Here is a 144,179-nt window from a genome sequence, read left to right as displayed (position 1 = left end):
TATTTCAGTTTCAATACCAATTCTGCTTGGTTATGACAGAGATTTTCACAGAGCTAATGCAGGAAATTTTACAAAGATGGATCTCTCTAACGTGGTGCATTATTATAATATTGATGTTAACATTAAGAATTGACCCCAAAGCAGTTACATTAAAGCACTGTTTATCTAACGTGACCCGCACACAGTCAACAATGCAATTCTACGGTACAGTCGTATGGGGTGTTAATGCAAGTACTGTAAAGTTTACATTTACGCAGTGATCTGAACAGTTGTGCCGGGTCACCACGTCAATATGAAGGACAAAAAATGAATAAAGTATAAATAAATGCAGAAACAAATAATTATATACACAAATAAATGAATACATAAACATAATTTGCAATGAATAAGACCATTTCTCCATTTATTTATTTATGTATTTCTACATGTCTACATTTATTCATTTCTGTGTCTGTGTTAGTGTATGAATAGTAACTCAGTCTAAAGCCCGATTGGTTACAACGGTGTGATCATCGAATCATACGAAGGAGCTGCCTTGAGCTTAGTATTAGACTCTTAGCCTGTGTGCTGGTAGCTGCAGTTTAGAGGGCCCATATTGTCAAAATTGAGATTTCCTAGCTTTTTCCATAATAAATAAGGTCTAGGGGCTTTCTAAGTACCGTAAAATATCAAAACGTCAAAACAGACAAATACACAGCCTGCATTCAGCAGCTGCTTTTTTACGATGCCCCAGGACCTCCTACGTCGTTAGTTTAGTTTCAAAACTTGCGCATGTACAAACCACACACGCATATAATACAAGAGAGCAGATCAACACTGCGAGCATAAAACACACTCGCAAGGGAGCATTTCTACTCTGCACGCGCACAGAACGGCATCAACGAGCATAAAACCATTCTCGCGAGTGAGCATTTTATCTGAATTATTTTAACTTTGCAAAATTCATTGGTAACCGGTGTTGGCTGCTGCTGCTGCTGTGGCAGGGCGGATCGCCCGCTGCTTCGAGTCCCTCACCAGATCGCTCTGGCCTCTTCCGCCTCGCAGGCCGCCACGGCGACACCGGTTACCGATGAATTTTGCGTAGTCGGAGAGCAGGGAGATTGTTTCTCCAGGGCAGAAGCTACCTTGCTCTGTGACAGCACGCCCAGAGCCGGCTCTGAGCACGGTGAACAGACACACAGCAAACAGAGGAGGTCGTTGGCCGGCCGTGCGTCACTCAGAAAACAGTCGACCAATCAGCAGAGAGGATCATGACATTAAGTCGACAGGCCCAAACAGACTCGTTTCTTTGCAAAGCTCCTTAAAGAGAGCTATAAAACCATATTGACATGTATTTTGGTGCTTAAAAAAACAAACATATCTTCAAAACTTCAAATTAAACACCAGAAAGGTGACAATATGGGAACTTTAATTTGTTTCTCTTCCAGCTTATGGCTTAACATAGTAGGATAGTACATTATCACTCGGCCAAGCAAGCGTGCGACAGCTGGATGTTTGAGAGCTGCTTGCGAGGCTAAATTTAGCGTGTGTACAAAACAGCCAATGTACACAGCCCCATCAATTCTACAGCACAGACCATATTCGCTGCATTGTCGGGTCGGGTCAAAGTTTTAAAAACCAAAATGCTGCCAGACATCTGCCTTCAGGCCTGACGGGTCTTTCAGTCGGGCAGAATCCGACCGTCTCAAAGACAAATGTCATTGCACAGTCACGCAATACTAAAGCAAATGCTACAGGTAATGGCATATATTAAAAGGTCGATCCAATGATTTGATATCGGATGTTTGAAATTAAGATCGACATGAATCGGTAAATCGATTTTTTTAAAACCCAGCCCTAAATGTAATTTTTGTTTAAGAATTCTGAAACTTTGACTGACCATTTTCTTCCAGATTTGTCCTTCTCTTTTTTCTGGGGCAGAAAACACAGCAGGTACTAAAAGGATTGTCCAAGACAAGCCAATGAAGGCAGCAGAGCCTGTGCCTTTACTGTGAATGAAACAAGAAAAGCATAAGAAAGGGAAAAAAGGATAACATGGAAACAAAGACACGCTCCTATTTTTATTTAATCAGCAGTTTGTTTTTCATCCACTCCCTCATTTGGTTCCAACTATGAACATTTTTTTTAAATTTTCTGCTGTTACAATTAGTTAATAATGTTTCTTATTCTATTAAAGACTGAAAATGTTGTTAATGTATTAATGTAGTTTATGTTGCTGCTACCAGTCCAGCACTCACATCATTAGAATTATATCCATTACTTACACCGCCTGCTAAACACAGAGGGAAAAATGAGAGATTGATGCTGACAATGCACCTACAAACTTCGCAGTTATGCAGCTACAGTTGTTAATAGTAGTACCTTGGCTCTCCACTTTTGCTGATGACTCCACTGTTGAGCAGGTAGTGGAGGAGGCTGGTCACCAGTATGTCAGGCTGACTCTCAGCCAGCTGGGCAATGACAGAGAGCAGCTCTCTGCGTGATGCAGCATCCCTGAGAAGCACAAACGTCCTTTATGCTGACAGATGTTTAGAATATTTTGTCCCGGCCATTTATATGAATGATATCAAATAAAACACCTCCCTGTGTACTACAATTCAATAGCACTAAGAACTGCAAATAAATCTTTAGCACAAACTCATGCAGTCCAATGAGAATGAGTCCAGTTGTTGCTAGACTGTTGCACTGCATTCATTTGGACTGAATAGTTCAAAGGAGGTGAATCTAAGAGGTAAAGGGGCCGCCAAGTAACCAAAGATTCCTAGGTAAAAACCCTGGCTCCTCAAGAGTGTGTCCTTGGTGCAGCATCAGGAGCAGTTCTGTCTTTCACATCAGTGTGTTAATGCGTGTGGAAGCATCCATTTAACTTTTTTAACAAATTTTTCCAAGGTGGTCCCAATAAAGTGAAAAATCTTGGTAAACATTTAAACTAAACCTTTAACGGGAGCATTTAACTGTGTCATGTGTAGTTTTATTGCAGGTGAAAAGTTACTACATAAACTTACCGATATCTGTGTGGTGTGAGACAGAAGAGCTTGCATAGTCCTTTGATGGCAGACTCTGGTAACTCTAAAAAAAAAAAAAAAAAAAAGGTGTTTTGAAGAACCATTAGTGATGATTATAGCATGCATTTTTAACAACAGTGTTGAAAAGTAAATAAGACAAAATCCCTCACCTTTGCCCTTTAGACACAGTTTCAGCTCTCCGAATATCTCCTTGCGCTCTTTCACACTGGATGTGGTCACTTTTACAGCAAATTTCTTCAGCGTGTCTGAAACCTGAAGAAGTAGTCACAGTTACTATGATAACTGGTCTAATAACTTCAATGACGTAAATGGCCGCAGTGACATCTTCACTAAGGCCCATCACCTCATGCTTATGTCTGGAAACTAGGGGAAATTATTTTTCATTTTTACTTGAGGAATGTCTTAAATGATTGGCTGATGTAAATTAATAAATATAGTGATCATCTCTGTTCTAGTTACATGTTTATCAATTCAAACTTGGGACCTTTAAGGTGAAGATCGGGCAGTGTATTTGTCAAACCTGTAAGCAAAACATTACAAAGAGTATCAATCATTTAATAAGGAGACTTCTGTATCACACTGGAAACTGCAGAAAATGAAGATACTTTGATGTGATTTTAAATTAAATCAATTCACAATTCACTCTTGTTGTTTATACCACTGTTTATACCACTGATAAATGCCAAACAATGGGGAAAATGTGGTTTAATAGTCTATCAAAAGATCAGATGCAAAAAAAACCCAGATGAAATCAACTCTCCTGTTATTTTTGAGTTAGCTAATGTATTACTAGTATCATCAGACAGAACGCCAGCTTGTTCAACTATGTTTCTGCACTGCACTCATGTAGGACCTACCCGTAACCAACTTAACAGAAAGGGGCTTTAAAGGGGCAGCAACTAACGATTCTTCTCATTATCGAGTAAACTGTTGATCATTTTTTCCGTTAATAAACTATTTGATTCCAAGAAATGTCATAAAATAGTGAAAATGTCGATCATGTTTCCCAAACTGATGTTTTGTTTTGACCACACACCAAAAATATTTAGTTTACCGTCATAGAGGAGCAAAGAAACTAGAAAATTTTCACATTTAAGAGGAAGAAATCATAGAAATGTTTTACTTTTTTTCATAAAAAACTACTTGAACCAATTAATCGATTATCAAATTAGTTGGCGATTAACCTGGTATTCGACTACAAATCCATTAATTGTTGCGGCTTTACTTTTTTTCCTCTCACACAAAATCCAACATTTTACATTTAGCAGTTGGATCCGTGCTGGACCCAGGACTGTAATCCAATAAGAATGGGTTTAAATGTTTTACCTTTAAGTTTTGCCTAAGATTGTTCTGGGAGGGGAAGGGAGAGAATTGGGGGGGGGGGGGGGGGTGCTTCTTTGTGGAAGTGTTATTTCTTGGCCAATTTTTTTAAGCCTTTCATGATAGGACACAACCACAGCCGCAGCAGGAGGACTCAAGCCTTCACACACGGGGCGCCGGTGCTACTAGGTGAGCTAACCGACGGCCCGTGGAAGTTTATTTTTATAATGTATTTAAATTTATTTGTATCGAAAAAAACATACTGCACTGTATGCCGGTCAACAATTAATTAAGTGGTGGTCAACAAAGGGATATTCAACAAAGTTAACACTGTCCATTTGCATTTTCAACGCTGAGTTGTGTATAATCTATTTAATGTCCGTTCACTTTTTAGTATTCATGACTTATGGAGGACGTAGCTTATGTAACTCATCATCATCATCATCATCACAAAAGACGCATGTCCGTTTAACTGCTTAAGGAAATTCGTACAAACTCAAGTCAATGACGGTGAGTTAAAGCCCCTGACGCGTTAGTTTACTAAACGGTACCACCCACAGCTTCAGCTCGCCTCCTGACGCTCGGAGACCAGTCCTCTTTGAGGTGGGTCAGCCTGTCTCTGGCTGCTGCAGCAGCTCAGTCTGCCAGTCACAATGAGGCTACGTAGCACTGAGCTAACAGGCTGCTAGCTAGCTGTTGGTGAAATTTGCCCGTCTGAATTTCTCGGTGGACGCCGAAAAACACCAGCGTGTTGAAAAAGCGGTATTAAAGACACCACCGTGTACGTGTACACGCTTCTCATAACGTGTAAGCGGAAGGTTACATTATTAAAGAACCAGCCACACAAACCTGCGTGTCCGCCGCCATCTTGCCAGTCTTGATGCAGGAAGCGCTTGTTGAGGTCACTTCCGGGTCCCACGAGCTACGTAACCTATTTTCCCCCCCACCACCGAATATAATTTTAATGTTTATTTGAAATGTTTACAGATAAACGCTTGTTTGAATTGTATGTTTACTCAAATTTGATGTGCAAATAATCAACAAAAGTGCTAATTTTAGTCATGAAACGTAATTACAATAGACACAGAAACAGGTCATCTCTTAGGGTTTTTGGAAGAAAATATTGCTTAGAATCAAAACGAGTCATTGAGGGATACGTACACACGCATTTCCCAGCTCAGGTGAGTTCTCATTCAGTTGCAAATTAAACTATTGTTTTATGACACTTGGTAGCAGGAAGCTTCCAGTCTGCAGGGGCCACTGTTGACCACTTTCTTGATCGCTGATAATAGCAGGGTGAATTTTTTGGCTTTCTATACATGCACCAATAAGAAACTGACAATAACTGAGTCAGGGGAAGTAAGAAACAATACACAGACCCTTACTAACTTGAAAAAATCATTTTGCCAACTGTTCAGATAATGTTTTATGTTTTTGAATTTCCTTTCTCGACCATGTGTAGTGCTGCATGGTCTTCCCAAATCTTTCAATCTTAGTTTCATCAGGCCAAGAAAAATATTTTCCCAGTGGAATTGTGGCTTGTCAAGCTGCTCTTTGGTTTGATTTGAGAGCAGCAGCTTTCTGTTACTTATCTTATTAATATTCCTTAAGTTCTCACTTTAAAGTGCTCGAAACTACGCCTCAAAATATTATACCATCATAGGCTGCCTTCTTTTTTCATAGAACAATACCTGTAACAGCATTGTCATTATTTACTTTTCATTTTCTATTTTTTACTATTTATTCTCACAATTCTTTTAATTTCTCAGATGTTATTTCTTTTCTATGCAGTTCAGATCTTAAAGTACGGCTCTCCAAGACTTGGTTCTGTGAGTGGGAGTCTCTGCTGGTGAGTCGTGGGCTAACACAACAGGTGTCATGAAATGCCAGGAGTTGGGTCTGGCATTTCTTGCTGCAGTGGATAGTCTCTGTCTTGTACAGTTGTGTCTAGATGTATCAGGTGCTGGCATTTGCGTCTCACCACCCAGGAAGACCTCTGTGTGGGGGGTTTCTGGAGCACAGTTACCAATACTTGCTCACCAGGTGACCAGGTGCTCAGAGATGTTGGCACTGTGATGCCCATTGTAGGTTGTAACATTTAAAATACCCTCCTCATTTTTCTTCTAAGCAACTGCAATGCTGTCAGACAGTGCAGAGTCCAGCTGGGACGGAGGCATTGGCACTGTGGTGCAAAAATGGCAACTGAGGTGGTCTGTACCCCATCTGAAGAAGTGTGCAATTATAACGTTAATAAACCACTTTCTATCTAATTTCGACTGCCACAGGTGAAACTTGAACTTATGAAATGTGTTTTGCTTTCCTCCTTAGGCTCTGTTGGCCTCAGGTCTACTTCCTCAGCCTCCTCGCTCATGCAATTCACTATATTCACACAGCAGCCATTTTTTTTCTCTGGCGTCACATTCAGGGTGGAAAGGTCAAATGTTTTTTATCAACAGAATAATGTCGTACTAGGCGGCAATAGATGGCTTTGTTTATTAGTCACTTCAACAGAAAAAGTTACAGTGGAGCTGAACCACAGGCATCGGTATGGATGTGGGTATGAATGTTTTTGTAACTGTGAAGCTGACGCACACATGAGAAAGTGGTGGGCTGAAATCTGAGTGACTCAATAGGCCTGTGTTTCCAGTCACACTGGATTTACAATTGTCAAATTCCTTCATTAAATGTCCATGAACAGTATACATATATCTTCATGTTGAGAGCACTCTCTTCATGAGGTTTACATTTACAAACAGCAAAGACTGACAGTTGTGGTTCTGGCAATGTGGCTATTATCTAAGACTGTCTGCACCTCTTTTTCAAAGTGTTTTATCAATATATGATTCAGATCAGTTTTCAGGAATTTCAAACTGTCAACCGTAGTAAACAGTAGACGTGTGTTAATGTGAAATGTCTGTACATAAACTTATTACACAATATTCTTTATAAGTGGAACAGTCTTTTCCCTGCTCTGCATATTTATTTGAAGTAAAAACATTGCCCACAAGGGTTCATTCTATATTCTTTGCTAAATTTTGAATGCAATTAATTAGAAATATTAGAATTTATTAGTGAAAGTTCCAGGCCTAAACTTTCTTGTCACACTTTCTTCTATGTTGCTAAACCATTATTTGGGAAAATGTAGGATCTTTGATATTTGCTCCATCTGAATTATGGCTAGAAGTTACTGGTTTGAATATAGGTTTGTATCAACCCAACGTTTGTGCACAGTGTGTAAGGTTTGATTTTTGACAGGAAATCTAAAATATGAACGGTTTTAGACAAGAATCTGTTATCTATGTACATCTTACACATGTAATTGATGTACAGAGCAGTTACAGATCAGGAGAATCAGTGTGTTTTTTTCTAAATAACATGAACAACCACTCGATCATTCAGGTTTAAAAAAAAACATATTTTAATGATGCAGGCAACTTTGTGAACATTTGATTTTTAACAGCTGAAGATTTTACATTCGAAAACAATTGTCATCTGTTCTGTTTTGTCCTCTAGCTTGTCTCTCCACAAATCATTGATTAACTCGTCAGGTGACATGGGTTCTATCTATGGTTTAGTGATGATAGCTTTTCCTGTGAGGGTGTTCTGGAACATGAAGAATCCTGAACAAGAACATTTTACAAAGTAGCAGCCTAATGACGTCATAATTCATAATTCTGATGCCAGCTAACTTTTTATTCAGCTCAAATTTTTTAAGAACCTCAAAATATAAAATTAGTTTTTACAGGGAGAGTAATGGACTGGTTTTACAATGGACTTTAAAAGACTTCCATGGTGTGATGGTGTTCCAAGACATCCTTCCCATGTAGGCCACACAGAGACATGACTTTGGAAAAGTTATAATAAAGAAAGGAAGCAAACAAGCAATCAGTGGTACCATATAGATTGAAAACATAAATATCTCTAATCAGAGAAATATCTTAGAATGAGCATTTCAGGCAAGATGATAAAGTCCCAGAGTTTGGACTCTTTTCCTGGCCATTTTAGCTTTGTCCCTAAGTCCCAATATCTTACTTTCCTTTTGAGCAGGGGCTGCTGTCCTCATACGCTATCCAACAATAGCAAAGATTATAAGTCCGATAATGATGACTGCTGTTACCACACCGATGCCAATAAACACCACTTTCATCTTCTTGTTCTCCCATCTTTTCTGTTGCTTCACCTGGTTGGAGGTCTTTTCAAAAGCTTTACTCTGTGGAAGAAAAAATGACGAAGAGGTTACATTATATTGTGCAAAAAACCTGCTTTACATGTCTGATAAATTTGCCAAGATACAACAGCATACGGCCAAAGCTGGCAAACTAATTTCCAAAGCCTACTTAGAACACATCCAATGCAGAAAATACATTTTATACGTCAATATACCAGTTTAGTCTGATACTTACTACTTCTTTATCTGTCATGAACACTGGACTGAATTTCAGAGGAAATTTTGTACTTTTGTATTAACAGTATATCACTATCAAGAGTACATTTAGAGTAAAAACATCTTTCAGACATTCCCTGCTTTGCCTTTCTTTAAACAATTATATTCAGTATCTTTATATTAACAATAGATCACATGACTGGTCTGGCCAGTGGCCACGGGTCAATAAGCAGATCACATCATTTTCACACAGTCCCCGTAGCCTGTGTTAGACTGTTCTTTTAGTTTTAAGTAAGTAAGTAAGTAAGTGAATAGTGGAGCATTTATCAGTTGACGAGTAAGATATTAGCCACTGGAGAGAAAAGCAGGAAGTTTTTACTAAAGGAAGTGTGAATATTATACTAGTAATTATAAATAATGTTCAATGTTTTTTCCCCATAACTACTGGATGTGTAAATAATCACCTGCTCGCAAACAAGATTTCCATAACAAATTAAAGGTGATATAGTATTCAGACAATGTGTAGTGAGTACAGATTTTCTTGCTACCTCCAACAGTTTTTGCATGGTTTAAAACCAAGTATCAACCTACCGCTACATAACGCAATGGTTTGTGAACTGCCATTTTTTGAAGGCTCGAGTTTTGGTCATTTTTTGTACCGGACGTAGAATTAAGGGTGCCCACTGACTACTGCAACCATGCATTGGACAGACCAGCTATCAATCAGGCTGTATCCACGCTACAGTGCTTTAGCATCTATTTTACTCTAAATGGGACCACAATTTACAATGAACATCATGCTGTATTGAATAAAACTTAAAACTAGAGATTGATCCATAAACTTCTCAGGAAAATGTTTACTGACGTTAGAAATCAAGTGAGGAGTAATTTTCCTCATATCTCAGATCTATTAGCACTTTGAGATTGCTTTTAGCAATGAAAAGTGCTCAATAAATGAAATTTATTATCATTATTATTATATTAAAAAAAAAACTTGATGGGAGAATGTGCAAACTCTGACCCATGCGAACGGCGTATGCACATTATGGAGACAAGGGGAACAGGCGACACAGATGGTGAGGTAGTGAATTGAAGTCAGATTGTAGAAAGTAAATGTGAGAAGAACGATTATGAATATTTATGCATCACGCACAGTGCTCCCAATTTTTTTTCTCTCGCTCCGGTGACCAACTCCTTTTACTTCCTCAACAGCAGCACATAACACAGAGAAACTTTCCCTTTGCCCTGAGACACTGAGAAGGTATTAACAGACATACTGAATCCTGCCCTACAGGTAGAGCTTGTTCTTTTCTCACCTGTCGAAATGAAGGAACAATTGGATGCCAGGCTCATTAATATACAGATCAGCATCCATGAGGTGATTTGCACTGATGTTAATGGTTAAAAAATGGGCGTGTACGGGGCGGCATATGAGGCTGATTTACGTACGCACACTTGTAGGTGATCTGTGATTTATAAATGGAGAACTGGCACAGGTGTGCCTACGCACGGTTTTATAAGTCTGAACATATGTGGCTATGTGGGATGGGCAATGTGGGAATGATGTGACCCGCTTTTTGACCTCCGGACGTTTGTCTCGTGGTATGTCCTGGACTCACTCTGTCATACCCAGGGAGACCAGCTCACTTCATTCATGTTAGGAAACAATAGGAAATACCTTTCTAAAAATAGCACCATAAAACACAACCAGGAAGTAAATTGTACATTTGTTTTCCTCTCCAGCTCCAACTAAGGTGTATTTAAAGACATCAATATGACAGTTCCTAGCATCAATCCCTAGATGCCTGTGGAAACGGTGTGTTTGTGCCATTTGATGCAGTCGTTCACCAAATCCATATAGCCCAGAGACTTAAAATAAGATAGTGTTGATTTTTTTCCACTTAGAGAGCTTCTCTGAACTCCTGCTGCCTACCTTTGCCAACAGCATATCAGCCCTGTCCTCCAGTTCGCCCAGTTTGCCAGATCTCTCTTCAGCCTTGTTTAAGTTGTCTAGCATGATGTCCTTCACCTCCTCCACCTCCTCCTTGGTCTGCTGAAGGCGGCTCTTCCCATTCTCCTGTCCAGTCAACACACATGGCACGTTTACACGATTCATCTGGACACTGTTTCCACATTCATTTAGGTGCTTACATTATTTGGACTTTAGTGAAACAGAGATACATATTGGTAACCCAGTGTCAGTGTCTCTTGAGAGAAATTCCCAAGCACACAGGATGTGATGCATTTTGTCTTACAGGGAGAACAGAGGAAATAAATTAATGAGGGCAGTTAGCATGACCAGTCATTGCCAGCAGTCAAATAGGAAGAGGCCAGCCTAGTTTTGCAGTACCTAGTGAATTCAACTCTTAAAACTAAGCCTAGATTAAACCAGACATATGCCTTTAATCTCCCCAAAAACAAGGATTTGGTCAATAACTAGCACCTCGTGCAAGCCCTTACTGAAGTCTCAGTTTTGAACTTTTGATGACATACAGCTCCTTTCCCTGTAGCTTTAACATAGATCGCTGTTTCCTACTTTGCCTGTGGGAATTCAATAAGGAGATCTTCAGCAAACAAAAATGATGAAAACACATGGTGGGGGTTAATTAAAGAAGGCTATGCGTCAACCTGTTTTTGAATGCAAATACATGTTTTGATGCTTAAAGAGAAATTCATGCATAAATGTCTGGAGAGTTTTTCTAATTTTGACAATTTTTTTTTTTCCTTTCTTTAAAATGAATGAAATTAGCACTAAAGTGCCTTCACCTTACTTTAGTGCTACTTATGGCATAGATTTTGACTGTATAATATTGTTATTAGCTCCTTTTTAAAATCTGATGATCATATCTGTATTTTCTTCATGTTAAATGTTTAAAATGTTTTCAAAAGGTAGTCAAATAAACATTTTACAGCTTTTCCACACAGACTGCCAACTTGAAAAAATGCAACCTACACTCACATGTCTTTACTGATATAGAAATGGGCGGCGCCAGGATTTTTTCACTGCTGTTGTTTTGTAGTTGCTGACAGCATGGTGTTGCTAGTTCATTTTCAATTAATCAGCAATAAATTGTGTCAAATGCCAGGATATAGATCAGACTGTGTAGCTGTTTTATAAACAGCAATAATCTTGCAGTGAATTTTAGTTATACCCCTGTGGTATGTTTTTCAAGTGGATTAAAGCAAGAGTACATTAATTTATATCTCTGTAACTAAAATAAATGTTTTTTAACCATGTCATAGAACAACAAAGTACATTAGAGAGGAACATGAATCTACGAGACATGAAACGAATACATTGAAGGAGGACAGGTTTTCCTAAAGTCATGGAGATTAAATTCTTAAAAATGACCTCTGTGTCTACAGTGAAGACAAGGCAGCTAACGGGGGCCAGGACTCAGCAGCAACGGCCTGAGTAAGAGTAGTTTGACCTTGGAGTAATTAGTATCCGGACAAGTCCCTCCTTCACCTTTTGCCCATGAGCCATGAGAGGAAGCCAGAATCTCAGAGGTTAACAGGAACAGGATACCGATACTCTCAACATCTTGATTCTGTTCATAATTCAGTCATTTCCTGTGAAGACTATCATGACCGACATCCTGTACTGTATGTATGTACAGGTTCACGGTAGGCTTGTGAGCCGGGCAGAGAATTGTTAAACCTGCATCTTATGGACAAATGTTAAAAGCTGATACCAAATACCAAATAGCAGCTGAACAATGGTCTGTATTCAGACGGCTTTGTCTTAACACAAGGGACTATTACCCCTTCCAGTACCCCACCTTCCTAATTTCCTTCCTTCCTTCCCTCACTCCCTACATCCTGCCTGCATTAACCTAACTGGCATCATATTATAGCTTGTTCATTTAAGTGTAGCATGTGAGGTACTTCATCTTATTTGAACGTGCTGTTTGTTACAGTGTAATAATCTTGTGTTTTTCATCCATTGTGTCACGGTCCTTTAATCATAACTTCATACAAAATACAAGAGAGGAATCCAGGAGAGACGATAACTTTTTATTTTGAATTCATTTGATTAATTTGATAAATAATATAGAAATAACATCCATCGGTCTCATCCATCACTTCACTTCTAGTCCTACCACTTAAAGTTATATCCTACTCCATTAGTGCTCTATATGAACAATGTAAAGTGCTCTATATGAACAATGTGCAGCCAAGCATCATGATTTTGTCTTATTTTTTTAATGTGTGCTTTTGTTTGTGTTGTTATCTATTGAAGTTGTGTTTATATATATTTATCTCCTTCCATGGGGGAAGACCTGACCTGACCTGACCTGACCTGGCACAGATAGTCGTAATCATTAACAGTCATAAATGGTCTTCATTTAATGGAAGACGTTACAGTTGACAGCAGATGCCATGTCCCGTGCCCCATTTGTTCACCTTACGGAACTTAGCCCGCAGATCGGGCTCCCTGCCCAAGTTGACTCTCCTTGTCTCTCTTTTGCCTGTGGAAGTTGTCTCTTACACAGAAGCAACTGAGCGCACAAGAGACTGATATACACTCACCATGTCCGCCGTGTCTCTCGCTGAGCCCGTGTCCAAGCTGTCACCGGATCCAATGCATTTAAAGTGCGACTCGAGTCAACAAACGCAGTGAACCAGCTCCCTCCGCGCTTGCAGACCCGGAAACAAAACCCTCTCGCAAAGTTCTGCGACTTTATAACGTTGTTGTTTTTTTTATATGAGACGCTTTTCCTCTTTTGTGTTCTTTTCGAGTGGACTCGTCTCTGTCACGTCCTCCGGTCCGGGCTGCGGTTCCGTCTTTCTGCCCAATGGACTGCGCTCTATGAGGCGTTCAAGGTATTCCACGGGGGGGGGGGGGTAGGAAAACTGGTCACGTGACTCACGCTTCATTCGTCCTGACCACCAACTAATGCGGAATTTACAATCCTCCGACTTCTCGGACTTCTCGGAAGCCTTGAGTGCACTGAACGAAATGTACATGTATTCAATTACTTTACTCTACAATTCTGAGATATTTGTATTTGGAACCTTATATTCCACCACATACTCTGCCACATTCCAGAGGGAGTAGCCATTGGACTTTTTGCTCCACTATATTGATTTGACAGACAGTCACTATAGTTACGTTTTCACAGCAGGACTTTGTAAAATACAATGCATTGTGAAATTTTAAACCAGTGGTTCCTAAGCTTGAAAATCAACATGGTCTAATTGGGACTCCTTGATTCACATGTCTATATCTGAGTTACAAAAATATTCAATAAAACATCACAAGGTGTGTATTTTTCCCCCATTTCTTACCCTACACCTTCAATCATCTCACAATCCCTTGGATTATTCCTCTGATCTCTTATGTTGGCAACCACATGACTAGACTATTTCACTGTGTATGAACTATTTAAAACTAGCTCCATTTCCACCTGATTAACTAATAACAATGTAATTATGTCAGTCTAATTATCAAGTGTATATGTGTGTGTTAGTGTGTATCCCTGTAAATGAATCCATCCTCCATCCTTCTCCATATTTGATGTTCTAAAATCACACTGGAAAGTTTTTATTACAAATCCCCGAAAACTTTGGCTTAACAAAATCCTTACATATTTAAAAAATGCTGGCTTTGTCTGATTTCTCCAGTATTATATAGTAAATGTAAATAAACTGAAGGTCTGAAGAGCTGGTTGTGGAATTTACTACTTTATGGTTTTGTATATGCAACATTCTGGATCTGATTAGTTTGTAAACTCTCATTCTTGACATTTTCATCTTAACAACAGAAATGTAAAGCCAGCAATAAATATCTGAGTTCATGCAGCATTTCATTAAAGCCAATATGATGCTTGCTATAGCCAATACTACTGCTATCAAGCTATTTTATAGTGTTTACTTTTGATACACTTAATGGTGTAAAAGCCAAATGAAACTGTGTTTCATATTGATTGGAGTGCCTTGGAGGACATGAACACTGCCTCATGTGTGCTGTGCTGTGACATACTATGATGTCAATAAGACTTTCCCTCGCATGCAATTTCCTTTTTTTCACAGGCAATTTCGTTTCCCTTTCCATTTGCTACTCTTGAAATCACCAGGAGTACCTGAATGCAGCACTCAAACTCATGTTTCCTTACTCCTTCATGCAGCAGAGAAACTGGACAGAGGACACAACGGATACATTAAAAACATATACTTATATGCCTTGTCTTTTTTATGGTCTATTCAGTGACAGTCGGACAGCAGCCTATTCTTCCTTTCTTTACAGTTAATGTCATGAACATTAGTGCACTTCTAGCAGTTCTTTGCAGGCTTTACATGGATCATCGTGTGCTGTGTGGCCACTAAAGGGTGTTGCCTATTTATGGGCTGTGCACAATGTTAAGAAAGTGACAGCTGGTCCACCCTTGTGAGAAATATGTATTATATTCATGCAATATCCCCAAAGGGATTAGCATGTCTGTGGTACTCGACTGTTAAACGGATAATATCCTGACTGTCTTACTTTTTTTATTTTCTTTAAAGAAATTCTGTCATATAATGTTTGACCCACTGTTTTAATAACTTCCAAATATATTATATATTACGGCAAGGTCCCCCTTAAAGAGACCTCATCCATTTATTTAAAAAGTTCAGACATAATTTAGATATGAAGACATACTTATGTCATAAGAAGTTGCAGCATCAGAGGTTGCAAAAAGAGGTTCTAAAGCTAATGGAAGTCATCAAAGGTTTAAAAGTGAACAAATATGAGAAGCAGGAAGTAGAGTGTTCTTTTCCCCCAGAAACCTAAAGGACCCCCTGTTCTTGAGAACTTAGTGAAAAATTAAAATTCACCAAGCTTTGTTTGGTTTGCTGAACAAAAAGTTCATTCATTCATCGTCTACCGCTTTATCCATTTAAGGGTCGCGGGGGGTCGCTGGAGCCAATCCCAGCTAACATTGGGCGAGAGGCGGGGTACACCCTGGACAGGTTGCCAGCCTATCACAGGGCCACACACAGAGACGGACAACCATTCACTCTCACATTCACACCTACGGTCAATTTAGAGTTTCCAATGAACCTAACCCCATTCTGCATGTCTTTGGACTGTGGGAGGAAGCCGGAGAACCCGGAGAGAACCCACACATACACGGGGAGAACATGCAAACTCCACACAGAAAGGCCCTGGTTGAACCGGGAGTCGAACCCAGAACCTTCTTGCTGTGAGGCGAAGGTGCTAACCACTACACCACCGTGCAGCTGAACAAAAAGTTGGCTAAGATAAATCTATTGCTGAGGCCCATTTACCTTAAATAGGTTACAACTCTCAAACGCCTCACTTTACACTCATAAACAAAATTAACTCACATTGCTAAGCTTTGAAAGATTCTGTCATTTTTTTCAAAAGTTAAATTTCATCCACTTTGAAGCAACAGCAAGAATAATAGGAGTAGAGCGCAGTGGCCATATGAAACTACTTACAGAACTAGATGAGATTACATGTGATAGGCAAAATGTGTTTTATTAATACTTTATGTGTATTTTAGGGATTTCTCCAATTGCCTTTAAATATGTGATTGGAATTGTTTTCTTCATTATTTTATTCAATACAAAACCCTGGGAAATCTCAACCCAAAAGAAAAAAATATAGTGTTTTATTATTGTCTTTTTGGTCATATTTTTCTCCAAGGCATTGCACTGCTCTTTCAAACCATTCAGAAGTATCAAGAAGTACTGGTGGAAATCCCCTTAACTGTAGAGAAAACAAGAGTCCAGTCTTCAGTCAACATGGACTGAAAGATACCCATGAGCAAACAATGCTTATCTTCGGATTTCAGCCTGGTCCTGTGACTGCTTCTATTTACCATATCACACCTTGACTGTGATTAAATAAACTGTATCATGTTAAAATCAGTGGTTTTGAGCTGTGCCACTTTTCTTCTGTGACAGGTCAACAGTAAAAAAAAGTCTGTTGTTGTATACTAAGTATCGATGATGTGAAGATGTATTGAAGAGAAGTCGGCCGACACCGTCTTGATTGTATATAAAGGTTTATCACAAAAAGACCAGCATCGATTACAAGCACTGCAGAGCTTGGAGAGTGTCCGGCCAAAATGACAACCCTCCCGACTCTTCTTGGGGGTTACCTTTATAGGCCCATCGTTGGCTTGAGTAGGAACATCTGGTTGATCCAAGATATGCTATGTGAGTCGTAAAACTTAGAGAGGTCAAAAGGTGAGGTGAGGGGTTATCAGGAGACCCTTATCTTGGCATTCCAAAGAAAGAGATGTAATCACATATTCCCCTTTCATTCCATATATCAACAAAAAGACACTACACTGTCATCACTGAAGTGTAATAATTAATGGAGTGGATTGTGATTCAGGAAGATGGAAACCATGGATGTCTGTTCACAGTGTTTGGTTAGGGAGGATAGACAAAATTCCATGACAGTTCCTCCCTGTTGTTGACTTGTTCAACACACAAACATTAATAAAGATGAGGACCCGGACAGGTGTCAGTCTTGAAACACCAAGCACTTCAAAGAAAAGACAATAAAATTGCAAACAGAAATCAAAGCCATTGAGCACAGTTAATTTGGACCCCACCTCAACGCACAAGCGTCCAGTCTCCAGGACAGTACCCCCGAAGGTGTGAATGTCCATCTGACCATAGCCAGGCATCAAGATCACATCAAACCTCTCTGCTAATCAGAGTAAAAGACTGTGACCGACAATAATACTTCGTTTTCTATAAAAATGATACATCATATACAGGGATACAATGAAACATCAACAGAAAACAGATGGCATACATGGTTCAAAAATAGGATTATCTTTTCCTTAATTAACCAAATGCGATCAAATATGTGTGGTGAAACTATGTGTGGTGAAACTATTTGTATTTAAAATGATCTCCAGTGAAACTGGATTAAGGCAGTAATTAGAAGGTGGCAGTGAACCTAAATACAAATCAAAGTGATTTTATTCAGATAAATTAATGCATAATATTCGAAATCTTAGCAAATTCAATCAATAGGCATTGGACACTTTCTTGATGGTCCTGTTGGAGCTGACTGGTGAATTTTTAAACCCCAGTAGCCACTCTCGTCTTGAAGATGTCTTCATTCGTGATGTGTCAAAATGTATTCATTATTTTATTCATTTGGATCTTTATTCATATGGATCATCACATCCTCAATACTCATAGCTCTCGTTGCTCTTTATTATCACATGCTGATTATTTACCAATCAAGACATCAATTAAGGGTACTATTCAAATAATCAATTAAGGGATCCATTAATCATTAAGTCTAGTAAAACAGAATCAAACAGTGATATATATATATATATATTTAAATATATATATACTCCTTTCCATCTGTTGTGATTAATATGAGACAAAAATATTCCTGTTGGGGGAATCTGGATGTTAGAAAAGCAAAATGGATAGCAGAAATTGCATTTTAATTGTTCACATGAATTACTACTGTATATTGGTTATTGGGGTTTCTTCAGAGTGTGTATGTGATTTATACTCATTCTCCTTCTCTTCAGTTGGAATCTGACCTTTGCATTTCTCTGACTGCTCCTCTGTGGATCATTTTCACGAGAAAATCACTCCAACACAGCTATGACAGTTATAATCAGTCTTGTCAAGCCTCTTCATGCCCCTTACCACTTCATTGTGTGCTCGACCTTTAAGTCGGTTCTCGTTATCATTTAACACCTGAGACGGTTCTTTCTCCCTGTGAGACAGGGACACATTCTCCAGAGAATGGAAAGATTTGATTAACAGACATTCGTCTGGTTTAAAATTTATAGAAACATGAAAACCCCACGAAGTTTCCAGGAATCTGTGGAGGAGCTGTAAATGAAATGTTTTTAGTATCATTGTTAGTTTGCTAGTTTTGTTAACATGCAACACAAATGCAATATATATACAATATCATACACTCATATATACTCATCTCCTCATCAGTCCAGAGAAGTGTGACCTTTTGGGGTAATACTCTCTGTTAAGACTCTTGAGGACTTAGTTCAGTTGCTGCATTCTCTGTACTGCGGATGAAATATAGAAGAATGGTCAAGTTCATTCTCTCATTGTCACTCATTCATAGCCTTGACAGCTTGGCATATGTAAACAATCTATTTTCATAATTAAAAAAGTTTATTAATACAAACATTATTAACAGCAACAATAACAATTGACTATATTAATTGCAATATTAATTTTACTCTTACTGCTTTAATCTAATGGAGGCTGTCAGTGGTCGTGTTTCCACTGAACTTTCTTTCTTTACTTGTACCAAATCGTGTGGGACTGGAGCAAATCATTCTAGCAACAGTGGCTACATCTCTGAGACAGCTTGCCATGCCAAGACTACAGGTGGAAACCAGTAATACGCAACAGGGCAATAAGTGTCAGTGTCTCTTTTTCTTTCTCAGCACGAAGGGCAGCTTCAAACAGTCTTTTAGACATAGCATATTCCAGTGCCTCTTGTTCTTTAAAACAGTCCAGTGTCTCTCAACTCTCTGTTGTTGACCTTTGGCCTCTGTAAGGGCACTGCACGTCACTTCTCACCGCTGCCACACAAAGCTCGAAAAGGCCTCCAACTGTCTTTGGACTAATCTGGCCCTAGGCATGTTTCTGCCTTTACTGTATGTAAAAACAAACAAATGCTGACTGTCTCTCAATGGGAAGATTAAAATAAACTCAGGTCAACGACTGTGCAGTCCTGGTACTATTAGCAAAATATTTGTACTTTTCAAGAAGATTAACTGTTTTCCAAAAAAACAAAAACAAATGGCCTCACTGAAGACACCTCAGGGACTCATGTGGGAAATTTTGCCGATATGCTGAATGGATGATCGCAAAGATGAAAGTCATGTCTATGACAACGTCTAGCAAAACAATCATCAACAGATTTAAAAATGTAATCTCTTTTATTCTTTAATCTCTGTCATCAGGAATGGTTATATATATTTTAATTAACTTCAACAGTAATGTTGGGTCTTCATAATGATCATTTGAAAGTTGAATTTTAACTGCTTATATTTTACAATGTTCATCTAAATCCTTGCATTCCATGTCTTTCCCACTGCTGACTGTGTGTGTGTCTATGTGTGTGTGTGTATGTGCGGTGTGTTTGTGTGTCTATTTTGCTAATTCAATTTTTTTTTAAAGGTATTGTCTATCATTATTTTCAGGCTTGAATAATTAACAGTAATGAAACGTATTTGAAATCCCAGACTCTTCTTCATTGGGTTAAAAAAACTGAGTTCTCTCTCTCTCAGAGAGCATGTTATGGCTTCATCAATCAGCTGTTTACATCCTTCAGGACACTCGCTCACAAAAATACACATTCAATTTCCTAACCCTGGGTTAAGTTCTCCCCCTCTCCTTTGAGCAGGTCTCTCTCTGCCACACTGATGCAGCAGCCTGAGGATTGTGCTCCCATTGGCCGAGCCTCACGGTCCTCCTCCTCTGTCCTCCTCCTCTGTTCTGTGACGTCATTAATACTTTAGCACTTAGGCATTTTATCTTTCACATCACATTTGAAACTTCATCTCACGTTTCTCAGTCTCACGCATACATCCAACACATCAATGGACCACAAGGCATGAACAATGTTATCCTCTCTTTCTATACATGAATCATGCTTCGGTCGCACTTCTTATCTATGTGTGTGTTTCTTTGCAGTGCACCATTAATCTCTTCTGTGGATTGATGAGTCCCCATACTTTCACATTCATTGCATGCACAATTATGACAAACAACAAAGGCCTTCATCACAAACAACATAAATTTCTCCATAGTAAATAGTGCTGCTGCATCCACTTTTAACATTAACAAGCTTCCCTAATACGTTCTCTGTGGTGCCTCTCAACAAAACTTGGAAACCTAGGTTTTACTCCTGTGGGTGGAGTGCAGGTGCCACATCTAACCCTGGGCCTCCGTTTAGGATCTTAACGAAAAGAAAAAAATAAATTAAAATATGGAACCGAACGTTTTTTTTTCGGCCGGGCGTAGCGCCTCACCAGTGTTACTGGCTGTACTGAGGTGCCATCTTTTAGATACCCGGGATGTCTCCCTCGGTCTACGCTGAGCATAGCATATGCTTAACCCGCAAACTAAGCCCTCACATAGGGGAATGCATACATTGCTGGCGTCCTCAAAATCTCCACCAGAGCATACCACCATCACAATTTATAAACTCGTTCAACCCAGTGTGGTTAAACAACAACCAAATGTCGTACTTCAGCTCAAACTTATTATGTATTTCCAACTCCTTTAACTAACTTTTAACTAACTAAGTTTATGCATCTTAATTTCATTTTCACAGTCCAATTCAGACTTCCTTTAGCTTTAGCTATTTTTTCTCAAAGGTAATTTATGATTCGGTCAAACAGACTAGGCAAGGCAATTAAAGATTAAAACTCTAAATTTGCACTTACCCGTCTTGTTATATTGGAATCCTGTTCGTGAAGGATGGAGTGGATGCTGATTCATGAAGATCGAAACCGTGGATGTCTTAAGCAGAAGTAGTTATTATAAGAGCTCAATATTGAGGAGACTTACGGTTCGCTACACAGATCAACAGGTTCAGTGTTTGGTGTCCCATGACAGTCTCCATATCTCGTTCCATATTTAGCTTAGAGTAATGTTGTCATCTGCCCCCAACTATGACACCTCTAGAGAGACTTCACCTGCTCTCTGATTGTTTTGGCTTGCCATATGTGGCCTTGCTTTCTCAGGCACCAAGAATTTCTCGGGGAGGATAGACAAAATTCCACGACAATCATATTTTGTACTCATTTATACTTAATGCAAACAATTGCACTTTAGTACATAGTACAGGATATGACTACATCATTTGCTATAATGTCAGTGTGTTTGTTAACATATATATAATATAACATAATATAATATAACAGTGTTTTATAGTATTTCATTATAATATAATACATTTGACCACAGTGTACTATAATGTACAACAGTATATAATCATTTTCTATAGCATGGTTAGAGGCACGCAGGTGATCCAACATGAATGTGAGGCAGGGGTGCCTGGCTGAGTGTGGCAGACAATGGCAATATAAGAGTTGGTGGTTAAACTGCTCCTTATGTCTTTGAGGTCTTGACAGGATGTGCAGCTTAGGTGTGTGGGAGAACTAGAGAGGGGTGAGTGAACCACAAGCCATGCCCAGTCAGCAGCACACAGTCAGTAAAACAAGTCCATATTCCTAACAAAGATACAAACAATGATATACATAGGACTGCAGAGTAGTGTAGTAGAATACAATATGCATTCAAGTCTATGCACTCACAAATGAGACCACGTTATCAGAATGACCATGTAATCATCATGGTCTGAATGATCAGAATACTGAACATTGTTCTGAGGCAGCATATGAGATTCTGTCAGGTCAGAGCTGCAGGGGTCAAAGAACTGGTCAACAATGGCCTTTTTCTGGGAAAAGCTTCACGAATACAAAGGCCATATTCAGCACGCTGACCACCCTCCCCTCGCGTCAATTTCCAGCACTCATCCATGGATGGCAGACCCACATGACTACAGCAGGCTGATTTCCCATCTGAAACAAATGGGCTTTCAGTGGATTTGTTTGTGTGTGTTTGTCTAAGATGCTGCTGTTCCAAAAACTCCCCAGATCTTTTGTCATGGGGATAAAACCTTAATAGTTTAGTCAGTACATGTTGACAAAACAGCACATTCACACAGATTAGATGCGGAGATTCACTTTAGTTGAGTCAACAGGAGAGGTGAACCTGTTACCACCAGTCCACCTTAATTTTTGTTTTGCGTTTCTCTACAGGTTGTTTGGTCTGAAATTAGTTTAAGATGTTTGCTGTTCGGTGGGCATATTATTTTATTTTTGAACTTGAAATGAATTGTAAAAATCTGGATATTTTTAAAATCAAAAAAATAATCAAGAAATATTTGATAAAAGTCTAACAGCTTGTGTGTCAGGCAATAGACCTCAAATTTCCACCTATCCTTATTTGAAAATAGTGAGCAGTGAAGGCATGTTGACAGCGTGTCTCACCAGTTGGACCTAATTTGTAGTTTATATGTGTTTTATCTAAATATATTCTTCAAAGTAACCAAAGTAACACGACACCGTTTTGATCCGTGCAAAATTTAAAAGTACAATTCTGTGAGGTGGTGGCAGAATTTCAAAATATTCAACAAACATTTGGATTGCGCTATTGCTTAGTTGTTTGCCTGAGAATACTAGAGCTGATCTGAACCACAACGGAGGCCTTCTGTGTTTAAATGTTCTTTCTCAGCTGGTTGGCTGGAAGAGGTATGAATGATCCTCCAACACTAGAAGTATGGGAACAGGCCCTTACCAGCTGACCCTGGTAGTGTGTTTATTGAATCACCAAATTCCTCATGCCTCCAAAAGCTACTTGTTTTCTGTTAGTGCTCACGATCGCTTGACTCTTCAGACCTCTGCAAGGAGTTCCTTTCTTATCTTTATTCTAGAGCATGGTCTTTCATTTTGAGGGGCTTTTTCCTTCATTTCAGGCCCAGATTTTGGAATGCTTCCCCTCAAAGGCCTGCCCTCTCTCTCCAGTCCAAATTTGCCCAGTACTGTTTGTCTGCACTCAGATATTCAGTTACTCAATTTGAGTCCTTCTCCCCATGCTGCTACTGTGTGCTCGCCACATTTCTGATCTCAGATTCCTGCTCTCGCTCTTGGATTTTTGTGAAAATGCATAGGTGGCGAGGAATATTTAATAACAAAAGAAAACAGACTTAACTACCAAACAAGGGTGTCCACGACATGTAGCAAAAACAGGTAACCGAAATACTGGAGCCAGGGGAAAATCACAAGAACAGCATCTCATGAGCAGACTGGGGGAAAAATCAACAGACGGCCCGACCAAGACCAAGGGAAGCACAGAGACTAAATACACACAAGGAGGGCAGGGCAACTAGAACACAGGTGAGACACATTAGGAACAGGTGCAGACAATTACAATTATATATATTTTGTATACTTAAATATATGCATAAAATGATCACTGTATAATTTTTAAGTGCCCATATTCTATCTATCATAATAACACTTTTAATACACTTAAATATAATTGTACTTATGTATACTATTTTAAAAGATACTAACATTTCAGTACATTACTTGTACATTTCTTTTGAAAAGTATAAAAATGTCTTACTGTGATATAAGCTTAGTTATATATATAAATAAAATAAAATGTATAGGACCAATAGCCAATCTTGTGATTGTTATTTGATGGTTAAGCTTACACTGGCATATTACAATACATAAAGTTTTAGACCTCAGACCTCTCTCTCCACAGCATGCAGAACTCAATATATTTTGAATAGATCGGCGCCAAGGTCACTCATCAATCAAGCAGATCATATCTGCAGACAGATGTTGCATGGTCGTTGCACACAACCAATTCAAACAAGTGACATCCTAACCTGACATTGAGAATGACGACAACTGAATTGAAATAAAATGGCCCACATGAAAAGAACTAGAGAGGTTAGTGGCTGCTAAAGTTCGGCTATATTCGAGATTAGTTCAAAACCAGGTTTTTCTTTGACACAGGACTGTCAATCGGTACTGACTCAAACAGCAGAGGTTAGTTCAGGTTTTGGAACTACTAGAATTTATTTTCAGCTAGCTGAAACAAGTTAGCTTTTACTAGCAAGCTATTACTAGCTAATTGAGGTAGGTGTAGTCTAAACAGTTTTTAGTCCTCTTGTTTTATCAGATTTGTACAGAGAACTCATCTCAAAGAGGAATGTATTAATTCTGAGAAATTATATATGGGCCGAGGAGGAGCAGATACTCAAACGGCCTCTCAGCAACTGGAATCGGTTACAAGGGAGCTGGCTTAATCTATTGGTTGGGCTTTGCAGTTAACTGACCAGTTCTTTCAAGATCATAACAAAGAAGGGATGTCCACACAGAAACAATTTAAATAAACAACAAATTTATTGAAAGTAACTTTAAATTCAACCAAACCAACATGAACAAAGGCCTGAACAATATCAAACATAACAAAACCAAGACCATTGCCTGAAAGGCAACAGCCTTCCAGGAAGTAGCCAGAGGTCAATAGGGCAAAAGCAGCAAGAGGCGCCATCATGCAGCCATCGGCTGTGTCCCAATTCAGGGGCTGCATCCTTCAAGGACGTAGCCCACGCGGCCTACAGCGGTGATACGGGCGAACCGAAATGAGACGGTCTGGTCTACTGCAGATTTCCTTCTTCTTCTTCCTGTTTCACTGGTGAGTCGCATTATCGCCACCTACTGACTTGATTAGGTATTACATATATCCTTGAGAGGAGAGAATGGCTAAAATACACTGGTTAATCTTTATAACATAAATTAACAACGGTTTATTAATGTATCGTTTATTTCATTTCACTTGGTGATATAATTCCATCTAATATTTAACTACAAATTCAAGGTGCTTGTACTTTAACATTAGTATTTTCCATTTAATGCAAAGTTATACTTCTATCCCACTACAGCTCTGAAGCACATGTCCACAGAAAGACACATATCTCAAAATGTGTTGATCTTAATATGATGATTTTATATAATATGTTGCATTGCTGTAGGATTAAGTACCAACAGAATGGACAGTAAAATCAGCTAAACTTCTAAACACCAACACCAGTAAATTGCAACATGCTCATGAATGTATACAAAGTATTATAAAAAAACAACAACTATATATTATTAAAACAATGACTGTGACCATTAGAACAAGATGAGACTTTATTTATCACACCAGAGAAATCCACTTGTTGGAGCAGCAGCAAGAGTCAAAGGCATCAGGGAAGAGTTGGATGATAAAATATAGCAAAAAAACAAACAAACAATAAAAATAGAAAACAGCTATACAGACTGAGAAGCTCAATGCATTAATATTGGAAAAGAGGCTAAATGTACAGTTGTCTGAATAAAAATATGACTTATAATTACAGTGTTGTATGGATGTGCAGTAAAACAATAATAAGAATAGATCTATATAAACACACATATATCTACATGTATTCATATACACTACCATACATAGATATATTGCACAGGATGAGAAAAACTGCAGGACAGAAATAAATATCTGGCTATCATTTATTGAAGTTTTTCTTCTCCCAGTTGTATGAAGTGAGACGTCTGCACCCTGAAACGAAACACAAGTTTTACTTCACATCACAAACACAGGGTCTGGTTTACCAGTAATAAACGTATTATTACATTATGTTTCTAATGTGCTGGTAATATTCATCTGTCTGATACAGCAAAGTAAAAAAAATTGTTTGAAAAATTTGCAAATTCATTAAAAATTAAAGCTGCAAGCAGCGATGATCGGGCCCTCGCACTCTCGCCGTCGGGGACGAGCGGGTCGCCGCTCTCCACGCGTCCGCCGAGTCTCGCGACGGCCGGTCGGGATGCGCGGATTTCTCTTCCCCGTGTCCTCACTTTGAAAATGCTGTCTTCCTGGTGGGTTCAGTTCGTGGCACCGACAGACTTCGGCCTGTAGATACGTTCACTGGTGACATTTCATACGCTCGGGTGGCTTGGTTTTTTTGTATTGTAATGGACGCTATGGAGCTGCTTTGCAACTGCCGAACTCAAAACTCATGTCCGATCGAACCTGTCCTCGTTTGTAATATGTGTGCTGTGTTTCGTGCCTGTAGAAGCATCCCCGACACAGTGAAAAAACACCTCACGTTTCGTGGCGAATCGCGCTCCGCTGCGCCCGCACCTTTCGTCGTAGACTATAAAACCCCGTATGCCGTTTGATCGGGAAGATCTCATCTACGCGTCGCCCAAGTTTGAGGTGGATTCGATTAACCGCCAAGGAGGAAGTGGTAAAAGTGCGTCGCCTTCCATTCACTGCTTACGCCAAGGTAAAATCCAAAATGGCTGACTTCCGGTTGGGCGGAGCTAATGGCTCCAAGAGGCTTTTTTGTAGGTCGGTGGATGATACACTAGCCGACCGAATTTCGTTCATCTACGTCAAATTTAAAGGCGGGGGCCGTGACTTTGAAATGTTGTAGGGGGCGCTATGGAGCCATTTTGACACAATTGGACAAAAGACACATATCGGACATATTGACTTGCCACTCTGAACATGCCTGCCAAGTTTCGTGAGACACAAATCAACTCAAGTGCCTCAAACATGTATCCGTATTTGATGGCGAACAGGGCGTCACCATGGCAACAGCGTTTGACACATGGTCAAAAATTTCACAGTACAATATCAACCACGTCTCGCAACTAAGCTGACCAAATTTGAGGTTGCTCCAGTGAACCTGCGAGGCAGAGGACGTAAAAGAAGAATTTCAAACTTCCTATCACCATTAGGTGGCGCTATGACTTATGTCCAATATTGACATGTAGATGTGTTTAGGGCGGGACTGTTATCATGCCTGAGAAGTTTGGATCAGATTAGACGATGTACCTTTGATTTGGAGCAACTTCCTGTTCATGGCGAATCGCGCTTCGCAGCGGCCGCGCCTTTCGATGTGGACAATAAAACCCCATTCGCCGTTTGATCGGGAAGGTCTCATCTATGCGTCGCCCAAGTTTGAGGTGGATTCGATTATCCACCAAGGAGGAGCTGGTGGTAAAATACGACACCTTTGTTTTTCCATCGTTTTCCATCGTTTGCCTATTAAAATCAAAAAGGCGGACTTCCGGTTGGGCGGAGCTAATTGCTCCAAGAGGCTTTTTGGTAGTTCGTTGGGAGGTACATAAGCCGACCGAATTTGGTTCTTCTAAGTCAAATTTAAAGGCGTTAGAATTGACTTTGAAATATTGTAGGGGGCGCTATGGAGCCATTTTGACACAATTGGACAAAAGACACATATTGGACATATTGTCTTGCCACTCTGAACATGTCTGCCATGTTTCGTGAGAAACCAAGCATCATAAGTGCCTCAAACATGTATCGGTATTTGATGGCGAACAGGGCGTCACCATGGCAACAGCGTTTGACACATGGTCAAAAATTTCACAGTACAATATCAGCCACGTCTCACAACTACGCTGACCAAATTTGAGGTTTCTCCATTGAACCTGCGAGGCACAGGATGTAAAAGAAGAATTTCAAACTTCCTATTACCATTAGGTGGCGCTATGACTTATGTCCAAAATTGACATGTAGATGTGTTTATGGCGGGACTGTTATCATGCCTGAGATGTTTGGATTAGATTAGACCATGTACCTTTGATTTGGAGCAACTTCCTGTTCGTGGCGAATCACGCTTCACCGCGGCCACGCCTTTCGATGTGGACTAAATCTTTTGATATCGTTTGATCCGGAAGGCCTCCTCTACGCGTTACCCAAGTTTGAGACGGATACGATGAATCGCCTAGGAGGAGTTCGCGAAAGTACGACGCCTTCCGTTAGCCGCCCACGCCAAGGTAAAATCAAAATGGCTGACTTCCGGTTGGGCGGAGCTAATTGCTCCAAGAGGCTTTTTGGTAGTTCGTCGGGAGGTACATGAGCCCACCGAATTTGGTTCTTCTACGTCAAATTTAAAGGTGGGATAATTGACTTTGAAGTGTTGTAGGGGGCGCTATGGAGCCATTTTGACACAATTGGACAAAAGACACATATCGGACATATCCACTTACCACTCTGAACATGTCTGCCAAGTTTCGTGAGACACAAAGCATCATAAGTGCCTCAAATATGTATTCGTATTTTATGGCGAACAAGGCGTCACCATGGCGACAGCGTTTGACACATGGTCACAAATTTCATAGTACCACGTCAGCAACTTCTTACAACTTAGCTGACCAAATTTGACGTTGATGTGGTCAACCTATAAGACAGAGGACGTAAAAGTGTAAAAACATTATACTTCCTGTTGCCAGTAGGTGGCGCTATGACCTATGTCCAATATTGACATGGTAAACTGTTCAGGGCAAGATTGTTATCATGCCTGAGAAGTTTGGGTCCGATCGGAGCATGTACCTTCGATTACGAGCGACTTCCGTTTTCATGGCGAGGGATCGAAATTCGCCACATTTTCGCCACGCCGTCACAGCGGGGGGCTCTGACGTACACTCAAACTTTTGATATCGTTTCATCCCATGGGTCTTTAGATGACACACGACAAATTTGAAGTTGCTCATGTGAAATTTGTAGGAGTAGTTCATGAAATTATGGCACGTGAAATATGGATTTTGACACAAAATGGCCGACTTCCTGTTGGTCATAGGAAATTTTGCCAAGAGGTTTTTTGTCAGTCCCGACAAGATGTATCTGCCCCCCAAATTTCATTTATGTAGGATACACCGAAATTTTTTTCCCTATACCTGATGATTTTTCCAGGGGGCGCTGTGGAGCCCCTGGGCCACACCCAGTGCCGGGCCTCTGGGCCTGAGTAGCGGGAGCAGTTCTTAACGTGTGTGCCAATTTTCGTCCGTTTTCGCATATGGGAACAGGGTGCAAAATGAGCGGCCGCGTCTGAACAAGAATAATAATAATAATAATAATAATAATTAAAGCTGCAAGCAGCGATGATCGGGCCCTCGCACTCTCGCCGTCGGGGACGCGCCGGCAGCCGCTCTCCACGCGTCCGCCGAGTCTCGCGACGGCCGGTCGGCACGCCCGGATTTCTCTTCCCCGTGTCCTCACTTTGAAAATGCCGTCTTCCCGGCGGGTTCAGTTCGTGGCAACGACAGACTTCGGCCTGCAGATACGTTCGCTGGTGATATTTCGTACGCGCGGGTGGCTTGGTTTTTTGTATTGTAAGGAGCGCTATGGAGCTGCTTTGCAACAGCCGAACTCAAAACTCGTATCCGATCGAACCTGTCCATGTTTGTAATGCGTGTGCTGTGTTTCGTGCCGGTAGAAGCATCCCCAACACAGTGAAAAAACACCTCACGTTTCGTGGCGAATCGCGCTCCGCTGCGCCCGCATCTTTCGTCGTAGACTATAAAACCCGATAGGTCGTTTGATCGGGAAGATCTCATCTACGCGTCGCCCAAGTTTGAGGTGGATTCGATTAACGGCCAAGGAGGAGGTGGTAAAAGTACGACACCTTTGATTTTCCATGTTTAGACATATAAAATCCAAAATGGCTGACTTCCGGTTGGGCGGAGCTAATGGCTCCCAGAGGCTTTTTTGTAGGTCAGAGGATGATACACTAGCCGACCGAATTTCGTTCATCTACGTCAAATTTAAAGGCGGGGGCCATGACTTTGAAATGTTGTAGGGGGCGCTATGGAGCCATTTTGACACAATTGGACAAAAGACACATATTGGACATATTGACTTGCCACTCTGAACATGCCTGCCAAGTTTCGTGAGACACAAATCAACTCAAGTGCCTCAAACATGTATCCGTATTTGATGGCGAACAGGGCGTCACCATGGCAACAGCGTTTGACACATGGTCAAAAATTTCACAGTACAATATCAACCACGTCTCACAACTAAGCTGACCAAATTTGAGGTTGCTCCAGTGAACCTGCGAGGCAGAGGACGTAAAAGAAGAATTTCACACTTCCTGTTACCATTAGGTGGCGCTATGACTTATGTCCAATATTGACATTTAGATGTGTTTAGGGCGGGACTATTTTCATGCCTGAGAAGTTTGGATCAGATTAGACCATGTACCTTTGATTGGGAGCAACTTCCTGTTCATGGCGAATCACGCTTCACCGCGGCCACGCCTTTCGATGTGGAGTAAATCTTTTGATATCGTTTGATCCGGAAGGCCTCCTCTACGCGTTGCTAAAGTTTGAGGCGGATCCGAATAACCGCCTAGGAGGAGTTCGTCAAAGTACGTCGCCTTCCGTTCGCCACCTACGCCAAGGTAAAATCCAAAATGGCTGACTTCCGGTTGGGCGGAGCTAATTGCTCCAAGAGGCTTTTTGGTAGGTCGTCGGAAGGTACATGAGCCGACCGAATTTGGTTCTTCTACGTCAAATTTAAAGGTGTTAAAATTGACTTTTAAGTGTTCTAGGGGGCGCTATGGAGCCATTTTGACACAATTGGACAAAAGACACATATCGGACATATCGCCTTGCCACTCTGAACATGTCTGCCAAGTTTCGTGACAAACAAAGCATCATAAGTGCCTCAAATATGTAACGGATTTTATGGCGAACAAGGCGTCACCATGGCAACAGCGTTTGAGTCGTTTCAAAAATTTTCACAGTATAACATCAGCCATGTGTCACAACTAAGCTGACCAAATATGAAGTGGATCCAATGATCCTGAAAGGCACAGGATGTAAAAGAAGAATTTCATACTTCATGTTACCAGTAGGTGGCGCTATGACTTAAGTCCAATATTGACATGGGAATCTGTTCAGGGTGCGACAGTTATCATTCATGAGGAATCTGGTAAAGATTTGTCCAAATATGGTTGAGTTATGATGATTCCAATTTTGTTAGCCGTTAGCTCGTAGTTTTTCAATAGCCGCGCGGACGGCTTCCGACGAAACGTCACCGATTTTTTTATATGACATTGTCCAATATGTATAAGTGTACTGAGCAAGTTTGAGGTTGATCGGGCGAATCTGCGAGGCAGGGGAAATAAAAGTAGGATTTGTCACGTGAAATTGCCAGTAGGTGGCGCTATGACTTATGGCCAATATTCAGATGGAGATGTGTTAAGGGCGGTCGTCTTATCATACCTAAAAAGTTTCGTTCAGATCAGACCAAGCACCTTCGATTCAGAGCTGTCACTATATGCCCCCGAAAAGACTCCCTTACATAAGGGGGCGCTATGGAGCCCCATGGCCACACCCAGTGCCAGGCCTCTGGGTCTGAGTAGCGGGAAGAATTTCTGACGTGTGTGCCAATTTTCCTTCGTTTTCGTGTATGGGAACAGTCTGAAAACTGAGCGAACGATGCTGAAAAATAAGAATAATAATAATAATAATTAAAGCTGCAAGCAGCGATGATCGGGCCCTCGCACTCTCGCCGTCGGGGACGAGCAGGTCGCCGCTCTCGACGCGTCCGCCGAGTCTCGCGACGGCCGGTCGGGACGCGCGGATTTCTCTTCCCCGTGTCCTCACTTTGAAAATGCTGTCTTCCTGGTGGGTTCAGTTCGTGGCACCGACAGACTTCGGCCTGTAGATACGTTCGCTGGTGATATTTCATACGCTCGGGTGGCTTGGTTTTTTTGTGTTGTAAGGAGCGCTAAGGAGCTGCTTTGCAACGGCCGAACTCAAAACTCATGTCCGATCGAACCTGTCTTCGTTTGTAATGTGTGTGCTGTGTTTCGTGCCTTTAGAAGCATCCCCGACACAGTGAAAAAACAGCTCACGTTTCGTGGCGAATCGCGCTCCGCTGCGCCCGCACCTTTCATCGTAGACTATAAAACCCTATAGGTCGTTTGATCGGGAAGATCTCATCTACGCTTTGCCCAAGTTTGAGGTGGTTTCGATTAACGGCAAAGGAGGAGGTGGTAAAAGTACGACACCTTTGATTTTCCATGTTTAGTCATATAAAATCTAAAATGGCTGACTTCCGGTTGGGCGGAGCTAATGGCTCCAAGAGGCTTTTTTGTAGGTCGGAGGAAGATACACTAGCCGACCGAATTTCGTTCATCTACGTCAAATTTAAAGGCAGGGGCCATGACTTTGAAATGTTGTAGGGGGCGCTATGGAGCCATTTTGACACAATTGGACAAAAGACACATATCGGACATATCGACGTGCCACTCTGAACATGTCTGCCAAGTTTGGTGACATACAAATCATCCCAAGTGCCTCAAACATGTATCCGTATCTGATGGCGAACAGTGCGTCACCATGGGAACAGCGTTTGACACATGGTCAAAAATTTCACAGTACAATATCAGCCAAGTCTCACAACTACGCTGACCAAATTTGAGGTCTCTCCATTGAACCTGCGAGGCAGAGGACGTAAAAGTACAATTTCAAACTTCCTATCACCATTAGGTGGCGCTATGACTTATGTCTAATATTGACATATAGATGTGTTAAGGGCGGAACTGTTATCATGCCTGAGAAGTTTGGATCAGATTAGACCATGTACCTTTGATTTGGACCAACTTCCTGTTCATGGCGAATCACACTTCACCGCGGCCACTCCCTTCGATGTGGACTAAATCTTTTGATATCGTTTGATCCAGAAGGCCTCCTCTACGCGTTGCACAAGTTTGAGACGGATACGATGAACCGCCTAGGAGGAGTTCGCGAAAGTACGACGCCTTCCGTTCGCTGCTTACGCCAAGGTAAAATCAAAATGGCGGACTTCCGGTTGGGCGGAGCTAATTGCTCCAAGAGGCTTTTTGGTAGGTCGTCGAAAGGTACATGAGCCCACCGAATTTGGTTCTTCTACGTCAAATTTAAAGGTGGGATAATTGACTTTTAAGTGTTGTAGGGGGCGCTATGGAGCCATTTTGACACAATTGGACAAAAGACACATATTGGACATATCGACTTGCCACTCTGAACATGTCTGCCAAGTTTCGTGAGAAACAAAGCATCATAAGTGCCTCAAATATGTATTCGTATTTGATGGCGAACAAGGCGTCACCATGGCGACAGCGTTTGACATATGGTCACAAATTTCATAGTACCACGTTAGCAACTTCTTACAACTTAGCTGACCAAATTTGACGATGATGTGGTCAACCTAAAAGACAGAGGGCGTAAAAGTGTAGACACATGTTACTTCCTGTTGCCAGTAGGTGGCGCTATGACCTATGTCCAATATTGACATGGAAATCTTTTCAGGGCGAGATTGTTATCGTGCCTGAGAAGTTTGGGTCCGATCGGAGCATGTACCTTCGATTACGAGCGACTTCCATTTTCATGGCGAGGGATCGAAATTCGCCACATTTTCGCCACGCCGTCACAGCATGGGCCTCTGACGTACACTCAAGCTTTTGATATCGTTTCATCCCATGGGCCTTTAGATGACACACGACAAATTTGAAGTTGCTCATGTGAAATTTGTAGGAGTAGTTCATTCAAATATGGCACGTGAAATGTGGATTTTGACACAAAATGGCCGACTTCCTGTTGGTCACAGGAAATTTTGCCAAGAGGTTTTTTGTCAGTCCCGACAAGATGTATCTGCCCCCCAAATTTCATTTATGTAGGATACACCGAAATTTTTTTCCCTATACCTGATGATTTTTCCAGGGGGCGCTGTGGAGCCCCTGGGCCACACCCAGTGCCGGGCCTCTGGGCCTGAGTAGCGGGAGCAGTTTCTGACGTTCATGGCAATTTTCGTTCGTTTTCGCATATGGGAACAGGGTGTAAAATGAGTGAACGATGCTGAACAAGAATAATAATAATAATAATCCTTACGGAAACAATAGGGCCTTGCACCTCGGTGCATGCGGCCCTGGTGCATGCAATGCCCCAGGTCCGCGCACCTCGTGCTCGGGCCCTAATAATCCTTACGGAAACAATAGGGCCTTGCACCTCGGTGCATGCGGCCCTGGTGCATGCAATGCCCCAGGTCCGCGCACCTCGTGCTCGGGCCCTAATAATCCTTACGGAAACAATAGGGCCTTGCACCTCGGTGCATGCGGCCCTGGTGCATGCAATGCCCCAGGTCCGCGCACCTCGTGCTCGGGCCCTAATAATAATCCTTGCGGAAACAATAGGGCCTTGCACTTCAGTGCATGCGGCCCTGGTGCATGCAATGCCCCAGGTCCGCGCACCTCCGTGCTCGGGCCCTAATAATCCTTACGGAAACAATAGGGCCTTGCACCTCGGTGCATGCGGCCCTGGTGCATGCAATGCCCCAGGTCCGCGCACCTCGTGCTCGGGCCCTAATAATCCTTACGGAAACAATAGGGCCTTGCACCTCGGTGCATGCGGCCCTGGTGCATGCAATGCCCCAGGTCCGCGCACCTCGTGCTCGGGCCCTAATAATAATAATAATCCTTACGGAAACAATAGGGCCTTGCACCTCGGTGCATGCGGCCCTGGTGCATGCAATGCCCCAGGTCCGCGCACCTCGTGCTCGGGCCCTAATAATAATCCTTACGGAAACAATAGGGCCTTGCACCTCGGTGCATGCGGCCCTGGTGCATGCAATGCCCCAGGTCCGCGCACCTCGTGCTCGGGCCCTAATAATAATAATAATAATCCTTACGGAAACAATAGGGCCTTGCACCTCGGTGCATGCGGCCCTGGTGCATGCAATGCCCCAGGTCCGCGCACCTCGTGCTCGGGCCCTAATAATAATAATAATTAAAGCTGCGAGCAGCGATGATCGGGCCCTCGCACTCTTGCCGTCGGGGACGCGCCGGCAGCCGCTCTCCACGCGTCCGCCGGGTCTCGCGACGGCCGGTCGGGACGCGACGATTTCTCTTCCCCACCATAGGGAAGCGGGCTCCGGAAACCGTCCAGTGGCAAGAAGCGGCCCATGTCGCGGAGTGGACGTCCCCAACCCCCCCTTGCCCGGCTCCCCGGGGGTCCTAAAAATAGGCGGCGAAGTGTACGTACACTTCAAAATACCTTAGAGCTGAGGTCAGGGTATTCCAACTGGACAAAGGCAAGGTGGTCTCTTCCACCCGGCCAGCACAGTCCTCCTCAGTGGGGGGAACATGTCCACTCGGTGGAAGTGCAACCTACCCCGGGGGCCCCCGGGGGCCCCTTGTGCCAAAGCCCCCGGTGTCGGCAAGTGAGTTCTGGGATAATTGGACTTTTGGCCCCCGGGGGCCCCTGGTACTCCCGGGCCCCCCTCAGGCCTCTCCCCCCGATGTCGGCAAGTGAGTCCTGGGCTAATTGGACTTTTGGCCCCCGGGGGCCCCTGGTACTCCCGGGCCCCCCTCAGGCCTCTCCCCCCGATGTCGGCAAGTGAGTTCTGGGCTAATTGGACTTTTGGCCCCCGGGGGCCCCTGGTACTCCCGGGCCCCCCTCAGGCCTCTCCCCCCCGATGTCGGCAAGTGAGTTCTGGGCTAATTGGACTTTTGGCCCCCGGGGGCCCCGGGGGCCCCTGGTACCCCGCCCCAGAGTCGGCAAGCGAGTTTTGGGCAAAAGGGGGCCATTTACCCAGAGTGGACAAATATTCCTCCGATTGGACATATTTACTGTACCGTACTGTACTACCATGACAAGTTCTGCAATGTCGACAAATGTACCACGAAGCGGACACCCAAAAATTTACAAAGTGAATGAAGTGGACAAAAAGGTCCATCAGTTGGACAGGTGTACGAGTTAGGGAAGTGGTAGGGGCCCCTGTGTCCAACGGCAATACCCGGGGCCCCCCCCCCCCAGCCCAGAAAGGAGTGATAGCGCCACCGACAGGCGCAGTGGCTTCGGCACACTTTGCGTCCAATTCGTGATCTTAGTCACAGCCATATGACACCCTAACAGGGACGCAAGTCCATTGTGACGACCTTTGACCAATGGCAGGAAAATGCCCATTCATTCTCAGCCACGAAGTGGAAAATTCCCTTACCCGTGTCCCGTAGGAGGAGTTCGTCAAAGTGCGTCGCCTTTCGTTCACTGCCTACCCCAAGGTAAAATCCAAAATGGCTGACTTCCGGTTGGGCGGAGCTAATTGCTCCAAGAGGCTTTTTGGTAGGTCGTCGGGAGGTACATGAGCCGACCGAATTTGGTTCTTCTAAGTCAAATTTAAAGGCGTTAGAATTGACTTTGAAATGTTGTAGGGGGCGCTATGGAGCCATTTTGACACAGTTGGACAAAAGACACATATCAGACATATTGTCTTGCCACTCTGAACATGTCTGCCAAGTTTCATGAGAAACAAAGCATCATAAGTGCCTCAAATATGTAACGTATTTGATGGCGAACAGGGCGTCACCATGGCAACAGCGTTTGACATATGGTCAAAAATTTCACAGTACAATATCAGCCATGTCTCACAACTAAGCTGACCAAATTTGAGGTTTCTCCAGTGAACCTGCGAGGCAGAGGACGTAAAAGAAGAATTTCAAACTTCCTATCACCATTAGGTGGCGCTATGACTTATGTCCAATATTGACATGTAGATGTGTTTAGGGTGGGACTGTTATCACGCCTGAGAAGTTTGGATCAGATTAGACCATGTAGCTTTGATTTGGAGCAACTTCCTGTTCATGGTGAATCACGCCTCACCGCGGCCACGCCTTTCGATGTGGAGTAAATCTTTTGATATCGTTTGATCCGGAAGGCCTCCTCTACGCGTTGCCCAAGTTTGAGGCGGATCCGAATAACCGCCTAGGAGGAGTTCGTCAAAGTACGTCACCTTCCGTTCACTGCTTACACCAAGGTAAAATCCGAAATGGCTGACTTCCGGTTGGGCGGAGCTAATTGCTCCAAGAGGCTTTTTGGTAGGTCGTCGAGAGGTACATGAGCCGACCGAATTTAGTTCTTCTACGTCAAATTTAAAGGTGCGATAATTGACTTTTAAGTTTTGTAGGGGGCGCTATGGAGCCATTTTGACACAATTGGACAAAAGACACATATCGGACATATCGCCTTGCCACTCTGAACATGTCTGCCAAGTTTCGTGAGAAACAAAGCATCATAAGTGCCTCAAATATGTAACGGATTTTATGGCGAACAACGCGTCACCATGGCAACAGCGTTTGAGTCGTTTCAAAAATTTTCACAGTATAACATCAGCCATGTGTCACACCTAAGCTGACCAAATATGAAGTGGATCCAATGATCCTGAAAGGCACAGGATGTAAAAGAAGAATTTCATACTTCCTGTTACCAGTAGGTGGCGCTATGACTTATGTCCAATATTGACATGGGAATCTGTTCAGGGTGGGACAGTTATCATTCATGAGGAATCTGGTAAAGATTTGTCCAAATATGGTTGAGTTATGACGATTCCAATTTTGTTAGCCGTTAGCTCGTAGTTTTTCAATAGCCGCGCGGACGGCTTCCGACGAAACGTCACCGATTTTTTTATATGACATTGTCCAATATGTATAAGTGTACTGAGCAAGTTTGAGGTTGATCGGGTGAATCTGCGAGGCAGAGGAAATAAAAGTAGGATTTGTCACGTTAAATTGCCAGTAGGTGGCGCTATGACTTATGGCCAATATTAAGATGGAGATGTGTTGAGGGCGGTCGTCTTATCATACCCAAAAAGTTTCGTACAGATCAGACCAAGCACCTTCGATTCAGAGCTGTCACTATTTGCACCCGAAAAGACTCCCTTACATAAGGGGGCGCTATGGAGCCCCATGGCCACACCCAGTGCCAGGCCTCTGGGTCTGAGTAGCGGGAGCAATTTCTGACGTGTGTGCCAAATTTCCTTCGTTTTCGCATATGGGAAGTGCCTGAAAAGTGAGCGAACGATGCTGAAAAATAAGAATAATAATAATAATAATAATAATTAAAGCTGCGAGCAGCGATGATCGGGCCCTCGCACTCTTGCCGTCGGGGACGCGCCGGCAGCCGCTCTCCACGCGTCCGCCGGGTCTCGCGACGGCCGGTCGGGACGCGACGATTTCTCTTCACCACCCTAGGGAAGCGGGCTCCGGAAACCGTCCAGTGGCAAGAAGCGGCCCATGTCGCGGAGTGGACGTCCCCAACCCCCCCTTGCCCGGCTCCCCGGGGGTCCTAAAAATAGGCGGCGAAGTGTACGTACACTTCAAAATACCTTAGAGCTGAGGTCAGGGTATTCCAACTGGACAAAGGCAAGGTGGTCTCTTCCACCCGGCCAGCACAGTCCTCCTCAGTGGGGGGAACATGTCCACTCGGTGGAAGTGCAACCTACCCCAGGGGCCCCCGGGGCCCTTGGTACCCCTGGGTTACCCCCCGGCACCCCTCGGGACCTCCTCCCAAAGTCGGCAAGTGAGTTTTGGGCCGATTGGACTCTTGGCCCCCGGGGGCCCCCGGGGGCCCCTTGTGCCAAAGCCCCCGGTGTCGGCAAGTGAGTTCTGGGATAATTGGACTTTTGGCCCCCGGGGGCCCCTGGTACTCCCGGGCCCCCTCAGGGCCTCTCCCCCCGATGTCGGCAAGTGAGTCCTGGGCTAATTAGACTTTTGGCCCCCGGGGGCCCCTGGTACTCCCGGGCCCCCCTCAGGCCTCTCCCCCCCGATGTCGGCAAGTGAGTTCTGGGCTAATTGGACTTTTGGCCCCCGGGGGCCCCAGGGGCCCCTGGTACCCCGCCCCAGAGTCGGCAAGCGAGTTTTGGGCAAAAGGGGGCCATTTACCCAGAGTGGACAAATATTCCTCCGATTGGACATATTTACTGTACCGTACTGTACTACCATGACAAGTTCTGCGATGTCGACAAATGTACCACGAAGCGGACACCCAAAAATTTACAAAGTGAATGAAGTGGACAAAAAGGTCCATCAGTTGGACAGGTGTACGAGTTAGGGAAGTGGTAGGGGCCCCTGTGTCCAACGGCAATACCCGGGGCCCCCCCCCCCAGCCCAGAAAGGAGTGATAGCGCCACCGACAGGCGCAGTGGCTTCAGCACACTTTGCGTCCAATTCGTGATCTTAGTCACAGCCATATGACACCCTAACAGGGACGCAAGTCCATTGTGACGACCTTTGACCAATGGCAGGAAAATGCCCATTCATTCTCAGCCACGAATCGGAAAATTCCCTTACCCGTGTCCCGTAGGAGGAGTTCGTCAAAGTGCGTCGCCTTTCGTTCACTGCTTACCCCAAGGTAAAATCCAAAATGGCTGACTTCCGGTTGGGCGGAGCTAATTGCTCCAAGAGGCTTTTTGGTAGGTCGTCGGGAGGTACATGAGCCGACCGAATTTGGTTCTTCTAAGTCAAATTTAAAGGCGTTAGAATTGACTTTGAAATGTTGTAGGGGGCGCTATGGAGCCATTTTGACACAATTGGACAAAAGACACATATCAGACATATTGTCTTGCCACTCTGAACATGTCTGCCAAGTTTCATGAGAAACAAAGCATCATAAGTGCCTCAAATATGTAACGTATTTGATGGCGAACAGGGCGTCACCATGGCAACAGCGTTTGACATATGGTCAAAAATTTCACAGTACAATATCAGCCATGTCTCACAACTAAGCTGACCAAATTTGAGGTTTCTCCAGTGAACCTGCGAGGCAGAGGACGTAAAAGAAGAATTTCAAACTTCCTATCACCATTAGGTGGCGCTATGACTTATGTCCAATATTGACATGTAGATGTGTTTAGGGTGGGACTGTTATCACGCCTGAGAAGTTTGGATCAGATTAGACCATGTAGCTTTGATTTGGAGCAACTTCCTGTTCATGGTGAATCACGCCTCACCGCGGCCACGCCTTTCGATGTGGAGTAAATCTTTTGATATCGTTTGATCCGGAAGGCCTCCTCTACGCGTTGCTAAAGTTTGAGGCGGATCCGAATAACCGCCTAGGAGGAGTTCGTCAAAGTACGTCACCTTCCGTTCACTGCTTACACCAAGGTAAAATCCGAAATGGCTGACTTCCGGTTGGGCGGAGCTAATTGCTCCAAGAGGCTTTTTGGTAGGTCGTCGAGAGGTACATGAGCCGACCGAATTTAGTTCTTCTACGTCAAATTTAAAGGTGCGATAATTGACTTTTAAGTTTTGTAGGGGGCGCTATGGAGCCATTTTGACACAATTGGACAAAAGACACATATCGGACATATTGTCTTGCCACTCTGAACATGTCTGCCAAGTTTCGTGACAAACAAATTATCATAAGTGCCTCAAATATGTAACGTATTTGATGGCGAACAGGGCGTCACCATGGCAACAGCGTTTGACACATGGTCAAAATTTTCAAAGTATCATATCAGCCATGTCTCACAACTAAGCTGACCAAATTTGAGGTTGCCTCAGTGAACCTGCGAGGCAGAGGACATAAAAGAAGAATTTCAAACTTCCTATCACCATTAGGTGGCGCTATGACTTATGTCCAATATTGACATGTAGATGTGTTTAGGGTGGGACTGTTATCACGCCTGAGAAGTTTGGATCAGATTAGACCATGTAGCTTTGATTTGGAGCAACTTCCTGTTCATGGTGAATCACGCCTCACCGCGGCCACGCCTTTCGATGTGGAGTAAATCTTTTGATATCGTTTGATCCGGAAGGCCTCCTCTACGCGTTGCTAAAGTTTGAGGCGGATCCGAATAACCGCCTAGGAGGAGTTCGTCAAAGTACGTCACCTTCCGTTCACTGCTTACACCAAGGTAAAATCCGAAATGGCTGACTTCCGGTTGGGCGGAGCTAATTGCTCCAAGAGGCTTTTTGGTAGGTCGTCGAGAGGTACATGAGCCGACCGAATTTAGTTCTTCTACGTCAAATTTAAAGGTGCGATAATTGACTTTTAAGTTTTGTAGGGGGCGCTATGGAGCCATTTTGACACAATTGGACAAAAGACACATATCGGACATATTGTCTTGCCACTCTGAACATGTCTGCCAAGTTTCGTGACAAACAAATTATCATAAGTGCCTCAAATATGTAACGTATTTGATGGCGAACAGGGCGTCACCATGGCAACAGCGTTTGACACATGGTCAAAATTTTCAAAGTATCATATCAGCCATGTCTCACAACTAAGCTGACCAAATTTGAGGTTGCCTCAGTGAACCTGCGAGGCAGAGGACATAAAAGAAGAATTTCAAACTTCCTATCACCATTAGGTGGCGCTATGACTTATGTCCAATATTGACATGAAGATGTTTTCAGGGCGGGACTGTTATCATGCCTGAGAAGTTTGGATCAGATTAGACCATGTACCTTTGATTTGGAGCAACTTCCTGTTCATGGCGAATCACGCTTCACCGCGGCCACGCCTTTCGATTTAGACAAAATCTTTTGATATCGTTTGATCCGGAAGGCCTCCTCTACGCGTTGCCCAAGTTTGAGGCGGATCCCATGAACCGCCTAGGAGGAGTTCGCGAAAGTACGAGGCCTTCCGTTCGCCCCTTACGCCAAGGTAAAATCAAAATGGCGGACTTCCGGTTGGGCGGAGCTAATTGCTCCAAGAGGCTTTTTCGTAGGTCGTCGGGAGGTACATGAGCCCACCGAATTTGGTTCTTCTACGTCAAATTTAAAGGTGGGATAATTGACTTTTAAGTTTTGTAGGGGGCGCTATGGAGCCATTTTGACACAATTGGACAAAAGACACATATCGGACATATTGTCTTGCCACTCTGAACATGTCTGCCAAGTTTCGTGAGACACAAAGCATCATAAGTGCCTCAAATATGTATTCGTATTTTATGGCGAACAAGGCGTCACCATGGCGACAGCGTTTGACATATGGTCACAAATTTCATAGTACCACGTTAGCAACTTCTTACAACTTAGCTGACCAAATTTGACGATGATGTGGTCAACCTATAAGACAGAGGGCGTAAAAGTATAGACACATGTTACTTCCTGTTGCCAGTAGGTGGCGCTATGACCTATGTCCAATATTGACATGGTAATCTGTTCAGGGCGAGACTGTTATCATGCCTGAGAAGTTTGGGTCCGATCGGAGCATGTACCTTCGATTACGAGCGACTTCCATTTTCATGGCGAGGGATCGAAATTCGCCACATTTTCGCCACGCCGTCACAGCATGGGCCTCTGACGTACACTCAAGCTTTTGATATCGTTTCATCCCATGGGTCTTTAGATGACACACGACAAATTTGAAGTAGCTCATGTGAAATTTGTAGTAGTAGTTCATTAAAATATGGCACGTGAAATATGGATTTTGACACAAAATGGCCGACTTCCTGTTGGTCATAGGAAATTTTGCCAAGAGGTTTTTTGTCAGGTCCGACAAGATGTATCTGCCTCCCAAATTTCATTTATGTAGGATACTCCAAATTTTTTTTTCCTATACCTGCTGATTTTTCCAGGGGGCGCTGTGAAGCCCCTGGGCCACACCCAGTGCCGGGCCTCTAGGCCTGAGTAGCGGGAGCAGTTTCTGACGTGTGTGCCAATTTTCATCCGTTTTCGCATATGGGAACAGGGTGTAAAATGAGTGAACGATGCTGAATAAGAATAATAATAATAATCCTTACGGAAACAATAGGGCCTTGCACCTCGGTGCATGCGGCCCTGGTGCATGCAATGCCCCAGGTCCGCGCACCTCGTGCTCGGGCCCTAATAATCCTTACGGAAACAATAGGGCCTTGCACTTCAGTGCATGCGGCCCTGGTGCATGCAATGCCCCAGGTCCGCGCACCTCCGTGCTCGGGCCCTAATAATCCTTACGGAAACAATAGGGCCTTGCACCTCGGTGCATGCGGCCCTGGTGCATGCAATGCCCCAGGTCCGCGCACCTCGTGCTCGGGCCCTAATAATAATAATCCTTACGGAAACAATAGGGCCTTGCACCTCTGGTGCATGCGGCCCTGGTGCATGCAATGCCCCAGGTCCGCGCACCTCGGTGCTCGGGCCCTAAATATAAAATGAATTACAAATGAAACAGGGATAATTACCGGTCAAGGAGAAATGTGGCTGCTTCTCTGACAATTTTTACACAGGTTTTTTATCTCTGCTTGATCTGCCTCCTTTTTACCTTGTGGTCTTTGTCGTATATGCAGTTTCTGGCAAAGGAGATGGACAGTTTTTTTTATGCTTTTGTTCAGAGCCAGCCCTAGGCATAGGCTGTATAGGCAAATGCTTAAGGCAGCGTCATCCATCGGGGCTGCCGCGAACATAAAGTGGGCGTGGTCTTCCTGAGTTCCTCGCTGGGCTGCACATCGGTTCAAATTCTAGCTCAGCCCTGAACACTTTTAAGTACAAAAACAGACAAACTGTCCCTGAACTGTCAGTCAGGAGCTGATGTTATTATGCATCATCCCAGACTGTCTAGGTCTGCCTTGAGTTGCAGCTGCAAAATTAGTCAAAAATGAATTGATGAAATTATTCTTAACAGTTCTCAAAAGTTTCTTGAATTATTTATAATGTGTAATTAATGCAACATTCATATTTTTATTATTATATATTTCATATCTTAGATGTCGTAAAATGTTTAATTTTTTGCATTGCAAGTGGTGATTAGTGTTGGACAAATAATGGGTTGGGTTTGTCATATACTGTAAACACCCTGGGGGCGGGGGGCACCAATCAATATCGCCTAGGGCGCCAACATTGCCAGGGCTGGCACTGCTTGGGTTATGCTTTCTCTGCCACAGTGTTTTCAAACTAACTTCACTTCTGCCGCTAGCTCCTCGTTGCTACCTGAGCCTGACCGAGCGAGTTAGTGCGTGCACAGATACTGAGCAGTGCAGCAGTGCATACCTGAATGATTGACAGAGTAGAGGGACACCACCTGGCTGTGATTGGTGCTTTTCATTCAGGCATGGTTGATTCTTGCAAATGCCATTTAAGGCAGTAGGGGTCGCTAAATGAACTAGATTCTGTCACATATGATCTGTCTCACATATTACTACCAGGATATAATGACAGTTTCAGCAAATATGACAAAAAGTTACCAACTGAACTTTTAATCAATGATACAACTCCTGAAGACTAAATCAAGTCATGACGAGCAGAATTGCTCTCAAATGTTCTGTACACCATCGACATCTGTCAAGTATAGCTATGGCAATGGGATGATAAATTACAGTGTAATTACCTCCACCAAGGAGGTAGTGTTTTCACCCCAGTCTGTTTGTTTGGTTGGTTGGTTTGTTAGCAGGATTCAGAAAACTACAGAATGGATTTCCACAAAACTTTTGGATGGAACATGGGTCAAAAAGAAGTCGTTGATATGTGCAAAGGGCCGGATCTCGTATTTCTTTTTATCCTTTTCTTTAACATTGTGAGATAGCACTTTTTTGACATTTTTTTTAGATTTCCCAGGGAATAATGAATGGATCTTGATTGCATATTTATGGGACTGATAGTCGTAGTGTGTGCATTTTGGTGCAGTTTAATTAATTTAAGGCGACTGTTAGGTCTTGTCGGAGGAGTTAAGAGTTCATCCAACATTCAATGTCTCTCACTAATCAGTGTCTGATTTACAAACACAAAGACAGAAAAAGAAGTTTAAGAGGACCAGCGGGCTTTGGATGAGCACCACTAAGAACAGACACACACTCTTTGTTGAACGGATCTCCATTACTAACGCCAGTGAGTCAGTGTTACAAACCCTGGGGCTGTCTCAGACCTGAGCCTCTGTTTGCCTGCATTGGCCTGTTTATCAGATGGGATTGCACAGGGTAGTCAAGGAAACTCTTAGAGTAGCTGGTGTGAGTCACACTTTCCCCTACACACATACACACCTCCTCCCTTTCCCACTAGGTTCGACGACGACTTGTCCACGTCGTGTGAGTCTGCTCTGTCAGGACCAGGAGGGGAGCTCTGCATCCAAACTCTTTATTTTTACATTGTGCTGTGTTTTGTCACAACCAGCATTTGTGCTCTCAGTTCAATGTTTTTCCACTTTTCAGTATGTTTATCTTTTTTAATGCATAAACACACATATATGCACCAACACTATTTGTCTGTTGTACAGAGATTGGTCCTGTCCATGCCCTTGCCATATAGTTCATGTATAAGGAGACAGTGTCTTGCATAAAAGAAACAAACAGCTCGAACAGCCAATCACATTTAAAGGTGGGATAGGTGTTTTTTGTGAGAAGCACTTTCTGTCATATTACTTGAAAATCTCATAACAAACCGATAGCGATGAATACATTGAATGATCTGACCCTGAAACGAAAACAATCCCTCCTCTGTGGCCGCGGCAGGACTGTAAAAAACACGGAAATCGGAAAGTTCAGTCCAAGGAAAGTGATTGGATGAACCGGCTTTCTCCTGCCTGCGCGCACTCCACTCGTTCACCACACAGTCGGGCACGTGACCAGTCTTCTGCACGGCGTCGGCAAACAACTAGAGCTACGGAGCTACGGGGGTACGGTTAGCAGACGAGTTGCTGCACTGAACTAAAGAAGAAAAGAGTTGCAGAACGGCAGAGAAAGTGCCTACAACAGCTTCCGGTCGCAACAGACAGAGCAGTAGAGACGGACACGGACACAAAGAAGTTGGATACTAGAGGAGGAGTGAACAGAGTAAACATCGGTGTGGCTCTTCACCGCTGACGTCAACTCCGGGAGGAGAAGAGGGTGAAAGGTAATTTTCTGCTTCATTTGGGTGAAAGCGGTTTATGTTCTCGAACTGTGTAACCAACAGAGCTGTTGGAAAGCTTGTGTGTGTATCAGCCAGCGCCAAGTTAGCTTCGCTGGAGGACACTAGATAAGTTAGCTTGTGTGTATCTACAGCTAAAACTGCCTGTGTGTTCGCCAGGTGTTTCACTGTAGCTGTGAGCAAATTTTGCTTGATTGTTCTATATCTGTATCTGCTCTCAACGGGACGTAGCGTTGTGTGTGTGTGTGTGTGTGTGTATAGCAGGTAATGTGCATGTTGCAGTCTGTGTGCAATAATCAATGCCGCAACGCCGGGCATGAGGCGCAGGTCCCTAGGGCTTCGGCCCTAGAGAAACTGTCTCCCTGCTCCGAGACTACGGTCCGGACGACGGGCAGGAAATTAAATGAAAAGTACTGTTCAATTAAAGGTAATATGAACATTTCACTAAGTTGACCTCCTTTCTCTTATACCAGGTACAGCAAGTTGTACATGAAGAAGTCCAGGACCTGGATGTTGTCTGCCATGGACCAGAGCAACGAGACGAGACGATCCCCGTCAACAGCTAAGCAGAAGCAGGTAAGCAGAGGACCAGGTTAGTCGGCTCATGATACTGTAGGTTGAGCATGAAGTGGTAACATACTTGTGTACAAAGGCTACTTTAAAATCCATATGGCAGTGTTGTAAAAAATTCCAAAGTGTAAACATTTATGCCAGGTGGGTTGTTTAATTTTTATTTTATTTTTTACAAATTCTGAACCTCAGAACTACCTGTTATGATCTTCAATATTTATGTTATTTATTTAAGTCATAACACAAATATATATGAAAGAGTGGCTGGTCAACCAACAAATCACTAAATCAATTATACTTGGCTCCCACAAAAGGTGACACAGAAAACTGTTTGTCACTGCAGATAATGCTGTTGTAGTGTTGTCAGTCTTTTACAGTAATGTTGATCTATTATTGTGATATTCTTTCTACAGGACCACTGCCTAAAGAGTGGACGACAGCACAGCCTGACCCCTCAGCCGACAGACCTGCTTTGACACTAGAGCTAGGAAACCCTGTGCAGACAGTTTCTTCATTTTTGTACATATGTTGTTTATGCTAATATTATATTTGGTATATTGTATGATGTTCCAAAAAAATTAACAGGTGTCATAACACATTGTGTTCTCATTATTTGTGCAGGTTGTAAAGAGGTAAATGTAATGGTTGTTTGATTGTTTATGCTGTGAGTATAAGGAAAAGGCCTTGAACATTTAAAAGATTTTTGGTGTAGTAAGTGAAACAGCAGGCTCGTGTCACGTCACTGCTCCAAGCTCAGTCCTTGAGTTCTGGCCTGTACAGTAACACATTATTAGATTAGATACATGATAAAGAATTAGATGTATGATTAGATACATTGAACAGAGTCTGGAGTAAGCTCTGGAGTTAGCTCTGACCTAACATCACTCATCGTGGAAGCTCTGACGTGCTATACAACATGTTATGAGTCCTGTACAAAATTCAATACAATTGTGTTACAGATAGTAACAGGAAAAAAAGGGCAGAAAGCTACAAAGGTGCTGCAGCTGTTTCATAGTCACAATATGGCTGAAATGTGCTGAAGTTTAAAAATATAAACTCAAAACAAACGTTGTCTGTGTAGAACTGCTAACAGTGTTTATGTTTTAGCTTAGCCTGCAGCAGGCTGTTGCTAATTAGCCAGCAACAAGTTACTGCATCAGAACTCTATTTTCAATGAGATTTCCCAACACAAACATGTTAACTTGACAAATGTGCCCACCAACAATAGCCATGTTCATTGCTTACGTTTATATTATGATAATGTCCGGTGTTTTCTTACTTGTGAATGAGCCACGAGCAGTCAGTCAGCATGATGTGCTCATGTCTGTCCCCATTCATCTTCCCTGCTCCCCCTGTTTGATTTTCGCTGCCTTGACTCACACAGTCTTTACTCATGACGATTCACGACAATTGCTACCTAACCTTATTACAGACTTAATGTCAATTGATTTTAATGAAACAGGGTTTGGAGGTTATGAGCCCCGTTAACTCCAGATCTAAGCAGGAAGAAAACGCATGCAAGCTGGACAAAACATCAAGCACTCGAACTGGCCATACATCTATGTGTGCGTGTCCCTATGAATACTAATACAGGAGGCCTTCTCTTAATTTCTTTATAAAAGTGTGGATGTGTATGTCTTGGAACAGAGTGACATCTTTATTGTCACAGTTGAGGATTTTTGCTTTTAAAAAGGGTTGAACTTTGAGGAAGACGTCAGTTTCCCAGTGAATCAGCGTATTTCACTGGCCGTTTTCTGAATGACTGGTCAGTTCTGCCTTCATTGTCTGTCTGAGATATTTAATCTGGATTATTTTTTCATGTAGTTTGATTAGATTCAACACAAGTTTGTCCAACAACATCATAGTCATACAGTCATACTGTAGCAATGTTTCTCTACATAAGAGAAATAGTCCATTAATGTTGGCTCAAAGTGTTTATTGCCAAATAGGTTCTCACATACAAGGAATTTGCTTTGGTGATTGGTGCATAACAAACATAGTAAAAAGAGCTTGACAGATATTGGATATTTGGGGCCAAAGTCGATATTACAGAACAAAATTCTTTCGATATTAGTATATATCGGCCGATATTCTTTACTTTTTTGCAATGATCCGTTTAATGTGGTTATCAAACACTTGTGACAAGACATGTAATCGAGGCAGGATATTTTACAGTTTAACAATACACTTCATTATCACAAGTGAGTCATCATGCACTGAACAGTAAAACGAAACTTATTATAAATAATTATATTCAAAAAATAACAAATGGAACAAAATATATATAACTCCAATTTAGAAAATAAACATAAAATTTGTGGGGCAAGCATATATATATATAGGCATAAGATTCTTTTTCAAAAGCCCGCCAGTCTTAGTGCCGATCTAAAGCTGGATTAATGCTTGACACATCGGTCTGTCCGCATGCTAAATTCACTAACATAGCAAACACGTGATAAGCATGAGTGACATGGCAGTTGTCAGGAGCAGAGTTGACGTTATATTATAGTTATATTGTAAAGGGAAAAGTTGTAGTCATTTTTATTAACTTTCTAGCATCTTACCGTGAAGCCACTGCTTCACTCCTGTCCGCAACACCATCTGATTAGTGCGCAGCTGTCCTGCAGACAGTGCTGAGAGTATTGTAAGCAATGGAAGTGCACTCTGATGGACATACTACGTAATGACACCCTTTATAAATCACCTATTACAACATATAACATATTTTTCTGCTTTATACTTTCTGAAAAAAAAATTCAAGTCAGCGCATATAACGGTAAACATGTACGCCGATACAGATAATTCTCTGATAGGCCCATATTGGCTGATCATATCTAAATCTAATCTAATAGTGAATAGAAAAATGCGAAAAAATTAGAAGTAAAAATATGAAGGGAGGGTAAGGCAAATTTACTTGAAGCAAATTAACTTAAAAAGCAAGCACTGTCAGTACAAGGGAAGAACAACTGTACAATAAAAATATGAAATATTTATGATGTAAAACTATACAGAATGTGCAATATGACCAATTGTTCAATGTGTTGCTGAATTTACAGCTGATACAGGTTGTTCAGAAGAAGATGTGCATGGTGTGTGTTTGTGCATTAATGTAACGCATAATTTCCATGGGGGGTCAGAGTCAGTACCTTGTTGATAAGGCCGACTGCAGAGGGGAAGAAACTGTTCTTGTGAGGTTTTGTTCCTGATGGACCGCAGCCTTCTGGGGAGGGTCACAAACAGATTGTGTCCTGGGTGAATGGGGTCAGCGGCAATCTACCTGCATGCCTCAGGGTCCTGGAGGAGTACAGGTCAAGAAGGGATGGCAGTTTGCAGCCGATCACCTTCTTGGCAGAGCAAATGATATGCTGGAGTCTGCCCTTGTCCTTGGCAGTGGCAGCAGTGCCATGAAGGAGGTAAGGATGGACTCAATGATGAAGTGCACCATCATTGTCTTTGGCAGGTTGAATTTCTTCAGGTGCCGTAGTGCCATCTGTCTCGACCGGTTGGGGTGAGGAGAAAATGGGGGAGAGAGGAGAGGTGGGCAGAAAGGGGGAGAGCAGAAAAAGGAGGAGAGAAGAGAGAGAGAGAGAGAGAGAGAGCAGTTGTACATCCACTGTTTTTAATCTCTACTAGAGTGATACTTATAATTACAGATATAATACTGACACTTTTAAATGTATGTTATTATTAATAATAATATAAATAATAATAAAAATGGCAGGTTTGGATCCTGCAGCTCTGGAGTCAGAGATACACTTGGAGAGAGAGAAAACAGAGTTAGTGACATGTAATGTAAATACTGTAGCTTTAACTATAAGCTTTAACAAATAGGAAGGTTTTAAGTTTAACTTTAAATGAGGAGAGGGTGTCTGCTTCCCTGACACAAACTGGGAGCTGGTTCCAGAGGAGAGGAGCCTGGAGGCTGAAGGCTCTGCCTCCCATTCTACTCTTACAGACTCTGGGAACCACAAGTAGTCCTGAGTTTACAGAGCTAAGTGATCTGTTGGGATAATATGGAACTATGAGCTCTGTAAGTTATGATGGCGCTTGATTATTAAGGGCTTTGTAGGTTAGGAGCAGTATTTTGAATTATATTCTGAATTTTACAGGAAGCCAATGCAGAGATGCTTAACACTGGAGAAATATTATCTATTTTTGTAGTTCCTGTCAGAACTCGTTCTGCGGCATTTTGGATTAACTGGAGGCTTTTCACAGACTTATTGGGGCATCCTAGCAGTAATGAATTACAGTAGTCCAGTCTAGAAGTAACAAATGCATGGACTAGTTTTTCAGCATCCTTTTGAGAGAGGATGTTTCTAATGTTCTTGATATTGCGCAGGTGAAAGAAGGCTGTCCTAGAGACTTGTTCTATGTGTGAGTCAAAGGACTTGTCCTGGTCAAAGGTAACTCCAAGGTTTCTCACAGTAGAGCTGGAGGCAAAGGTAATGCCATCCAAGGTAACTATATGATCAGATAATGTTTCTCTGAGGTGTTTAGGGCCGAGTATAATGACCTCAGTTTTTTCTGAATTTAGAAGTAAAAAATTATAAGTCATCCAGGCCTTCATGTCTTTAAGACAATCCTGAAGTTTGTCTAACTGATTAGTTTCATCTGGCTTTATAGATAAATACAGCTGGGTATCATCAGCGTAACAATGGAAATTGATGTGGCGTTTTCTTATAATAGTGCTTAAAGGAAGCATATATAAAGTGAAAAGTATCGGTACCAGTACAGAACCTTGTGGTACTCCATGTCTCACTTTTGTATGAATGGAAGATTTGTTATTAACGTTAACAAACTGAAATCTATCAGATAAGTAGGACTTAAACCATTCTAGTGCTGTTCCTTTAATCCCAATGTGTTCTAGTCTCTGTAACAGAATTTTGTGATCGATGGTATCAAATGCAGCACTAAGATCTAAAAGGACGAGAATAGAAACATATCCACTGTCTGAGGCCATGAGAAGGTCGTTGGTAACCTTCAGTAGTGCTGTTTCTGTACTATCATGTTTTCTAAAACCTGACTGAAAGTCTTCAAGCAGACTATTCCTGTGTAAATAGTCACATAACTGGTTAGCAACAGTTTTTTCAGGGATTTTAGAGATGAAGGGGAGGTTTGATATGGGTCTATAGTTAGCTAAGATATCTTGGTCCAGAGTCGGTTTTTTTAGCAGGGGTTTAACTACTGCCAACTTAAAGGCCTTTGGTACATAGCCTGTCAATATAGATAAATTGATCTGATCTAATATGGAATTATTAAGTAAAGGTAATACATCCTTAAATAGCCTTGATGGAATAGGATCTAAAAGACAGGTTGATGACTTGGATGAAGTGACAAGTGAAGTCAGCTCAGCCAGATCTAAAAGCGTTTATACAGTCCATTTGCCATACAGCTGGGTACTCCGGCTGTCCAAAAACATGCAGATTGGGGTTAGGTTAATTGGAGACTCTAAATTGACCGTAGGTGTGAATGTGAGAGTGAATGGTTGTTCGTCTCTGTATGGGGCCCACCCCCCCACCTAGCTTTTAGCCACTAGGTGTCCTAGTTTGTGGTACAGAAAATATAAGCCAACAAGAAAAAGAGAAGATGCCGCAGAATGTGGAGACGACAGGAATACCTGTTGCAACATCGCATGGTGAAGCCTTGAACGCTGCAGTTTCGAAACTACCTGGTTGCTCTGTCTCCCCACAGTTCCCATCAGACTTCTGGTTCTTCAGATCAATGACATCAATGAAATGATAGAGAGCAGAGGAATTCTTACATGAAGCCAAAATATGGATTATGTTAGGAGACAGGGTTTAAATAAATAATCTATTATTAAGAGATGCAGCAGAAGGATAACAAAACTGCCATTAATCTACCTACAGTACGTACAATATGAACTCATTCACTGACTGTATAGTGAGAGAGACGACAGGAGTGAGTTGATGGTTGGCTGAGAGACAACACAGCTGTTACAGCAGGTACCCTCGATCTACACACATACACACACTTGGCCCTGAAGAGCAAACTATGAAGTATGTGATGTATTATTGATGAGTGACCCTCCTCGTTTCCTAATGTGTGCTTTTTCCTTCCATCTCATCTCTCGATCTCAGCATTCCTCTCTATCTCCTATTTAATGCTGGCAGGACTTTATTTGTGTTCCATATTTAATGTATTTATTTTGGATTAACATACCCCATGAATACCACAGCTTAATTTGGCCTGTCCAGCAGCGTAATATCAGGATGAGCCTTCTGCGCACGCGCAAAGAAGTTGATAGAAGCTCTCCCATAAGGTCACACACCTAAAACAGACACAGATAGTTGCTAAAGAGAAGCATGTACACACCATAGAATAAAAATGGACGTTGTCACTGGGTTCAGAAAGTGAAGTCAGTGCGGAAGTGCCTAAACCTTGTATTCTCTGAAATGGCCAGCAGAGGGCGACTATAAGAAATTGACTTCTCATTTGATTTATAACGTTAGTAAACATTTTCCTAAGGAGTTTAAGGTTCAATCTCTAGTTTCAAGTCTTTTTCAACACAACATTATCTTCATTTTTGTAAATGATGGTCTCATTTAGTGTGAAATAGCCGATAAAGCATGGTATGCAATGCATTGGGGCGTGGATAATGTGTGATCGACAGCTATTACCGTTTAATGGGTGAAGGTGGCAGGTGTAAGTGGATGTGCAGTGGACGAGCTTTCAGTCAGGCCACACACCCTGCTCCTCCAAATATGGTTACTTCTGGTTTCAAAAACCAAGATGTCGCTGACCAAAATGCCAAACCTCGAGGCTTCATAATAGCAGTTCAGAAACCAATGGGTTTGTGAACTGTCACACAATCACATGAACACATACCAGGTTCACTCACTGACTCTGCACATTCTGTCTGGGCCCATTCTCACATGTGATGTCTACTGTATTTGCATAATGTAATTTGATTGGCTGGTGCCTGTGAAGCCACTCGAAGAGTCTACCGCACACAATGCAATCAAAGCAAAGCAAAGCAACGGAACCACAGCGTGTTCAAAGTGAATGAACAGCATTTCCGTTGAAGCCTCCAACGCTAGTAATCCATATCTGTGTCTATTTGCTGATGCTGTTCAACTAAGTTCAGCACAAATAAAGAAATAATTGCCAATCAATTAACAGGCTCATTCTTATCATGTTCTTGGTACCGTGTTCTCGGTCGCAGACATACCTCTCTCAGCCAGTCGCTACTCTTGTTCTCTTTTCTTGCTGGGTGGGTGTGGTCACTCACCATGTCTCATCGGTTCCTTCCTCCAGGCTCCAGGCTGTGACCGGTCGACTGAGGAACAGAGATAAAGAGAGACTGAGAGGACAGAAGGAGAAACGTAAGGTAGTGCTAGAGGCTGTCTGGCCCCATGTCTGCCCCTGCTCCAGCCAATCGGAGGTCTACGTCGGGTTCTCGCCGGTAGGTGCCCAGTGAGAAGTTACATTTTTTTATTTTCCAGCCAAACCCCTCATATTTGCTAGCGTATAGTAGCAGAGATATTTAATGGAAATCCTGTTTTGCTTGTTTTATATATGTATGTCAATGTCCGTTTGCGATTTAAATATGTAAAGGGTTCATGAAAATAATTAGATGGGTTAAGTATGGTATAACTGTCATTACAGTACTATGTACATGATATTTTCCACTTGATTTGGTTTGAATTCAAACAGGTTGTGTATTGACAATACTGTACGTGCACTTCATACATAGGCATACACGGGCATGCCAAGGGTTAAATGATACGATGGATATGAAAAATAAGCAAAGAGATGGATTCTAATAAAGAAAATGTGTTCAGTCAAAGTCACTAGTCAATTTCACTGATTGTTACTTTTTTGTACGCATACCCTTGACTAACTGTCGATTAGTGAACAGTATGTGCACCAACTTTCATGAAGAGAGAACCCTATAGGGTTAGGGGATTTAAAGTTGCAGGAGACATTTCTGATGGTTAAATAGAAAGCGAGAAACCTGTGAGTCTGACTTGATGGCTTGTCAGAAAAGGAGACACCACTTATGCAACCTCGAAGCTCTATAAACAGGTGCCTTGTTAAAACACAATACTCTTTACTCATACTTAAATCTAGCTCTCTCCAACTATATCTTCCTTTTCTGTTATGATCATGTCAGCAGTTTGCCCTGGTTTGTTTCCTTACCTTTTTTTTTTGCTCGAATGATGCTGCTGCTGGAACCGCAATGGTTTATTAAAGGTGTGCTTAAAATAAGCTGGATGCACTCAGCCACTTCCTACTGTACACACCTGAACGCAGTTTATAGTTTATATATAATGATGTGTTTTCTCCTACAGCTACTGGACTTGAACCCTCCGGATAACACCATGATATTCAGTAGATATCTGGAGATTTTCATTCCTCCAGGTCATAGTTATCCATAGAGTGTTGAATCAGAGCAACTGGACTTGGTTTAGAGGTAAAGGCTTTCAAGAATCTTGAAAGTCTAGTTGCTCCTGATTATTTATGGTCTGTAAGAATCAGTGATGACTTCTCCTTTTTCACCCATTAAATCATTTACAGTGGGCTCAGACATCAGACATTATCATTTGCAAATGCTCCAATAACATTGTATACAGAATCTTTGTATTATACTTGATATTTGCAATGACTATTGGATAGGGGTGTGCGATCTGACAATTTTATACCGTGGACGATCATAATTTGGCATATGATCTGCTTTTCAGAGGAATTGTATTTCGATTTTTATTTTTTGCACACTTTCTTTTGGGGGGGGGGGGGGGGTAGTCAAGATGGTGAGATAAATCGTATTTCAGATCGTGGATTGTGATTCTTTCCCAAAAGATCGTGCTATGACATTTTGCCCAGATCGCCCACCCCTACTATTGGATGTTGATTTAATTCTGTGGTTCAGTTTACACAGCCAACACTTTGATACCATGGAAAGCCAGTGTGGTGACTTACATAATCACAACCTAAGTAATAGCAAAGTGTGTCAAATGAGTGTTTAAATAGTATTCTCTTCCAGGTATTTCCATAGGTTTAGGTGTGGATCATAGGCTCATAAATGCCTTCATAGTCTACAACCAAGAGGCGAGATGATGGTTATTTTCTTGCCATGGTTTGCCATGTTTAGAAACGGAAGGCTCAATCTGTAGCTGTGGTGTCCTCCTCTCTTCCTCAGATTCAACCCTCTGAAGGGACTGCAGCCCAAACGCCGCTTGAAGCAAATACTGGCGTCCTCGCCTGTGCCCAAGCCGGTGTCGGGGTCTCAGACAACTGCACCAGTGACCACGGCAACGTTGGCAATTCCTGTGCCCGCGCCCCCTGCGTGAGACACACTTATAATCACAGTCTCAGAGAGCATGCGCCATAGCTATAACTCCGGCATGCAATGTAGCCACTAAAACAAGGCAAACAAACAGCACACAGGCTATATGCTCCGTCTGACTTCGACACCACTATCGCTTCATTCTCTGATTGACTGTTTGCTAAGCCCTGCAGCGCTTACTGTTGCTACACTTCTACCGCATGTCTGCAGTTTATAATGATAATAGCAATAGTTTTCAGAATTCATAGAGCCTGTTGAAATAGTGGGTCCTTGATTTGAGACAGAGGTAGACAATAATAGCTTCTTACTTCCAGTCGACGTCTACACTATCCGTTTGGCAAAAATGACAAATGTAACTGGCAGATTCATCAGCTGTAGCTAGCTCAGTAAGCTAATGTTAGCTCCATGACTTGGTGGAATACACAGTTACCAGCAAATTTGTTCGGATTCTTTCTTAAACAAAAGCATTTAAAAATGGTCTTAAATATGTAAATATAAAGATTGATCTTGAATTTCAGTGTATACCAGTCAAAGTAAACTCATTTCGTTCGCTCAATAGTGTTTGGCAGTTTATTTTGTATCCTTCTTTGCACTTTCAACTGTGTCTTTAAGGATGACATAACATTGCATTAATTTACTGAGGGACCCCAGTAGTGAGGTTGTTGGGTTCGGACATCGATCCTGTAGTAACCCTGTATGTGCGGCCCTTGAGGTAGGATACAAACAGGGAGAGTGTCGAGTCTGAGACTCCCAGATGTTGGAGGGTGGAGAGGAGGATCTGGTGATTTGCTGTGTCAAAAGCTGCTGACAGGTCAAGCAGGATGACAACAGAGGAGAGGGAGGCTGCTCGAGCTGTGTGAAGTTCCTCTGTGACAGCTAGGAGGGCAGTCTCTGTTGGTTTCCCTGCCTTGAATCCTGACTGAAGGTCAATAAGGTTGTTCTGGTGGAGATATGGAGAAAGTTGAGTTAAAACAGCACGTTCAAGAGCTATGGAAAGAAATGGAAGAAGAGAGACCGGTCTGTAGTTTCTCACTTCAGATGGGTCGAGTGTAGGTTTCTTTAAAAAAGAGGATTCACGTTTGCTGCTTTAAGAGTGTTGGTAAAGTAACATGTCAGAAATGTATTGATGGATGGGTGGGGCGTACCCGCCGAGAGGTTAGAGGACAGAGGGAGTCCAGGGAAGAGGACAAGGTGGAGAGAAGAGTGTCTGTGGCATAGTCAGCAGGCAGGAGTGAGAAGGAGTCACCTGAAGGGAGAGCTGATAGGACAGATGAGCCAAGAGAGGAGGGAGACAGGGAGCAAAGGTTGCGGCAGACAGGTACAGTATGAGTGGAAGAGGAAGGGTGAGGAGTTAGAGAGAGGGGAAGAGTGTAGGATATGAATAAGTGGTCAGAGACATGGAGAGTAGTGACAGAGAGCTCGGTGGTAGAGCAGTTTCTGGTGAATATAAGATCGAGTTGGTTACCAGCTTTGTGAGTTGGGGGGGGGGTAGAGTGAGAGAGCGAAGGAGGATAGAAAGACTTACAGCTGAGATGTTAACTTCTCTGTCTTGATGTTCAAGTCGCTCCCACTCGTCTTCCCACGAGTGATGATTCTTTGACTGCTGCTTCGAACAAATGCTGGCTTTCTACACAAGTGCTGATTGCTGATTGGCTACAGGGGTGAGAGCTGAACTGCAACAGTTTCCACCATAGTCAGTGGAGATAGATTTTAAGATGGATTTAAAGCCACAATAAACTTTACTTAGATTTATGTCAACAAGGCCAAATTGTTAAATCTAACAACAGGCAGAGCACTGTTAAGCAGGGAAATGCCAGTTTTAGAAACTATATAAACTCAATCACAGCAGAACACAGCTTAGATCAGTAAGCAAAGTCAATTGAATAAAACAAGGGTATCTAGATAACTAGAAAATAAATGAGTCTAACTCAGGGATACTGATATTGATCACAGTAGAACAGTTTAGAATCAGTCAGTAGAGACAGTGTAGCAAAACAAGGCTTTTTAAAACTAGAAGATAAGATTACAAGTGGTCACTAGAGACACGTGGAACAATTAATGCCAGGTGTAAACTGACTAATTAGAGCTGTGATTGACCCGAAACAGAATTTCATGCAGGTTATGAACATGACCTAATATAGCCAAGTTAACCAAGGATATGCTAGATGGCCTTAAAAGTAACGCTTGCTGAGTTAGCTGCACATGCAAACTATTGCAGCTTATGTTAGGGCTCACATCCTCTAAATCCAGAATAGCTCTACAGCCCCATGGGTGCTGCTTTAGCATGGTAAAAAATCCAAAGCTTGACAGGCATGCTGTGCCTAGGTACAGTTGTTAAGCTATTACTGTTCACTGTTTGAGGGTGTGGTTTAGTGAACAGCTGAACTGCCAACCTCTTCTACAGAGTTTGAAATAAGTCACAGTTCCATTTTATGGAGCATGAAAACAGCCAAATGGAGTTCTCCATTGAGATCATAATCAGGTTAGGTTGTGGTAACGGCAAACAGCTCAAACTTGTGATGTTGTTGTGTTACATTGCCTGTGAGTCTGTTAAAGGGGCAGTAAGCGATCGTGGAGAAAGCTTGTCTCGATGTTGTTGTTGATGATTTTAATGCACTGGCCGGGCCACGAACACGCAGCCTCGGGTATATGACACCTATAGTCCAAAACCCCCGATTTGTAGAATACTCTGCTAGCACATCTCTTAAGGTGTCGGGGAGTGATGTATGCACACGCACACATCACTCCCCGCAGTGTTGTGTGGTGCGGACCGTTTGTTTGCAATTTACAGAACCTGGGCGGCACACACACAGAACCCACAGGTAGCGGACGTGAGGAAATGTTTACAGATTTTTACTGAATGTGTACTAGTTTAAAACCGCTTACTGCCCCACATGCTACTGACATACAGTATTTACAGTAGTATCACTAGTTATATGTGTAGGACTACAGCTGGAGGATTGGTACCACCATTTGGTCATGGTTCTGTTAATATTCTTATAGCATGAAGTTGTGTTTGTCAGCTACATGCACGTTAGAAATGGCACTACTATTTCACTGTGGAAGCATACTGTGATCACCAGTGATCACTGGTTCACTGCAGCCGCTCAATCAAACACTTACCAATTTTTGTTTTTTAAAGCAAAGTCTCTGTCTCCACTGGAAATGCAAAACGTAAAGGAATATTCCTGCACTCCACCCATTCACATTAACAGTAACTAACACCTGACCCCAGGGAAACACTACAGCATGCAGCCACTACATCAACCAGATGGATGGGATGTCACATCTTAAACAATGTTGTGCTGGTTATTCTGTCCCTTTGCAGGCTCACTGCTTCAGCCGAATCTCCCTGCCTCTCTGTTAATGTCTTGGCTTTTTGACATATATTGACTGTCAAAAACGTACAGAGTAGTCAATATCTGTCTTCTCCTTCACACAGGACACATTCACTCAGCGCTGGATGTACCTATATAAAATTAGAGGATCTGTTTTCACAAAGATGTGAAGTTGTGTTTGTGTGTCAAATACGGCAACAGTTGTGCACGCTGGGTGCAACTCTATTTCCATGTTTTGGGTTTTCACTGAGTTACGGTATCCTGTGTGCAAATCACCCATGGCTGCTTTGACTGGCCCTGCTTGTGATTGGGCAACAGTCATGTCCTTTTAAAGTAACAGTTAATTAACTTTCACTGTATGTCATGCAGCATCACTGATTATAAAACAATGTTTGTCATCAGTATGATGATTGGTTGAACGTGTAAATTCATGTTTATTTTCCTTTTTTTCAGCCTTAGTATTTAGATGATACTGTACAGCATGTGGTTTTACGTGGTCTCAACTGTAATAAGGAAAGCGTGCCATTGACTGGCATCAATTTGTTTAAAGGAATAGTTTGGCATTTATCCACTTTCTTGCCAAAAGTAAGAGGAGTACGTCAGTATCAGCCTTAATGAACATCAGGATAAATACAGAGACAGCAGGCTTTTAGCTTAGCCTAGCACAAAGACTGCAAGCAGGGGGGGAAGTAGACTGCCTCCACCTGCCTCATTGAGCATCTCTTACATTGGCCTATTTGAAAAAAGCCAATTGTTTTTCCATCGTCTAAGACTGGTTCCTCTACAGATGAAGAGGGGACACATCTCTTCGGTAGGTGTGCCGATAGAACGACTTATATGACATAATTTTTAAAAATCTAAGATAGTCAGATTTCGGAAAGACATTTCTATCCAAAAAGAGGTTTTATACTGTCACGTTCAGACAAATTTGGAGGTTGAATCAGATGTGTCAAAGGCTGAAATTATGTTTGATTATCAACATTTTTAATGTCATCTAATTTTAAAATCTGTTATATGTAGAGACATTTGTGTGGAAGCTAGTTTGAAGTGAAATGTTCCCAACTTCACTGATCACTCAGTCTCATTTGATCATTTGATTGCTTGTGAATTATATTTTCAGGATGCAGTGTTAGTTTATGTTCTGTGCCAGTAACTGCAAATTACCCCATGAAGATGTTTTGTATGGGAAGCCAGAGAGCAGTCTCAGCTTTGAAAGCACAGTGTGTTTCCAGTGTGTTGTTAAGCTCTAAGAGGACCAGCTCTCTTGGGCCACTTCAGTGTTTGAGTGCTTGTTGATATTTGGCATCTGCGCAGCTGGCTGCTCAGACTCTGAATGAATAAGGTTAATCTTATGACATGCTATACGCAGGACAGCTTCGTCTCACCTCGATCTTTTGTAGCATGCACATTGTCTCATTCAGGAGTGTGGTCCTCTGCTGTCCTCTCTGATTTAACACCCTGTTGTTTCTGCCTGGTTAGGTTTGACTACTGCAGGTTCATAGAGCTAGACTACATTCCCATGGAGACAGGCTATATGGTCTCAATGCGTCCGACTAAAGGCTATGCATCGACCCAGTCGCCAAGTAAAGGATACGCCTCCACCAAGTCTCCAGACCGGCACAGCCGTTCCACAAATTCTCCCTCCACTCCTCGTTCTCGGTCTGTCCCGTGTTCCTCTGGTTTCCTCCAGATCAGTTTTGATGCTCTGAAGCATGTGGATGATTGACTGTTTGACTGTTGTGAATGTTCCATGTTGTTACATTTTGGAAAATAGTTGTTTCCACAGCATCATGTGTAGTCTGACTCTGACCTGTTACCCCCTTTCCTAAGTGTTTGTGCTCATTATTCATGCTCTCTAGTGAGAGTGATTTATTTCCTTTGATTAATGATTGTTTTAGTTGTGAGTGTGTTATTTGTTTTTGGTGTTTGGTTTCATCTTTGCAGAGCACATTCCCCTTCTAATTAAAAATGAAACATAACCATCAGCACAAAGGAGTGCGTGTCCTTGTTTCTCAGGCAGAACTGTCTGCTGGTAGTGACTTTGGCATCTGTGTTTGTAATGTATCTGTGCATATTTGTGCATTTCTTTGTTGTACTCGCATGTTTGTAGACCTGGACTGAAGTTTGCTCCATTCATTCTAGTCTTATTCGGTTTGAGCTTTTGAACAGTGTCATGGTGGTCTTAAGTTCTCTGTCACCCCAGTGTCTGCAGTGTGGTTTTGTGGTGTTATCGGAAACAGATTAATACGTATTCTCTTACTTTGGACCAGACGAACCCAGGCCACGCCCAGCAATAGAGATCCCTATGGCAACACCTCCCTCAGCAGCAGCAGCAACTCAGGCTCTTGTAAAGGAAGTGACTGCAGCCCCACCAAAGGGTGAGGCCTGAAACACTGCATGGACTTCTCAGCAATACAGATGATATGCTCCCCTAAAGTCAGTGCTCTTGTCTAATCCGCTCCCTTGCATGATTGATTGTATGCATTTCAGACCGAAAGTGAACATATTTGAATTCCCTTGCTGTTTAATTAGCCTGATAATCAGACAGAACTGCTGTTCCATTTTCACTTAATGATACAAATCACTGAACAAGTTGTGTGCAACCATTCAGAGGCCTGGAATCAAGCTACAATTATACAATTCAATTCAATGGCACTTTACAAAGTCAGGTCAATATTACAATCTTACAGGGAAAACCTAACAAATCCCACAATGAGCAAAGCACTTGGCGACGGTGGAGAGAAAAAAACTCCCTTTTAACAGGAAGAAATCTCTGACAGAACCCGACTCAGTTGCGGGCGTCATCTGTCTCCACCGTTTGGGGTGAGGAGAGAAATGGGTAAGAGAGGAGAGGTGGGAGGAGAGACAGTAGGAGAGAAGAGAGAGAGAGAGGACAGTTGTACTCAGGTATGGGAGACATATGCGCTAACCACTAGGCCAAAAACCCCTGAGTCGTAGAATCATTTGCTAGCACGTCCCATAACGTGTCGGGGAGTGATGTTTACAAACGTTTGGTGTGGTCCAAGCCATTTTATTTTCCTGATTTACAGTGCCAGGTCTGAGCCGAAAACCCAGATGTTTTTTCGGTGCGCACACAGAACTGACAGCTAGCGGCTGTGAGGAAATATTTGCAGATTTTTACAAAACATGTATTGCTTTAGAATCGCTTACTGCCCCTTTAACTCTACAGAAAGTTGTAGTGTCTTTTAACTGTGCGTTTGTGTTTTACAGTCCGTTTTTATCTCCTCAGTAGTTTTCAGAAGCAAGAAAGTTCTCTTTTTTCAAAGCACAGCACAAAAGGTAGCTATTGAGCAGCATTTAGCCTCCAAATAGCCTATAATTTCCCCCAGGAGCTGGTGAAGACCAAAAAATTGACAATTAGAATGGCACTAGAGCGCATACTTCCTCCGAGGTCCAAGAGTCACCTTAAATCCAATCAAGCCGCACCAAATTGCTCACACATAGATATCAGTCTCCTTAATATGCCTGATTTTTTTCAAGAATTCTGTGAAAATGTCAGAAACAAACAAACTAAACAAAAAGTGCCTTATCTCACAAGTTAAGGAAAGTTAAAAAGATTTCCTGGATCTAGGCCAAAATTTTATGCGTTCTTTCTTAGTTCTTTCTTTTTGTGGAAAGTTGTTGTGTTTTGCATAATCCTGCTCACAAAAAAACTAACAAAACAACAGACGGGTGGACACATAATCTCTTCGGTGGTGGTAACAAACGAGCGATTATTGGCTTTGTGTATTTCTGCGGGGCATAAACTCTTGTTTGATGGATGTATAATCACGCCACTTTCAGCTAACGTGTTGGTCAATATTGTGCTTATTGCTCATTATTCTGCCCTCAAGTGCCGTTTGACACCAAGACGTATAGTAAAAAGACATGCTTAAAAAATGAAAATAAAAACTTCACTACTGAAGTGAAGTGTGGTTAGACTCAGAAACACCACTATTCCCTTAATTTGCCTGCCCTGCGTGTCCTAGTCGTCACCAGAAGTACACATCATGTACAGACAACCATGGTATTCGGCCCCCTCCACCAGAGCAGTACCTCACACCCCTGCAGCAGAAGGAGGTGTGTATCCGACACCTGCGGGCCAGGCTAAAGGAAACCATCAACACACTGCAAGACAGGTGAGATACTGAGACAGGAGTAGAGATCACCAAAATTTATATCTGATCAGTTTCTTGGATTTCCCCTTACTAAATCTACATCTCAATTCCTCTGTCTCTCTATCTATCTCTTCTGTTGATTATTTCTCCCTTTTCTCTTGTCTATTTCACCCTCTTAGAGACACAGAGATAGACGAGCTAAGAGGCCAGCTTTACAGGATGCAGGAGGACTGGGTTGAGGAGGAGTGTCACCGTGTGGAGGCTCAGCTGGCCCTGAAGGAGGCCCGTCAGGAGATACAGCAGCTCAAACAGGCTGTGGACACCGTCCGTTCCAGGCTCAGTGATGCAGGTGGACCCAGTGGGGACATAGGGGTCCAGAAGTACTTCCAGGACATCAACACACAGAACCACAAGCTCGAGAACCTTTTGCTCAGTATGGAATTAGCCCAGGCTGGATTAGCCAAAGAGGGGGAAGCCAGACCAGGCTGTCGGACCCGTATTGGGGGTTCGGCTCCAGCGTCGGTATCAGGGGAAAGTCCAGGGGTAATACCTAAATTGGCAGTTGGAGGGAGGGGGTCTTGCTCCTGCGATTGTTCCCCAGCCCGTTCTCTGACCCGGAGCTCCACCTACACTAAGCTAACTGATCAGGCATTAGCAGACCAGAATGGCAATGCCCAGGACTTTCCTTGTCTGTCTGGTGATGGCACCCAGGACAGTGGGTTTGTATGCTGTGGGGAGAGCAGCGTTCCCAGCCGGGCCAACTTGCTGCTGGAGGCCGCCTTCCTCTCTGAGGAAACGGCATCTTTACTCAACTCCTACACGCAAACCTTCTCCCAGTCTCTGCCCCACTCCCTGCCCAACTCTCTGCCTCACACCTTCTCCCATACCTTACCTCGTTCTTTCCCTCGCAATTCGTCCCACTCCGTTCCCCAGACTATGCCTCATTCATCCACCTATGAGAAGCTGTGCACAGGCGAACGGCTGGTGCCCTTTCGTTGTGGCCTGGGTGGAGTAAACTGTATGAGCCACCCCTGTCTGTCCCACCACCACCTGTACCTGCACCCCCTGCGGGAAACAGGCATTCAGACTGAGAACTGTCCCATCGCTGCATCAGCAGGTTACCCTTCTGACCTAGATACCATTGCAGAGCAACGCACTTTCCGCTCCCAGGCCTGCAGCCCCACCTCCACCTGGATGTCTGATGAGGGGGAGGAAGACCTGGACTCTATCACCACCACAACTTCGGTAACCACAGCGACGATCATGAGTACGGCAACAGAGCCAATCCCAGTCTCCAAAACACCATTGGTCCCTTACTTACCACGGTCTGCTACTGTGGCGTGTTCCATGGAAAGACCTCTGTGTGGGACGAAGGAGGGAGTGGAGGAAGAAGAAAAACAGGAGATGGAAAAGGCAGAGAAGGAAGTTGATGCAACAGAGATGCATAATGAAACAACAGAGATCAAGCTGGAGGATGAAGGGCAGCAGGGGCAAAGTCAAGTTGCAGTGAAGGAGGAGGCAGCACCAGGAAAACTGTGCGACTTAGCAGAGACATCAGCAGGAATGGAGGGTAACCTTAGATTTGCAGGCTGTTGTGGAGAAAGCAGTCAGGATGGGACAACTCTGAAAAACCTCAGCATGGAAGAAGTTGGTCTGTCAGCAGGATCAACTCAGGTTGGGACAGGAAAATTGAGTCCAAGTTCCCCAGAATTATCACCAGATGTAGAACAGCCTCATACCTCCCAGCCGAGGAGATCTACTTCCCACAAGGAGATAGCTGGTGTCACTGTTGTGGAGGTGCATGATGACGACGATGACGAAGGTGAAGTTAAAGAACAAGGTGGAGCAGGGGGTGCAACAGTAGAGGAGGGAGAAACGTCTAACTCTGGGACTATTCAAAAAAGCTACTGGAGTCGTCACTTCCTAGTTGATCTGCTTGCAGTGGCCATCCCTGTGGTGCCAACAGTGGCTTGGCTGTGCCGCGGTCCAGTCCGTGATGGGCAGCCCATGTATATAGGGTCACTGCTGCGAGGCTGTTGCACTGTAGCACTGCACTCTCTGCGCAGGGGAGGTGGATTGAGGCATTACCCCGCAGGCGGGGGAGACTTGGGAGGATCCCAGATATGAGAGGAGAATATGTTCAACACCACTATGGTCCACAACTATAACCTCTCGAGTATGGGTCTGGGTCCTTAGCTTGAAGGGAAATACCTATGAGGAGAGGAAGATAAAGTCCTGCATTTCCCATCAAGGCTTAAAGCTGAGGGAGGCACCAGGAACAGGAAATGTGCATTCATGACTCAGTCCTCTGACCTTTAAACTGTTGCGTGTGTTCCTAGACCTTATTGTCCCTCATCCTCTGGTTCCTGCTGTTGCTAACAATATGTCTGCTAACACTACTGACTTTGTGCAAAACTAAATGAGCTGACTGAAATTAATGATCTGTGCTTGGATGTTTGAAGCTGATTGTTTTGTTTTCAAGTACAGGGAAAATGTTAAATATTCACTGTCGTTCTACTAGTCCGACTCATATCTGGCATGTTTAAATAACCATGGTGTAGATGAGTGTGTACATGAAATATGATAAGTGTATGTACACATGTATATGTACACATGTATAACCAAATGGACTTGCTGTCTGTAGTAGACGAGCAACCCTCTGGGTGGAAAAATTTAGGGAAAATCCACCCTAATTCAGAATCCATGTTTCCTCTAACTGCAGAAAGTTTGGGCTTTTCTTTTGAGTCTGACATCTTCAAGACTGAAAGCATGGAGCATATTGACAAACAAGGAACGATAAAGTAGACACAGAACTCAGGTTGATTCTAAAGATAGAAACACAGTGAAGTAAGGCTGCCAAGAACTATTGACATTTTCCATTCACACCAGAAAACCTGTTAAGCCAAATGCAGATGACTGCTGACTCCACCATTGTTTTCCATTAACGCATGTGTGATCAGCTTTTCATGGAATTAGAACCAAGTCCAGTTGCTCCCTATTCAACACCCTCGTGGACTGCCTTGCAGTTTTGAACAGTTCCACAAATGCCCACAAGGTGAACTATCCTTCATTAACTGAACATAGTTCATATGAAGGACGTAAAGTGCTGAAAGTTTCTAAACATTATGTCAAGACTTAGTCTGTAATGTGATAAAAAAATAAAAGTGACCTTCGATGCAGATCACAGGATTACATTTTAATAACTAAGAGAAAACCGTTGATGGTTCTTTTATTGGCCAAATAATGATTTGATAGTAAAACAAAAGAAGACAATTGTGATATGGCTCGCAAGGGATTCTTTAATATCGAATGCTCTTTTCTTCGAAATTTATGCAATATAATCTCAACTAAATGTGAATGGGAACTGGGGGTTCCACTAAGCTCACCATGTCTCTGCTCTGAGAGAATATGATCCCATCTTCAGAAGTCAAACAGAATCAAGCTCAATTTCAATGACTCCAATGTCCCAAGTATATTATATGTATTCACTGGACAACTAGTTGCACTTATTTTATGACTGTATATATATTCCTTCTATACTGAAGGATCCCTATAGGTTTTGACTGTCCAACCACAGCCAGCTTACTTCATACAGCCATTAAAGGAGTAGTTCACCATTTTTCAGGGAAATATGCATATTCTTAATTAGATGATGGACATCACTCCCATGTCTCTGTTAAATATGAAGCTAGCAGCAAGTGATTAGCTAATCTTAGTTTATTTTAGCATAAAGACTGGAAGCAGGGCGAATAAATATGTTTTTTTAGATTGTTTTCTAAAAAGAAAGAAGAATAGAATATCAATTTACACATCCGTTTTTCATTGAATGAACCAACAAACAAAGATTATAACCTAAATAGTTAATCGAATTTGTCAATCTATTTCCAAAGTAAACTACTGAAACATCAACTCAGTTATCCAGAACCTAAATCAAATCTGTTCACTGGTATACCATCAAACAAACATTTTTAATATAGTAATGTTCAAGTTTCAGTCCAAACTTAGAAGGATTAGGCCTCCCAACATGTGGCCAGCCAGCTCTGTTTGTTCAGAAAGAGTGACCCAGGTGAGCTAGTTTCCTGTATATAATCTGTGGGTGGAGCCACATGAAGCAGGGGGAGGGGATGTTCCACAGCCGTTGTTCTCGGGCTTTAGTCTGTAGGAGATAGTGATGAAAACAACATGGACATTACGTTTTAGGGTGGAATTTTGCCATTACTCACCCACATGGTTAGTCCTTGAACCCTGAATGTTGCATTTGTAGATGACTTCACTGAAATATTGAAAAAAATGGAAATAACAAGTTGATTTTGGGTTACTTTCATTTCACGACACAGAAAATCTTGTTAACTGATCAGGTCAAGATAACTCATACTACAATCAGACCTGCTTGTAGATACTCAGTGCTACGCTTTGGTGTAGATCTGAATCTGAAGTGAGTCGTGCTCAGTCTGTGCGCTGCGCTGTATATTTCTGCTAACTCTAATGCTCCTGTGGTTGTAGTTTAACTGTCACTCCACTCGTGCGTGTTTCAAGTCCACTGTGCAATAGTCAGTCACTGCAGATAAATCTGCAAAGCATTTCTAGACACGAGTACTACGTGTTAAATGAACAAGGTTTCTGGGTTCGAGATCGGCGTGTTTACTTTGTGTGTTTGTATTATGAGAGGACTTTGATGAAAGTGACACATCATTTTGCTGATCTTGTGCTGAAGTTGAATCTTACATGTGAATTAAGGGCAAGTGAGGAACTGTAAAATTTAAATTTGTCTGCCAGTCAGAGACTTTTGAGCCAATCGTGGATCAATAATAAAAAAAACATCTGGACACAAACCTGCAAAAATATTCTGACATCAGCTGATCTGTGCAGTTCTTTATTGAAAAATTAAGTAGCACAAATCTTTTGTTTTGTTTTGTTTTTTTTACTATTTGGTTGGCATATTTTGCACATTGTTCACTTTAAGAATTTTAAGCAATTACTTGAAAGTTGAGATTGTATGGATATCCAAAGTATTGTGTCCACTGAGTTCCGACTAAATGTCCTGTTGGTCTGTAGTGTGAATCAAGTTTGACAGTGCTGATAATGTTTGAGGCAAAGAAGAAGCAGGCACAGTGTAAAAATAACGCAGACATTTCAGGTAGATCTTTAAAATTACTATTATAATACATGTCATTGTTTCTGTGAATACTGCAAACCAGCTGCCTTCCCTCCACGAGAAGAGCTTCTGATCCGAGCTCTTTATATTTGTCCACATTATGTATTTACAGGCCATAGGAACAGTCCAAAAAAGAATCAGTGTAAATGCTGTTGTAAAATCATACACAGGTAGAGAATGAGCAGTGTTCAAGCTACACTACCTTGTCAAAACTGTCGGTTTGTTGGACATCAGTGACAATCACGACGAGCCTCCCCTCTCCCACGGTCGGTCCGGGTTCGGTTTCTACTTCAATGATCTGAAGGAGCCATGAATGCAGCAGCCATTGAGATCCATGAACGAGGTTTGAATGGATGCCTTAGAGACGCACAGGACTGCCTCCTTTCCACCGGCCCACACGCCATCCACCACCTCTCCTCAGCATCACTCTTCTATTGTCAGTGCAACGAGCAATTTCATGTTTAACAAAAAAAAAGCCATATGATCCTGTGAGGGAGGAGCTGTGAGAATGTTATTTTTTATCTCAATATTAATGTGCTGTGTAACGAAATGATGAATGACTGGGACTATGTCTCTGTTTAGTGACAGCAGGAGACTCACACCAAAGTACAGTGCAGTGTGTCAGAGGAAAACCAAGGCCAGATGCAGTGAACTTCTGATGTGTTACCAGGTTTGGGTTTGGGAGTTAAGGTCTTTTGTGGGTAGCAGCAATCATCTCAGTCCGTTCGAGGAAACCAACGAATCTCAGCTCACACACCCGTGATTTACCTCTCTGCACATCTGCATTATGTGGTCATGTACATGAGTGTCTGATACGTTTAATTTATCAAAGCTCTTATCGTCAAGTCGTTGAATTTTTTGTTGAATTTTTTTTATTGTATTGCAAAAACCCAAAGTCCACATTTTTCTGTGCAAGTTATCATCTTGTTCGCACAAGTTTAGCCAAGTATCTTGTGCAAACAACTCTAACCCCTTTTTTTTCTGCACAAGATGCAACTTGTGTGCATGAGATCCATGTCTTGTGCACAGAAGATAATAAATGATATATGAATGTTAGATAACACTGGTATGGATCTTGTACACATTATCTTGTTTGTACATATTATTTAATATACTTTCCATGTGTTTTAAAGTTATGTTTGTTTAGACCATTCATCTTGTGCCCAAGAAAATGTTTATTTATCTTGTTTGCACCCAATAATATCTTGTAAAATATGGGGGGAATATAGGGGACTTAATTTCAGTAGCTTGTTCTTTTGCTTTTTAATGTGTGATTAATGCTGCTCTTCTTAACACAGTTAAGAGAAGTCTGTATTAAACCTGCATGTCTTCACTCACTAGTCCTGATTGGGTTTGATGAACACTCACATCTTAAATCTATTATTTTGTCTCTCACATTTGGCTGATTAACAGCTAACATTCAAACACTCTGACCGTCACACCCTGATGAGGCGTCCCACTCATCAGGGTGTGACTGATAGATTGATTTAATTATTGAAAGTGATTCGACCCTGTAGCACTTTATCCAAATATTGCAACGCCAAGGAGGCCGTTACTCTGAGACCGTCCCTGCGATTGTCACTGTACCTCAACAGTGCAGTCACACCCCCCTCCCTCTCTTTTCCGTTTCTGTCCCATAATACACCTGAACTTCCTGCTGTTGTGTAAGGTCGTGTCAGTGTACAGTGTGAGGGAGTGACTGGTTGATTATATATGTATATCTTCAGACAGAACCTGCTGAAAATTTCTCGGGGAAGACAGGAGTAGGAGGTGGGAGAGGTGTTTGTCTTTTGATTTTATTTGTTATTGTCAATATTTAAATGTGTAATGTCATTTAATGCTTTATTCCTTGCCTGGTTGTCTTTGAGTATGTGTTCCACTGAATATGTAATGCTAATTAATGTATACAGAGGTTATATCAAGTCTTTTAACATCAGCTGACATCATTAGTATCTACAGATAACGTCTTGTAAATTAACTATTTTAATGGCAATAGTAGTGTGAACATTAAAATACATCAGTAGACGACTTCTCCATTCACTCCCCCAACACACTACGTAAAAAACACAGAAGCCCCTATATTAAAAAGCATGGAGCAAACGTTTCTGTTGTCTTCATCTTCGTCTTCTTCTCTGGTGTTCTTTTTTTCTGCTCGATATTGTGACAGTTTTTGTGGATTCACTTGTTGCATTGTTTCCCCCAAAACACACATCAGTCCGAAGATAAACGATCATGTTGAAGGTGAAGATCAAACACTATCAAGACAATTTGAACAGAGAGATTGTTTAATTGTTTTACATTATTAGCTTGGTATCATTCTTATATAAACCTTTTTTTTTACAGAATGACAGTAATGTTTATAAGATTACATACCTAGAAAATTAAAGGAGTACAAGTAGAAATTCACACCTGTGAGCTCTGCTCAGTCTCACTGTGCTCATCAATTGAGGAAGTTAAGGAATTTAATCTGAGCAGAGAATTTTTCAGCATCAAATTGGATCGTTTTCCTACAGTTCACACGCCTTTGTTTCATGAGTTCTCTCATTAACATGAGGCACCACGAACACAACCAATTTATCTGTTGAAGTGGACACAGGAAAGTCAACCACCGAAAAGGTAGTGGAAAGTGCACTTAGTGGGTCTGCCCAGCATAGACCCTGTCCAAACAAATACCAGCAGCTCCCTTGAAATTGACAGATTGAAGCACGAGATGGCATCAAACAAACAAACCAACTGCCACACACTTATCTAGGATCTGGCCTAACCTCTCATGGTTCTCAGGGTGTTTATGGACAGGGCCGAGTCCCAGCCGCATAGGATGACAACATCTACTGCTGCCTTTCTCCCTACACGTTCCCCTGGATTGCGCAGACGCTGCGCCCAGTACCTACAGTACACACCGAACACATCAGAGTTTAATCGTGACAGGAAATGTGATGCGATGATACACCACCATCTCATGGTGCATCTCATGAAGGCGGAAACTCCCACATTGTAGCTCTCACATACTGTACATGTTAGAATCTAGGGTCTATAAATGGTGGGTGTCAACAAGAAGAGAAACAAAATATCATGATCTTGGTGCCAAAATAATCAACATTAATATTCACATATAACATAAAGGTGACATATTATGCTCATATTCAGGTTCATACTTTTAATTTAGGTTGCCACTTGAATAGGTTTACATGTCAAAAAAAGGCATCAGCGTTCTCATACTGCCCATTCCTGTATCTCCTCTTTTCACCCTCTGTCTGAAATGCCTGGATTTAATTTAGCCCCGCCTCCCGATAAACCCCAGTCAGCTCTGATTGGCCAGCTGGCCAAGGCTGTTGTGATTTCAAAATTTGTAGGCAATGTCACACCCCTTCTCGGAGTGGGGGATCAATCTGAACCAGTCGTTCAGAGCCAGGCTGTAGGGTTTAGCCAGCTCACAAAAAAACACAGGGTAGTCTTTTTTCATAGTTTGTGTGCTGGCAGACTCCACATACACACATTTATGTGCACAAACATTGAAAAAGTGATTTTTCATAATATGTCACCTTTAAACTAAAAAAGACTTTTTTGCTAAAACCTATTAGTTTTACTGGCCAAGTAAAAATGACACTGGGATATAGAACAGAGTTAGCAAACGTTTTCACGAGGCCCCGGGTGCTTGTTCAGCTCTTATTATTTATGTTCACACATGTAGGGGCCGAGTGCAGGGACAGAGAGCGCAGTTGTGATCTACATGGTGCTGAAGGATTCTGAAGGATTCTGATGACCGACTGGTAGCTTTGACAGCATTTTGACACGATTAAAACACGCCACGTGCCGATGATTCATCTCGACGCCGAGGAGGAAGTTCTGGACTGATGATCGTGTTCATGGCTTGAAAAACATTTTTGTACTGTCCTCGATCTCAAATACAAAACCAGAAAAAATAAACATGTAATACTCGAGACTACAAGGTTAATATATAAAAAGTAAAAATATCAAAAGAGAGGAGGGGGAATGTAGAAAAGGTCAAAAGAATAGAGTGAACAACAAGAAAAAGGCATTTTAAGATTATGTTGAGGGTGAGAAAAGGGCGACGATGTTGATTGTGACGCAGGAGGTGATTTGGTATGAAGACAGTAAAGAGAGACAGACAGATAGATATGAATAAAGAGCAGAGAGAGAGAAAGAACTGTATTGTAGACATCCTGACAGGTCACAGTCGTCCTGCTGGTCTTCACACCTCTGGGACAGAGTGATCCATGGACGACCGCAGGAGACCAGTGGACATCCTTGAAGAGATATCAAACACCAATAAGCTTGACAGTGAAGAGCATCATACTTTACCTCTGGGTTCAATTTGAAGACACTTTTACTCCTGTAGTTTGTGTCAGTTGGTCAAAGACCAGTAAGTCAGACTGAGTATCAGAATAAAGACTTCAACTGGACCTCGTGTATCATGAGTGAAGATGAGGCAGCTTTAGGATGGGAAACCTGTGTGGGTAAATAACTGCTAGGGAGTTGAGACTCGACTTCAGAATGTGGAATATATTCTTAGATAGAAAGACTTAATTTCCATTTGGACGTTATTAACACCTTAGAAAGGTCCATAATGAGCATTAAGACTGACATTAATGTACAACAACTTCCTTACTTACCATCAGTAAACAGTAATCAGGAGGCTATTGAGGGATATATCTAAGATAATGGCCCAGTGTTTGTAGAACATATGCAGAATACAACACTAACAAGTACTTTATAGTGACTGTTGAAAATCCATTATGTTACTAATATACATGCTGATAAGCAAATAGTTAATGGTTAATGAGTGAACCTTAATGTTTTGAATTAACTTTCAAGGCTTTGTTTATTTCCATTGCAGCAGGAAATATGTAAGTTAATACATTTCTTCATCCCCTGAAGAATTCATGCTTTGTTTATTAATTTGACATTGGACAGTTTACCACTTTCCTTTGTATTTATTGGACTTTAACTGCTGAAATTCCAATTTAAACTGAAGAATGAAGGTGACACATTGGGAACCGGAATCAAAGGCTTATCGTAGGACACCTTACAGCTGAGCCAAGGCTGAACTGAACTGCGACTAGATCCCTGACTCACTGATACAAATGGGGGAAAAAATGAATGTTGAGCTTATTACACTAGATTCAGGAAACTGTGGAAGTCTCACCTCTTAATCATGTGTTCATAGATGAACTTGGGCATGATGGTGATGGTCATGGCGGTCGGGGAGGTGCTCAGAATATCCTTGATCTGAGAATCCTGGAATTTTGACACAGTGAGATGTCAGGACCTCGTGTCACTAATGACTCGCCACTAAATTCAAGCTTTTGTAAAACACATTCACTTTACAGTTTTTCTCCCATGCGCTGATAGAAAAAATTAAAGCCCAGTATCGAGACCAGACAAGACATAAGCTTCAAAGGTGTGTGTTCTCAAAACTTTCCTAAATTTAGAGATTAAATATGTTAAGCAGGCTGAACGTCACCCACAAGACATCTGCATGCTCCTTAGGTAGAAACAAAGCCAGAGGCAGGTGTCATCACAGGCCATGACATAATGTGTCAGTATGTATGACCTAATGACTGTTTTGAAGGTGAATGACATGACAGCTCCCAGAGGCAAAGCAAAATCATCTTGACTGCCCCTGGTGGCTGGTACAGCTCATAAACCACACCTCATCCGTGTTCGTAGATGGGACAAGTCAAAGTACACATTTCATTTTCAAATGTTCATTTTTGTGATAAGTTCGGTTCTAATTAGTTATTAGTTGATGCTATGAAAATGGGTTGATATCATGATTGACAGCGATGAAACTGACAAGTGTATCAACGGCACCTTGATACCGCGACTCTTTTCTCAGATCACTACTACACATAGCCCATATCCAGGATATTTTGGCTTCATTTTAGTAAAGTGGGAGGAAGTGGACGTGTCATCCATCTTTATATACAGTTACTGATGTGACCTAAGATGAGATTCTTGTTGCGTTTTTTTAGCAAACACCCGGTTACTGATGTGCTGGGTTAGGGTTAAATGTTTGCTGAATGCTAAATGTTTTGTACACCATGTTTTCTGTGATAGTTGTATGAAAGGTAAAGACAACTGTGTGACATTCACTGTATCGATCAAAGGAGAAAAACTGTAGAAATCTGCAAAACACAACGTTATGTTCAGACTAAAAACTCATCACAGGGCAAACAGAAACTACATGCCTACTGGGGCAAATGTTGGACTAAAAGTAAACTACTAAGCAAACATTGCCAACAGGTAATACACACTTCACACTTGGGAGTTGGTGAGTGCTGCACTTACTTTCAATCGGTGCATGTTCTAATGTTCTAATTTTAAAACATTTTCAGTTCATCAAGCTCAACAAAGTTCAATTATCAGCTCATACTCGACAAAATACTCAATGCAAAGGCTTGTTTGTACAGAAACACGTGTCTGACCTTAAGTCCAATGACGTTTTGTCCATTGATTTCACAGATGAAGTGCTCTGTCAGCAGACCGTTACGGGCAGCAGAGCCCTCCTTGACCAGCGAGGTTATTTTACCAGACTTGTAGATGAAGCCCACGTGACCTGAGCTGTCTTTGTGCATGGTGATGGTGCGCTGAAATGGCCTAGACACACACACACACACACACACACACACACACACACACACACACACACACACACACACACACACACACACACACACACACACACACACACACACACACACACACACACACACACACACACACAGGTGTAAAGCTTTGTTAAAAAGAGTCATTTTAAAATTACAGTGTACAAGAATGATCATACATTTATAATATGCATATCTATGATTAAGAAAAGAGAAAACTGTAAAATATTTAAGAAAATACAAGACTATTTGATAGTTATCATATATATAGACTATTTTGATAGTATTTTTATAAAAACAATACAATTTCAGCTGAGCCGAAAAGTACAAATGATGGAGCAGCAAGCACAGGGAGCCAAATATTGGAGCCATTGGAGAATTTTAAACCTCAACTGCTTCACATAGTTAAAGACAAGTCAGCGATACAGGTGATGTCTTCACATCATATGTTTCTGTGCCATGTCTTCATGTATATCATAAAGCACATGACCAGTAATTTACTACGTCTAAAACAAAATCAAAAGTACAATGAAGTGTTATAAAAACTATTGTACCAGACCATGTGCATTACCCATATTATCATGCACTATCCATAGATATTTGTAATTATATATGATAGGTCATTTTACTTAGTTTCCAGTTGCTTTTTAAGGAAAACAGATGAAAATTAACAAACATTTATGAAAAATAGACAAATTAACTAATAACCGTTTTAGTTAGTCTTCGACATCCTGAGTGCATCAACAGAATCATATTTTGTGCTTCAGGCATATATCATATCTCCTGCTTTTAAAAATAAATACAGTATTTTCTGCACAAGCTGATTTAGCTTCTGGGCCTGTCCTAATAAGACGCAGCCTGCATTTCAGTGACTTGTGTCTCTGCCAGTATAGTAGCTAACGTTAGCGGTTATTGAAGGAAAAATGTAACAGATTTAGAGACTTACTGATTGTACAGTCCCCACATTAAACAAGAAATGGCAACAAACAACAGAAAACAGGCAGGCCACCAGGCAGGTGAACAGTAGAAAGAACAGGGAGATGACTTTATGACCACATTTCAGCTGAGATGAGAGGGAGTCTGTTGATTTCAGGCTGTATGTGTGAACTTTTACAGTCCGTTCTTAACCCCTGTAACCATGGTAACTGTGCACATCAAAGATAGCAATGGCCGTAAAATCAAATTACTTAGAAAGCTACATTTGAGTGTTTTACTTTTCATTGGTTTAATGTAACAATGACTCAAATTAAATCAGAAAGGTAACTTTGGTGCATTGGTCAAACAAGTAGAAAACAGTAGGGCTTGATACAAGGTTCAGGACACACTGTTATTGCCCTTACAGATCCTCATCACACACTCCTCACCTGTCCCGGACCACCAGCTCGATGCGGGTCTCGGCTGCAGCCTTCAGGGCCTTGTGGGCCTTGTCCACGCTCCAGCCGGCGCAGTTCTGACCATTGATCTGAAGGACCTGGTCCCCAAAACGCAGCCCGGCCAGGGCCGCGGGGGAGTTAGCCTGCACCAGCTGGACAAACACTCCCTGTTACAGGAGAGGAAACAGATAAAACATTGAACATGACTCTGGGGGGATGGAGGGAGGAAGGGGGGGGGGGGGGGGGGGGGGGGGGGGACGACTTAGGGAGGGGTTGACAGTGGCGAGAAAACAAAGGATTTTCCTCTTTGAGGAAAGAGGACACATACAGGAAAGAAGAGATTAAATGTTCATTCAAAAGGAGGGAATAGACATGATAGATCATTTTAAAAATTGGTTACACTCTTTTCCTTTATGTCCATGCAGGATAATAATCCATATGGACTGGAGGGATATATTGCAGTTTTTATGGCCAACTTTGAGGATTCAGTTTCAAATCAGGGAATGTTCTCTTTTCTATGGATGCTATGTTGATTACAGTTGTTCTGCATGGGGGCAAAAATCACGAGTGTGCTGTATCTGTGTCATTTCAGCAGTACATCCATTACTCTGGATCGTCTGTTTCTGCTGACTCATTTCAGACAGTTCAGCCCTGCCCATGTATTAGTGCAACTCGGTAGAAACTGAATTATTAACTACAGCTGAGTCCAAAAGTCTGAGACCAAAATGGAGGGGTGGTTTTAGACTTTTGAACCCCACTGTACATTCAGTAGCATAGTACCACTTTCAAGCTGGCCATGTATCAAAAGAGATCAGTTATCGTCTTACAGCACGCTATTAGCACCGATTAAAAACCCAGCACTCATTCACTATTTTAGCTGCTAACTATAGCAAGTTAGTCTAAATCCATGAGATATTAAATGATAATGAAAACAGGTCTATTATATGTATCATTTTAAAAAACCCTAGTGATGAACAGGTCACATCACATTAACGGGATAGTTCAGTGATTTTGAAGTGGAGTTGTATGAATTGATTATGCATAGTAAATACGTTACCTTATGGAGATGGTGATCAGCGATGTCATTTAACAGAGTTTGGCGGAGAAGTGGAAGTAGCGAAAATCTGAGTCCCACTGTTGCAGAGTGGACCACCAAAAAGTCTTTTTCGACACATTTTTAAACGTTACCTCTGCATCGCTGATCACCATCTCCATAAGGTAACATATTAATTATACATAAGTAACTCATACAACCCCACTTCAAAACCACTGAACTATCCCTTTAAGCTCCAGTCACAGAATAAAAGAGATTGAATGTTTACACCAAATGACGCAGTTTGACTCAGATCTCAATCTTGATCTTTTGTGGGAGATTGGAAGAAGGGCGTGTGGTCTGTGTGATGTCAAATGGGTGTGAACAACAGTTGGCCTGTGCTGAATAATACATGCAGGTCCCTGTCAAAAGTTGCTGACTCACGTTGTCGATGGCCCTGAGCCTGAGTCCCACCTTCCCGTCCTGGTCCTTACAGAGTATAATCTCCCGCAGCCCCGGGCGGATCTCCGCCCGCCTGACGCCGACGTCTGCCCCCGTCACCGGCCGCACCATGCCCCCGACACCTGAGAGGGAGGGCACCGCCACTTGCTGAGGGATGAGGAATGGAAAACCAGGGAGCAAGGAAGGTGAGAAAGTGTGAAGAGTCGGGTTGAGAAAGAACAAGTGGGAGCGGTTGAGAGGAAGAAAGGATTAAAGATGAACATAAAAATTCAGAGATTTAAAGGAATGCTGCATCAAACAGAGATATGTGGGAGGAATCCATTTCCTCCCCTCCTCCACCAGTGAATGTGGCCAGGGATGCTTTTTGAAAACTCCACCATTGATATGCTTTGCATAAACAATAAGTAATAAATTACATAAATTTTAAAAAAAGTTACCACACGCACGCGCACTCACACGCACGCGCGCACACACACGCACACACACACACACAAACTTGGGTGAGAGTGAAGAGCTCACAACCTCCCACACACTGCTCCAGGCCTGTGGTGAGTCATTCAAGTAATCTGGTTCTCCAGGATCCCAGTCCAGTGTTGTGCTTGGATACATCTACAGCTCATGGTTCCTTCCACTTACAAAAAAACCCTGAAAATGTTTGGCCACTTGGAGGCAGCAGAAACAGTTGCGTACAGAGCAATATGATCAGATAATATATTTGGGGTGGCCGCCTAATGAGTAAGTCCAATCAAATATCACCAACATAACTCCTTACACCTGGGCATTTGACAGCATCACTGCGAGTTACACAAGCAGTGAGTAAAATTTTATCGTTGCAAAAAAAATTCTATACAACATACACTTACATTGTCAGCCACAGGCAACAGGGCCAGGTTCCTCTGGACTTCATCACTGTTGAGGGCCAGGCCCATGTAGTCGCCCAGCTCCTCCAGATTTGGGTACAAGCCTGGGAGGACGGAGATTTGGGAATAAGGAGGAGGAGGAGGTGGATGGAGAAGCGAGCCAAAGAAAGAACAGAGTTGTGCGGAGCAGATGGAGGGAGGACAAAGAGAAGAGAAGGAGAGTGAGAGACAGTTGGTTGGAAGGAGAAGAGAAAACCAGTTTACCTTTTGGTTACATAATGAATAAATGAATACATTAGTGGATGTTAATACATATTAATGTTTTTCTTAAGCCCCTAAATATAACTAGTAAATTGTAACACTGAAGACATTTAGTCTCCATCTAGTTGTTAATTTTATGTTTTAAGACTTAATGTTTTAATTCTTTCTCTTTTAAATCAGGTTTCTTCCTAGAGATTGTATTTTATTCTTGCTCGAGCTACAGAGGCCTCTTTTTAAGGTCTGCACGTCAGTATTCAGTTCTGTGCTATGATGGAAAGTAGTGGCGTGACAATTCTCCAAATCTGGAGAGGTCTGTTTAGACCTGTTTTTTGTTGTTGTTGTTGTTATTCATCTGTTCCCACCCTGGGTCTGAAATCTCAGGGTTGTTACTGAGTTACTAAAACCATTCACCACAGGTGTGATAACTCATGATTGGGCGAAAAATAGTCACGTGACACATACAGTTGGAAGACAATGGTTGTGTCTGAAATCACACACTGGTTCACTCCCCCTACTCACTACCTAGGGAATTCTATGTAGTGAAAAAAATACTTTCAGATACTACTTGGCAGGGGCTATTTCTCTAACCTGCATGTAGTGCTCCTTGTGAAATTATAAACAAAGTCACGTGACTGGGGGCAAAGGGCATAGCTGACGTTATGGTGGCAAAATAAATTAACACAAGATTAGATGAAATGGGAATTTAATTTGATTTAACTTTTCTACTGATGGGCTTATCATTTTGATGCAGCCAGAACAGCAAAAATCTGATCTTTCTCCAGAGGGGAAGCTCAGCCAATCAGGGTAAACGGGCTGTTGCCCGAGCAACAAAAGCCCGTACCTGTGCATGTTCCTGCTACTTGGGTCGCGCCAGTCGGACTACCCCTCCTCCTGGGGAGACAAGGCACAATTTGGTTTTAAGCGCATCCAGAGCAATGCATGATCGTATACAACTGCTTGGTTGGTGAACATCGGTTGTACACTACTTTTCACGATGCATTGTGGGATACAGGGTATAAGACATGTCACTAAGAATTTGGACAGAACTCCAAAATGGCAAACTCACCATATAGTGAGTGGGGGGTGATTTTGGCCAATGTAATTTGTGCAATGTGTAATATTCACAAAATATACAGCTTCCCCTAACTTCATCTAAAAAAAATTGGTGATTTACATGTGTTATCGTGTTAATTAAGTAGAGACAATGTAACTGTATCACATTAGTGAAGTACTGAGAGCTCAACAGGCAGCAGCTTGGGGCGTGAGTCTCATGTTCCCATGATCCTGTTTCACAATATGAGATTGTGATACAGGATTATGGGTCTGCCCCCCAACCACTTCAACTATCTAAACCAAAGGTAAATAAAAGAGGTGTAATTCACACAAATCTCATAAAGATCAACACAAAGCCTATAAATGAACCTAAAAATAGAACAATAAAATGTGGATTATAAAATATTAGGTCACTCGCATCTAAATCTTTATTAGTGAATGATCTGATAACTGATCATTACATTGATTTATTCTATATGACTGAAACCTGGCTACAGCCAGAAAAATATGTAAGTTTAAATGAATCAACACCTCCCTCTTATAATAATACTCACAGGCCAAGGAAGAGGAGTAGCAGCAATCTTCCAATCAGACTTATTGCTTAACACTCGACCTTAACATAGTTTTAACTCATTTGAAAGCCTGACTCTTAGCCTCTTTAACCTAAGCTGGAAATGTCAAAAAACAGTTATTCAAGTCGTTGTATATCGTCCACCCGGCACTTACTCACAGATAAAGTCATTATAGTGGGTGATTTCAACATTCATGTGGATGTTGCCAATGACAGTCTTAGTTCTGCCTTTAATTCGCTCATAGAATCAATTGGTTTTTCTCAACATGTAAAGAAACCCACTCAGTTTTAATCACACCCTCGACCTCGTTCTGAAATGGCATAGACATTGACAAACTAATAGTATTTCCTCAAAACCCTCTATCTGATCACAACTTAGTTACATTTGAATTCTCGATTATTAACTTTACGGAATTTGGAGAAAAGTTCTATTACAGCAGATGTCTATCAGAAAACTCTCTAAGTAAATTCAAAGAAAAAGTTCCATTGTTATTTAGTCCACTGCCATGTGTCGATACAGTGCAGGATAGTTATCAAAACTTTACTCCCACACAAATTGATGATGTTGTTGATAGTGCAGCAGCCTCACTACGTTCCACACTAGACACTGTCGCCCCTCTGTAAAAGAAGACAGTCAAACAGCGTTTGATGCACAGACACGTGCTTTAAAACAGACATCACGTAGGTTAGAAAGGAGGTGGCGTTCCAATAGTCTAGATGACTCTCACCTAGACTGGAAAAATAGTATTATTACCATCAGAGAAAAAAATTATCAGCTTCTTCCCACTAATAGCACAGAATCTGAACCAACAGCATCACCTAATTTATATTTAGAATGCTTCTCCCCTATAGATCTGGCTAAGCAGACTTCACTTGTCACTTCATCCAAGCCATCAACCTGTCTTTTAGATCTTATTCATTAAGGCTATTTAAGGATGTATTACCTTTAATCAATACTTCCATATTAGATCAGATCAATTTATGTATATTAACAGGCTATGTACCAAAGGCCTTCAAGGTGGCAGTAGTTAAACCTCTGCTCAAAAAAAATACTCTAGACCCATATCAAACCTCCCCTTTATCTCTAAAATCCTTGAAAAAACTGTTGCTTACCAGTTATGTGACTATTTACACAGGAATATTCTGCTTGAAGACTTTCAGTCAGGGTTTAGAAAACATCATAGTACAGAAACAGCACTGCTGAAGGTTACCAACGACCTTCTCATGGCCTCAGACATTGGACATGTTTCTATTCTCGTCCTATTAAATCTTAGTTCTGCATTTGATACCATCGATCACAAAATTCTGTTACAGAGACTAGAACATATTGGGATTAAAGGAAAAGCACTAGAATGGTTTAAGTCCTTCTTATCTGATAGATTTCAGTTTGTTAACGTTAACAACAAATCTTCAATTCTGTTCTGTGCTCGGACCGATACTTTTTAACTTTATATATGTTTCCTTTTGGCAATATTATAGGAAAACACCACATAAATTTCTATTGCTACGCTGATGATACCCAGCTGTATTTCTCTATAAAGCCAGATGAAACTAATCAGGTAGACAAACTTCAGGACTGTCTTGAAGACAGAAAGGCCCTAAATTAATTTAGGGCAGAGTCATTTTACTCGGCCCTAAACACCTCAGAGAAACATTATCTGATCATATAGTTACCTTGGATTGTATAACCTTGGCCTCCAGCTCTACTGTGAGGAACGTTGGAGTTACCTTTGACCAGGACATGTCCTTTGACTCACACATAAAACAAGTGACTAGTGATAAAGCTTATAGTTAGAGCTGCTCAGGTGTTTAATAAACCATTCATTTATTATGCTGCTATAGGCCTAGACTGCTGGGGGAACTTATATCATGAGCATCTCTCTCCCTCTCTCGCTCTCTCCTTCTCCTTCCTCCCCCCCCCCCCCCCCCCCCTCTCTCTGCCCCCCTGTATTTACATTACATGTCACTAACTCTGTTTTCTCTCTCTCCTAGTGTATCTCTGACCCCAGAGCTGCAGGATCCAAACCCGTCATAATTATTATTATTATACACAACTGAGTCCGGTTCTGTCAGAGATTTCTTCCTGTTAAAAGGGATTTTTTTCTCTCCACAGTCGCCAAGTGCTTTGCTCATTGTGGGATTTGTTGGGTTTTCCCTGTAATATTGTAATATTGACCTGACTGTGTAAAGTGCCTTGAGACAATGTATGTTGTGGTATGGCGCTATACAAATAAAAATTGAATTGAATTGAATTGAGATTGTGGATGTTTGTACCACGGTTTTGGTCTCATTTTCAGGATCGGTAAAGTCCTCGTAGAATGGCTACGATAATCTTATTCTCTGCAGTGTTAGTTAAAGTTTGTATGTGTGGATTACAAAGCTAAATACATGTACACAACACTGTGACCATTGGTGATGTCATGTAGGTCATGAGTCATGAGTCATGAGGCCATCACCCAGCCAAACCTGAGGAAGTAATACTGTACATAAGTCCCAGAATATTAAGTGAGCCTCTCCTTCTAGAGCATGTCATTGCTCTTGCATCCGAGCAACGATTCCTGCATTTATCCTGGCAAAGGTAAAAGAAAGGACATGTAAGGAGAGTCATCGGAGGGAGGAAAAAAGTTAAATCAATCAGTGACTACATAGTTACACATTTTCTTGTGGGTGTCTCCAAGAAATCTGCTATTTTGGCTAATGTAAAGCATGTGCAGCAGTGCAAACACGTGCTGGCTGAGGTGGAATTTAGATCAGGGGTTGTGGTGATTAATAAATACGCTCTCAGCCAATCACATCCCTGGTGTCAGCTCTGAAACAGCTGTGTCACAGTGATGTATGAGGACAAAAAAATCTGTATTCTCTTGGATTCAGATCTGGTGACTGGGGAGGACACGGATGTTCAGGAAAGCGATTTGAGACGACTTTCACTTTGTGACATGGAGCATTATTCTGCATGAAGTAGCCATTAGAAGATGGTAAACTGTCGTCATGGAGAGATGCGCATGGTCACTCAGATAGACTGTGACATTCAAACAATGATTGATTGGATTGAGTGTGTCAAGAAACCATCAGAACATCAGCAGCAGCAGTCTGGACTGTTGACACAAGGCAGGCTGGCTCCATGGATTCATGCTGCTGATGCTAAATTGCAGCAGCCGCCTTAACAGAAATCCAGACTCGTGAGACCAGACTACATGTTCCCTGTTGTGTGTTACCGTAGCCTTTCTGTCATCTCCAAACAGCCTGACCATTCTCCTCTGACTTCTCTTCATCAACAAGGTGGTTCCAGCCACAGAACTGCTGCTAAGTGGATGTTTTTTACTTTTCCTTACCATACTGACTAAACCCTGGAGTGTGGGAAAAGATCAGCAGTTTCAGAAAAACAAACCAGCCTGTCCGGCAGTCAAAATTACTTTTTTTTCTCTCCATTCAGATTTTTGTTGAATGCTGCCTTACGTATGTAGACTCACAAATGGCCAGGAAACTTTTATGATCCAATCAAACCTCTTCCACATTTAGCTAAATCATTCATACCATCAGATGGCTGTGTGCTCTTCAATAAATGTGACATAATCAGTCATTGATTTTTTCTTGTTTCAACAACAATGCCTGTGCAAGGATTTTATAAGGTAACATCAAGTCTAAAGCGAACATGGTCTGAACTCCCCCCATGTGATCAGAGGAAGGCGACTCTGGTCCAGGTACAAAGCAGGAAGAAAGAGAACATGGGCACATGTTGGCCAAACACAAAAAGTACAAATGACAGAAAAAAGTAGATCATGAGTCACAATGTACAGTAGGCCCTATTAAAATAAAATGAAAACTCAATGTGTTTCTTTATTTCCCTCCCTTTTTTTGTCCTCATTAGTGCTCTCTTGTTTTATCACCTCCTCTTCCATCCAACTCTCCCACACATGCCTACTCCACATCCACCCACATTGAATTAAAAAAAATAAATCGGCTTTTATTCAAATCTATACAATTGTCCTGTTCTTGAAGTCCCTCCCTTGCCTGCCTCCCTTTTCTGCTAGGAGGTCTATCTTTAACTGCAGTGTGTGGGAAACAGACCTTGAACTCAAACCCATATTTCATCATTAGTCAGTAAATGATGCCCTGGATTAATGTCTCCACTGGCTGACGCTGGCCCATGCTTGACCATTGCAAATGGGTCTTACTGATGCTTTCAGGAAGGAAGAGTCAAATCATGACTTACATGATCTTGCAACAGCTTTCATGCAGGATATGCATGAGTTGTGTTTTGATGATAAAAGACAACCTTGGCAGACAGAATTTGGTCCATGTTACTAAGGTCACTGTTAACAGAATTAGCAAATATGCTTACTCTTAGTCATTTGTCAGACGCTTTCATCCAAAGTGCACTAACAACTGAGGAACAAAACTAAAGTGTCAGTACTGTAGGAGACCTTGAAGTAATACTGAGATCTAAATTTTTTAAATGGGACAGAGTGAAGATCAGGGAAAGAAGATGCACTTACTTCAGTGCATGTTAGGCTGTCACGTGTTAGAAGAGGAGGTGAGTCTACAAGAGGTTCTTGAAGATAGAGGCAACCTCCACACAACTACGTTTGGTTTTAAAAGGCATCACTGTTGCAAAGTTTACGCCTGCCGTCCACACTACTCCCAATTTTCTGTGCACCTAAAACTGAGAAACGCTGCTCGCCCCATTTGGGTTTGAAAACTCGGCTGCTGCGTAGTCTTAGTAGTAGTAGATGGGCAGAAACAGATATGTTTGGAAATGACGACGTAGTCACCCACATTCACTTCCTGATTGGCTCTTATCAGTCACGATTCAACTACCAGCACTAGTGAAAGCAAAATGCTCCACCTCGTTGTTCCAAGAAAAGAAACCCCTGCTCTTACATTTCACCACTTAAGTTTTTTCTGTAACTAAGCAACCAGCTGCTGAGTAAACAATCTGCATCCAGTTTACACTGGCACACGCATGACCAGTGTACGTAAAAGGTCATGGGATAGGTGTGTTAGCGTGGACGTGGATTACTTCTGATACTGAGCTAAAACACTTGTGTGGACAGAGATCATTTTAAAACACCTTTTTAAAATAAAAACTTAGCAGTGTTGAGCCACTGCTCTGATAGCTTTTAGTAGCTCGTTCCTCCAACAGAGAACCACAATCAGAAACAGTCTGACTGTAGAGTAGGCTGTGGTCCAGCACCGATGTCAACCAAGTCGTCTCCTTTCACCTCCCCTCTCGCTTTCGCTCCTCCTTTTACCCCATGAGCTCCCTCCCACCTCGTTCCTTTTCAAATCAACTCCTCCTCTTTCTATCTCCCATCATGCCCTGGCCCAGCACAACTGCCAGAGCCAGTCTCCATGGTAACTCATGGCCAGCACTGCTGAGATAAAAAAATTGACAAAAAGCCCACAGGACATCCAGTCAGAGAGAAAGGAAGCAGAGTGAGTCGGAGAGTGAGAAAAGTGGGAGAAGAGAGAGAAAATATGCATAAAGGATTCTTTTCTCTAATCTCAAATCAGCCCCCTGTCCATTTTTCTTACCTACTTTTAATCTTTTAATCTTTTGTGGGTGCCTAATTTCTCCCTCTCTTTTCTTCCATCTGAGTAAAGCTTACTGTAGCGCCCAGGCCCACTTTCACACAAACTCAAAAACATAACCCTATGAGCCAAAACACAATGAGACAGAAATGGAAAGTCACAAAGAACGAGGGAAAGAGCGTGTATGAAGGGCGCCATAACTGCACCTCCCATCCCAAACCTCTCACTCTATACATCTTTATCCACTACCAACACAACAGATCAACCAAAGACCCCCACACAGTGACACCCAGAAGAAACAAGGGAAAGAGATTCAACATGATAGGTGGGAAAAAAGACAGAAGGTAAAGGTGGAGGCATTTCCGCTACAAGTTCGGGTAAGACGTGTTTTTGCTAATTCCCTGAGTGATCAAGTTTGAAAGGGATAGTTCAGTGATTTTGAAGTGGGGTTGTATGAGTTACTTATGCATAGTTAATGTTACCTTATGGAGATGGTGATCAGCGATGTCATTGAACGGAGTTTGGAGGGGAAATGGAAGTAGCGTAAGTCTGAGTCCCACTGTTGCAGAGGGGACCACCGAAAAACGTTACATATTAACTATGCATAAGTAACTCATAAAACCCCACTTCAAAATCACTGCACTATCCATTTAAACACAATCAAGGTATGACATACTCTCTATAAGCTTTAAACAGTATTCATGACACTTACTTGATCCTGGCATCCCAGCAGTAGCCGGCTGAGGCTGGTAGGTTCCCTCAGTGATGGCAGGCATAGGGTTGGTAGTCTGGGCAAACTGGGCCTGGGCCTAGACAGTGCACGCAACAGTCAGTGGATGGCAGGAAGTTGTCATCATTACAATACAAATGAGTAGAAAGGAGGAATAACTGAAGTAAAGTAGTTAAGGTGACATGAATCTTTATTAGAAATTGGAAAGCCTTTCAAAAAAACATTTAGGTCTCAAACTTTTTAAGTCAGTGAACCTCCATGTGCTTCTAAACGGAAAAAGGGCCTAAGCAATAGCAGAAATAAATGATATCTCCAATGAAATAAAAATGTGATATTAAATTTAAAGGATACTGTGTGATTTTGTACTCAGTGGCTTTCTATTGCCTCTTATCAAATTAAAGGGGCAGTTAGCGATTATGGAGAGAACTTTCCTTTCTCTTTGCTCTAGCCGGGCCGCGAACCCGGGTCTGCGGGTATTCGAGACCAACGTTGCAAACCACTAGGCCAAAATCATAGCCTTGCAGCAACACCCGCTATCAGGTCCCTTAATATATCCACGAGTGATGTTTACAAACTGCACTTGCAGTGTTGTCGGTATAGCCTGCACCATTTGTTTTGTTTTCGTTTTACAGAGCCTGGGCTGAGCCGAAAACCCAGATTATTTTTCAGTGCGCACACAGAACCGACACCAAGCAGACCGTGAGGATATATTCGCAGATATTTACAAAGCGTGTTTGGCTTAAGAATTGCTTACTGCCCCTTTGAAGGACTCACAACAGACAGAGTAGAGCTGCAACAGTAAATCCATTAATCAATTAGTAATTGATTACTAAATTAATCGCCAACTAATTTGATAATCGATTCATCGGTTCAAGTAGTTTTTATGGGATATTTTCTGGTTTCTTTGCTCCTCTATGACAGTTGACTGAATATCTTTGGTGTGTGGACAAAACAAAACATCATCTTGGGGTTTGGGAAACACGATCGACATTTTCTCACCATTTTATTGACCAAACAACTCATCGATTAATCGAGAAAATAATCGACAGATTAATCGATTATGAAAAAAAATAGCGTTAGATGCTGCCCAAAGACAGAGAAATCAAAGAATAGTGAAAACGAAGGCAGCCTGATGTGCAGATATCTGCACAAAAATACTGGATCCTACAGTTCCCACATAACGACGTGATTTTTTATTTTATTTTTCATTCTAAAAGCTCCAGAGTCAGAGAAAGCATTACACGGCTTTGTAAGAACAACTAGTAAAAAATAGCATCAACACTTACCCTGATGACCTTGTCGACCTTCAGGTCCTCGAGAGATGGATACAGAGACATCCTGAGGAGAAAACACAAAGAGCAGTGAGAGGACAACCTCGAGAGGCTGGATGAATAACCCAGACACACATACAAAATACTGACCTGCATCAGGATGCTGTGCTCAGGAGTTAGCAGCACTAACCACAGGAGTTACAACACATATCGATTAGTAATCGATTACTAAATTAATTGCCAACTATTTTGACAATCTATTAATCAAGTAGTTTTTATGGGAAAAAGGTCCAAATTATTTTAGAATATTTTGTGGTTTCTTTATCCTCTATGACAGTAAAATGAATATCTTTGGTGTGTAGAAAAAACAAAACATCCAACTGCAGAGTTAACAATCTGCATCCGGTAGTGTTTCCCTTGGAATTTGGGAAACACAATCTTAATTTTTCACCATTTTATTACATTTTATGGACCAAACCAAAAATAAATGACAGATTAATCTATTATGAAAATAATTGTTAGTTGCAGCCCTACTAAGCACAGATACAACACAAGAAAGAAACAGCTGGAAATGCTTTCACCACATTGGTTCAGGTGAATAAACCTGCAAAGTGTGTGTATCAGTGTAACAGTGTATCACATAAGATGACACCAGTAATCATCAGTAGTAAAATAGATAGATAAGTGCTCTTGAACTGTTGATTTTGGAGCTGACGCCATTGGTCAAATGACAACATTAATCACCAGCTATTCCGATAGCTGATCAGTCGTTTCGTCTAAGATTCTCTGGCAGCTTCTCCAATTTTATAATTGTTGCTTTTTATTATCTTATGTGAAACTAAATTAATTAAATATGTTTATCTTTCAGTCTGTTGGGCTGAACCAAAAAAAGAAAACGTCATATTAGAAACTATGACATTTCATGAAAAGGATTAATGGTGTAAATAATTTTACTCATAAATAATTGTGAGATTTAGGTGTAGCTATCATTGATTTTGTGAAAAAATACATTTTCTTACACCTCTGTAAGTTGTTTCTTCATACTTGATAGTGGGCAGGTTTTTCACTATATACTGCATGTTATAATACTGCCCAACCCTGAGCACAGTGCTGCAATTATTAACAACATTGGTAGAATGATAAAATATATCTGAGATAAGGCCACTCGATGCCCGGATAATCTAAGTATGACGTACACTTTTCCATAAAAAACACAGTTGGCAGCAAAGCAACAAAAAATTAAACAGGAGCACATAATGCCAGCACACATCAGCTGATGGACGGGTGCAGGCATAGACAGCGTCAGCACGTGAATACTAAAGCACGGTGACAATAAGAGAAGCATCTCTTCTGATGTGACTTTGTAACTTCACAATGGATCGCTTCACCCTAGCACCGCATCTTCTTATCTAATCTTGTTCTCACACAGGGTGATGGTGAATGTGTGTGATAACTTTGCAATGGCATCGTTGCTGCCACTGATAGGCATGTGGAGCAGAGTGAGAGAGGAGGACAGAGGGTACGCGGGCAGGAGGCACTCAGCTACGTTGTGCAACCGCACTTCTGCGCTGTTGTTGCGCTGTGTGTTGTTGTTCAAACACAAACAATGCAGAATTCAAACCGCGACATTACGCTTAAAAGACTGTACCTATACACGTGTCGAGCACAAGCAGCTGCAAAATCATACTGAGTAAACATGGGTGGAGTTTTCCGAACACATGAGCACCACAGCACAGGCCGTGGTTAATGGCCCCTCAATGGATCCCATTATGTAACAAACCATGATGGTTTATGCATGACACAGTGTGAACTCCTCTGTGGTCCAGCTCCCAAAACTGGACTCACTACCACAGCAGCCTGAAGAGGAAATGAAAGCTAACAGTCAGTCAGCTGACTGGCATCACGCCCACGGCACAAGACACAAGCAGAGACATGAAGCAATGATATGACAGCTAGTAAACACAAGTGTGTTTGAGTCCAACAAGATTTGTGTGAATCTGTGACAAACTGGGACCAAGTGTTTGACTGAAGCTGGAGACCTGCTGTCCATCACACTGATAACAGACAAATACAAAAACATTAAACAATTTATATATAAGAGACAACATTCATCAACAGTCAAGCATTTACAGCAAGAAGAATTTACTTCTTTGGGATGAGTCCGGGAGTGATTAGTCAACTTAAAAATCATAATTTCACCCTCATAGCAGGCATTGAGGGTCAAGGTGTGTTCACACTATCCACCTTTTTACATGAAAACCTATGGGAAGCGACCACATGGTGCATGGAAAAAAAGTGGCCTCTAAAAAGGTAGATGGTGAAAATGAGTTGGCCAGAAAAAGAAATAAAAAATCAATCAATTTTTTTTGCATTAATCCATGCTAACGTCTCACTCAACTATGGCAAAATAACCATTGACCCTTTTTCCTCATTTAATTCAATTAAATTGTGAAACTGTGAACTTAAAATATAACAGCTCATTGTAATTTCTGTAAATTGTCTATTCATTACCAAAGCATTTATCAGTAATATAGTGAAAATGGGGATAATTGCATGCAGGCCGATTTAAGGTGTGCCCCTGAATTTTCTGCTTGTGCCCCTAAAATTTTCCTTAAGGGGCTACAGCGCTCCTAGAAAAAAAGTTATTCAGTAGCCCTGCAAGCAATAGTTTCCTCTACCTTTTCAAAGAATGTACATCTGTGTACATGGCTATCTATGGCTTTATAAATTACAATGTGCCAATGGTTGAGTCTACAGGGGGACAAGGCAGACCATCCAACCCAACATTCAATTTGACATTTTCAAATGTCTTAGTTTTATCTGACCAACAGTCCAAAACCACCCTTTCGCGTAAAACTAGGCCAAGCTGAGCTGGCAAACCACCATGACTAAATGAAGGAGGGGGTATAAAGGAAGCACTGAATTTGATCATCACAGTGACAAAGAAACTGTATTTAATGTGGTCACGTGACGGCTGTTGGGCCGGGGTTTGTATCAGCACATAATCCAGTGTACTGGACTGATACTTTTGTATGGATAAATTTGATAAGTACTGAAGCAAGACTGATTTCTCACCACCACACTGAGACAACTGTGTGTCACCATCACAAGACGTGTGATCCCATCTCTTGCTCAAGAAGGTAAAGAAAAACAAATCCAGGAGGACGCAATTATTATTAAAAACAACAACTAATATGATGACAATCCTCCAAACACGGTATTCAGAAATGAAAACCTACTTACATGACACAACAACAAAGGCAGTTATATAAGAAGAAAAAAAAACTAAAAGAAAAGCTGACTCGCTCCTCCCCGTCACACATCATTCCCACAAAAAGATAATGCACCATACTGAGCCAAACTAAACCTTTTCAAAAATCAAATGTTCACGAACATTCATTTTGACATCAGAAAATCCATGTGTTCCCTTAAAATATACCACAATCACATCCGACTCTACTAGCTACTCCAGCCACTACTCCATTCTGATATGGTCAGCCCTCAAAGACAAGTGCATCATTGTGTTAGTGGACACAGAGGGACAATTCAATGCCCTCTTGTGTTTACTTTTCAGCTGTGTTTGTTCGCTCCCTTGATTACCACAACACACACACACACACACACACACACACACACACACACACACACACACACACACACACACTAGCAAGCAGAGGTTTAAGTGAATAAGCCTGGAAAAAAATAGTGTTAGGACTCAGCTTCTCGCAGTGACACAATCTTAATCCCTGAGTCGCCACTGTGAAGTGACATTCTTTTGAAATGTAAAAAGGGAAAATGTCCCGCATCTGTATATGGACAGGTACCAGAATAGCCTGGGGACCCAGGTGAATTCATTTGCTCGGCCATTAGTCTGACTATGCCAGTAAGTGGGGGGGGGGGGGGTGAATGAAATGCTTGGCAGGATGTTATTACAGGTCAGCTTTTGTGCTTCTGGGCCTCAAAAGGGTGTCACTCGCGAATCAAAAGGAGAGGAAACACGGGGCTAACTTCAGCAAGCCTGAACGAATTGGTTAGATACAAGAATGTGGTCTTCTTGGCAACTTGTTCCAGTCTATTGGCATGGCTGGGAAAGAGAAAAGAAGAAGTGAGTTGGAAGGAGGAGGGGGAGGCGGAGGAGAAGGGCTGACAACGCTAAAAGGGAAAACACTAACCGACCCACACCCTTCCCTTCCAACTGTACGTACATGTTAGATGGATTGTATTATATTATACAAGTTCAGGAGCTACAGGCAGACAACATACAGTTATCTCCTATGACCAGGCAGAATGAGCGGTTGTAGTAACGCTATAACAACACAGCAACTCCATTTTGCTGTGAGATAATACGCAGTGCTCAACAGACGTTAGATTAAATTACAATATATAAGGCGTTTCCTTGATGCTGTTATGTAAAGAGACATGTCTGTGTATGATTCTAAGGTAATAGAAGAGTCGCGTCTCTGTCATATGACTCATTTGCTGATCAACATTAGCTAACGCCGCGCCGCCTCACCTCGCCGTCATTAAAAAGGAACCACATCCTGTTAGCTTGTTACAGTAGACATATAGATATTGTAGTCATCGGCAAACAGACAGGTGGAGTTAGCACACACTGTAGAGCACATGAGTGAGGGCAGACACGGCTGCGTCGCTAAAGGCTGAGCGTCTTTGTTCCGACAAACAGCAGGAAAGCGATGAGCTAACTTAGCCGTCACGTTAGCTTGTTAGGTGAAAGGAACCTGGATGCAACCGTTAGCCGCCGCGATGAAGGTACGCTTGGGTACGCGGCTCTGTAGATATTCTCACCTTCAACGTCCTGGTTGATGTATCAGCTTTAAACACTTGCGTATCGCAGACAGCAGCTCTCTCCTGTGTTTATTTGTTTCCGCTTCTCCTCTGTTGACTCGCTCTGGCTATTCGTCGTTGAGACGGTACTGAGGGGGAATTCTGGTAAGTGATGTCACCGCTCGCTTCCTGCTCGAGGTACTCACGTCAATCAATGTTGACGTTGTAAGCCACGCCCCGTATCGGTCACATGAGCTCTGACAGCCGGGACCCTGGTTGCTCACATCATGTTGTTTTGTAAATTGTTGTTTCTGTGAATTGTATCCAGAAAATGGTTCCCATTTATTTTGGTCTTGTGAATTTACATACAAACTGTGGAAAGATGTGAACACTTTATAGTATTTTTACAATGTTAATCATATATGTTCTTGTTAATTATCCTGTTAGGAATTATATATTTAGTTCTGAAGGCAGTTCAATTATTTTGGTTTTGAAAAAATAGCCCTTTTACGAATGTAAGTTATAGTGAACACCAGGACCATCTTAATTTACTTAATGTACATGTGCCAGAACTGAAGCAGAGATGATTTTTATCAGATAGTTGAGGGAGATTCAGATTTGGATGAGAGGGATGAAGATGATGATGATTAATCAGATTTGTATGTGCTTTAATTATTCCTGTTATTAACTTTCATTGATTGGAGTTTGGTCATCATAATAGATTCACACATGTGCTACCTGGGTTTACTGACTGACAACCAGACTCCAAACTCACAGAAATGTTTTGGAGGACAGACCCAAGTGGCAGCTGGTAAAGAGAGATATAGGCCTAATCATTTGCAGTGTTATTATTAGGGTTGCATTTTAAAAAACCCAACAACCTCAAGCGTGATCTGTGTATACAGTAAAATGACCTCTTCATGATTGTTCTTGGCCAGTCCCCTCCTGAAACTGAGGAAGAGGAGCCAGAGGCCATGACTGCAGAAGAGACAGGTAGAGAGGATAGAGCGCAAACAATATCAATGAAAGTTATTTCATGTAAGATTAGATAACACACACATAGAGCAGGAGAGGTGATAGATTCTATATGATATCAAGATATTCAGAATGGTGTTAACATTAGGCTATAGATTTAGATTTACGCTAGAGAGAATTCATTGTGCCTATCTGCGGTCGTGACATCACAGTGTCTATGCCCTTCTGTGTTTTTAATGCCATGCAATACAGGGGAGTCAGATGTTGAGAGAGGAGATAAAGAGACAGTATCCAGTGAGACAACAGCAGCCCAGCATAACATCCCAGAGGTACAGACAGATGCTAGTGTAGACGAGAAGACCGATAATTTCGATTATTTTACTCATCTTCAACCACAGGATTCAGACGTTTTTCCATTACCAGCCTCAGCAACCCACAAAAAATCCTCTGCTAGCTAAAGTCTTTTAACAGCAAGCATTGCACCAACCGCAAGTGGCTGACATACAGTGAAAAAACACAATCACTGTATTGTTCTGTGTGTTTGGCATTTGCACCTGCAGCAAGTGATAGTCCTTTCATAAAGGGAGGTATGAAAACATGGAAACATGTTCATCAGCGGATAGAGGAGAGGAGCATAAGAAAAGTAAGATCCACAGAGATAGTGCTGATGCTTACTTTCTGTTGGCTCAAAGGGCAGATGTGAAAAGCTTGCTGGCTGGCAAACAAATGACTACATCATGAGCAGGTGAAAAAGAGGCGACAGGTGATGGAACGCATCATAGATGTGATAAAAGTCATAGGCAAATGTGGACTTAGTTACAGAGTGGGTCAAGCAGAGGCTGCTTATACTCTAGTAAAATACTGCAGTCAATCATGGCAACTTTCTAGAGTTGGTCATACTTTTGAGCCGGTATGATCTGTGCCTTCAACAGCACATTAGCAGTTGTATTGAGCAAAGCAAGAAGCTTCATGACACTGGTGCAAATGGTAGAGGTTCTCTTTTGACTCTACTTTCAAAGGACATTGTTGGTAAAGTTGTGGATGTTCTCAGGTGATAAAGGACACGATTGCAGATGAGGTTAGAGAGGCAGGAATGTTTTCAATTCAAATTGATACAACCCAAGAGGTCACATCAAAGGACCAGTGTGTTATCATTGTCAGATATGTCACAAATGCCATTCATGAGCGGTTGGTCGCTGTGGTGGACTGTGAAAAATCCACAGGCAAGTATTTCACAGAGCTGCTGAAACACACATTAGATAAATTCAGCATTGACATTGGCACGTGTGGGCAACTCCACTGATGGTGCAGCAAATATGCAGGGACAGTACAAAGGGTTCTCTGCATTTCTCTCTGCCTTGAGACAATGTATGTTGTGATTTGGCACTATACAAAATTGAATTAAATACATTTGTTAGAACATATTATAAATAAAAACTACATGGTAGTAAGAGCTGAACTGTTGCTTCGTGTATTCAATTTCCACCACACCATAGAAAAAGTGGGCCGGTCTTGGGCCTGAAACTCCCGGGCTGAAAAGTGGCCCCTATCCGGCCCTGCTGACTAACCCATGCAGACTGAACCAACCAAATGCAAGATGTTTCTCTGCATTACCAAAAAGAGAAAATGCTTCCAGGATTATCACTGCTAAAAATTATACATGCAAAGGAAGAAATGAAGAAGAACCAAGCTAGATTGGTTTACATTTGACAAATACCTAAAAGTTCTAAACACTCAAAGGGACTCAAGGGTCCCATCAAATTATATGGACCTATTAAAACAATTTGTTCAGTTTTAATAGAAAATATACAAACATCCTTGTGATCAACTAGCAAGAGCTAGAATGTATTTTTGGTTTAATATCACTCTACAGCCATTTTTTCATCTGTCATCTTCTAAGTTTGGCGGTCTTTTCACACTAAAATGGTCCCCTGGTCCACTACAGTAGACATTCTGTAAAATTAAAATAAAAAGTTATTAAATAAAGTCTAAATTGTAAGATGTTTTGATAGATAGGAAATCACAAACAAATAGATATGGGAACATACATTTTTTTCCTTGGTTCCAAGAGCTATAATATTAGTTTTTATTATGTAATAAGGATGACAAAGCATTTTTCCTCATCAATTTGATCTTACTTATTGCCAAATTCCGCATCCACAAATGTAAATTCACATACATGAAACCTAATTTCTTTTTGTTCATGTAGATTGAGCAGTGCATGTAAATTGAGCAGTACATTCTAACCATTTACCTGTACAGAATAAAAAAACATTGAAAACCATCCATTTTTGCAATATATTAAATGTCTTTACGTGATTATTTCTGTACTCTTGCGAACTTTTTCTTTTCTTTAATTTCTTTTATGCAATTTCTTGCTTTATAATGTATTCTTCTTTTCTAGTGGTGTTGTTCTCACGGAAGGTATATGTTTTGTACACTAGCTATTTTGGTTGTTCTGTTGACAGTTTGAAATAAAGGAACTCGACAGGATGCTGTTGAATGTCGTCCGCATTGTGTGTTGTGATGTTGGACTCTGGAGGTGAGGGTGGACAAGGCCAAACCTACAGTATATGTATATATATAAGTCTGTCCTCTGCCATATTAAAAGGACTGAAAGTCAATAAACACTGCTATACAAAATTTACAAAGATATAACCTTAAACCTTTTTACCAGTAAAGAGTGTTTTTTTCTGCATGTTGTTGACTGCCAATTTTAGTATCCTGCTCCGTGTGCTGTCAACCTCACAGGGGCAACAACAACGAAAATTTCCCCTATAAAAAGCCACCAAATAATATAAGGCTTTTATTTTACTTTTTTTTTTTCAAAATGCGAGCTGCTCAGCTGCCTGAGATCCTTGTACACAAGACAATTGAGCATAAAAGAATACATAAAACAAAGCCTGCTCTGCTCGGCTGGGTCATTACCTTATCTTTGTTGCCCCATCATTTCAAGTGTCCCCCTTGTCAAAGTCCAGTTCTAAGACTTTGTTGTAGCATTTTTTGTGTTCACATGGTGCATTGCTGAATACAGTTGTTTACTCAAAAGGTCCCTCAAAAACTAATTGACAGAAAGAAAACTATGGCCAGTCAGTGTCCCAGTGTCCCTCTGTCTGCAGGCATGAGGCAAAATGAAGGACAAAGTGCAAAAAGGAGATTTTCCCTGGTCCACATGACAGGTCAGTTATGACCCAGTCATGCTGTTGGTTATTTTTTACTCTAACAATTCCTCAATTTTTCTCAAAAATCATTATCCCAGGGACATCTTGATAGCCAACATTCTGGTTCAATTGTGACACCATATCATACCCCCATGGCCTAAAGAAGGGAACCTCCACCTTTTCATTCATGTCATATTTCACACAGTACAATTACATTTTTAATAACTTGAATATGTGGTGCCGTAGAGAGAAAAAAAATTCCTAGGCAGTTGGAGAGCACTTCTTTTATTTTAAATATGTCATCATTGGTTTAGCCTGCATACAGTAACGTATCAGCACATAACTACACAGTACAGACGTTGATTCCTGCCACACCAGGTTGGCCAATATGTAACATCGACAGCCACAGTCAATATCTGACAGCCAGGCCAGCGTATTCCTTCATTTAAACTCCACTTAAAACTATTTATTTGGGATACAAAACTGCTAGGAAGCCTGTGTGTGTCAGCGTTTTATTCTACAACCACACAGACTTTAGTTAGGCAGCGTGGTACTTAACTGACCCCTTTTTTTTTTTTAAAGAAATACAAAATAAGAAGAGCATCGTCTATTATCATAGATACATTTACTTTGTTGATTCTTAGAAATAGAAAGTTGGCATCTGAAAAATACATAATTGAAGTTGTGACACAATAACAATTTGATTGATTCCTCAACCCCCTTTTGTAAATTTCAAGCATTTCCCTTTTTTTGGACAACAAAAGAAAAACTCCAATTGATGTGCATCACCGCGAAATCCTATCTTTTCACAGTTCGACCTGTGTATGGCTTTAAATGGGGTTTAAAGACTTGGCGAGAAGAGAAGGCAGTACTAACGCAAATCAAATGCAAAGCGTTCAACATCTACATCCTAATATTTCCATCGGGCCTCGAACATGCAGACAGGAAAAAGGTAGTTACCCCGTGTCTGGTGAGAATATGTAGGCACACATTAGAACTATCTACAACTGGGATTGGTTCTCCTTTGCGCAAATTAACCCAGTGGAGCTCACACATATTAACAATATGGATTAGAAGGTAAACATAGTGGCACTATATTCTATATTTAGGGCACAATTCCTGTGTTGCACCAGTAGGGCTTCCCGTAACTTGACATTTCACAACAGGAAGCCACTTAATCCCACACCAAGCCATAGCTGTAACAGAAACTAATTTATTTTGTTCTGGTTTTAAGCTTGATTCTAACATGTGCTTTTCATTTTCATTTGTTACACTTTTTTTGTTTCTATAATATAACAACCACCAGCTCTCAAACATTTTAATACCAACACGCACTGACTCATTAGGGATGAATGTCGCTACTGGTGGTTCATTTTTATTATGTACTTCTCAGTGTAACCATGCACAACGCGCGATTCAAAAAAACAAAACAACTAAAACACAACAAAAAGTAGAGCGAAACTCAAAAATATTCAAGATTAAGAACATGGAGGTTTGTGAGGTTATGGCCCATACTTTTCAGGAGGAAGAATATGTTGGAAAATTAACTCAGTCACAGAGACAAAAGAACACAAACTGTCCTAGTGTGATGAAATAAGTAGTGGAACTATAGACTTAAGCCTCTTATAGAATCAAGTGCAGACTCTCCTAGCTTCTCTCCAGGTCACCCAGGTTGGAAGTCAACTGTGAAGACAACAAGAAGGGACAATCAGGATTAACTAAAACAAAGTAAGGCATGCTTCAGGTGTACTTCAGTGCTCACATCCAAATGGTTTGATCACACTGCTACTAAACATCCTCTTAATGTACTAATCTGACTTCCTGAGAGTTTAGTCCATTGGTCGACTTTCCCAATGCAGACACAAGCGGGTTGGTACCAACACATCCTCTTAATGCTTAAGCATGCAGTTCATTTGTTAGTTTTTTTCCCTAAAAGACCATTTAGTTTTTCTATTGCCTTGATTTGTCGTATAACTGTGTCCTTACCTCTTCTGCAAAGGCCTTTCTTCTTAGAAAGTTAGTAACAGTTTGGGAGAGCACAATTGTAAACACAACAAGGCTGTAAAGGCAGACTAGTATGTAGATGGGTGTTTGCCTTGGTGACGCTCAACGTCCCTAACAACCTTTCTAATCTCATTTAGACCCAAGTTAGCGACCATCTTTTTTTAAATTTGAAAGTTTTAAAAAAAATCACAAGAGGGACATTAACAGATGTATTTGATATCAAAAAATTAAACGTGAAAATGTCTTGAGCTTACATTGACCGCAAATGCTTTGTTTCAGGCATCACAACAAAAACCCATCGTCTTCAGGACGAGAGAACAGGAAGATCAAAAATGCTAACTTATTACCAGGCTTACAGCATGCTATAGCACAAAGTGTAGATGGAAACAATTTTACCACAACAAATTGGTCATAATATGGGAAATAATGCACTCAAGAGACAAGCTAATGAGCTTTTGCGAAAAATGTATCAAAATCAGACTGCATTACTGACCAGTACATAGAGACCTACTCTGTTTCTGCCCAAACAAATGACTGCAAAGAAACAGAAACTAGACGCAGGGCCTCCGTCCATCGTTCCTGCACGCGTCACAATGACACAGAGCCAAGAGGCGGCTTTAATAGCCAGTTTTATCAGTGTCAGTCGCATCCAGTGAGCAGCACGGTACAGAGACAACGGAAAATAAGTCAGTGTGACTAATCAGCCCTAAAACGCTCCCTTCTTGCTAGTGTGTTAGCCATTAGCTCATCAACAATGCCTACACTGCTCTACACTAGTTCACCAGTTAAGCCCTGTAAGTAGTCAATATGTCACCAAGCCTCTGTCACCCCCGCAGTTTCACACTGATGACTTCTGCTGTGCATCTTCCTGGCATTACTGGGCCTTGAGAAGAATGTGATGTGTAGCTAAAACTTGAAGAAGAAAAAACCCTACAGATTACTCACACAACACAAAAAAAGAAAACGGGCTGCAGATCTGTTTCATTCCAAGCCCAGCAGCTCAACATCAAAGATGAGGGTGGCGTTAGGAGGGATGATGCCTGGGTGGCCTTTGTTTCCATAAGCGTAGTCAGGCGAGCAGGTCAGCTTAGCCCTTTGACCGACACTCATCTGGAGGAACGAGGGGGCAGACGATGCAAACACGGGAGAGAGAAAGAGAGGGAGACAAGGCTGTCATGGAACAGATAGTCTGCCTTACAACATACAGTTAGTTAGGTTGTGTGTACTCTGAACCCCATCCTCTTAACCACATACAGATTTTTACAGAGAACACGAAGCTACGCCACGGTCTGGACCTTTACACAGGCAGCACCAATCACCAGCCACCTCATCCCAGTGCTGCGAGGGCTGAGGGCAGAGCTGTGTCAGTGGCTGTATTGGCCCCGTGTTAATTAAAACCCTGCTGCGTTAAAACTCGATAATGGAACCATGTCAATAAATAAATGTATTTTCAGCAGATCAACAACAATATCAGCAGCAAAATGTGTTGACTTGAATTTCTCAGTGCCAGTCTATAAATCCACTGGAGCATGTCAAGTATATCGTTCTACGACGGGCTGTGAGTGCAACCTGCAGAATTTATATCAGTTCACAAAGCTAACAATTAGATTCATCAAAAGACAGTAACTTTTCCAGCTTTCCATCCCACCTGCACAACTCCCTCTTCCCAGCCCCGGATAACTTCCTGCTTGCCAATCTTGAACCTGAAGGGTTTGTCCCTGTCCCGGGACGAGTCAAACTTGCGTCCATCTGTCAGGGAGCCTACGACAAGGAAACAGAGAGGTACAAAGACAGGATAGACAGTGGAGCAGCTGCACAGACTTCCAGCCCCTTACACCGAACATGCGCACACATTACAGAGGAAATCCTGTAGTTTGTATGATATAAAAAAACAATCTAAGAAGAATGCAGACTCATATCTAAAAATAAATAAAAAATACTTCACTGAGCAAGGCCCAATTCACGTCTACTTGTAAGGCTTGTAATACAGTTAAGTCTGTCTGACCAGGAAAGAGGGCTGAGACCAGCTTTGTCAAACGAAGAACAGATGCAGACAAATATAATGTCTTGCATGTGAAAGTAAGTAAAAGCCTGAAATCCTATTTTCCCGCTGATACTACATGTTCCATTGTTAGCACTTTATTGAAATTGTAACATTTTCGACACATATCTAGTGAGCAACCAAGCTCTCCAGATAGGAACGTCTCAGTAGCTACTGGATTGGTTGCTATGAAATTTTGTGCAGACATTGATGGTCCCCAGAGGAAGAATACTGATGACCTTCGCTATCCGTTGGCTGTTTACAATGGCGCCATCATTAGGTCAGATACCTCAATAACTACTGTACAGGTTGCCATGCAATTTGTTACCCTCATGTCCACCTCAGGATGATTTGTAAAAACTGGTGATCCTCTGACTTTTCCAATGGATCCACCATCAGAACAAAAATACGTTTGTCAATCTGTTTGATTTATAACCATAATTCTGCTAAACTGATCAAATTCCTCGATAATTAGCAAAGGTTAGCATGTTAACATGCTAAACTATATAATGGTCATGGTGCTTAACATTTTACCTGCATGCTAAGCGCTATCGTGTTATCGTTAATCGATAAGTTGACAGGTAGAAAATGAAGCAACAGCTACTTTAATGATTGATTGATGAATTGTTTAAATAATTTGCAAGCAAAACAATGTCAAAAGAATTCACTGGCTCCAGTTTCTCAAGTATTATCTGGTTTTCCATTTTTTTGTACATGAAAACTGAACATCTTTGCGTTTTTACAGTAGTTGTTGGCTGTTGGTGAGAAATATCAAGAGTCACCGTGGGCTCTGGAGCAGCCTTTTTTCTTTGTGTTGACATTCTAGACCAAATGGTGAATTGAACAATTCAGATAATCCAACAAAAAAAGGATGAAATCATCATCAACCATTAGTTGCCAATAAAACTGTATATTGGTTATTTAACTGTACCATGATGAAACAGAGGAGATAGTAAGAATCTAACTGGCACTCTTTGGGTCCTTGCAGTGTTGAACAAGTGAGATCATATTTAAATATTGTATGTGGAGGAAATATTACAGCTTTAATACAGTAGGTCCGACATGATTTCTGTTGCCCAGACGGTTATAATCCGCTCAACTAACCCCCCACCACCACCACCGAGAAACTCCAACAAAGAGAGAGGCGCTGGAAATCAGACGGGATTTAAAACCCCGCTGTCTGAGCTGTCTGTCTGTCTTTCTGAGTGAACCCCGCGGCAGAATTCGTCTGCGTCTCTTTCTCCTTTTTTTCCCTGAGTTATTCTCTACAGTGATCTTGATGAGAACGGAGCGTTTGACCCAAACTGGAGCGCGCATTATTTTTCGCAGAGATGAATTCGAAGCGCTCGCTGTCCCCCGGGACACATCGCCACCATCTCCACCAACAGCATCTCCATCACCAACACCGCCGCCGCTGCTGCTGCTGCTGCAAAAAAACAATACTCCCTCCCATTATCGTGGACACCGCTGCGTATCCAGAGTGGGAATGTGGTGAAGGGGTTAATCTTCCATGCAGCCAAGTCGGAGACTGACAGTCATTACACTCTTTGCCCTACTGAGGAATCACTGCCTGCAAAAAATAAATAAATGTCTGCTTACATATAGTTTCACGCACTCCACGGCGTTTGGAGTAAGTACCACTGTAGCCTGGCGTCCCCGTGAGGATTTACAGTGTGGATTACCACATGCTCGGGTATTTTTCATACGGCTGCAGGAGACAGTTGGCCACGGCCGTCACTCCACTTGTGCGGCCTTCATTAGTAGGGAAAATGCCCAAGTGCAGAGGCTGAAGAGTGCAGTTAGACCCGTGCGTGCAGAGCAACTCACCCACATAATGCACCACGCACGTCTGTCCTTTTTTGGGGAAAGTCCTTCCTGTGGAGAAACCAAAGAGGCGCTTAATATATAACGGGCGCACGCAATTAAGGCGGTGTTTCCTGCGGCTGTATTAGTTACATGCAAAACAGAGAAGTGCAAACATGCACCCGGTGGTTAACACATGCACTCGTCCCTCTTTTCATTATTTGTTTTAATAATAATTATTAGGCCCATTTGGGCGGTCGCTTTACCGTCGCCCGGGGTTATCGTCTCGATTTCGACTCCCATTATTTTTGGCGGTGTGTTCTGGAGCTCTCCCTGCGACCGGCGACTCTCTTCTTCCCGCAGCCTGTCTGTAACTGTACGCGCTCCTCCCGCGAACCTTCTCTCTCTCTCTCTCTCTCTCTCTCTCTCTCTCTCTCTCGGCAGGGACACCAGCGTCACTTCATCGTATTACACAACAACACTTCCGGCCTCCACCTCCAAATTAAAACCCTGCACAGAGGGATTTCAGCCGCTAGTCGGCAACGAGTCGGTTCGAGGCCAGAGTCGCCCCCTGGTGGCCCTAGTGGAGGCCCAGGGTAACATGAAACGCTTCATTAAAAAAAGATTTAGCACAGAGAATTGTACCTGAATTCAACAAAGCCTTTATCAATGTCTTTAGTAATGTGGTTAGGGTGACATCAGTTGCAGGTCAAAATGGCTGAAAAAGTCTATTGTCTGGTGGGGCTCACAAAAGCAACTCATAATGTGCAGCAACAGAACTCATAACATTCATTGGTACATTAAGATTTAGTCACAGTTGTGACAGAGAAGACAGTTTTTCTGAAAATAAATTCTTCTATCTGTCCAAAACATAGCTTCACTCTCACAAAATCTCCATGGAACGGATAAAGTGGGGAATTGTGCAACCACCCTAATTGAAGGTTACAATTAGCACACACCCATCTGTGACATCAGTGCAGGTGTTAAACAACAGCCATGCCCCAAATACCTGCTGTGAAAAATGATAAGGATGTGGCCAGATTTCTATAAGTTGAAACTTTGGAATCATGAGTTAAATGTGTTTTTATAATTAAAGGAATAAATCAAAAACTAATCATTAACAATGGCTCTGTTCTATTCAAGTGTCCCAGTGAGTGATGACAGCATGACAGTGAGTCAGCATGAACAATCCCTACTGCAGACAGCAGTTCCATCATTTCTCCAGATAACCAGAAAGCAACTGACGCCATAAAGATGAAATGATCGCATGATTTGATTGAAGAGCATTAACAATTTTGACAAGTGATTTTGTGCAGGAAAATGCCTACCTAAAAGCTGGTACCATTTTCTTAACATGAATATTTACCATTTATTCTAAAACAGTAAACACAATATTTGTGGGGTTTTGACTGTTGAATAAACAAAAAAATTACTTGACCATGGATTTCAGGGAATAATGATGGGCCTTTCTCATCATCCTCTGACATTGTATTCATCAAACCACCAAGCATTTAAGAAAATGACATGTCAGATGCATTGATAAAAATAAAAAAATCAGTTTGGTAGCAGAAACGGTTCAGGTTTTGTAGATTTCTCCGAAAACTCCATCTCGACTTCAATAGTGCAAAGGTGCACATTTTTAATAAATGAAATTATGAAGAGCCGAATGATATGTGGTAAACTTTTAGGCTTTCGGGGTCCAGAGATTCTGGGTCACCTGGTCAGACACCTTATTTTGCCCAACTGGTAATCCAGCCTTGCTTCTACTACTGGGGCACTGACAGGAGCATTACGTAGAGAAAAAAGGCTTTTATTTTGAAAGCACATTGGCTATGGCCATTTTTTTTTGTACATGTCCCTATTTTGGTATTATGGTGAGCAGTGTGCAGTGTGTGTCTGTGTCACATTTTACTATCATACTACATAATCTTTCTAATCTAAATTATTTATAAATGAGAAAGATAAGACTCCACAAAGGGACACAGATCACAGTGCACGACTGCAGTTTTCTTCAGGCCGTCTTGCCGTCTCAATGCCGTGTGAAGCTAATGAAAAGTGAGTGAGCAAGGCAAGTAGGCAGAGAGAGAAAAGTGGCAGTGAGAGATAGTGCAAATTTAGTTCAGCCACTCTTGAGTCAAAGCATCCCACTTTCCCTGCAGTCTCACATCACTGCAGCAAATGTGCACCCATAGCAACGCTTGCATCTCATCTATCCCCTCATATTCTGATCTACTTTAACTGAAAGAGTTAAGAGTCACCTCTTAACCTGCACATTTTCTGTACAATTCATTAAATTGGCAGCTCCAGTTCCATGGAGTGGCCATGTGGGTGTGCATGAACGAGGACATCAGCTTTGATTCAAAATACATGAAACCGAAGGAAAGAAAACATGTCATGAGTGTGAGATTGTAACTCGAGTCGACACCGACCATCCAGTTAAGCTCAGACTGCCTAACAACAAAGCACAGATCATTCCTAGTTTTATGACGTCAACAAAACTCTGCTGAAGCAGGGCCACTAGTGACCCATCACACTAAGACCTATACATCTGACCAAGGCAAAGATGTATTAAAGGATACATATAGCATACACAGGACAATACCTGCTGTACCTTGTACTTATTTATTGCACCAAAGATTTTGGACATGAGTATTATGTTCACTGTTGAGGAACCTCCATAAGATTTTAAGTAGCATACACACTAAGAAAATGTAAGCATTGCTTCAGTATTTGGATAAATGTTTGTGTTAATATGTAACTAAAGTTTTGTTGCAATTTGAAGGGGTTTCATGATTCAGTCCCGTTCACATTAAAACTCAACCATCAGTTTTCATGAGAATCCAAACCTTGATCTGGTGTGTGAACCTGGCATCACACATCTTCTGGAGATGAGAACATAATCAGTAATCACGACTGCTCTTTAGAGGCAACAGACAACTTTTGTGCCCCTAGTGGTTCCAGGTGGTATTGTTGTTTAGTCACTGCTAGGGACGCTGGTACTTTTCCTCACAGCTCCTGAGGAAGTTGTCAACAGCACCACTTTGGAGAGAATGCAGGAGATGAAAGAATTTTGTACACTGAAGCTCCTACTTTGTTTTCCTCCTCCTAGCCTTAACTAGCAGCAGCGTTAGCATCATGGCTAACTCAATGCCAGCAGTCTGGCTACTGTCCAAAGCAGAAACCAACCGTAAAAATCCCAATTTTAACAAATAATCTCGAGTTACACGTCCTTTAGAATGTCATTTTTGAAGCCTCTCATGTTTCCTGATGTCCTTTTCTTTCACTCTCCTTCGCCTGCTTTTGTTTCCTCCATCAATGTGATTCTTTTTCTCTTGCAAGGTTGTTTTTTTTGGGGACAGATACCAGGAGAAAGCTATTCTCTTCCTTGTATTGGTTATGCCATGATGCAGTTCCTTTGTGTCATAAATTGAATGATAATTTTTCTGTGAAAACTGTGTTCCTGTGGCCAAGAGAGTAACACGGTAAAGTCAGAATTGGCGAGTTCTGCTTAAAAGTCAGATGCAAAGATTGGTCCTGGGGTGTTGTATCACGAGGTCTCAGACATATTTAAAGCTTTTACAATCAGTGCCGGGTTATTTTTATGTCCCAGATTTTCTTTTCAGGCAACAAGCAAGCTGCCCCACCTTCTTCATGAGGCCGCCATGGCCATATGCACATGGGACAAATTCGCCTTCAAGCCTTTGCACATGCTTGATGTTATAAAAGGGTCTAATTTTACCTAACCATTATCGTTTCCAAAACCTAACCAAGGTGGACGTAAATATATGTTTTAAGGATCGCTGTTGATGTTAAAATGGTAATTTAACTTTTTTTCTAATATGACAATATCAACTAAAAACTATTAGGTACCTATCAAACAAAATTAGGCCATTATTGGGTTATTGAATAATGATGCTGAAACTTACTAGGCGTTTGTGCATACAACATTGCTCAGGTTACTGTGATCCTTTCGAATATTCTAATAATAGCCTCTTGGTTGTTTTTTCTTAACCCTAAGCATAAGTGGACTCTAAATGGTTTTAAGTTTTGGACAAACAATGAATTTGTTTTGCAGAGAAGAACAATCCACATTTCTGAAACATGGCTACTATCCAAGATTACTACTACTGTACTGTATGTAAATTTACTTCACTCACCGACTGAATGTACTGAGAAAAAGAAAATCCACGTCTCTCACCTCGCAAAGGAGCTAAATAACCCCTTTTCAACAATCATTTAAAAAACACCAAGACAATTAAGTTCTTTATACATCAACCATAAAATGGATTTATTTTACCAGAGGTCCAAACATGTTTCTGTGTTGCCCCAGGATGCATAGAAGATGTCAGTGTGTCATAGGAATCCAACTTCCACTACTACAAACCAGAGTTTACAATCTATATGTTCTTTCGTTGGACAATAAAGCCATGTGTAGCTGTGATGTTACACAATATTAAAAGGTGTAACTGGCACAATCTTACGATCTGTAAAGGAAAAAAGAGAAAGAAGGGGAAAAAAGGCAGCTTAAAAAAAAATAACTCCTTGATCTGAATAAAGGGACAAATGTGTCTGTGGATGTGAATAAAGGAGAGTAAGGCTACTGGTATGTTTGGAGGAGAAAAAAAATCCCCTGAATGTTTTGTGACATTGTTGCACTTCTCTCTCCAAGACGAGCGTGTGGAGAGAAAAGGAAACATTTACAAAACCACACTATTGACATTAACTTTTAACTTAGTAAGACTAGTGGTGATCCTAATGATGTTGTTCTGGGAACTAACTGGGAATTGGTGAGGGCTCCAGCCCCTGAGAGAAAATACAGATGAAGGGCCAAATGAAGGTTCACAGAAAGACTTGGGAGCAAGTTAATGGGGGGGAAAAAAGCTGAGTTTATTGAACACTGAAACCAAGCTGCTCTTTAGAAAGCTGGACTGCTGCTGGGTTTTTGGGTGAAACCATCTGCTGCTCTCAGGTGAACACGACCCCGTCACAACCAAAATCAGCAACAGCATCGGCAGCTTTCCAGAACTTCTCAAAGCTCTCGGCTCTGTTTTGGAAGGTTTTTAAGGTTCCCCCTGTCATTTACTGCCCGTCACAGGGGTGGAGGGTGATAGTGGTGGTGGTGGGGGGAGCAGAAGGTTACATTTTGACTTTAGAAAAACAAAAAACAAAATCAGAATTTAGAAGTCCATACATAAGTCTGTTTTTTCTCCTCCCTCAGAAGGGGCAGCAGGTTTCCGTGGCTGCAGTACTCAGCCACACCAGCAGGGATTGACCTTACACTCGTCCAACCTCACTTTAGCCGCTGGACGATGACGGCGTTGAGGAGGTTGGCCTGCTGCAGCGTTTCAGTCTCATCTGACAGCTCCTTGTTGGGGAAGGTGGTCATGAGAACAAACTCTCTGGCGGCCATGGTGGGCCGGGCTGCGACCACAAACTGGCGCACGTCAGACACTCTGAGGGACACAACGATACATCATTAAGGGTTTTTATTCCACGGATACTGTAGAAATGTTAACAGAACATTTTGTCACAATGACAGCAGCTGTCTCTTAACAATCTACTGCAGTAGCTGTAAAATGTATTAGCTTTCATATAAATTCAAACAGCACCTTGTATTTACAGGACTTGTACCTGATGATTTTTTTTTGTGTTTCAACCATCTACATTACAACTAACCCCATACCCTGTGTGAAGGCAGCTCCTTAACATAGTGAAGTATAATCTATGTTTTGGCATTGAAAACATAAATAAATTTAGGCACATATACTGATGACTTGAAGTGTGAAAAGTGTAAAATTAGAGATTAATTATGCATCTGGGGGGGATGCGTACCCTGCACACATGTTGTATATACTTCATACACTACATTTGACCTGCCAGGTGTAATGATTTACTGATATATCCACTTTTCCATTGAGCTTTGGGGTTCCTGAACAGCTTCTAAAATAATACAAGCATAGGATAATTCCCCTGCCTTTACAATCAACCATACATTTTTTTTACTGCTTGAGGCCTTTACCAGGGATAGAGCCGATGAGAACTGCAGGAACAAAAGTGTATCTGTTCAAACTACTTGTACATGCCAACTTCAGTCACCTGTGGGTATGGTTGAACTTTTGGACCAGCTTGCCACCGTCAGCCAGTCGGATCTGAATGTTAGTGACAGGCTGGGAGGAGTCGAGGTTCACCGAAGTGGTGGCTTGGGCTTCGTTGGTAGCCTGGTCCTGCTGGGAGGTGGCCGGAGCTGTGACCAACTCTGGGGTAGCACTAGAGAGGGGAGGAGGAGGATGGAAATAGATCAGACTTGATACTTTCTTTAGCTGTGGTCATGATGGAAAATGTGCAAGGTAAGCATATAGTATGGCCAATTTAACAGAAGTTAGTTTTACGCTGTCATTTGCAATTAAATATTTGATGGGACATCACACCATTTTTATCAAAAGTGCAAAAAAAGGGACAAAGTTTTTTACTTATTCTCTGCACTTGGTTAATCTAATGTTTTCATGCTGCCCTATTATTTTGTTTTTGTGTCCATTTCAACCATTTCCTATTATTTCATCCACATGATTATTCCCGATTTATGTATCAACCATGTGCTGTTGATTGTTGTCACTCTAAATGCTACTGGAGATTTCAAACCAATGAAATTAAAGGGTCAGTAAGCAATTTTAATCAAATGCACTTTTTGTAAAAAATCTGCGAATATTTCCTTGCTAGCTATTTGTTTTGTGTGTGGGGCGATCATAATTTGGTTATTTGGCGCAAACCTGGCTCTGTGAATTGAAAACAAAAAATGGTGCAAACCGCACCACACAACACTGTTGGCCCTTTTCCACCGGGCCTTTCGACCACATTGAGCCAAACTGACATGGGCTGATCCGCTTTTCAATTACCACTTTTACTGTGCCACGGCGCGCCTGGGATGGACCTTCTCGTCATTGTATCGGGAATGGATAATCAATACTGTTGCTGTGCAGCCTGACCGGGTTGCTATTTTTATCGCGACAGGGTGAAGGAGGAGAGGGCTCGGCAGAAAGTGAACAAGGAAGTTGGACGCTAGCTTTACCCCCAGTTAATCCAACCACTTTGTGTAGCTTTGCCATTGGAATTCCTGTCTGCCTTTTTTTCCTTCAATAGTTAATGTTTACGTGCGTGTGGCTTTCCCATTCATTCCTGTGTGCCTTTTTTTCATACAACAGTTCAAGTGTACCTCTGTGTGTGTGTGTGTGTGTGTGTGTGTGTGTGTGTGTGTGTGTGTGTTTGTTTGTTTGTTCAGATGAAGTTTGTCGGAGAAAGTGGAAGGAAGAACAGGCAAATAGTAGCACGAATGACGCAAATACGCACAAATGTTTGCTTGCGACCAAAGCAACGCGAAAAGATTGTAAACATCACTCCCTGAAACATTACAAGACGTGCAAGCAAATGGCGGAACGACTCAGGGGTTTTGGCCGAGTGTTTAGCATGTGGCTCTCCCATACCCGAGGCTGCAGGTTTGAGGCCCAAACAGAGCAACAACAAAGACAGAGACAAGCTTTCTCCAAAACCAGGTATCTATAAAATTCCTGGTTTAATGATTTAAGAAAAACACCTCCCTTTGCAGCTTTGAGAAAACACACTTACAGTGCATCCGTAAAGTATTCACAGCGCTTCACTTTTCCCACATTTTGTAATGTTACAGCCTTATTCCAAAATGGATTAGATTCCTTTGTTCCTCAAAATTCTACACACAATACCCCATAAAGTGAAAAAAGGTTGTTTTTTTATTAAAAATAAATAACGAAAATATAACGTGTACATAAGTATTCACAGCCTTTAGTCAATACTTTGTTGAAGCACCTTTGGCACCAATTACAGCCTAAGTCTTTTTGAGTATGACGCTACAAGCTTGGCACTACAATTTTTGGGCAGTTTCTCCCATTCTTCTTTGCAGGACCTTTCAAGCTCCATCAGGTTGGATGGGGAGCATCGGTGCAAAGCCATTTTCTGATCTCTCCAGAGATGTTCAATTGGGTTCAAGTCTGCGCTCTGGCTGGGCCAATCAAGGACATTCACTGAGTTGTCCCCTAGCCACTCCTTTATTATCTTGGCGTGTGCTTAGGGTCATTGTCCTGTTGATAGATAAACCTTTGCCTTTTTAAAAAGTGCTATACGAGTAGATCATTGGCATGTTTATTATTAATCTTTGTATTATATTTGTCATTATTATGCAACAATGTAATCTTTTGTTTTAGCTGCAAAAAACCCCCCTCACATTTGGACTTGTGGTTTTTACCTTATGTTTTTACAAAATAACATCAGTGAGTAAAATCCAGTAAGACATTTCCCAGGACATTTTACAACATTTTACATATTACCGCAGGTTAGAATAAATATTGGAAATGTAAGACATTTTTAAACTTCTTTAGGCCATTTATCAAGGAATAGCATTCAATGCTTTCTCAGACTTTGAGCCTAAACGTGATTCAGCATGAGCTGCTCTTTAAGATTAACCTTCCACTTTGCTGTAAGCAGGAATAAGGAGCTTAATATTCTTCACTATTAGCAAAGAACATTTTTTTTACTTGTTAGTCGGCTCTTTGGAGCATTCTTTAGGGACATTCTTTAAAATATGAGCCCTGTACAAAATTTGTACTAACTCTGATTGAGAATTGAAAGTGAAACAATTTACAGCACAAAAAAAACAAGTGTCACCTGACTCTTTAGAATCCTGTTATTAACTCCAAGTATGCAACATACAAAGAGACCCAGACTTAAGATGAATCATTCCCATGTCGAGCAAGTAAGACTGGTTAAAATTATGTGCTGCCTTTTGAATTTAAATATTGATTTTGAATCTAAGTCAAGATTGCTCATCAATCTCACCTTCCCAGCTTCTGTCCTTCACCTCCAAAGGCCTTGAAGGCGAACTTGGGTTTGGAGAAGTCCTCGTCTCTGTGGTCCTCCATGTCCAGGTTGACCTGCCCCCCTCGAGACCGCTGCCTCAACTCCAGGGGGATCTCCCTGCACGGCGACAGCCAACAGTAAGAAGGGCTTAATGCGATCAGTGGTCCTAATGTGCGCTGTTCACTCAGACAATAGTGCCTCATGGTCAAAAAGATGAATAACTGACAACAGTTAAAAGCCAGTACACGTATAAACAAACTTTAAGGAAAAAGTGTGTTCTCGTGAACCTATGATGAACATATGGCCAACTAAGATTAAGTTGCTAGAGTATTCTCACCCCCTTCTGATTGCCTCAAGGAAGTTGGCATTTCCAGGATCGCTGTAGTTTCTGAGGTCACCATTATCCAGACTGAAACCCGTCTTCCACAGTTTAAGCACCACGTGTACCTAAAAACACACATTAACACATTTATTACCACACCAGAGCATCTAGAAAGCCTCAAAAGCTCATTCAACCCCTTTAAATGTCCAACACAAACACATTCACAATTATGTAAAACAACGCCTCTTCCTGACTGATCAGAACTTATGTAGTAAGGAATCATTTGATTTTATTTAGAGGTGGTAAACGCAATGGCCTCTGGACAGAGACAATTCACATGATGAAAACCCTTTGCAGTCACAGACATCAGTAGACACTGTGCGTCTCCCCTGGTGATTCTCTCCTCCAGCTCTTAGTGGGTTTATTCATATGAGCTCAAATCACTTTACAGTAAGTGACATTCACTCATTTACACACCTATTCACACAGTGCTCATCATTCACAAACTGCTGACACAGCAGGGGCAATTGACTTCAGAATGAGGAATGGAGGAGCCGGGGATTAAACCACCGACTGTCTGGTTAGTGCAGGACCCACTCTACCTCCTGAGCCTATTCATTTCTTCGCCAGCTCAATCAGACTGACGTCAGGTATCTTGACCAGTGAATGATATTCCTGCTCTTTACCTTGAAAACTTCTTTGGTTGTTTTGCTGTTAAATGATAATGTCCTCCAATGAGTTTTGGTGCATTTGGCTGAATGTGAGCACAGAATGCCCCCTCTGCACTTCTTATATTATTTTGATAGAGGCAGATTTGTATTTCATCAGTCCACAGAGCTTCACTCTAGAACTTCCACCTGTTTCTTTTTGTGAACTGTGTCCTGGCGTTTGTTTCTGAGGTTTACCAGGGTTTTGTATCTTGTGGGGCATTCTTGACTTGTTCTCCTCAGTCTACCAAGTTCTAGGTTTTTTTTTTGCACGTGCCTGCCTTTTTCAGAATTAACCTAAATTAATCTTTGCTTTTTTGAGCCTCATTATCTTCTTCCCTTGGATGGTCAGTTTTCTACTCATCCATCTAAATAGCAACAAAAAGCTGTTCAATAACATTTGAACCTCAAATTCAAAGTTCTGTTCCTCCCACACAGTTCATTCTTCAGGGAAAGTTTTAAAAAAAGTTGTATCCATGATTTAGTTTCAAATTGATTGCACAGAAGAACAAAAAACAAAAGTGCATCTGTCCCACAACCTATGGTTGAATCTATATCTGAGTTTGTGGCTCTGCTCATGTGACGTTCCGGAGCAAACCCAATGGAGCTCGACATAGACCATACCTGTACTAAACGCAGCATTAGTGTAAGATAAATGACATTTGGATAGATACTGTTAACATTAAAGTCCTTCAATCACATCTAAATCTTAAATGAGACATTCATAGAGTTACACTAGGTTCTTCACATTAAAAAAGCCACAAACTAAAGCCATTAAACTTCTACTGAGAAGTTTAATGCCTGGCTTCTCTCTCACCAATCACAGCAGGAAGTTGGTGTAAAGGGCAGGTCATCGGTTACTAAAAGGGGTTGAATAAAGATGCTAGAAACTAAACAGGAACTAAAACAAATGGTCCATCAGGATCTATACTCACATCTTGTTGGCTGTTAGCAGCTCGTCTCTCTCCAGTCACATAGGTTGACTCCTCCTCAGGAGCAGCTCCTAGCCTGTAACCTCCACCCACAAAGGCCTGTGTGATGAGAGTTGATAAGAAAAACTAAAAGACATGACAGGATTGGATCACCATGAAAAAAGAGAATTACAGGCAAATGAGAAGGCCCTAAATTGCCCTCCAACCAATTCAAGCTGAAATAAATTGAAATACACATACACTGCACAGAAACATGTTATAAAAATGATTTAAAAATATATATACTCGGAGAACATAATGAACAGCAAAGGGACAAAGGACCTCAACACTGCTCTCATGAGCTTCCGTTTACCCTGGCTTTACTAGGCTCCCCTGGCCCTCTCCCGCTACGGTCCAGAGGTACCGCTCCATGTTCTCTGGCTCCCTTAAACAGATCCTCCACCACTTCATTGGAGCTCTTCTTCTTGGGAGGCCCAACGATCTGCTGCCCGCTGCGCTCTGATCCCCCTGCAAAAAACCTGGGGGGGGGACATAGCAAGTGTGACTAAAGACAGCACGGTATTTTCCCATGAACATGTAACACGGTAGAGAGAAAGGAAAAACTAAGTCAGAATTATAGTTATAGTCATCTATGTGTAACTCATTATGCTGCATGTAGTCGCACTGTTCAACCAAAAACCCTGCTGTGTAAATGTAAGGAATATCCAGCAAAACAGCAAGCAAGCAATTAGGAACTTAGAAAGTCCCACTTTAATGTCTTGTTTTAGTAGGCTAAATGACAACACTGATGGGAATTTTAAAAGGAATTCACTTGAGGAACATTAGGCTCCAGCATGTAAGAGAAATAAAAACACATGTCACACTTTTGGAGAGTGTCAGCCATGATGGCATTTGTGATGTGGCCCTTGGTCGTATGTACAAAACGTAACTGAAGTTAGTATGCGAGGACTGCGGGGGATAAAACTTCTCTCCTACTGTCTCTCCTCCCACCCTCTTTCTGCCCACCTCTCCTCTCTTCCTCATTTCTCTCCTCACCCCAACCGGTCGAGACAGATGACCGCCCACAACTGAGTCTGGTTCTCTCAGAGATTTCTTCCTGTTAAAAGGGAGTTTTTTCTCTCCACCGTCGCCAAGTGCTTTGCTCATTGTGGGATTTGTTGGGTTTTCCCTGTAATATTGTAATATTGACCTCACTATGTGAAGTGCCTTGAGACAATGTATGTTGTGATATGGCGCTATACAAATAAAATTGAATTGAAATTGAATTGAAAACTTGAGAAAGACGTTAAAACTAGGGCTGAACGATTTGGGGAAAATATCAAATAGCGATTTTTCTAACAGATATTACGATTTGATGTGCGATTATAATTAGCACACGCGCGCGCACACACTGACAGAGCGAGATGTGGTCGTGTGGTTCTGAGTTTGTCACTACTTTCACTGACTTGTTGGCCGCACACTCGTCATGTAGCTGCTGTGGCGCTGTGTCAAGCGCTGATACAGGTTGGTGGTGTTGCCCCGTGAAGTAGCAACGGTAGCACGTCCTTTTTAAAACCGACGTGCTGTTCCTCTTCGAGACTAAAGTCGCCACTGTATGAGTTTCCAACTGTTATTTCAAGCTTGAGGCCATTGTGCAGCAGGTTATAGTGCAGCGTGACCGATGCTTGTTTTTGGAACCGAGTGCTCCACTCGCTCGTGTATCACGTGACCCGCAAAATCGTGTCTTGCAGTTAGAAAATCACGTTTGATCATATCGCGATATTATCGCAAATGAAATTAATCGTTCAGCCCTAGTTAAGACATGGTTCACTTTCTTCTCACCGTACAACTATCCAGCCACTGCATGAAGTAGACATGCTATTCCAATTGTCAGTTTCAGACAGTGACAAAAACTCCCAAGGTCTGACGTCAGACAGGTGTGGCAGGAAAGTGTTTCAGATGCTGTTTAACTGACCGACAGGTAGAATCTTAACACACAATACAAAGATATAAAATAATACCATCACCTAATCACTCTAAAATAACGGACTCACACTTTGAGAGTCCACCAGCACACTGTTGCTTTTATGCCTGTTGTTCAGGTAACCCTTTGTGTCAATTGATTGAAGTTGTGCACATTTAACCAAAATAAAATAAAAGTATTTTATTTAATTTTGTTGTAATTTAAGTTATATTGTGCTTTGCTGGTATAATGTCAGCTGGAATGTAAAAAAAAATAACATTATGTGCTATATAAATATTTATAAATTGTACTTTTGCAATGATTTTTTTCTTCCTTGAAAATCAAGACAAAAAAGTAAAATGCACATTGAGGCTATTTCATTTATGCAATGGTGAAATTTTTGGCAAAATACATGAAAAACAGTGAAAGGCTATGTTCGGTATTCGGCCAAGCGTTTCATTTTGTTCTGTTTTGGCCAACAATTTTCATTCTGGTGGTCCCTACTTTATTCAATTTAAGAAAACAAGTGAAGCCACCATACACTGCAATGCTGGCCTAGGAGTAGACAACGTAAATAATTTATAATTGACTCTAAATAAAACAATTCATGTTCTTTGTTCAGCTTGCTTAGTAGCTTCAACATAAATGGATCAGAGGGCCATTCTCAGCCTTGCAGTCTCTTAACAGCCAGTCCACTGCACTGCTTCAGAAGCAGAATCTGTTGATGTTGCAGAAAAAAACGTGAACGACCTGTCCACAGTGAATGAGGGGAGACCTAAAATAGTCTGGTGCATTCTGGAATCATACACTAGGCGAGACTTTCTACCGTCCGAACACAGTGAGGATGTACAGCTCGGACAGAGAGCTGTATATACAGGCAAGAAGAACTGTCAGAAAAACACTCAAGGGCAGTGATATTTCTAATTTATTTACTTGCCTCTGCGACTATTTTAAACCCGTAATCCACCCTGAGGTGTCTTAGGGCACAACTAGGGCTGCAACTAATGATTATTTTCATTATCGATTAATCAGCCAATTATTTTCTCGATTAGTTGTTTGGTTCATAAAATGGTGTTGATCATCTTTCCCAAACCCCAAAAATGATGTTTTGTTTTGTCCACAAACAAAACCTATTTAGTTTACTGTCAAAGAGGAGCAAAGAAACCAGAAGATATTAACCATTAAATAACTGAAAACCGAGCAGAAATGTTTTTGAACTCTACAAACGATTATCAAAAATAGTTGTCGATTCATTTAGTTGTCGATTACTAATCGATTAACTGTTGCAGCTCTAGGCACAACGTTCTTTTTCCCCAGGGCCATCAATACATTTACTTCATTTCTAAAACCTTTGTGGGAAGGAGGAAAAAACAGGCTAATATCTCCTGTATGGTAATGAATTAAATCACGACACAATAAAAAGCCTAGGCGGTCTCAGAATGTCATTTAGGGTCATTTCATCATCAGGTACTGCTGCTTAGGGCTGAACAATTTGGGGAAAATATCAAACAGCGATTTTTCTAACAGATATTGCAATTGCGATTTGATTTGCGATTATAGTTAGCACAGCATGTTCTGCACAACATGTTCTGCACAACACTTGACACTGCGCAGCATTGTCCTTTTCAGGTTATAATGCAGCGTGACTGATGCTTGTTCTTGGAACCGAGTGCTCCACCCGCTCGCGTATCACGTGACCAGTGAAATTGTGTCTTGCGGGTTTTATCATATTGCGATATTATAAAGGGCGATATTATCACAAATGCAACTAATCGTTCAGCCCTACTGCTGCTATAGGGGTTAGGGGTAATGATTACCAAACATACAGTGGAGGGGATTTAACTCACCTTTGACCTTCTTCCTCATCACTCTCCTCCTCAGCCTCATGCACCAGATCTCTGAAAGAGGTCACTCTGGGCTGTGTACTATTGTTAAAGAAACACACAGGATTGATGCATTGACTTGCATTTCAAAAACTTATACAGACAATGGCGAAGTTTTTTCACTGACGTGAATACTGACGCAGATAATACAAACATTACCTTGGCCCTGCAGACCGGGACACCGAGGAGCCTCCCTCAGGTTGAGGGAGCGTCACTATGTCGTCATCGGCTCCATCCTCAAAGAAACTTGCGAGTGCGAGCTGAGAGAAATTAACATGATAAATGTCACATCCCAGTCCCGACAGACTGTCTTAACAAGTGACATGGCTTATCAGACAACACCCCAATTACTCGATCCACTGTACGTCTGAGTTTACTGGGAGTTTCTCCAGTGGACTGACATATTTACGCCAATGTGTAATTTATATTCTGCCAATTGAATGACAAAATTCAGATCACAACAGTCATTGATTTTCATTCTGGTTATATATTACACTCCACCCAAGAGTGGTTAACTGTCAGTCTTAATCTCCCTACCCTTAGACACATGTTTCGACTGGACAAATGACACAATGGTATTATAAGCTAACCGGTGTTCTTTGCTAGGTAACTGACATTAACCCTGCGTTATATCGTCACAGGCTAACGCTAGCTAGCACGGCTCAATGGATTCTCAGCAGACTAGCGTTAGCCAAACATTTAACGGCAACCCGCCTGGTATTGTGACGACATGGATGGGGCGTCTTGAAAGTACGACCTTGTCAGCTAACTAACTGTACCACAGCCTTGTTGTTGGTGACAGAACGCAGCCATGCCATTGTCAAAGGGTGACTTGCACAAATTACCGGCATCACAGGCTAGCGTTAGCCGGCAAGCTATTCGTCTGACACATGTCATGTTGCCGCCCTTTCCTTGGGACCAACTTCCACCGCAACTCCGTGGAAAGACACAGAAAAGACGCACCTGCAAGTTCCAGCCGGCAGACTCCAGGAAAAACCGGGCCCTCTCTTCGTCCACATCAGTAACGGCGACGAACTCCCTCACGGACTCCTCTTGGCTCGCCATTTTGATTTGCTCCTTCTTCGACTCGTCCGCCTCCACCTGGGGAAACACGCAGCAGATGCTAGATGGTTCCTACGTGGTTTCACACCGGGGACCATAACCACAGAGACTCACACCCACATATAAAATAAAATACGACGGCACGTGTGTGGGTCAAAACACACATGTACCGCGTTTTTAAACATTTTTGAATGAATATGTGGGATACTTATTTTATTTCAATAGTCCACAGTCTCCTTTTCACAATCACGATTTGTTGCACTGTTATTGTTTTGACCACTAGGTGGGAGTCTATTTACGGGTTACACAAAACCACAATAACTCGTGAGCGTTGTCTGTTCAGGGCAAAAGTTCTGAAGCATTGACCCAGGGATAGAGGAAGATTTGCCAGTGCGCCTGTTGACCTACTTCTCTGTCTGTTCCATGCGTATGTTTTAACAAAGAGATGGAGAAGGGTCAGTGCATTATTGCTCTTTACTATAACCAAATTATACAGAAAATCCTTTTCACTGCTTCAAATCTTTACCTGGGCCATTCACAGCTGACAATGAGTCAAATCCCTGATAGTAAAGGACTTGAATCCTTTTGATCAAAAACATATTTACTTTATTCATAGTGTCATCATTAACTTTTAATATCTACCTCTATTTCTAATACATTTTGATTTTCTTTCTTTTAATATGTCTTTGAGTCTGATGCTGCTAGAGAGATTTTTATTGTTTTCATTTCATCTGGTCTCGTCTCATTAATCTGACCCACCCAATCTCATTTTAACTGTTAGAAACTTTATTGTTTTTCATTTCCGTAGAAATTTAAATTATGTCAAACATTGGGTTACTGAGGGAGTGAAATTCCTGGAGGTTCATGTTGATACATTCTTGAACCCTAAACATCCTCTGTAGGTTGAGAAATACAAACCTTAATCTACTAGTGTGGTTTGCATAGGTCCACAGGTTTGTAATGAGCTAGATAATACCATAACAGTGTAATTATCATAAAGCTGCTACTAAATTCATTCTTAACGTGTCTACTTCTAATGTGCCATTATTTTCTCAAATTTCTCAAATATATCTCAAATTGTGTGTCTTGTCTTTTGGATCATTATTTATTGTTTAGACTAATGAGATAGATGTTTTGGGTCAATTAATAGTACGTGATAGGGTTTAATGTGGTTTAAATGTATCTTTACATGCAGAGTCTGGGACCATATCTACAAGCCTCTGGAACTTATTAGGGGTGTCCAATTTTCCCCATCCCTATTGGTTTGCATGATTTTACTTAACTCTAATCCATGAAATGGATAAATGTGACACCTTAGTGTCAAATACTCTTTTTAGCACCAATCTCTAGTTTGTCTTCTTGTGCGAGTGCACCGGGGCATAGGTGCTGACTGAAGCGTGTGACACCTCACCTCTGACAAAACTGTTCCTGTTTTGCCTCTGATTTCAGTACCACAAGCAGATGGAGATACCATGAGAGATATCTCTGTACCCCTGGTAAGGTGTATGATGGTCAGATGGCACGTAGCAATAAGCACTCGACAGATTGGGAGCGTCTTAATTGTTTCTGTGGGGAATGGGGTTGATGGGGTTGTGATTCACTCACTGTTGGTTGTTTGATCTTTGAGGCTAATTAATCTGCAGCAAAGTGCGGAACCCACTTTGTCACACCACCTTGTGAAGCACAACCCCCACATCTCCTCAGATGCACACAAAGAATTAAATAAAATACAGAAAAAACGCAGTGCACAAAACTGAGGAGGTTTAAGCGGCAGTGATTTTTCAGTACATTGCTTCCCCTTTGGATGTTTCAAGCTTAAGGGTTTGTGTGATGAGGCAACAGCACCCAAATTCAAGGCAAGAGAGGGAAAGACACGAAGAAGACAATGGCAGGATGGGAAAACTGTTTACACCTACAGACTCATGTGCTTTATCTTCCCGCGGGACTCAAGGCTGATGTGGTGGTAGTGTAAAATCACCACCAGTGTATAGTTACAAAGCAGAGAATGGACACTGACATGTCAATCTGAATGTCAGCAGGAATGGAGACATCTGAGTCACAGAGAAAAGACAGTACCAGGAACCGATTCAGTGAACATTAATGATGGCATGAAAATGAGTGTGATTCAGTATCAGATTTCTGGTTTCGTAATCTGGCTGAGACTGAAAAAACTTTTAATTTTTGCTTTTGTTGTTGAGAATTAGATGAGAAAATCAATGTCACTCTCATGTATACGTGAGAGAGCATGAAAGTATGAAACTAGAGCTGGTAGTTGATTAGCTTAGCTTATATACATAAAGACTGAACTCAAGGGCAAACAGCTACCACTTTCTAAAGGAAGAGGTCCAACGTTGGTTTTGGTTCCGATCCAGTTGAAACAAATCACATATAATTATGCTAAACATTACGCAATATAGCCATACAGAATACTGTATGCACAGAATGGGGAGAAACTCTGCTACATGCCAATATCAACCTTTTTCACCTAAACAAAACACACTTCAAACACTAAGCAACAAATTCATCAGAAGAAAAAAACATTCCTGTTCTAACATACCACATGCAGTCAAGCACAGTTATTTAACCTTGAGCTACCTCCAGGTCAATATCCAGCAGAGCCTCGTGAAAGCTCATAAAAGTGAACCTGTTGTACAAGATTGATTAGGACAAGCATCCATAAACCCTGAGACCCAAGAACATCCCTCCATATCTGTGCACCCCACCCCTCTAAATCACATATACAGAAGTTGTGAAATTATCTTGCTCTTCTGTCTTCCCTCACGCAAATGAACCATGTCGTAATGAGAACCACAGCATCGTTAATGTCTCCTGTGAAGGGTGGGTCTCACCCCACCCCGAACACAACTTGTCTTGTTTCTGGAAACCAACTAACCTTTTAACCGAACGATACTTAATGGTAAGCAGAAGGAATTGAAGCTACATTCAAAATAAGTCGTCCTTTCTGTGGTCAATCGCTTGTAAAAGTAACTGTGTGGTGTTTATATTCTGATCTAAACAGCATGAAAACGTACAATTGTTGCCTAATATTGACTTAAGGACAAAGTATACTTTGCTTCTGCCTCTCTTATACTTACCTTTCATTTGGACTTTCCTTATAGACCTACAGTAAACTGCATTAGTATAATGAATTATCCCCCACTTCTTGTTCACCCTCCTTCTGCAGGGGTGTCAACACAACAATATATCTCCCTCGCCTCCAGGCCTCCAAGGCTAATAGTGGCAATGCTGTGTGATGGGTCAAGGCCTTGTGTTGAGTTAACTGCCCTGCTAAAGGTGAACAATCACAATCCATTTGTTCTTTTGAGTGGAAATCCCAAAACAAGACTGCACATGATGTATGAGCAGCCAACATGGGTGATGCTGGGCTACATGGATAACAGAAAATCATGTTTAGCAATCACTCCTAGTCCTATTAGAATATATAGCCAGCAGACTGTTATTATCTCTCTATGTCAGAGGATGCTAATTTTGCTTGTATTAGTGTCATCACCAGCAATGGTTTAGTCTGCTGAAAGCGCTGGTGTATTCACATTGTAGCACTGGTATTTTCCTTTGGGAGAACTTTTTAGACCCCAGACACCATCATAGAAGTCCAGGTGAATCCAGCTCCAACAATGGCTGCCTCAGGGAGTCACTGTCATTGTGGTGCTTCGTTCCTGCCCATCAACAGCTCAACCATAATTACTAAATCTATTTCTTGGGGTCTGGTTGATGTAATACCCCAGGGGCATACCTTACATCACTCTTTAATGTGTCAAACATGTGGAATGTAATTGTTGAGTATTAGTGGCCCAAGAAGAAGCACCACCATTCACCATTTATGAGATGCTTCAGACCAATAACATCTGCAATAACAAATTTACTCTCAACATTAAGTCATAACATCATGGAAACAGGTTAGAAACAGGATGGGAGAACCAAAGAGCTCTGGCAGGTCATGGTTGATTCTTGTGTAACACTGATTCCAGAAGCATGAACAGAAACACACGCTTGACATAGATAAGCTGCAGCAACTTCTATGATCTAAAAACATGATATGAACATATTGAAGAGGGAAAGGTAAAAATTTCTAAAATAAAATATTATGCATTTCTACATGTTCATTACTTAATAAGCAAAACTCAACTTAAAATTCAGAAAATATCCTTAGGTACAATATTTTGTATGTTTTTAAGTTGTTTTTTTCCCCACTCAAAACTCGTGCATGAGAATTGTCTAGATTTTATTGACTGTCAAATTAAAAACCACACAACCATCATTACATTTAGATCACAATGTTGCTGAAGTTTGTGCATAGAAATACATGATGTCACACTTTGTCCTTGTGAGCCCCATCCACTAAAAAAAAGCAAAACTGTTTGGCTGAACATAGGGGGTTCATGTATAGGAAGAAGTTGGTTGAATAAATTAGTGTTTAGGGACTTTAACAGCAAAATGTACATAACATAAAGTATAAAAAGTTATAGCACTTATTGTGCAGAATGGCCCCTGTCAGAGTGCATATGTCATGTCACCACTGAACATGTAAGCAGCATTTTAACTGATTTAAACAGGTCAAGGTGGAGCTAATTTTTAGCCCCAATAATCTCTCTCTGTCGACTTTGATCCAAACTGAAGAATCTAAACAAATGTTGGTCATGTTTGCCATGTAATCTTTTACAGACACTTTTCCCACAATGTGACTTTTAATAACTTTGGTGATTCCTTAACTTTCTAGTGCCAACAACAGGTCAAAACCTGGTAAAAATGCACTTTGCCCAATACTTAAGTAGTTTATAACCAAATACCTGCAAAAGAAAGCCTCAGCTGTGAAGTGTTTAGTGTAAATTAGCAAATGTTAGCATGCTAACATGCTAAAATGATGGTGGACCTGGTAAATATCATGCCTGCTTAACATCAGCATGTTAGCCTTGTCATTGTGAACATGTTAGCATAATGTCTTTAGCATTCAGCTAAAAGTATCGTGGCTACAACAGTAGGTTTAGGTAGGAGCCAATGATTGCTTTCATTGTTTGCTCACTTGCCATGGATAAATTAACCACAAAACATAATTTCTATGCCGCATCACTGGCCTGAAGTTGGTTGGTTATGGCCAAGTAAAGCTAATTTAATGTATTATTATGTGGTTATATTTTATCCACAGCTCACACATTTTGTATGTAATATCTAAGACTATTGACTAGTAACCATGACCCTCAAATAAAACCATTCTCTCTGAAATACAGTAGAGTAGATGCAGCATTAAATTGGAATACTGAATTGAAGCACAAAGATTTTAAGTACAGAGCTTGAATATAATTACTTTCCACCACTGTGGAGATCTTGCAGAGAAATAAAACAATGCTGGTGTAGGCAAACGATATCTACATTTTCAATCATACTTTCCCTTGAGTAATGTAATGCAGGGTGGTTATCCAGGCAATAGAATCTCTAGTTGTGAAAAAGAGAAACAACTGGTATCATCAGGAAGAAGGAAAGAGGAAGGGGCTTATTATCTCTGCAGCCGTTATGCTGTTTAACTAGCCAATTTTTTTTTCTGCATCTCAATAGGTGCTTCTCTGCACGTGCACATACCCACAAACAGTCCGTCTGCCCATTTCTCTAAAAAGAGTCAGCTCAGTTTTTATCTCCATGGCAGCAGACAATCACCTGATACAGTTGGAATAACCAGGTCTGCAGGGACCAGAGAGGAGCCACTGACCTACATTTAACAGGAATATAAATCACAATGGATTAAAATGTCTGCATATTGTTGCAGATCATAGAGTGTATGGATCATCATATAGCAGCAACAAGGTTACTCTGATATTGGCTTCAGGCAATACAACGCTGTGAAGGGGGCAATTGAAGATGGTCGAATTCATTCTCTTATTAACCCAGCAGGCAGCCATAAATCTGGACATGGCCCTCTCCTCTCTTCTCTGCCAGAGAAAGATTTACTACAACCAGCATGCTGTCTCCCGCTTCCTCTCTATCGTCTCTCCCCGTCCTTTATTTTTACACACTCTTTCCTGGCATTTTTCCTCCCTACATTTACTCTCTTTACTTTGTGCATTTTCTTCCTCTGTATCCCAGTGTCACCGAGGGTCAAGCACCCACCATTCCCCTATTGTAACTGAGAGACTCACACTGACACAGCAGTGTGTACGATTTTAATTGAACCCACAGTTATTTAGAGCTGCAAATGAAGGCAGTTAATGATCTAGAGTGAAAAAAATCCACGTAGCTTATAAAGTAGGAAATATGCAGAATTTGCTATCCTGTGCACTTTCAAGTCTAATTTTGGGAAACGTAGATATATAGTCAATCTAAGTAATCAGTTTGAGATTGGGTTATTTATAGAAATTAGAACAGTTGTGTAAATTGGTTAATTGGCTTTTAAAAATTGGTTTACTCTTTGAATTAAGAATACTTCAATTTTATCTCTAATTAGCTCATGTGACTTTGAGTAATTAGGTTGATTAAAAAAAATCTTCTGGTGAAATGCATTATGGTACTCAATATTTGATACAATGTTATTTTTGGTTTGAATTTGTTTGATTAAAAAGCTACATGAGATATAAACATATATAAAGACAGAAGACAAACAATCCCAGCCAATTGTCTCCCATGATTAGAGATCAAGGCTGCACATTGGTGCCTTCAGTATGTATCAAACATACAGATATTTGTACATATATGTATATATATAAAATGTCATAAAGGGTATTTACTTTATATTTCATAAATGTAATACATGTAAGCATTTCCTTCTTTCACCCCTAAATGATCCATGAGCTGCTTTTCACCATGGGATCTTAATTATTCATTACATCGAGCTTCAGAAAACTTCAACTTTTAAGATCCTTTTAAGACTTCATTTTAGGTCCTGCCATGTGTTTTTCTGTTGTATTTCAAAAACAGAATATTTTGGATATGCGTCATTGAAAATGCAATATCAGGACAATCACTTTCATGATCCATCACCACCACCAGAGCAGTTTAGTTGTGGGATAGACATCAATGAAAATATGTGGCACTGGAATAGATTTTTTGATGTTCAACTATGACTTCTGAACATCATCTAACTATGAAGCAAGAATCTCTGTCTGTCTGTCTGTGTTCCTCGCATATCTTGAGAACCATTCATCTTATCGGCTTCATACTTGCCATTGTGTTTTGTTAAGGGCCCAAGGAAATGCAGTCTTGACTTTGGTATGATTTGGAGATGCAATACATTCAATATTAATTCACTTTGAATAACCTGGTGAACAGCGCCCTGTAGCAGCTGGGGCTGGGATTCATTAGCTATGTTGATCACAACAATGGCAATGAAAACTGATTCTCTAGTTCAGGGTTCTGTGTCTGAGTCGAGCTTCACCGAACTTTGAATTAACAGGTGAACAGCTCTTTGAGCAGCGTGGGTGCGGCTAAGTTTGGCATGTCTTCACCAACTCCATAGCCAGTCTTGACAATAGGCCAAACAAAAGTCCCATTCCAAACAGGCACGTTTACAACGGACACTGCACTAGGGATGTTAATGGATGGCCCCCACCTACAGTAAAGCAAAGAGAGAACACAAGATTGATACTAGACTCTGGCCACTGACCCCTGACCAGAGCTGGGTGTGTTCTTTAAGACGGATTGCTGAGCTGACAGCTCTTTGTTCCATACTGTCAAACCAGTGTGTTGTTAGATTCTGCCCAAAATGAGGCAACAGAGGGCTGTAGGTGACAAATCTGGTGGAGATCAGAGTACTGGATGAAATGCAACTATTTCTCAGTTTTTTATCTGCAAGAGAAAATAAAATTCTTGACAAACATTACAGTAGAAACAATATATAGTGTATCACTTAATACTATATATCAAGTAGCAACCGGCTGGGATGTCACCAATTGGTTTGTGAGCTGTCGTTTGAAACCAGAAGTAACCATATTTGGAGGAGTCAGGGGTGGGCCTGACTGAGAACCGGTCCACTTCACGTCCACCTACACCTGCAACCAGAACTCTTTGGTCGGTACAAACTGACAATCACATGGTATCCACGCCCAAATACATAACATTTTAATTGTCTATTTCACGCTGAATGAGACCATAATTTACGAAATGAACATCATGCTGTATTGAAGAAGACTTGAAAATCCAGACTGAGACCAAACTCAGGAAAAGGTTTACTGACGTTTAAAATCAAGTGAGGAGTGGAATAATTTTCTTACTTCTATAAAAAAACTTTTATATTATAGATACTGGATTTAGTGACATCTAGTGGTGAGGTGGCAGATAATCCATCATAACCGTCCCCCTTCCAAGCCTGTAGGAAAAATGTACGCTGGCCTTCGCCTGCAACAAAAAAAATGTGGAAGGCTCTCTTTAGAGCCAGTTCTTGGTTTGTCCATCCTGGGCTACTGTAGAAACATGATAGTGCAACAGGACGGACTCAGTGGAAGAGGATTTATGAAAGGCTATATGTAAAGTAATAAATACATAATTATTTTCAATTTCAGTTGAATATACACAAGTGAAAACATCATTGTGAATATTACATTTTCTGTTTTGTATTTTGGTCAGTTGATCTCCCTAAACCCTGCTTGTTACAGAAATGGCACTACTATAATGAAGCCAGGAATCATTAAGAACAAACATCATTCAGCCATGTTTCCATTTAGTGAGTGGGACTATGCAGTCAGAGCTTCGGTCAAGCGATTGAAAGGCTTTTTTTTGTAAATGAAATCCGCTCAGACTTTGACCCCAACAGGAATAGTTACCACCGTTGTCTAGCAAAACTTTCATAGTGTTGCTTTAAAAGACGATGATTAATGAAGAGACGAAACTTAGAACACAAGCTTGGTTGGCAGTTTATATTTCTCTGAGAGAAACTGATACACCACCACTGATTTCACAAAAAATTAGCCATAATAATTTTTGAATGGAAATTTTGAATACACCTTGTTTTAATTGAGTTTTGGTGCCAGCAATAGCCATCAAGAGAAATATGGTTAGGGACACAGGTGGCCATTTAAATAGCACCTAACACTTAAAAAGAGAGTCAATGAGCCTGAGTAATCATAAGTGCAATAAAGGTACCAGGCCCTGTGTACTGCTCTTAATGGCTACTAAACCTGAATCAGACACAGATAAAAAGAGCCTGTAAACAGACATTAAACAGCCCAGTCTCTTTGTGTGTGTTTTATTACCACACCAGAGCATCCACACAGCCTCCAAAAGCCCTTTCAAACCATTTAAATGTCCAACACGACACACCAACACAGGCACACGCACACGAACACTCTCACACACAGACACACACACACATTTTGGGGTAATACAACATTTCATTCCACTAAATGCCTCCCAGACAATCCCCATCTGCAGCTTTCCAGCATTCCCAGTGGTGCTTATCGGGAGAGACCAGGGTCACCGTGGTAACAACATGCTCAGCTAGATACAGGACCTCATCTGGCTGACGTCTGTGGCATGCCTGCGAGGAAACTGCCCCAGATCTCAGTTGACATTTGGCAGCCTTTAGTGTCTGTGTGTCTGAGCTAGTGTACAGTATGTTTGTGTTGGATGAGGGGCTGGAGATTCTGCTCTGTGGTGAATTTGAATATATATATATTTTTTTTTAGTTTTTAAATTTTGTATTATCCTGACTTAAGTCAGTGGCTTCTGGGTTTTGCCTTCATATTCTGACCAGATTTTAGTCTGTTTTTATTAAATTTTAATTTAAAGCTGTATATGCTGACTTATGATGATGGTGTGAGTAAAATTTAGAATTTTGGCGAATCCAAACTTGGCCTCTCAACTATCAATAAGCTTTCAAGTATCTTCTTTTAATCAGAATTAAAGACTCTCTTCCTATTTTTTCTGTTTTTCATCTTCCCAGTTTTTTTTAAAGTCTTTGAATTTTCTACAGTCATCAGACTGTAAAAAGGCTCAGCTTCTCTCCTTTCTTATGCATGTGCTTATGTAAGCCACTGACATTTCTTGTTGCAGAAAAGGAAGATAGAGTTAAGGAGAAAGACGAAGAGAAAAAAAAACAGAGTTGGAAATACTGAAAGCGATTAACAGGATTATACCATAGACTGTATATAAACATGGACGTAGCGTCCGTGACGTCACCTATTGGTTTCTGCGGGCCGAAAGTGGCCCAAAGTGGGCGGTTCCGCAGCGGCTCAGCCGTCGCCATTTTGGCAGGGTCCGACTCCTCCTTTACCCACCTAATGCAAATATGGACATAAAGGTGGGTCGAATGCAGACCGGTCGCTGAAACTCGCCCATCTACGTCGAAGCTTCTCAGTTAGCTGAGCATAAGGAGCTAAGCTAATAAGCTAGGCTAAGTGTGAGCTGGCTAGCGCCGCTTCCTCGAGGCTGCACCGGGTCGGTAATGACTGCGGTAACGTGAGAAGTCCGTGGTAGTCTACCTTACCTGCACTGCTATAGACATTACTGTACGAGATTATCACTTTGAATATGACTGTAAGAAAGGCACTTTTATATTTGTTACAAGATGTTTTTTTTAATTTCAGCACATCGGTCATTCAGTTAACCTGTGATGCTTCCAATAGCTGCACAAAACAAACCATTTGACTTTACAGTTATAAAGTCTGTCTAAAAATAAAGTTTTCAAAACTGTCATCTATATTCTGAGATGTAGCTCTTTAGTTCCATTTTATCCTACAGATGCGACATAACAGTGTTGTCAACATAAAAAATGGGAGCTACACTCTAGTGGACTTCACATTTTTCATTATCTGAAGCATTTATCACCCATTTATTCATTTTAATCCTACAGTCACAATGTGGACGTGTTGACGACTTTGTCCGTCGAGGTGTCCAGAGAGCGGCAGACCTTGGCGTGCTGTGTTTGGCTGGTGGTTTGGCTCTGTTTCCACTTTGTGAGGAAGAGCAGCAGCTGACGTCCACATCATCCACTGTGGTGACGACAATCTGAGGGATTGTCCACCTTTTTATGTTTTGTACCCTCACTAAAAATAAATCTGAGAGGTAATCTATAACTTCTGGTTCGGGCTCATAAATTATGTTTTTATATTAACTATTTTTGTCTTAAGTACTGACTGAATATGTGAGATTTCACATTCAAATCTGACTATTAATTGACAAATAACTCATACATTACAGATAAAACCTTAAGCAATAACAGGTTTGTGTGATTTAAATATATTTTAAAAGAAGAACCGAGTGATTCATTTTTCTTCTTTGCTCTTGGAGACAGAACATGGTCAGCACAGTGAAGTTCTTCAGACAGGTCCTTCCCTAATAACAATGAGAAGACACAGATAAAAAATAGTAAGACAAGTTTGTAAATAAAGAGGTTTGTATGCTTGTGTTCTGTAGATATTCAACTGTATTTGAATGTAGTTTAAGATTTAACAGTGTTCTACCAACACAGTGAATATACAGTACAGTATGTATAGAATATTTAATTGTTATCAAAGCTTACGGGCACCATGGAATCATGTTTTGTTCTCATGTTTCACTTGGGAAAAATGTTACCATTAAGTTATTCACAAACCACATGTGGACCTTGGGTCAGTGCTGAAGTGATGAGTCAGTTCAGTTCGGCCTCATGTTGAGCTTCCACTTGTCCAGTCTGTCTGGATCACCTGGAGGAAAACTACACAGACAAACCACGTCACACGCGATCACAAGTCTGTTTCTGCATCGTAATTATCTATCGTGTCGGTTTTAGTAAAAAATATGAATCAAACTTCTTGTGTTCTTCTGTTTCATTTTAAGTTACCATACATGCGCAATAACCCAGAACACAGCGCATCCTCTACGTTAACGGTATCTTCTGAAACAATGCTGATATGTGACATTAACACTTGCGGTACAAACACCTTAATGTACCTTGACAGCAGCATTAGCATTATTGTTCAATTAACATTGCATTGGTCGTATGGCAAATTTAACGTGGTGGACTATATTTTCCAACCACACGCAGATGCTTTTTTACCAGCTCAGGGCGGTGTTGTGTTGTTCCCGCTAGCCTCGTCAGCAGAGCTGGAGTCTCACTCGAGGCTAACCCCGCTTTAGCGAGCTAAGCTAACAAGCCAGGGGGAGCGTGCCTATGTTCCCACATTTTTTAAAGAATCTTTTTCACTGAAAATTAGGCCCTATGTTCCCACATTTCTAAGATTTTTTCAAAATTAGGCCCCATGTTCCCAAAGCCCTATGTTCCCACATTTCTAAGATTTTTTTCAAAATTAGGCCCTATGTTCCCACAGTTCACACATTTCTAAGATTTTTTTCCAAAATTAGGCCCTATGTTCCCACATTTCCTTTTTCATAAATTTGTATCAGATTTTATCGTCCTTTCTCCCAATTTGGTAGCCAATTACACCCAACCTATTATCCAGTAGCCCTTACCCTAACCCTAATTTTGAAAATGTCCTAGAAATATGTGGGAACATAGGGCTGTGGGACCATTGGGCTGTGGGAACATAGGGCTGTGGGACCATTGGGCTGTGGGAACACAGGGCTGACCCCCAAGCCGCGTACCGAGCGCAGACACCCACTAATTACTGCAAACACAGAACAATAATATAATTTTACTTACTGAAAAAACAGGAGCGCAAGCTTCTTGGACTTCTGTGTTGGGACAACTGACCGCAGAGCAGGCGTATTATTCATCCGGTAGTAGCTTGAAATGTTCTCCACAAGGGTCTGACACCGCGGTCAAGAAGTCACGTTCAATGACCGGGGATTAACTCAGGTGACAGCTAGCGCTGCCAGCGGCTAGCTACCACCGGCTAGCTACCACCGAGCGGCTAACAAACAGCGGCGTCACCTTTCACTCAAGTATCCAAGACCCTAATTATGCAGAATTTCAAACTTTATATCATATAAATGGGCGAGTTATAAAAAGATTTACACCCCCACTGTCAGGTTAGAGCAGGAACTGGACCCAAAATGCAGGTGGTGTAAAAGAATAGTCAATAATAAAAGAAAACAGACTGCGTCTCAAACAAAATGCAACTAAAGGTGTCCACGACATGTAGCATAACAGGTAAAACTGAAATACTGGAGCCAGAGAAAGAATCACGGGAACAGAAGCTCAGGAACAGACTGGGGGAAAACACCAGGAACATACCGAGGGAAAATAACAGGGACAGACCGAGGAAACCAACAAGGAAAACAGACCGGGCCAGACAACAAGAAAAACAGACGATCCAACCCAGACAAAGGGGAGCACAGAGACTAAATACACACAAGGAGGGCGGGGCAAATAGAACACAGGTGAGACACATTAGGAACAGGTGCAGACAATAACAGGGGCAGGAGACACAGGAAAAACAAGACACCAGAAACTACACACAGGACAGGAAGTGAAACAACACAAGGAACTACTTCAAACTAAAACAGGAATCAAACACAAAGGATCAAAATAACTAAAATAACACATACACAACACAAAGTCCTTGCAGATCATGACACCCACAGTTGTCACGAAGGGGGGGATTAGCCATTGGGACCAAAACCGTTTTTTGTACCAGGCTGTAAACATGTTTAATTGTGCTGTAAAGTTGGGTATTTTAACATGGGGCTCTATGGGGATTTGCTAATTTCTCAGCCTCAGAGTTGGCCCCTTGGATTATACAGATGCATGACTGCTGCTAAAGCCATACAAATCACTGTCCGCACTGATGAATAAGTCAGCCGAATAACAAAATCAATTAATATCGTCTGCAGCTGCAGACTAGTCATCCGCAGTGGATCAGTAATAATGTTTTCCTTACAGTTCAAGAGCTTTTGTCATTTTCTGTGACAGCTAATGAACTAAAAATCTCTCCAACACCCGTTGATGTTTCTCTGTAGATGATAAGAAGATGTGTAGATGATAAAGACATTTGCCTTGCCACAAAAAACAGCAATTGGGCAGCATAATGGGAAGTGTAGGATGTTATATATTTCTTAAGTATGTCAAAATATGGGTGTTTTTGTGCCAATTTTCTGTTTTAATCTGTCTTCTACAAGCCACCAACTTCATGTAAATGGAAATACAAAAGTGCTAATGTAGTAGCCTAATGTTAACACCATTCTGAATATCTGGATATCATATATAATCTATCAACACTCCTGCTCTATGTGTTATCTGAACTTACATGAAATAACTTTAATTTATATTGTTTGCTCTGTTATCCTCTCTACCTGTCCCTTCTGCAGTCATGGCTTCTGGCTCATCTTCCTCATTTTCAGCAGGGGACTGGCTTATCTGTCGCTCAGAGGCTACAAGAACAATCATGAAGAGGTAATTTTACTGTATACACAGATCAAGCTTGAGTTTGTTTTTTTTAATCAATATTTACATAATATTAACAAATTCTGTGATTCACTATGGGTGTGTTGTCCTCGCTGCAGCGTAGAAACTGCAGTTATCCAACCAGCCAAACTCCTTCCGAAAATCATGAGTTGAGTCGTGGTGAGCTTATCAAGCTGTTTACTGTGGCTCTTTTATATCATCTTACAGACAGAGTGAAAACTGAAACAAAGACAAAATACAAAATGTTTCAATCCTGTGTAAATATATGTAAATAAAACGTTTTTAATTACAACCAGATCAAATGATTTTAAATGTAAATATGGCTCTTAACATGTAAATAATAATAAAAACAATTAAATGATCCACTTACGAAATTGCCTCTGTAGCATTTACAGTGCGGATTGCAATGGATGGAAAAAGCATCTGAAGGGTTCAGCCATTTTCCTCTAATCCCAACAGAAAGCTAACCTTCTCACCTGGAACTCTTTGGCATGGAAACACATTTCAAAATAAAATTCACTACAAAATAAAGCCTGAAAGGCGACACACTCCCCGCCTGACCTCAATGAGGTCACTATTACTACCGACCTGAAATGAGTGGGTTTTTTGTGAACATCAGTCCTTAACCAGAAGCAACACGACTTTCGAGACTGGCCTGAGGAAAACCTTTGAAGATCCCTGAACTGTAGTCTTCAATTCCACCTTCCTCACTTTTCCATCTTCTCCAGGAAAGGTCTTCATAATTATAGCCCTTGGCCAGTTGTTACGGGCAGCTTGAGTCTCCTTCTGGGATTCTATTCATAGTCTGCTGGATTAACTGAGTTTATTTACTTTTATAATATTGCCATTGTCTGCTTAACTGTGCTCTATCTGTTGTTTCTGGTTTTCAGTGTTCTTGTAGATCATCTCTAAGCTAAGTTCTATTGTGATCAGTATCTTTGAGCTAAATTGAAGTATCTTTTAGTTTAAAAGCCTGTTTTACAACACTGTCTTTTACTAACTCATTCTAAACTGTTCTACTGTAATCAGTATCAGTTACCCTGAGTCCCTGATTCAGTCATCTTATAGTTATCTGGATAGTCTTGTTTTTTATTCAGTTGTCTTCGCTGACTCTCAGCTGCTGTGCTCTTCTGTGACTGGGCTTATTCAGTCTCTAAAAACTGGCATTTCCCTGCTTAACAGTGCTCTGCCTGTCTTTAGATTGAACTATCTGCCCTTGTCTAAAATCTAAAATCTAAGTAAAGTTTATAATGGCTTAAAAACATTTTAGATATCTACCCTCAGCAGAGGTAGTTTCGATTGCTGTTGTACTTCACCCGGTGATTGGAGTACTTCACTGATTGTGGGGGTGGGGCCAGCACCCCTGTAGCCACTTTAGCAATCAACACTTGTGTTGAAAGCCAACCTTTTTTTTTTGAAGCGGCAGTCGAAGATTCATCATACAATGACGAATCAGTCAAAGACAGGAGTCTTTCGTGGGAGGCCGAGTGGGAGCGAGTATCTTTTGAATTTTTACTCTTCTTCTCTTCCAAGTATCATGTGTTTATTTTCCATTCCTGTACACTACTCTTCTCGTCGACACTTTACACCACAAACCCACCCACTACAGCACAGATATCTTCTCAATCTCATCTACCCCTCCCGGCCTTCACAGACCCAGCACCTTGTCACAGGGGGGCCTGTGGAACTGCCAGTCTGCTACCCGCAAGGCCGAGTTCATTTCTGGTTACGCATCCTCTCTGTCCCTAGACTTTCTTGCTCTCACTGAGACCTGGATATCTCCCGACAACACCTCCACCCCTGCAGCCCTCTCCTCTGCCTACTCCTTCACCCACACACCTCGACCTGCTGGCAGAGGGGGAGGCACTGGTCTGCTACTCTCTCCTGAATGGAAATCCTCTCCTTACCCTCTTCTGCACTTTACTCCTACATCATTTGAATTCCATGCTGTTTCTGGAACTCGCCCCGTGAAAATAAACATCATTATAATTTACCGCCCTCCAGGCCCTCTTGGGAATCTACTGGAGGAATTGGACATTCTCCTGTCTAACATCCCAGAAGACGGCCCCCCACTGGTGTTTCTTCGTGACTTCAACATCCCGACTGAGAATTTAACATCGCAGCTGTTAATCTTTCTTTCCTCCTTTGCACTTTCACTCTCTCCCTCCCCCCACTCACAAAGCTGGTAACCAACTCGATCTCATCTTCACCCAAAACTGCTCTACCACTGAGCTCTCTGTAACTCCCCTCCATGTCTCTGACCACTTTTTCATAACTTACTCTCTTCCCCTCTCTCTTACTCCTAACCCTCTGTCCTCCACTCATACTGTACCTGTCCGCAGCAACCTTTGTTCCCTGTCTCCCTCCTCTCTTGGCTCATCTGTCCTATCTGCTCTCCCCTCAGCTAACTCCTTCTCACTCCTTTCCCCTGACTCTGTAACAGACACTCTTCTCTCCACCTTGTCCTCTTCCCTGGACTCCCTCTGTCCATTAACCTCTCGGCGGGCTCGCCTCACCCCTCCAGCTCCGTGGTTATCTGAGTCAGTATGGTCTCACAGAACCTCCCTGGGAGCAGCTGAGCAACACTGGCAAAAATCCAAATGCCCAGAGGATCTTCCTGCCTACAAATCTCTTCTTTCCTCCTTCTCTACTTCCTTATCAGCTGCTAAAAAATCTTTCTTTGAATCTAAAATTCAGTCTTCCTTCTCCAACCCAAAAAAACTTTTTTCCATCTTCTCCTCCCTCCTCGACCCTCCCGCTCCCCCACCTCCCTCCTCCCTCTGCCCAAGCGACTTTGTAAACTACTTTGCAGAAAAGATAGACACCATTCGCTCATTTCCCGACCCCCTTACTGACACTGCCTCTCATCTCCTTCTCTAGTTGCTTTTTCACCACTGCCTCCCAGTGAGGTTCTATCCTTGCTCACCTCCCACCGCCCCACCACATGCCCCCTTAACCCTATTCCCTCCCACCTTCTTCAGTCTATCGCTCCTGATCTCCTTCCTTTCCTCACCCATCTCATCAACACCTCTCTGTCAACAGGTCACTTCCCATCCAAATTCTCCCACACCACACCATTCCTCCGCACCCTGCATTGGCTGCCGGTGGCAGCTCGAATACGATTCAAGGTACTGGTACTCGCCTACCGTGCTGCGAATGGTTCAGGCCCTTCCTACATCCAGAACATGGTCAAACTCTACACCCCAGCCTGCCCACTCCGTTCTACCACTGCCAAACGCCTTGCCACTCCCTCACTGCGAAAGGCTGGCAGCCACCGCTCTTCTAAATCCTTCCTGTTTTCTGTCCTGGCTCCTCAATGGTAGAACGAGCTCCCTACTGATGTCAAGACAGCGGAATCCCTCCAATGCTTTCGTTGCCGACTGAAAACTCACCTCTTCAGACTGCACCATACTCCCTGAATACACTATTCTAAATTTAACTAAATATACTGCACACACATAAAAAAAGCACTTTCTTTTACTTTATGACTAATAGCACTTGAAGCTTTCTTTGCCTATTTCATGAATGTTTATGCACTTTTTTAACTTTTGCACTTTGAGTAATATCCCCATGTTTGAATGCACTTATTGTAAGTCGCTTTGGACAAAAGCGTCTGCTAAATAAATGTAATTTAATGTAATGTAATGTCCTTTGACAAGGACAATGTCCCCCTCCTGAAGGTTTTGGTAGGGCTTGTGCCATTTCCTCCTGCAATGCAAGGTACTCACGACTCCAACGACTCAAGAACCTGTTGGCAATGGCTTGAACTTGTCTCCACTGCTTGGTGAGGAGGTCTTTGTCTACAAAGTCACCTGGTGGAGGTGGGACTCCCACATTCTGAGTTAGGAGCATTGATGGTGACAGGATGAATGGATCCTCAGGGTCATTTGAGACTGGGATTAGCGGCCTTGCATTTAAGATTGCTTTCATTTCTGCCATTAATGTGCACAAGACATCATGGGTTAAGCGGGTGTACTGTTAAAGGAACATTGAATCCAGAATTCGTCGGGCCACCCCAATCAGGCGCTCCCAAGAACCACCCATGTGCGAGGCATGTGGGGGATTGAACTCCCAAGAGCACCCTTGTTGGTTAAGGTATGTCTGCACAGTGACATCTGGTTGGTCTTTGCCCATTCCAAGTTCCCTACAGGCCCCTATGAAGTTCATATTGCAATCTGGCCTCAGTTGTTTGGCTGGTCCTCTTATCGCAAAGAAAGTCTCAAAGCGTTGATGCAGCTCGAAGTGTCCATTGAGTCAATGACCTCAATGTGGACGGCCCTGGAGCTCATGCAGCAGAACATTAAGGCCCACCGCTTGCTCTCAGCCTGCCCCCCTCTTGTACGCCTGGTGCAGATGGACCATGGTCCGAAGACATCCAACCCCACATATGTGAAGGGAGGGCAGGTTTTAAGGTGTTCTGGAGGTGAGTCTGCCATGCGTTGCTATTGGAGTTTACCTCTACGTCTTCGACAGGTTATACATCTGTGTAGGACAGAATTGATTATCCTTTTCCCGCCCAAGAGCCAAAGTCCTGCTGCTCTGACAGCGCCCTCCTTCAGGTGACGGCCTTGGTGTTTGACCTCAGCATGATGGTGTCTAACGAGTAGCAAAGAAACATGGTTGTCTTTTGGGAGGATAACCGGCGTCCTTTCTCCAATGTCCAGGTTAGCGTTCTTCAGCCGGACCTCCAAGGCAGATAAGATTGTTCTGCAAGATCAGACTAAGCCGATAAAGGCTGCTGTTCAAAGGGACAGGTCTGGACGTCTCCAGAGGTTCAAATTCTTTTTTGAATGCTTTCTTCTGAACAGCCCTGATGATGACCTCCTTTGCTTGGCATAGCTCATCTGGAGAGCGAGGCAGATCACACTTATGCCATCCCTTACACTTGTCTTTGCAGTTTGATGATTTATGACACCTTGCAAAATGAATCAGGAGTGCGACGGCCTGAACAAGAGCATTGAAGCTAGAGAACCTTTGAAAGCATTCTGGGCCGAGTCCTTTATCCTTGAACTGCGTGGCATAACTCCTTACTTGTGGACGGATCTCCACGTCCATCTCCGGTTTGACTACATCGAATGACTTGGCTGGTTCCGGTTCGCTGGAAGTTTTGTTGAGGAAAGCGGGTCCCGTAAACCATGTTGTTTCTGTCAGGCATGAAGCAGGAACTGACCGCGTCGCATGGTCGGCAGGATTGTCCTCCGTATGCACGTAGTGCCATTGCTCAGATTTCGTGGATTGCCGAATACGCTGAACTCGATTATGGACGTAGACGTAGAAGCGTTTGCGTTGTTGATATAGCCAAGAACAACTTTGCTGTTGCTGTAGAACGTGGTTGAATCCACCTTCAAGTCCAGCTCATCATGAATTAGTTCGGACATTTCCACGGCCAAGACTGCCGCACATAGCTCGAGTCTTGGAATGGTTGGGTCGGACTGAGGTGCGAGTTTTGCCTTTCCCATAAGAAAATCCAATTTGAATCTGTCCATCTTCTTGTATGGCCATCAGGTACGCCACGGCACCAATGGCTTTAGTGGACGCATCGGAGAAGTGAGTTCCCCCTAGGTAACTGTGCATCCCAATGAGACAGCTCAACTGTAAGTTCCCTGAGAAGGGCTCTCCCTTGGATTGTGACTGGAGCCACAAACCCAAAGGGGTCAAAAATACTGTTACCGTAGAGAGGACTCCACAGCGAGTAAATGGCTTGGTGTCAGTTGACACAGAGAATGTGAACGTGTCACTTGTTATCTCCCACAGGAGACCCAGGCTCCGTTGAGTGAGTGCCGTTTCTCAACTGAGGTCTACATCTTCGGCAGCCGTAGTAAAGTCTTCTGGTGCGAAAGCTCGCGAAAACTCTTTGCTGTTTGAGGCAAACTTGCGAAGCCAAAGGTTTGACTCAGCAAGTAAAGTCTGTGTTCTACGTAGCAGGTCGATGGCTTCCGCATTGGTCGGCACGGGACAAAGGTCATCGTCGACATAGAAATGACGCTCAACAAAGTCGACTGTGTCTTCCCCATGTTCTGGGGTGCCCCTCTCTGATAGCTCTTCTAAACCCATAGATGGCTATGGCAGGAGACGGGCTGTTGCCAAAGGCATGTACATTCATTCTGAAGTCTATGACTTCTTTTGTCACGTCAATGTCCTTATACCACAGGAATCTGAGGTAGTTCCTGTGGTCCTCTCTCACCAGGAAGCAGTGAAACATCTGCTGTATATCTGCCAGGACAGAAACCTTTTCCTTTCCGGAACCGCAACAGGACTCAGAGAAGTGAGTTGTTGAGGTCAGGGCCTGTGAGGAGCACGTCATTGAGGGAAACCCCTAAATGTTTGGCACTTGAGTCAAACACCACCCTGATTTGACCTGGTTATTGTGGATGGAATACCCCAAAGGTTGGTAGGTACCATCATTCTTCGTCTTCTTTCAGTGATGGTGTGATCTCGGCATGTTCATTCTCTTTCTTAGTGCTACGACAGGATTTGTCACGTGTACTGATCACAGATGTTTGCACTGGTTGCTGGATTCTCTACCAAGCCATTTAGTCATCAAGTCTAGCTGCTCAGTAGCTGTGAGGCCTAGCCCCTGGGTGACATTTTTGTATGATGAATGCCAAGCTCGATAGTTTTCAGGCTTATCGTCAAATTGGTATAAGCTTGAACTCACCAGGTCACGCTGAGCTAAGTACTGTGCAAGGTGTTCTGTTAAGGGTGCACTATGGCTTGCTGGCGGCGTGTAATAGGTCTGGGGAAGGAAAGGCTGTGCGGACTTGTTTAAGTCAGTGCAAAACATTTCTGACTTTTCCTTATCGTCACGATTTCCTTGAGGGACCTGACTTTCCACTTTAATTGCTAGTGGCATGTGTATATTTTTCAAGCTTTAGTTTGATAATGCAGGGTTGTTAACATATGATGGTTCATTGGGGTAAACAGACAGCTGCCATGTTGGCCGGAAAGGTTTGTGAGAATACTCGTGAAAGGTTTCGTTTGCAGGGAGCTGAAATGCTGAGGAGCTAGCATTCATAGCTGCTTGTGTTGGGGACTTGGTACGTGGATGGCAATTACCTGAGTGAAGGTCATAATGAGACTGAACATATTCGCTTGTTCTCTCCAGTTTGTCTCTCTCTGATGGTCTTATCTCATCCAATACAATAAAGTCGTCCATTGCATTTTCCCACATGGCAGGTTCGGCTTCGGCAGCTGCTGCTTCGCAGTGGCTAGCAAGAGCTCCTAGCTCGGCATCCCTTCTTGCCATTTCTAGCTGCAATTCGATGTCAATAGCAGCCTTTTCTTTCTGTAGCTTAGCCTCCCTAGCAGCTCTTTCTAGTTTAGCATTAGCTTCTTGGTCTGCGAATGTAGCACGTGCTTTAACTGCCCCTGCTTTAGCACGAGCCTGTGTTAATGAGCTAGTTGATGTAACTGATGACCGTAAACTTCTTTTACTGGCCGATGAACTGTTGTCGCTTTGTTTTCCTTCTATTTTACCGAGATATACAACACCAGCTTTTCTATGTCTTTTCACTGTGTTGTCCTCGCTGCAGCGTAGAAACTGCAGCTATCCAACCGGCTAAACTCCTTCCGAAAATGATGAGTTGAGTCGTGGTGAGCTTATCAAGCTGTTTACTGTGGCTCTTTTATATCATCTTACAGACAGAGAGCGAAAACTGAAACAAAGAAGATACAAAATGGTTCAATCTTGTGTAAATATATGTAAATAAAACGTTTTCAATTACAACCAGATCAAATGATTTCAAATGTAAATATGGCTCTTAACATGTAAATAATAATAAAAACAATTAAATGATCCACTTATGAAATTGCCTCTGCAGCGTTTACAGTGCAGATTGCAATGGATGGAAAAAGCATCTGAAGGGTTCAGCCATTTTCCTCTAATCCCAACAGGAAGCTAACCTTCTCACCAGGAACTCTTTGGGCATGGAAACACATTTCAAAATAAAAGTCACTACAAAATAAAGCCTGAAAGGCAACAAAAATGGGTGATACAAATAGGCTAATATTTAAGCCTAAAATGTTAGCCTAATAATCACACTGCTAATCAATACGCCTATATTTCTCTTTACCAGCTGCCACTTGGGTCTGTCCTCTCCAAAACATTTCTGTGAGTTTGGCACATTTGGCAGCGCCCTACTCCAATGGCCCTTTTCTCTTGAACCTGGCCTCTTCAGCCCTCCCGCCCTCTTTCTGCAGTCCGTCCTCGCTGACGCTCGTCGAGACTGTGGAGCTGTCGGTACCTGAGAAGCTATATGGACACAACCAGCTCTATGTGGGAGGAGGGGGGAACTCCCTCAGATGGTACAACCCATCTGCTGCGCTGTCAGGCAGAGGCTGCGCTGTGAACTTTAAGACAAGTGAACTAACGGGACAATTGTCAGTTTTTTTCTTTTGCGACTGGCCCAAAAGGGAAGTGAAAGTGAAGCTGCCCACAGGGAATCCGCCCGAATCTCCCGATTACCCACTCCCTGTGTGCTGAGTAGATCTCGCAAAAAATCACAATCTGACCACAGAAAACTGCCCTAATCTTTAACAAAACAGAGAGCAGGACAGACCAACATACTGCAGCCAATTAGAGATGTTAAATGTGATCTCCTGGTTCCAGAAGTAGAGGTCAAATAATTTTTCCCATAGACAAAGTTACACCACTCACAGTTGGAGCTCTTCTATGGCTTGGATGGGTATGAAAGTCTCCTGGTGGAATCATCAGCGCAGCCATCATCTTTTCTGAATAAAAAGCCAAAGGTACACGCCTGTGGACATAAAACCTTCAGGGGACTTTATTCAGACCATTGTAATGGGGAGAAAGCAAATTATAATGAGATAGTGGAGAAACCCAGGGGAGAAACCTTTCCAAGAATGCCTCACAGAGTTCACAAAAGTGAACCTTCATATAAATCCCTTTCAGCTCTGAGGACTGGACAAGGAAATATGTGGCACAGTGGGAATCTGTTAATGTAGACAGATCCTGAAATAATACAGTCCAACAACTTTGGTGTGTTACAGAGTCAGCCGGAGCAGAGCGGATACCCGGCCTGCGCGCTGAGATAACGAGGAGACGGGGGCACAGCCCCAATCACACATGAAAGGGATTTTTGGAGACTGAGACGAGGCTCTCTCTCTCTCCCTGGAGTCCCTATCACTCGCACGAACACACATACAAAAACATATGCAACACACACATACAAACACACACACACACACACACACACACACCCACACACACACACACACACACATGCAGCTCCTGGTTCCCTCCTACTCTTCTCACTGATTCACACAAAGACAAAACAAGTCCTTGGATCTTGTGACACTGCTGTTGCTGTGCTATCTTTATATGTTTTTCTTTTCGTCTTTGTACGGCTGCTTTCTCCAACTGTCTGTCATCCCTCACTCCGTCTCTCCTGTTATCCTCTCTCATACATACATACTTAAACTCTCTCTCCTGGCCTCTTATCTGCTTTGATTTGATTAGACAGTTACATGGCAGGTCCCATCCAGAATAACTGAACAATGGTGGTAAATATATTATTTTACTCTCCCTTTTGTATATCGTTTTCAGTTATCAGTTTTTTCTCTGAGCAGAGAATTTGATTCCCTTCCCTTTGCTTCTTTTCCCTCTCCCACACATCTGCGTTATCAGACAGGAAATAGTGGAGAGTGGCTTCCTGTCCCATATACCCAGGGCAGCATAATGGTGCCCATGTAGAAATCAAAGTCTGAATATTTATTAAATATTTAGCAGATACGTCCAAAAGCTCACCAGAGCATAACATGAATTTTTAATTGAGGCCCTCAAGAGGCTTTTTTCTTGTATCTTATTTGTGTGTGTGTGTGTGTGTGTGTGTGTGTGTGTGTGTGTGTGTGTGTGTGTGTGTGTGTCTGTGTGTGTGTTCATCGAGGTTTGTGGGATACTAAATTTAACATTTCTGCCATAATGCATTTAGCTCCATGTCCATGTCAGCTAGAAGAAGCATTTAAATGATGGTGAAAAATAATAATGTCAATTCAGATGCTACCCACTCATTCTGAACTATATGAATACTTTGCATAGTCTGACACATGATATGTTTATAGTGTCATGTCTCGTCCCTGTGTCAAGTTCCTTTTTTTTATTTTGTTTCATGTTTGCTGTTAGTTTGTGTTATCTTGTTGTACTTCCCGTCTGATATTTCCCGCCTGTGTGATTACCTGTCCCCGCCATAATGTGTTGCATGTGTCTTGTGTATTTAAGCTATGTCTTCCCCTTACCCCAGTGCAAGATCGTCTGTTTTTGTGGAACTCTGCAGCAGTTTGTCTTTTCCTACACTTTCGCTTGTTTAAGGAATGTTCTTCAAACATGAGACAGGACCTTGACAAGAGACAAAACAAGGCACACATCTTACTGGGGTCATGACAATGTCCCCATTCAAGGATATTCTTGAAATAAGCAGACGTATATTGTGAAATTTGAATATTTGTGCAAAAAACCCCACAGCAATTTCCCAGAATTACAAAACAGGTTAAGTGCGTCATTGAAATGATTCATTTGTATGATGAGAGAGAATATGTTAGTAAACAAAATGGACTGGAGGACAGACTGAATGACTGATATTGAAGCTTTTTCTCAGGGTCAGGAGGATCAGGTTTTGTCTCCATCCTGCTGATATGTCACTGAGCACGAGGCTGATCCTGATGTTTGAGCTCAGTGTGACCTCTGCGGTGATGTGATTAAACAGTCTTCCTATGAGAAAACATGAGACAGAAAATTAGAAAAATGTTACAATGGAAAATGTGATGTGTGTGTGTGTGTAATGTTTGGCGCCGACACAAACAGCCACAGTATCAGCTCTCTCATACAGACACACATGCCCACTAACACACAGATAGGACACACACACTCACACACACACACACACACACACACACACACACACACACTGCAGGCACAGACACAATCTCTCTCCAATTGAAATTCCACACCATCCCACTGTCCTGCCTCAGGTTACATTGTGGTGCATGAACTGCAGCCCCTCCACTGATGATCGAACCTGATTTAGAGAAACAAGAGAATGAAGGTAATCATTTCTTTTTTAAGATAAGATTTTTACAAGCAGTTTTGAGTAAACTATTTTTGCTGAAGTCAGAGAGGATGATGTACACTCCCACACTCTTTACTATATTTTTTGAGAGGTTCCAACTTCCAGACATATTTTACTTCATTCAAACTTCCAACATGTTAAGCACATTTAGGGCAAATGCATTGATCTATTTGCTCCGGACTTGTTCATCTGCCACACCTCTTGCATAGACTTTGACATCATTTATCGAGTTGCTGAACTGACAGCTCGCCTGACAGTTCAATTTCCACAACTCATTTGAATTCCTCTTATATCTGAAAAGCGTTGACCCCTTATCTGTCT

At 42.0% G+C, this 144,179-nt stretch overlaps 6 protein-coding genes and 1 long non-coding RNA gene across 12 annotated transcripts in view; 2 read left to right on the top strand and 5 right to left on the bottom strand.

Annotated features, from left to right (window-relative positions):
• The window catches only part of gcn1 (GCN1 activator of EIF2AK4), a 35,384-nt gene extending 30,156 nt beyond the window's left edge, over positions 1-5,228 (bottom strand). The window contains exons 1-5 of the mRNA XM_035639868.2: positions 5,196-5,228; positions 3,176-3,278; positions 3,006-3,069; positions 2,362-2,493; positions 1,880-1,988 (exon numbers count right to left, since the gene is read on the bottom strand). Coding sequence (XP_035495761.2) covers positions 1,880-1,988; positions 2,362-2,493; positions 3,006-3,069; positions 3,176-3,278; positions 5,196-5,213 — 426 coding nt within the window. The 5' untranslated portion in view covers positions 5,214-5,228. The remainder of the gene's footprint in view (positions 1-1,879; positions 1,989-2,361; positions 2,494-3,005; positions 3,070-3,175; positions 3,279-5,195) is intronic.
• Positions 5,229-7,740: 2,512 nt separating this feature from the next.
• Positions 7,741-13,569, bottom strand: vamp5 (vesicle-associated membrane protein 5). The gene is made up of 3 exons (XM_035640726.2): positions 13,264-13,569; positions 10,664-10,807; positions 7,741-8,556 (listed from the first exon to the last, which is right to left on the bottom strand). The coding sequence occupies exons 1-3, from the start codon at positions 13,264-13,266 to the stop codon at positions 8,413-8,415; spliced, it is 291 nt and encodes a 96-aa protein (XP_035496619.1). The 5' UTR covers positions 13,267-13,569; the 3' UTR covers positions 7,741-8,412.
• Positions 13,570-45,319: 31,750 nt separating this feature from the next.
• Positions 45,320-46,768, top strand: LOC124849891. Its single transcript, XR_007030502.1, has 3 exons — positions 45,320-45,712; positions 46,201-46,303; positions 46,711-46,768. It is a non-coding gene; the product is annotated as an uncharacterized LOC124849891 (long non-coding RNA).
• Positions 46,769-51,817: 5,049 nt separating this feature from the next.
• Positions 51,818-70,319, top strand: snphb (syntaphilin b). Of its 5 annotated transcripts, XM_047330668.1 has the most exons (6): positions 51,819-53,720; positions 55,458-55,604; positions 60,422-60,601; positions 61,213-61,320; positions 62,932-63,081; positions 63,240-70,319. In XM_047330668.1, exons 1-6 carry the CDS (start codon positions 53,671-53,673, stop codon positions 65,185-65,187), a joined length of 2,583 nt encoding a protein of 860 aa, XP_047186624.1. In that variant the 5' UTR covers positions 51,819-53,670; the 3' UTR covers positions 65,188-70,319. The 5 variants fall into 5 exon arrangements, with proteins under 5 accessions (XP_047186625.1, XP_047186626.1, XP_047186627.1 ...); XM_047330669.1 differs by lacking the exon at positions 55,458-55,604 and having other exon boundaries at positions 51,818-53,720; XM_047330670.1 differs by lacking the exon at positions 60,422-60,601 and having other exon boundaries at positions 51,818-53,720.
• Positions 70,320-70,482: 163 nt separating this feature from the next.
• sdcbp2 (syndecan binding protein (syntenin) 2) lies at positions 70,483-92,973 on the bottom strand. Of its 2 annotated transcripts, none has more exons than XM_035643984.2 (9): positions 92,797-92,973; positions 88,006-88,057; positions 86,702-86,798; positions 78,570-78,676; positions 77,695-77,859; positions 76,209-76,384; positions 74,665-74,836; positions 73,383-73,474; positions 70,483-72,483 (listed from the first exon to the last, which is right to left on the bottom strand). In XM_035643984.2, the coding sequence occupies exons 2-9, from the start codon at positions 88,054-88,056 to the stop codon at positions 72,429-72,431; spliced, it is 915 nt and encodes a 304-aa protein (XP_035499877.1). In that variant the 5' UTR covers position 88,057; positions 92,797-92,973; the 3' UTR covers positions 70,483-72,428. The 2 variants fall into 2 exon arrangements, with proteins under 2 accessions (XP_035499877.1, XP_035499878.1); XM_035643985.2 differs by having other exon boundaries at positions 78,576-78,676; positions 92,797-92,970.
• Positions 92,974-97,180: 4,207 nt separating this feature from the next.
• On the bottom strand, positions 97,181-103,186 carry fkbp1ab (FKBP prolyl isomerase 1Ab). The gene is made up of 5 exons (XM_035645760.2): positions 103,026-103,186; positions 102,784-102,831; positions 100,564-100,676; positions 99,861-100,025; positions 97,181-98,594 (listed from the first exon to the last, which is right to left on the bottom strand). The coding sequence occupies exons 1-4, from the start codon at positions 103,060-103,062 to the stop codon at positions 99,897-99,899; spliced, it is 327 nt and encodes a 108-aa protein (XP_035501653.1). The 5' UTR covers positions 103,063-103,186; the 3' UTR covers positions 97,181-98,594; positions 99,861-99,896.
• A 3,833-nt stretch (positions 103,187-107,019) lies between these two features.
• On the bottom strand, positions 107,020-118,549 carry nsfl1c (NSFL1 (p97) cofactor (p47)). Its single transcript, XM_035645659.2, has 9 exons — positions 118,392-118,549; positions 117,588-117,688; positions 117,393-117,470; positions 113,956-114,121; positions 113,607-113,702; positions 111,980-112,089; positions 111,622-111,759; positions 108,856-109,026; positions 107,020-108,212 (listed from the first exon to the last, which is right to left on the bottom strand). Exons 1-9 carry the CDS (start codon positions 118,491-118,493, stop codon positions 108,050-108,052), a joined length of 1,125 nt encoding a protein of 374 aa, XP_035501552.1. The 5' UTR covers positions 118,494-118,549; the 3' UTR covers positions 107,020-108,049.
• Positions 118,550-144,179: the final 25,630 nt, after the last annotated feature.

Source organism: Scophthalmus maximus, chromosome 3, assembly GCF_022379125.1.
Source record: "Scophthalmus maximus strain ysfricsl-2021 chromosome 3, ASM2237912v1, whole genome shotgun sequence".
Taxonomy (NCBI): domain Eukaryota; kingdom Metazoa; phylum Chordata; class Actinopteri; order Pleuronectiformes; family Scophthalmidae; genus Scophthalmus; species Scophthalmus maximus.
Note: the sequence above shows the minus strand (reverse complement) of the source record. Positions and strands in the feature narration are given on the sequence as shown.

Excerpts from the sequence above, each read along its gene's own strand:
- fkbp1ab (XM_035645760.2), bottom strand. The coding sequence starts at position 103,062 with ATGGGAGTCGAAATCGAGACGATAACCCCGGGCGACG. Across the intron at positions 102,832-103,025 it reads GACGATAACCCCGGGCGACG|GAAGGACTTTCCCCAAAAAA; the intron begins GTAAAGCGACCG and ends GTTTCTCCACAG. Across the intron at positions 100,677-102,783 it reads GTGCGTGGTGCATTATGTGG|GCTCCCTGACAGATGGACGC; the intron begins GTGAGTTGCTCT and ends TCCTTGTCGTAG.
- nsfl1c (XM_035645659.2), bottom strand. The coding sequence starts at position 118,493 with ATGGCGAGCCAAGAGGAGTCCGTGAGGGAGTTCGTCGCCGTTACTGAT. Across the intron at positions 117,689-118,391 it reads CTGCCGGCTGGAACTTGCAG|CTCGCACTCGCAAGTTTCTT; the intron begins GTGCGTCTTTTC and ends AATTTCTCTCAG. Across the intron at positions 113,703-113,955 it reads GGGAGCCTAGTAAAGCCAGG|GCCTTTGTGGGTGGAGGTTA; the intron begins GTAAACGGAAGC and ends CTCATCACACAG.
- vamp5 (XM_035640726.2), bottom strand. Across the intron at positions 8,557-10,663 it reads CTGATATGCTGTTGGCAAAG|AGTAAAGCTTTTGAAAAGAC; the intron begins GTAGGCAGCAGG and ends TTTCTTCCACAG.
- sdcbp2 (XM_035643984.2), bottom strand. The coding sequence starts at position 88,056 with ATGTCTCTGTATCCATCTCTCGAGGACCTGAAGGTCGACAAGGTCATC. Across the intron at positions 73,475-74,664 it reads AAAACGTCATTGGACTTAAG|GATTCTCAGATCAAGGATAT; the intron begins GTCAGACACGTG and ends TCAAAATTCCAG. Across the intron at positions 72,484-73,382 it reads TATGAACACATGATTAAGAG|GATGTCCACTGGTCTCCTGC; the intron begins GTGAGACTTCCA and ends TATCTCTTCAAG.
- snphb (XM_047330668.1), top strand. The coding sequence starts at position 53,671 with ATGTCTGCCCCTGCTCCAGCCAATCGGAGGTCTACGTCGGGTTCTCGC. Across the intron at positions 53,721-55,457 it reads TCTACGTCGGGTTCTCGCCG|ATTCAACCCTCTGAAGGGAC; the intron begins GTAGGTGCCCAG and ends TCTCTTCCTCAG. Across the intron at positions 55,605-60,421 it reads CCTGTGCCCGCGCCCCCTGC|GTTTGACTACTGCAGGTTCA; the intron begins GTGAGACACACT and ends CTGCCTGGTTAG.